The sequence below is a fragment of the Oryctolagus cuniculus genome, chromosome 12 (assembly GCF_051225735.1).
Source record: "Oryctolagus cuniculus isolate XC-2025 breed Fujian yellow rabbit chromosome 12, ASM5122573v1, whole genome shotgun sequence".
In the NCBI taxonomy this organism is placed as follows: domain Eukaryota; kingdom Metazoa; phylum Chordata; class Mammalia; order Lagomorpha; family Leporidae; genus Oryctolagus; species Oryctolagus cuniculus.
In genome coordinates this window covers 105,806,045-105,943,345 of record NC_142878.1, presented here as the reverse complement: position 1 = coordinate 105,943,345, position 137,301 = coordinate 105,806,045, and the positions used below count along the sequence as shown (strand labels likewise).

The 137,301-nt window shown below is 58.1% G+C and overlaps 4 protein-coding genes and 1 long non-coding RNA gene across 20 annotated transcripts; 3 read left to right on the top strand and 2 right to left on the bottom strand.

Annotated features, from left to right (window-relative positions):
• The first annotated feature begins 21,577 nt into the window (after positions 1 to 21,577).
• On the top strand, positions 21,578 to 39,273 carry SKIC8 (SKI8 subunit of superkiller complex). 3 transcript variants are annotated; one of them, XM_070054610.2, is made up of 12 exons: positions 21,578 to 21,608; positions 21,844 to 21,939; positions 24,679 to 24,728; positions 25,347 to 25,374; positions 27,526 to 27,631; positions 27,916 to 28,088; positions 32,851 to 32,999; positions 33,215 to 33,308; positions 34,271 to 34,364; positions 35,617 to 35,709; positions 37,355 to 37,433; positions 38,993 to 39,273. In XM_070054610.2, exons 3-12 carry the CDS (start codon positions 24,717 to 24,719, stop codon positions 39,080 to 39,082), a joined length of 918 nt encoding a protein of 305 aa, XP_069910711.1. In that variant the 5' UTR covers positions 21,578 to 21,608; positions 21,844 to 21,939; positions 24,679 to 24,716; the 3' UTR covers positions 39,083 to 39,273. The 3 variants fall into 3 exon arrangements, with proteins under 3 accessions (XP_069910711.1, XP_051690616.1, XP_051690613.1); XM_051834656.3 differs by lacking the exon at positions 21,844 to 21,939 and having other exon boundaries at positions 34,310 to 34,364; XM_051834653.3 differs by lacking the exon at positions 21,844 to 21,939.
• Positions 39,274 to 40,943: 1,670 nt separating this feature from the next.
• Positions 40,944 to 52,928, bottom strand: DNAJA4 (DnaJ heat shock protein family (Hsp40) member A4). Of its 2 annotated transcripts, none has more exons than XM_051834652.3 (8): positions 52,664 to 52,928; positions 52,193 to 52,331; positions 46,919 to 47,099; positions 45,352 to 45,456; positions 44,033 to 44,260; positions 43,183 to 43,413; positions 41,543 to 41,643; positions 40,944 to 41,354 (listed from the first exon to the last, which is right to left on the bottom strand). In XM_051834652.3, exons 1-8 carry the CDS (start codon positions 52,744 to 52,746, stop codon positions 41,139 to 41,141), a joined length of 1,284 nt encoding a protein of 427 aa, XP_051690612.2. In that variant the 5' UTR covers positions 52,747 to 52,928; the 3' UTR covers positions 40,944 to 41,138. The 2 variants fall into 2 exon arrangements, with proteins under 2 accessions (XP_051690612.2, XP_051690611.2); XM_051834651.3 differs by lacking the exon at positions 52,664 to 52,928 and adding an exon at positions 52,507 to 52,657.
• A 12,313-nt stretch (positions 52,929 to 65,241) lies between these two features.
• Positions 65,242 to 100,459, top strand: ACSBG1 (acyl-CoA synthetase bubblegum family member 1). Of its 10 annotated transcripts, XM_089310791.1 has the most exons (17): positions 78,309 to 78,446; positions 78,959 to 79,085; positions 82,135 to 82,233; positions 82,908 to 83,008; positions 84,254 to 84,367; positions 89,104 to 89,324; positions 89,677 to 89,765; positions 89,973 to 90,093; positions 92,327 to 92,407; positions 92,494 to 92,643; positions 92,809 to 92,985; positions 93,914 to 94,095; positions 95,221 to 95,451; positions 95,785 to 96,002; positions 98,366 to 98,505; positions 98,829 to 99,075; positions 99,898 to 100,459. In XM_089310791.1, exons 2-17 carry the CDS (start codon positions 79,036 to 79,038, stop codon positions 99,981 to 99,983), a joined length of 2,307 nt encoding a protein of 768 aa, XP_089166917.1. In that variant the 5' UTR covers positions 78,309 to 78,446; positions 78,959 to 79,035; the 3' UTR covers positions 99,984 to 100,459. The 10 variants fall into 10 exon arrangements, 8 of the variants coding, with proteins under 8 accessions (XP_089166918.1, XP_017193139.4, XP_089166916.1 ...); XM_089310790.1 differs by lacking the exon at positions 78,959 to 79,085 and having other exon boundaries at positions 77,485 to 78,446; positions 95,245 to 95,451; XM_089310789.1 differs by lacking the exon at positions 78,959 to 79,085 and having other exon boundaries at positions 77,485 to 78,446.
• A 260-nt stretch (positions 100,460 to 100,719) lies between these two features.
• IDH3A (isocitrate dehydrogenase (NAD(+)) 3 catalytic subunit alpha) lies at positions 100,720 to 117,484 on the bottom strand. The gene is made up of 11 exons (XM_002721591.6): positions 117,428 to 117,484; positions 112,448 to 112,510; positions 110,135 to 110,218; positions 108,796 to 108,910; positions 107,650 to 107,837; positions 106,954 to 107,087; positions 106,021 to 106,123; positions 105,868 to 105,932; positions 104,905 to 104,989; positions 104,385 to 104,537; positions 100,720 to 101,891 (listed from the first exon to the last, which is right to left on the bottom strand). Exons 1-11 carry the CDS (start codon positions 117,452 to 117,454, stop codon positions 101,808 to 101,810), a joined length of 1,101 nt encoding a protein of 366 aa, XP_002721637.1. The 5' UTR covers positions 117,455 to 117,484; the 3' UTR covers positions 100,720 to 101,807.
• Positions 117,485 to 117,609: 125 nt separating this feature from the next.
• On the top strand, positions 117,610 to 130,093 carry LOC138844755 (uncharacterized). Of its 4 annotated transcripts, none has more exons than XR_011381079.2 (3): positions 117,610 to 117,827; positions 118,040 to 118,094; positions 129,589 to 130,093. It is a non-coding gene; the product is annotated as an uncharacterized LOC138844755 (long non-coding RNA). The 4 variants fall into 4 exon arrangements; XR_016218376.1 differs by lacking the exon at positions 129,589 to 130,093 and adding an exon at positions 127,507 to 129,084; XR_016218375.1 differs by lacking the exon at positions 129,589 to 130,093 and adding an exon at positions 118,854 to 119,086.
• Positions 130,094 to 137,301: the final 7,208 nt, after the last annotated feature.

The following is a 137,301-nucleotide window of genomic DNA, read 5'->3' as shown; positions in this document are numbered from 1 at the left end:
TGCTTCCTCCTGGTCTCCCGTGGGGTGCAGGGCCCAAGCACTTGGGCCAACCTCCACTGCCTTCCCAGGCCACAGCAGAGAGCTGGCCTGGAAGAGGAGCAACCGGGACAGAACTGGCACCCCAACTGGGACTAGAACCTGGGTGCTGGCACCGCAGGTGGAGGATAAGCCCAGTGAGCCGCATCGGCCAAAAAAATTTTTTGAAAGGCAGAATTACAGAGAGAGGGAGAGACAGAGAGGTTTTCCATCTGCTGGTTCATTCCCAAAATGGCCACAATGGCTGGAGTTGGGATGATCCAAAGCCCGGAGCCAGGCACTTCTTCGAGGTCTCCCATGCAGGTGCAGGGGCCCAAGGACTTGGGCCATCTTCCACTGCTTTCCCAGGCCATAGCAGAGAGCTGGCTTCGAAGTGGAGCAGCCGGGACTCGAACTGTCACCCATATGGGAAGCTGGCACCACAGTCGGAGGCTTAACCTACTACACCACAGCAGCGGCCCCACATTTTTCAGATTTTTAAGCTGAGTGTCAAGGGTCAGTTGACTGGCCCAGGGTCACGGTGGATGAACAGGCAGAGTCGGGATTTGAATCCAGGATGAGTCTCACTCCAGGGTCTGAGCAAGCTGATAAGTGAGTGAGGCTGCTTCCAACTCCCACGGGCCGCAGGGCAGAGCGGACGAGGGAAAGCAGAGCAGTAAGGAAGCCCTAATTAGCGCCCTGTTGCAGGCACTGTGATGGGAGAGAGACGGGGAGATCCAGCATCAGAAGGAAGAAGCATGCCAGGGCAGTCCAGGAGGACTCCTGGGAAGGGGTGGCCCTTGATGCAACGTGCAAGTCCAGGAAAAGGCAGTGACGGAGAGGGTCTGGGTCCTGGGGTGCAGTGGGGGAGCTAGGAGCGCTGAGAGCTGGGAGGTGACCTGGACGGGAGGCAGGGAGGGGCCTGGGGAGCTGTTACACCTGCTGGAGGGCGGGTGCTGCAGCTCACCAGAGGGTGGCACCGCCCCAGGGCAGGACAGATGCCGAGCGCAGCGGCACTGCGTGAGCCAAGGTGCTAAACGCCAGCAAGCCTGAGCATTCCGGTGGTTTCCCGGCCAGGGCGGACTTCTGACTGCTCCTGGGACCGACCTCCTGCAGGACAACCTCGTGCACGCTGCATTCTGCGTGTGCACACACAGAGAAACACATGAACACACAGACATGTGCACACACAAACACGTGCACACACAAACACTTGCATACAAATGCATACAGAGACACGTGCACACACAGAGACAAGTACACAAGCAAACACGTGCACACACACAAACATGTACACACACAAACACATGCACGCACACAGATGTGTGCACACACAGACATGTACACACACAAACACATGCACACAAGTGCACAGACACGTGCACACAGAGAAACATGTGCACACACACGTGCATACACACAGACATGTACACACACAGAGACATGTGCACATACAGAAGCACATGCACACAGAGAGACACATACACACAAACACTTGCACACACACAAACACATGCATACACACAGAGACGTGCACACATAGAAACACACGCACATACACACGGCGCACAGACACATACACACAGACACGTGCACACACATAAACATGCATACACAAACACATGCACAGAAACATGTATGCACACAACACGAGTACACACATAGAGACACGTGCACACACACAGAGACACGTGCACACACACAGAAACACGTGCACACACAGAAACACGTGCACACACAGAAACACGTGCACACACACCCAACTCACATGTTGGAGTCCCAACACCCAGCATCACCCAAAGTGACTTTACTTGGACACAGAAGTCATCCAGTCGAGGGGAGGTCATCAGGGTGGGCCCTCGCCCCGTGTGAAAGGGGGAAACCAGGACACGTGACACCCATGGCAGAACCACAGTGAGCAGAGTCGCAGGTAGGCGCGCAGCATCCACAGCCTAGGAGGGGGGCCTGGAGCAGACCCCTACCTCAGGGCCCTCGGAAGGAACCAGCCCTGCGGCCTTTTGCTCTCTGACTTCCGGCCTCTGGGGCCTTGAGACAATCATTTTGTCTTGTTAAAGCCACCCATCCCTACCAAAATCAGGACAGGAGCCCGGGCGAGCCAGGAGTGAGAGCCGGTGGAGGGCGCCGTCCGGGCCTCCTGCCCACGCCCTGCCAGGCTTCTCTGCTCTCACTCGGCCCTGAAGGCTGCGGACGTGCGTCTGCCCTACTGAGAGGCAGGTGCTCTGAGCCCTACTTGGGCTCAAGCTACAGAGGGCGGAGAAACCCAAGAGGCTGGCAGGAGGCCCCTCCCCACCTTGGTGAGGTTTGAGAACCACAGCCAGGCACAGGAGGAATCAGCCCCTCGGCCACCTGAGCCGGAGGGACGTCCTGGTTGGCTGGGCCCTGTGGCCTGCGCACCAGTCGCCTCAGGGGCACCTGGAGCTTGTTAGGAATGCAGAGTCCCAGGCCCCAGCCCCTCTGCTGCGTCCGATCTGCATTCGCCAGGATCCCAGTTGCTTTGCGTCGCGCCCAGGTGTGAGACTCGCTCTTCTTAAACCCGGCTACCTGTGGGATCACCAGGAGTCCCAGGCACACTCTAACCCTGGTTGCCTCTGCCAGAGACTGTGACGTAATCGTCGCTGAGCACGGCTCGGAGCAGTAGATTCTGAAGAGCTGTATGGAAAACTGGCACGCACAGCACAGCCAGGATTGGAAACCGTGGGTCCACTCCACGTATTCACACCAACCCTCTGGCCTGCCAGGAAGCTGTTTCATCTTTTCAAGATTCATTTTTATTTATTTGAAAGGTAGAGTGATGGGGGACACACACACACACACACACACACACACACACAGAAAGCCTGGAGCTCCATCCGGGTCTCCCACGTGGGTGGCAGGGGCCCAAGCACTTGGGCCATCATCTGCTGCCTTCCCAGGCACCTTAGCAGGGAGCTGGATCAGAAGCGGAGCAGCCAGGACTCTGATATGGAATGCCGGCATTGCAAACCGCATCTTAACCTGCTATACCACAACGCCAGCCCCCATCAGAAAACTTTTATAGCAGATAGCAAAATAGAGCTGGGGGGGGTCTCAACATACCCCCCGCTGCTCCCCCCACTGATGTCTCTGGTTGTCTGGGAGGGGCCTGTGCCAGCGACCTCTGGCCAGGGAAAGGCATGGTTGGAGCCCTGCGTGGGTGAGTTGAGAAAGGCTCCTGCCCTTAGACTGTGGCATTTAAGCGCTGGGAGGAAGTTGGAAGTTGTGCCCAATGCTCCCACATGTTACGTGACTTTACCCGAGGTCCCATAACTGTTCGTGACAGAGCTGGGCCTGTGGGTGGGTCTGTGGGTCTCCACTGGGAGCACTGTGTTGCTGAAAGTCTCAGGTTCAGCTGGTCCCCTGGGGCTGGGAACACACTGTCCTGTAGGTGGTTATAGAAGAGGTCACAGCCTGAGAGCAGAGGGCGGACCTTGGGTGCCCAGATGAAATCCAAGATGCACCCCACCCCGGTGAACCTCGGGGAGGACACACGGGCTGCTGCCGACTCTCCGGCCAGACGGCTCTAACCAGGGCAGAGGGAAACCACTTCTCGGAAACCAGCAAGGGACCAGCAGAGGAAACAGGAGGAAGACCCTGGGACCTGGTGTTGTAGCACAGTGGGTTAAGCCACCGCTTGACACTCTGGCATCCCAAATGAGTGCCATTTTGCTTCACTTCCAATCCAATTCCCTGCTAATGCACCTGAGAAAGCAGTGGAAGATGGCCCAAGTGCGTGGGTCCCTGCCACCCACGTGGGAGACCCAGGAGAAGCTCCTGGCTCTTGGCTTTGGGCTGGCTCAGCCCTAGCTGTTGCAGTCATCTGGGGCGTGAACCAATGGATGGAAGGTCTCTCTCTCTCTCTCTCTCTCTCTCGGTCTCTCCCCATCTCTCTCTGTAACTCTTTCAAATAAATAAATCTTTAAAATAAAAAACGTTGGACCTGAGATAGAAGTTGCTCCCTGTTTACTTCCGTTGATGTTATGCACTAAGTAGTTGAGCGAGTAGCAGGTAAAGGAACTTGAACCTGGGAGTTCTGAGGGCCAAGGTTTGGCACCCCGACTTCAACATCTCTGAGCCTTGGTTCCACGTCTGCAAATGGGGGGTGATGGTTGACCTTGGATGGTTGACCTTGGATAGTGGGTGTGAGAGCAGGCCGTCCAGGGCAGGGTCTAAATTGGACACACAGTCCCGGCTTATACACTGTCCAAAGTGTGTGTCCATGCTGTGTTCACACTGTGCTTGTAACCACACGCCACCCCCTGATCAGGAGGGTCCACACCCACCCACCGGTCCTCGGGTCCCATGCGATTCCTCCAGGCCAGACATGTTCCCGAATGCTGGACTTTGCTGATTTCCAAAACTGGTATCATACCCCATGATCAAACGCCTTAACCCTACAGCAAAGTCACGTGCAGTGGGATCAAAACAGCCGCAGGTCAGTCTGCTCTGGTTTGGGCTACTCTGGGGAGAGTTGTTTCATTTCCAGAAGGTTTGGGAATTTCAGGAAAGGAAGCTGGCATTATGGCGTAGCGGGTTAAGCCGCCGTCTGCAACACCATCATCCCATATGAGGGCTGGAGCTGTGGCTGCTCTGCTTCTGATCCAGCTCCCTCTAACACACCTGGAGATGCAGTGGAAGATGGTCCAAGTGCTTGGGCCCTGCATCCGCGTGGGAGACCCAGAAAAAGCTCCTGGCTCCTGGCTTCGGATCGGCGCAGCTCCGGCCACTGCAGCCATCTGGGGAGTGAACCAGTGAATGGAAGACCTCTCTCTCTCTCTCTCTCTCTCTCTGCCTCTGCCTCTGCCTCTGCCTCTCTGTAACTTTGCAATTCAAATAAATAAATACATCTTTTAAAAAAATAAAAGAATGCGCTGGCACCATGGCTCACTAGGCTAATCCTCTGCCTGCAGCGCTGGTACCCCAGGTTCTAGTCCCGGTTGGGGCACTGGGTTCTGTCCTGGTTGCTCCTCTTCCAGTCCAGCTCTCTGCTGTGGCCCAGGAGTGCAGTGGAGGATGGCCCAAGTGCTTCGGCCCTGCACCCCATGGGAGACCAGGAGGAAGCACTTGGCTCCTGGCTTTGGATCTGTGCAGCGTCAGCCAAAGCGGCCATTTGGGGATTGAACCAACGGAAGGAAGACCTTTCTCTGTCTCTCTCACTGTCTAACTCTGCCTGTCAAAAAAATAAGAGAAATAAAAGAATGCTGGGTGTGTGTTGTGACAGCACTGATGAGCTGAGCGTGTGCCTGACGGGAGGCTGGAGTCACCCATCACTGAATTCGCCCCAGCCCTCTGGGGCTGGAAGGGGATGCCAGCTGGGGGAGGGTCCATGCAGGACCTCTGTAGACCAGGCTGCTAACGGTTACATCCACCTGCTGAGTCAGGTCGGAGAACAGCCTAGGCGCTGAGGACATCCGCCCCGCCCCCCACCCCGCCCTGCCACTGTCACTCATTCTGACCCCCCCCCTCCTTCCCATTAGCCTAGTGATTCAGCTAGCTGCTTTTGTTCTTTCTTTAAAATTTGCTTGGCCTGTGTTTGTTTCCAAGGATGGAGTTTTGCCCTTTCTTTTGCTCTGTAGGTGTGCGTGGGGGTCTTCGAGTGTCTGCATCTGGAGTGAGCCGCATCTCTGGGGTGCAAAGGGTGTACCTGCTCCGTGTGTGTCTACACCTTTGTGTGGCTTTGTTTCTCTGAGCTAGGGTGACCAGCTGCCCCAAACTGCCTGGGGCCGAGGGGTTCCCAGGACATAGACCTTCCTGCTGGCCGCGTACTCCGACCACCCGGGTCTCCACGCCCTGGGACTCTCTCTGCTTACTTGCGCCCCCTGCGCTGTGGCGTGTGAGCCTGCTCACTGCGCATGCGTGCTCTCTACGGCTTCCTCCCCGGGAGGCGTGAGCCTGCGCGATTGGCTCCCCGCCGGCTGTCCGCGCCTCTCCTGCGTGTCTCGTCCATACCTGTGTGTACCTGGGTCTCAGTTCCACCTGCCTGCATCTGCACGCCCTGGAGTGACCTCTCCGTGGGGTTGAGAATCGCTCTGCCCGGAACCCGTATGGGGGGTGTCCCTGCTGCGGCCAAGCTGCCCTCGCCTCCATCCTGGGTTCCCATGGACATTTCTTTCTGAATCCAGCCCCTCTCCATCCTTGCGCCTGGCTCCAGCCCAGAGCTGCTGCACGGGGATTCGTAGCGCCGCCCGGTCTGCACGTGGTGGGCGTGGCCTCGGAGCCCCCACCTGAAGGTGCTATCTGTCCCAGTGCTGGGCAGGGCCAGCAGGGCGGGGGGGACCTGTGTTTCCCAGTCCTTCCCGGCAAAACTTCCCTCTCACCTCTGCTCTTTATTATTATTTTTTTTAATGCAAAGTCACAGAGAGAGAGAGGGAGAGACAGAGAGAGAGAGAGAGAGAGATCTTCCATCCGCTGGCTCACCAAATGGCTACAATAGCTAGGACCGGGCCAGGCTGAAGCCTGGAACTCCATCCAGGTCTCCCACGTGGGTACAGAGGCCCTGGGCACTTGGGCCATCCTCTGCTGCTTTCGCAGGCGCATTAGCAGGGAGCGGGGTCAGAAGAGGAGCAGCCAGGACTTGAACCAGCGCCCACTGCACCAGCCCCAGTCTCTGTTCTTGCAGACACCTCAGCAGCACCTGCTCTGTGATGCCCTCACCTCCTCCTTGCCCTCCCCCCACCCCGGGCAAGGGCAAGCACGGCCACTTCCGGCCCCCACAGCCCTCAGTGGCCCCCATGAGAGGGGTCCTGCAGGGGCTGAGGCTCCTGGGTGCCGGGTGCTGGGCTGCACTGCACTGATTTCCTTTCTTTTCTCAGATTATTCATTTGGAGGGCGGAATGAGGAGAGGGAGGGACAGAGAGAGGAGAGGATCTTCCATCTGCTCGTTCACTCCCCAAATCTCCACAGCGTGCAGATGCAGGGCTGGGCCAGGCTGACGCCAGGAGCCAAGCACTCCGTCCACATCTCCCACGTGGGTGGCAGGGGCCCCGAGAACTTGAACCATCACCTGCTGCCTCCCAGGCACTTTGCAGAGAGCTGGATCGGGAGTAGAGCAGCCGGGACTCGAACCGGCGCTCCCGATATGAGATGCCAGCACTGTGAACAGCGGCTTAACAATGTCAGCCCCCGGCATTGAATTCTCACAACCATCCAGGGAGGTGGATGTCCTCATGGCTGCGAGGAAACAGCAGCTCAGAGAGGCTAAGGCGCTGGCCCAAGGCCGCACAGCCAGGCGGCAGCAGGACTGGCTCCAAAGCCCACGCTCCCGCCAGGCTTATCACCCTCTTTTGTGAGAGCTGTCAGCCCCACTGGCCTGTGGAACTTCTACAGGCTGAGCCTGTCCCTGATTTGCCTCCGTACGGGCCCGTGTACTCGCGGGAGATCCGCAGAGGTTTGCTGAGTGAATGCCTGCCCCGGCCATCGACAGCCTCCGCTTTCACTGCTCTGATTTATGCCCGCGCTGGGATCCTTCAGCCTGCAAAGCTGGGAGCGCGTGGCCATAATTTATCAGCAAACACGGCAACTGTTCCAGCTTCCCTTTCCGTGCAAGAGAAGCTAAATTGATGTCCAACAGCCCAGCACCGGGGAAGGGCCTGGAGGGTGGCTGCCCGGCTCTGTGCTGACAGCGCGCACAGCACGTGACGGGGACTCCGACCACGGCTGCCCATCCACCTGCTGCCTGAAGGTGGCCACAGGGGGGTCAGCTGGCTCTCATCGATCGCCCTGCTCGGGATGCCAAATGGTGCCTTTGAAAGTCCATAAAGAAAGCGACACTCATTCTTCCCCGAGCAATCGCCTCGGGCCGGCCCCGTGCGGCACGTGCGGGGCGCGGCACAATGCCTATTGGTCTCGGGTGCTCCATCACTGAGCCGGGATGAATGGTTTTTCAACTGAGAGCCACACCCACCTCCTTCCCCCTGGTCCCCAGGCCGGGCGTCTCCAGGACAATGCCGCGGTGGCGTTCCTTAATCGAGAATGACGGATGTGGGGCATGTGGTGCACAGACGCCGGAGCCGTGCCTCCTGGGGGTGGGGGGCAGTGCAGCTACCTCAGCCTTCCCAGATGTCCCAGGGATCCATTCTCTCCTCCCGATCAATGAAGCAGCTGGGTGACCCCGAGAGCCCCACCTGAGGCTGCCCCCAGCCTCAGGCCTCCACCGGGCCAGGTCACCAGACCTAACGGCCCCGACTCGAAAGCTTTGGCATGAGAGCTGGGGACGCCTCCCCCCCCCCCGCCCCCCTTCTTCCTGCTGAGGCTGCGCCAGCCTGGGCTGTGAGTGATGAAGAGAACTCTCCAGCCTTGTGGGGGTGATTGCATGAGCGCAGATAACGCAGAAATTCATCATCGTAATAAGACCTGTCTGGCTGCTGCTGCAGACCTGGGGCCGCCCCGCATTCCGGCAGCACGGGGCTTCCTGCGGAGCCGCGATCATGTCCTCATCTCCACGGCTCCCAGAGGCCCCGCAGGATGTGAATATTTAATTAACGCTCTCTCCGCGCCTGGGGGTTTGTAAATATGATTCATGGGCTGTATTGCTACCTCCGTCCCCTCAGCTGCCAGCAGCTCCCGGGCACGGCCAGCCTCCTGGCAGCTCTCCACCCGCCCTCCGCCGTGTCCAGTGACTGGGGCCTGGGGCCTGGGGCCTGGATACAGCCCACCATCCCTTCCATAGAACCCAGGGTGAAAATCAGAGGCCATGTTTTCACCTTGTGATTTTTCTTTTTAAAGGCTTATAGGGGGAGAGAGAGAAAGAGAGAGAGAGGGAGAGAGATATCTCCCATCCACTTGTTCACCACCAAATGGCTCAGTGGCCAGAGTTTGGTCATGACAAAGCCAGGAACTCCATCCGGGTCTCCCACGTGGGTGGCAGGGGCCCAAGCACTTGGGCCATCTTCTACTGCTCTCCCAGGTGCATTAGCAGGGAGCTGGATCGGAAGTGGAGCAGCCAGGACTCAAACCAGCACCCACATAAGATGCCGGCATCACAGTGGGTGGCTTACCCTGCTGCGCCACAATGCCAGCCCTCACTTTGTGTTTGGATCACAGGCCCGGGAGTTAGTTATGGGGCCTTTTAGCCTCCCAGGATAGGGAGTAAGGAATGTCCCCTTCCCACGCCCACTTAGAAACAAACGTAAGAAAACAGCACCTGCCCTCCAGTGTGGCTGAGGCCCGAGCTATGGCTCCGAGGGAAAGGCGGGGCACGGGGCAGCAGCAGCCCCAAGTCCTTGTCTGGACTTCCTGGCCCGGGGCAGCCCATGGGCCCCAGTCTGAATGTCCTCATGGCATACATGATATTCCTGTTCCATTTCGGCCATGACCAGGTCGGGGTATGGATGGGGCGGTGCAGGGGAAGCCACCAGGTTCTGTGCACATTTCAGAAATGGAAGGTGGGCGTGACAGGTCTCTCACTGTGCAGCTGGGGGAACCGAGGTCCCTGGCACGGTCAGAGCTGCCTTCCTGGGTTGGGGTGGGGGGCTTTCTCAGCCACAGTCTGCCCGTGGACGGCCCTGTTCTTCCAGCTCTGGGATGTGGGTGGCTGCTGGCTGCTTAGAGTGGGACCAGGCTGGGGATCTACCATGGAGAGCTGGCTCCGGGAGGGGGGGGCCCTGCACCTCCCTGAGATCCCTGGAAGGGCGGATCTTGTGGGTGTCCATTCCCACAACCCAGCAGGCCCTGGGGATGATACCCGGGACAGGCACCCCTGATTTCCTGAGCATCTGTCCCACAGCTTCCCCTGACCTCCCAGCCTCCCAGACGCCCCCTTCCCCCCACCCCCGCCCCGGCACACAGTGCTCCCAGCCTCAGGGTGGGTGGGACCCTCCCGGCTCTGGGTTCTGAGGACTTCATGGCCTGGGTCCGCCTTGCCTCATTTCCCCCACAGCTGCTGCTAGGACAACACAGGCCCTGGACGCGTCTTTAGCTCTGTCCCGCTCTCCCTCCCGTCTCTCTGCCTAGAGCAACCCCCTTCAGACAGCGCAAAGTGCCTCCCGCTTGTCCCCAACTCTGGCAGCTCCCTAGGCCCTCCAGGCCTTCATCCGCGCACCCCCAGCGTGCACATCCCAAGTGTCCAGGCCCAGCCCAGGGCGACGTACAGGAGATGTCAGAGATGTCCCTGGTGTCGTGAGTGAGGGTGGGGTTGTCCAGCAGGTTCCCCGGCTGGCTGCCCACGACACACGGCCACGCAGCAGCTGCTGTTGGGGCTTGTCCCTCCTCCCTCCCCCCAACCCCGGGCCTTTGTGTGCCCTCCTCCTTGGGGCCCGGAGCCAAGGAGCTCTGGCAGTCGGCCTGGGGAGGAGACAGGAGAGGTGAAGCTGGAGGCACCAAGCATCTGGAGCCCGATTCCAATCAATGCAGCTTCTCAGGGGTCCGGGGCGGGGGAGGCCCTGGGATCTGAACGGCAATAGCTTGGCAGGCTCCCGACCCATCCCCCTCCAGTGGGGCGGGCAGGGGGCCTTTGTTTAAGGCCTTTGATCAGATGGTGTGTCCTGCCTTCCCCTGGCCACAGAGGTGTAAGGATAAAATCCTACTGTAGGAAGCAGTGGGTAGTGGGCTGTGTGAGGTGGTGGTGCTGATGGGGGTGGGGGTCCCAGGTGAGCTCACCCCCAGGCAGAGGAGGCTGCCACCTGCCTCCTGTCTCTCCCCTGCCATTCCTGAGTCTGCCCTGGCCTCATTCCTGATGTCCCGTCCCAGAGACGGGAGGAGACGGCCTTACTGGGGGCGGGGACGCTTCCTGCCACGGTCACCTGGAGGGCACAGATGAAGGAAGGCAGTCACCGAGCTGTGGGACTGCAGGAGGCCAGGCCCAGCGGCCATGTGAGGGGATCCCACTCCCTCACTCATTAACGACGGCCCATCCATCTCCACTGGGCTGACAGCAGGGCAGGGGTGCTGCCCTCCGTGTGGCTGGGAGAAGTCTTTGGGAAATGTCCTGTGGTTTCAGCCGCCCCACCCCCCGGAGCACCGTGTCCTCCTCTGTGTGACTGGGAGACCACTCTGGGCCTTGATGGGCATTTGTGAGGTTGGGTAAGACTGTGGGATGGCCACCTCCCCACCGTTCACAGCCCGTGACTTATCTTTTTTTTTTTTTTTTAAGATTTATTTCATTTTATTTTAAAGGCAGAGTTATGGAGGAGAGAGAGAGAGAGAGAGAGAGAGAGAGAGAGAGAGAAAGAATCTTCCATCCACTGGTTCACTCCCCAGATGGCCCTGACAGCCCAGGTTGGGCTGGGCTGAGCCAAAGCCAGGAGCCAGGAGCTTCTTCCAGGTCTCCCACGTGGGTGCAGGGGCCCAAGCACTTGGGCCATCTTCCACTGCTTTCCCAGGTGCATTAGCAGGGAGCCGGATCAGAAGGCTCTGCACCCAGCTCAGTCGTCTGTTGGGATTTTTTATGCACCACACGCTCAAAACGGTGGTGTGGCTCACAGCTGCCAGCACGGAGAGGTCACAGATTGGTCTCAGTGGGCAGTTCTCAGCGTGCGTACAGGTCAGTAGTTGCTGCCTGAATGTGTTTTGCGCCAGGCTGGTTTGGAGCTGAGGGTGGATGCGGGTCAGACAGGAGGGTGACGGAGCGAGCCTGTCTCAAGGGGATGTACCTGATGCCCTGCCCTCCGTCTGAGGATGTGTTTTGGTTTGTCAGTGCCCCTCTTTGGAAAAATGCGAGCACAACTTTTTTAAGTAAAATTAATTGACATTTTTTCAACCTATTTTCATTGTATTTGAAAGGCAGACAGAGAGAGAGAGAGTGATCTTCCATCTGCTGGTCCACTCCTAAAATGTCCACAACAGCCAGGGCTGGGCCAGGCTGAAATCAGAAGGACACATCTCCATCCGGGTCTCCCTCGTGGGTGGCAGGGACCCAGCCACTGACCCATCACTGCTGCCTCTCAGAGTACGTATTAGCAGGAAGCGGGAATCGGAAGCAGAGCCAGGACTTGAACCCAGGCCCTCTGGTATAGGATGTAGATGTCACAGCGGTGTCTTTTAACCACTGAACCAAACACCCATCCCTAAGTAACAATATTTTATAGAAAAATTAGAAAATGGAGCCCCCCCAAAATCCACTATTTGTATGTTTATATTTTCTTCCTGTTTCACCTCCACATCTGTTATGGGGTGACCACACGGCATCAGACAAATGTGAACCACATTTTTTCTTAGTTTCCTAACAAAAGCACTTTCCATGCAGAGGTAGGATATTTGCTTTACTTTTTTTTAGAAGGTATATTTATTTATTTATTCGAAAGTCAGTGTAACCGAGAGAGAGAGAGAGAGAGAGAGAGAGAGAGAATCTTCCATCCACTAGTTCACTTCCCTATGGCTACAACAGCCAGGAACCAAGAACTCAGTCTGGGTGTCCCATGTGGGCGGCAGGGACCCACGTACTTGGGCCATCTCCCATTGCTTTCCTAGTTGCATTAGCAGAAGCAGAATAGCTGAGACTCGAATCGGCACTCCAATTGGTTGCCAGTGCCACAAGCATTAGCTTAATTGCACCACAATGCCAGTACCATGGTTTTTGGTTTTTGGTTTTTTTTGGAAAATAATGCAATGGGATGATTCAATATTTTGAAACTCTTCATCCTCCCCTCAAGTGCTCTATGCGATTCAATCGCCATCCAAACACTGACAAGGCTTTTCATAGTTGGCAAGTGGGCTCTAAGTTTTTACTAGGCTGCTTCAGCAAGTTTGTGGAAAATAGAATTAAAGGGTAAGTTTATTTCAGTGCAAAAAAGTCTTGAAACCCATGCATAGCTTTTTTCATAACAAGCTTTTTCCATGACTTTTTAAAGACCCCTCGTATGCAGAGATGCCAGGTTGTTTGCACCAAAATAAACATATCTTTTAATTCCATTTCCATGAACTTTTTGAAACACCCTCATGTGAATGGGTAAATGTCAAGAAAATTAGGACCAGAAAGGAGAAAGAGGAGAAAGGGAATTGGCAAACCAGATACAGAAGGTTGTCTTCCAGCCTCAGCACTTTGAAATCAGCATTCGCAGGGAGTAAAGAGATGAACAGAACAGCATTGAGAGCGGGGACACGGGCTGCTGGATTGGAAAGGCAGAACATAAAACAGAGGCCCCTCTTGGCTTTGGGGCACAGCGGGTTAAGCTGTGACCTACAATGCCAGCGTCCCATATGGGTGCAGGTTCAAGTCCCGGCGGCTCCAACTGTTCTGATCCAGAATGTACCTGGGAAAGCAGCAGAAGATGGCCCTTGGCCCTCTGCACCCACCTGGGAGACCTGGATGGAGGTCCAGGCTCCTGGCTTCAGCCTGGCCCAGCCCTCCTGATTGTTGAGGACATTTCGGGGGTGAACCAGCAGATGGAAGACCTCTCTCTCTCTCTCTCTCTCTCTCCCTGTCTCTGTCACTCTGCCTTCCAAACACGTAAATAAATCTTGAAAAAAAAAATCAGTTTTAGTTCACGTACAGTTTTCCTTATACACATTTTCTGTGAATTTTCTGAGGACCTCTCATATGCTAATTTATGTCACACAGTCCCCTCCCACCGGACACTTTGGGTTTGACCATTCTAACACATCAAGGGGCATTGAGACACATCTGTGTCTCCCAGGGTCCTTTTTTCTTCTGCTTTTGGATTTGTCCTTTAGGAACTGTCCTGGGGCGGGGTTGCTGGGGCAGAGGGCAGGTGCACAGGAAGACCTTGGCAAGCAGGACCAAGGGCCTACGGCTGTTTCACTCCCTCCACCCTTCATGGAGCTCCTATGGGGGCTGGGTGTCCTGGCTGGGAACCCAGGTCCCGCTTGGCACAGAAAGGCCATCGGAGGAGAGACTGGGAATGCCGCTTTCCAAAACCAGGGAGTGTGGGTGGCGCAGCGTGGGAGCGCCTGGAGCCGGGCTGTGCGGGCGCAGAGGAAGGCTCCCCAGGAGCACAGATGCTCAGACGCGGCTGCCTTCTCGGGGGGGGGGGGACCCAAGAGGACATCAGGTGCCAGCCCAAGGAGTTGGGATGCAGCCCCGGAAGACTGGTGAGCCGCTGAGTTCCCGGGCAGCCTTCACACGGCTCTGGCCAATATGCGTTTTCCCTATCACATCGCTGCTCTGCCTGACCCTCTCCACCAAGCCTGTCTCTCTACCCGCAGAGGCCAGCCCAGCTCCCACAGGGACAAGAACCTCTGCTGGCCCTGGCCTGCCCCTTAGAGACCCGCAGCTTGTCCAGACTCACTGAGGGGGTGCTAGATGGATCTGCGTCCAGCAGAGTGGGCGCTGGGTGTGTGTGGGAGCTCAGCACCTCCGAGCTGGTCCCCACCCTGCTGCTCACACCCGCGATGGCCCTGGACAGGTCCCTGGCTTCCGCGAGCCTCAGGCCCCCAGGGCAGAGTAAGGAGTAAATGAGAAAGAGTAAGGGCTAGGACATGGGCTGGCCACGCTGGCCCAAGGCAAGTAAACTCCAGCCCCACAAAGCCAAGCCTCGACTGTACTGGGGACGGGGCAGGGGGAATCAAGCCAAAATCCCATACACCTGTCGCGCAAGGCGCTTCTCCCCTCCTGCCTCCCTCCAGTCCCCCAAATCAAGCCTCTTGGAGCCCTTGTGTCTACAGAACGCAGTGGACACGGGCGTCCCCCAGCCCAAGCTCTGCCCCGGGCCCCTGCTGTCCCCCAGGCAGGGGAGGCCCTAATGCAGACCTCATTCATCTTCCCAGCCGGCCCCAAGACAAAGGCCTAATGTGCGGCAGATGGGCCAGCCCCTGCCTCATCCCTCACAACCGCTGGCCGATAATGGGTCTCCAACGAGTCTCCCGTGACCGCCCGCTGACCAGGGGGTGGCCGGGCAATGACACGTGCAAACACAGAGCCCGGATGACAAAGCAGGGGGACGAGGGTCGGGGGGGAGGCACGGTCACAGCCCGCGGCGAATCCCATAACTCATTCCTGACGTGCACACATTAAGCCGCTCAAAGACCACTTACCCCTGGACACAGAGCTGCCAAATTAATTGCCGTGGGGCCCTGGGAGGCAGCTCCTATACAGCAGGAACCCTCAGCCCCACAGCCCTGGCCCCAGGAGCCATCATCCTCCAGGAGGACAGAATTGTGCCCTGCCAGGCCAGAGCTGAGCACCCTTCCGGGCTGCCTGGGCCCCTAGCTAGGGCAGAGGGCCCCTCGTACGTGTGATCACGTGATCGGGGGAACGGGGTCGCAGGCGGAGCTGTGGGGAGCTGCGAGCAGGCAGCGTACAGCAGGGCAAGGCCCCGAGTGCCACAGAGAGCGCTGATCACCTGGACCCTGCCTCCAGCCCGTGTCCTTCCCCAGAGCCAGCCCGGGGCCTGGGCTGCTCCCCCACGGTGCAGACACTGGGGGGCCTTCTTAAACGCAGACCCAGAGTGGACAGTGCCGATTCTGCAGGAGCCTGGAACTGGGGTCCGCAGAGGGCCCAGGGTCCCAGCCCTCTGTACCCCTGCCCCGGGCTGAGCAAGGCCTTGCAGAGCGTACCCCACCCACGTGCAGCCTCTCCCCAAGAAATCATCTCTGGGGTGGGGGGCGTATGGCGGTTACATTGCCGCCAGGGATACCCACATCCGTATCACACAGAGTGCCTGGTTCAAGTCCCAGCTCCTCAACTGGCAAGCCAGCTTCCTGCTAATGCGCACCCCACAGGCAGCAGGCCACGGCTCAAGTAGTTGGGTCCCTACACCCACGTGGGAGACCCAGGTGGAGTTGCTGGCTCCTGGCTACATCCCGGCCAGCCCTGGCTGTGGTGGGCATTTGGGGAGATCTCTCTGTGTGTCTGACCTTCAAATAAAATGAAAACAAAATTTTTGAAAAAGAAAAAAATCACCTGTGAATGCAAGGGAGTGAAAACTTATCATACAAAAACCCGGCCCGCTTTATCCAGCAGGCAGACTATTGGCAATCATGGGTGCCTGGAAACTCTCTACCTGTTCCCACCAAAAGCATGGCCTGAGACAAAGCCCGCTGCATAGGGGCCAATTCAGGGAGGTGACCCCTGGGAGCAGAATGGAGGAGAGCGTGAAACAAAGGAGGAAAAAGGCACATCAAGGATTTTTTTAAATTTATTTATTTTGAAAAAGAGAGAGAGAGAGACAGAATCTTTCACCTGCTGGTTCACTCCCCAGATGACCACAACAGCCAGAGCTGGGCTGATCTGAAGCCAGGAGCCAGGAGCTTCTTCCAGGTCTACCATGTGGGTGCAAGGGCCCAAGCACCCGGGCCATCTTCTACTGCTTTTCCAGGCCACAGCAGAGAGCTGGATGAGAAGCGGAGCAGCCAAGAACAGGCACCCATATGGGATGCCAGCGTCACAGGTGGTGGCTTCACCCGCAACGCCACGGCAGCAGCCCCAAGGATGCCTTGTTGATTGGCCACCAGTGCCCAAGAGCCCTGTGTCAGCTGTCTCAGAACTGTCCCTGCAGCTTCCAGGCCTCACTGGTCAAGGCTGCCCATGGGTAGTGCCCTCCCTCTGTGTGAATGTCACCTAGTATTTTCTTTCATTTAAGAGGCATGGGGTGGGGGGACAGAGAGAGAGAAAGAGAGGGGGGGAGAGAGAGAGGAAGAGAGAGGGCTTCCACCTGCTGGCTCACTTCCCAAATGCTGGCAACTGCCAGGGCTGGTCCAGGGCTGGTCCAGGGCTGGTCCAGGGCTGGATCCAGGAGCTGGCAACTCCAGCCAGCTCTCACGTGGGAGGCAGGGACTCGGCTAGAGGAGCCATCCCTGCTGCCTCCAGGGTGCGCGTCTGCAGGCAGCTGGAGTGCCTAGAACTCAGGCAGTCTAATGTGGTTACGTGGGTGTCTTTTCGGGCGCCCTAACTGCTAGACCCAAGCTGGTGGGCACTCCCGCAGAACCGATCACCGGGTTGAGGCCACACTAGGAGGAGAGGCAGAAGGGAGGTGCAGGGACACAGCAAAAGCCCCAGAGGCTGCGAAAATGCAGCTCCACTGCAGGCCCACAGGCAGCTCACAGCCCACGAGACGAGTGCTGGGGTCCCACGGGCAAGAGCAGCATGTGGGGCTCAGAAGGTGAACCCTGGGAGCAGCGCAGAGCCGGCGGCCTCACAGGACGGACGGCTGACCCGGGGCCTGGGGAGGGCAGGGGCGGGGGGCTGGACGGCCCCTTTCACAGCCAGGGAAGCAGGTGGGCGAGGGCCCAGTTTCACAGCACACAGTGGCAATGGTGACAATGACACTGCGGCTGCTGACCTGAGGTCCCGTGCTCTGGCCACCCCCCAGGCACAGCAAGTTCTCCACGTGGTCTCATCCCGCCAGAGAAAGGCGGTGCCTGCAGCTGGTGACACAGGCTCTGGCCCCGGCTCACCGTCTGCTCACTCAAGGGAGCTGCTCTAAAGCCACCTTGACAGGTGCGCTGGATACAAACTCCCTGCTGCTCTGGCAAGCTGGTGCCCCTGGCCAGCCCCTCTGGGCCTCACTGCGGCGGGAAGGGAATTTCCAAGCTCCAACCGGAACCTCAAGGCTGTGGGCGCTCTGCCCTGAGCTCACCTCGCCCCTTTGAGCCCAGTGCCCTCTGGCCAGCATCTCCCTGCCGTCCTGCCATCCCCACCCTGGACCTTACTCCAACCCTACTGCTGCCACCACTCCCAGCTGTCCCCAGAGGACACCACCTCCTGGCGGCCTCCAGAGTGGACTCCACAGGGTGTGGACGCCCCCACGTACCTGGGGGTGCTGGAGCTGGCCCACACCAGCTTCCTAGTGCCCCAGGCAGGCATGGGCCAGCAGCATCAAGTCAGCAGCTTCCATCACCCCTGGGAGCGGGGTCCACATCAGAGCAAGAGGAACCTACTATCAACCTGCAGACAGCCTGTTGTTAAAGGCCTCCCAGCACACCGCTGGCACCTGCTCCTCAGAGACCCTCCCAGGCCAGGCAGACCCTCCTCCACCCTCCCGGGCACATTCCCCTGCCAGCCTCTTCTATCTCATCAAGCCCCCCATCCACCTGCCCCCTGGAACGGGCCTGGCTCCCTCCAGCTGCACTTTGCCCCACCCCACCCCCCAGTACAGGGCGAGCCCATAGGACCATCCATCCTGCCTCTTTCGGCCATGCCCACAGTGTGCTCATGAGCAGATGTGGCCTACGTGAGGATTCCTGGGGCCTGGTTCTAGTCCCCACCCTGCTCTGGATTAGCCATGCGCTCTCGCTGGGCCAACTCCACCCCCCAGGGCTCTGGTGTGGGGAGAATCAGATGGGCGGGGGCTTCTTGGACTAAAAGGTCCTTTGCTGTTGAGGGAGACCAGGAGCCCTGGCGAGAAAGAGCCAGCCTGAGCCCCGTGGCAGGAATCTTCCACCCCGTTCCTTAGAGCATCCCAGCCTGGCCCCGCAGAAGCCTAGAGAGTGGACACTGGCGGAACAGTCACGGGCTGGTGGAAACCACCGAGCCATGGCCAGCAGCTGGTACCCGGCGTAGAATTGCAACCTGACCCTGGACAGCGGCTGGGTGCAAGGAAGTCCATCCGGCCATGCCTGCAGGCTGCAGCCCTGCACAAGGTGTGTGCCCAGGGCGGAGGCTGCAGCTGTCCCCAGCCCCACCTCCCCAGCACGAGCCTTTTAACCCACACTCCTTTCTCTCTAGCTCCCCGGGGCATCTCAATAGCAGGACCTGTGAGGTCACAGGTGGGACCCCCACAGCTCCATCTGCAGGGCCCCGAGCGAGCAACATGGGGCTTGCAACTTCCCTATTATAGGCTGTGCCTGCAGAGTGCCAGCCCCGCCCCCAGCGTTTCTGGATCTGCAGGTGTCATGTTTTGAGTAATTGTCCAGGGGCGGCAGCAGCTGCTGGTCTGGGAACACACTCTGAAACCCCCTAGGGGTTAAGGTGCTGACCTCGAGGCCCCAGAGGTCTTGGGCTAAGTTCCAGTAGCCCTCAACAGCCGGCAGCCACTGCCTCCCTGCGCAGAACAGCCAGGGAGGGGCCGGCGCCTGCGCTGTGCGGGCCGTGACTGCCACCCTCTGGCCAGTGATGGTACAGCCCCTGTCTGGAGGCCCGGCCGATCGGCCATCGTCTGCAGCTCTCCCAGGCACGTTAGCAGGGAGCTGGATTGAAAGATCAGCTGTACTTCGGTATGGGATGCCAGCTTAACCCACTGCCCCACGAGGCCAGCCCTGTTTTTATGCATAGAAACAGACAAGATTCCGAGACTTCATCAAATGCCAAAAACATTCATGGCACCAAAAAGGCTAATTATCACTGCTTCATAGCTGCACTGTTAAGGCCATGTGCCTACTTCTTTGGGGTCAAGGGGTGAAAGCAGGTGCTTAAAGTGCTGTTTTTGCCCGGCGCCGTGGCTCAATAGGCTAATCCTCCACCTTGCGGTGCCAGCACACCGGGTTCTAGTCCCGGTCGGGGCGCCGGATTCTGTCCCGGTTGCCCCTCTTCCAGGCCAAGCTCTCTGCTGTGGCCCAGGAGTGCAGTGAGGATGGCCCAAGTCCTTGGGCCCTGCACCCCATGGGAGACCAGGAGAAGCACCTGGCTCCTGGCTTCGTGTGCCGGCCGCAGCACGAGGGTGAACCAACGGCAAAAAGGAAGACCTTTCTCTCTGTCTCCTTCTCCCTCACTGTCCACTCTGCCTGTCATAAATAAATAAAGTGTTGTTTTTAAGTGAAGGATTTGGATTTCTTAATTACAGAACTGGACTGTCTTCAGAAAGCCTTTGTGTGGTCAGCATTGTGGCTCAATGGGTTAAACTGCCATCTGCAATGCTGGCATCCCATATCTCAACCACATGGGCACGGGTTCAAGTCCTGGTTGCTCCACTTCCCATCCAGATCCCTGCTAAGGAGCCTGAGAAAGCAATGGAAGATGGCCCGAGTGCTTGGGCCCCTGCCACCCATGTAGCAGACCCGGACGGAGTGGCAGCTGTTGGCCTAGCAGTTTAGACACCTGTGGGAGGCCCACAGCCCATATCGCACGCAGCACCTGGGTTTGGGTCCCTCTGTTACTGAAACCTACAAACTTCACCAAGTCAGGGAGGGAGATCGCTCATCTCGTAACTCCCAGAAGCCATTGCTCCGTGGGGCTGGTGTTAACTGTTCCCCGCACTTGGGGAGCCCGGGGCCCGGCCAGGGTGGGGTGTCTGTGCGCTCAGCTCTGTGGAAAGTGCCTGAACAGCAGGGCCCACTCGGCACTTAGGCCCATGTGAGGGGCACTGCCTGGCCTCAAACCCAGGGCCAAGTGCCTCTGGCCAGGTACACCCCGAAACGGGCACAAGGCTCTCCTGACTTTCAGGAGACGTCGCGTTGAGAATTCTGACAATTCAGTCTTTTTTCTTTCTTTCTTTTTTTTTTTTTTTTTTGACAGGCAGAGTGGAGTGAGAGAGAGAGAGACAGAGAGAAAGGTCTTCCTTTGCTGTTGGTTCACCCTCCAATGGCTGCCGCGGCCAGCGCACCGCGCCGATCCGATGGCAGGAGCCAGGTGCTTCTCCTGGTCTCCCATGGGGTGCAGGGCCCAAGCACCTGGGCCATCCTCCACTGCACTCCTGGGCCACAGCAGAGAGCTGGCCTGGAAGAGGGGCAACCGGGACAGAATCCGGCGCCCCGACCGGGACTAGAACCCGGTGTGCCGGCGCCGCAAGGCGGAGGATTAGCCTAGTGAGCCACGGCGCTGGCACAATTCAGTCTTGAAACCTGTTCACTTCCACCCAGGACGTCCAGGGAGGGGAGTGGCACAGCAAGGGCTGCCCCAGCCCATGCGGGCGCCAGCTGGAAACCCAGCGGGTCCACCTGCGACCCAGCTCCCTGCTGGAAGCAGAAGAAGATGGCCCAAGGGCTTGGGCCCCTGCACCCACGTGGGAGACCCAGGCCCAGCGGTTGCGGCCATTTGGGGAGTGAACCAGCGGATGGAAGACCTCTCTCTCTCCCTAACTCCGCCTTGCAAATTAACACATCTTAAAAAGAGGGAGATAGACGGTCTTAATAGACGGGATCGAATTTAGCATTAGCTGCGAGGGGGGCGGAAGCAGAGAGACTTGGAGGTGCAGCGCCCACCGCCCAGCACCGTCACCTTCCAGAATCCTTCTGAACTTCAAGTTCTAAGCAAGAGAGGCCGTGGTCTCTCCCAGGACCTAGCTGAACCAGGATTTACCCCGTCAGGGCCCGCTCTGCACATTCCGCTACCCCCAAAAAACCTCTTCCCTCCTGGGCGGGAGGCCAGCGAGCAGGAGCGGCAGGGCCTCCTCCCGTCCGTCTCAGCTGCACATGTGTCACACTCAAGGGACGTCGCAAAAACAATAGAATCCCAGAAGCCATCAAGTCCAGTCCAAACTCAGCACAAATGGAGAAACCGGAAGGCAGAACCCCGCGCCACCGCCTGCCGGAAGCTAACAACCGCGTTTCCGGGAACAGGCCCCGCCCTCTCCTCTGCTGGGAATGGGGCGTGGCTTTCTCCCCTCTCCCCGCCCACCCACCTCCGCGTCTGCCGCACGTGCGGCATAGTGACGGTAGGGGGCGCTGCGACGTGAGCTAGCGCCCTGGGGGGCGGGACGGCCCGGATGCCCCGCCCCTTCGTGAGCACATCTTTGTGCGCCGCGGTCGCGTCGACCCTGGCGTCAGTCGTGCAGCCGGGCAGTGCGGTGGTGAGTTGGTACTCGTGGCCGTTGGCAGGGGCGGTTATGGGGGTCGCCGACGGCCGGTGGCTGAGCGAGGGTGGCCCCGCGGCTGCCTTTAAGCAGATTTGTGCGAGGATGCCGCAGGCCGCGAGGCTGGAGGGCGGCGTCCGTGACTCCATTCACCCCGGCTGCCCCTCGGAGCCCCGGGCCACTAGGGGAGCGAAAAGGCTGATCGGTGGCCGCTCTCGCATCCTGTGTGCAGCCCCGAGGTGCCCCTGGATGGGAAGCCCGTCTTAACGGAAGTTTTCCAGGAGCGGAGCACGCGGGCTTAGGTGGCAGCCGCCCCGGCATCGGACAGGTGCGGCGGGAGGCTGGCTTCGCGTTATTTGGCGCATCGCACTGTGCGTTACCGCCTCGCCAGCGTCCGCTGGTGCTGGTTTTTGGAACACTGAGGGGGTGAACCGTGAATTCTGGCTGAGAAAGCTTCCTAAAGAGATAAGGTGGCGAGGGGAGGGGGCGTCGCTTAGCTCTGAACTTCCGTTAGGGGGTGAGAGAGTGGAGCAAGCGGTGTTGTGTCCTGGTAGCCTGTCCTGGAGCGTGCATCCTTTCTAGTGTCAGGCCGGCCTTGGGGCCGCGCCCTTGACCTGAGCCTCACTATTCGCACCAAGGAAAGTGCAGTTGATGATAAGACTGCCTACTGACATGGGGCTGTGGGCGTCCAGTGAGCGCATCTGTGTGCAGACTTATTTATTGATTTGAAAGGCAAAGTTAGAGAGAGAGGTCTTCCATCCGCTGGTTCACGCCCCACATGGCCACAACAGCCCGGACTGGGCCGATCCGAAGCCGGGAGCCAGGAACTCCATCCAGGTCTCCCCACGTGCACGGTAGGGGCCCAGGCATTGGGCCATCTTCCAGGGCTTTCCCAGGCCATCAGCAGGGAGCTGGACCGGAAGTGGAGCAGCCTGGGCGTGCATGCGCTTTGGGAGTTGTCTTTCTGCGAGCCCTCCTACTTTTTGATGCTTGATTCCTTCCTGTTGCTAATTGTGAGGCTGAGATTGGCAGACAAGACGGTAGAATGCTGCGCCAGCCCTGCTGTCCTGGGCAGGACTCCAAGGTCCCTAAGGTCAGCACTGGCAATGCCTTTGCTGTCTTGGACGACATGTGTAGGGTGGTGACAAGTCGCAGGCGCCTGATGGGCCTGTTCTCAGAGGAGGCCCGGCAGGTGACACCCTGCCTCCTTGTCTGTCCTCACCCTGTCAGCAGGTGTCACCTTGTTTGGAGCCGTGCTTTTGGCAGGTGATCCCACTGTCAGGTGCAGCGCCAAGCAGTGTGGTAGTGGCGCCGGGTGCCGCTAAGCGCAGGGAGGCTGTGCCGTGTCTTCTGAGAAGCCGTGTGTCTGTAAGCTGTGGTCGGGCCTGACCCGGGATTAGTGACGTTGTGCCGTCTGTTCGGTCCGTGCCCTTCCACAGCCACACCTGACGCACGCTGTGTGTTCGGTTGACGGGGAGGGTGCGCCCGGAGGCTCTGAAGAGCAGTGGCTCACTTTGCTGAGTGTTTGGGGCGACTTCGTAGAACACCTGAGTCACGAGAGCCCACTGCTTGGTTTGCTTTCTGCTCCTGCGTGTTCATGTCCTAATGACCTCCTGACAGGGCGATGCGCTCTACCAGGCTGCTGGAGGGGTCTGACATACACAGAATACTAAGGACGCTTAGTGTGGCTGAGAAATTAAAACCACTGCCTTTGTCTGAAAGAATGACGGACAGAGTTCACTTCCCAAACGCCCGCAACAACCAGGACTGGGCCGGCCTGCAGTCAGCACCCAGAACTCCTATTCTCATCCCCCACGTGGGTGGCAGGGACCTACGCATTTGGTCCATCTTCCAAGGCTCCTTTCCCAGGCTCCTTAGCGGACAGCTGGATTAGAAGTGGATAGCACAGGGGCAGGCGCTGTGGCGTAGCAGGTAGAGCCGCCGCCTGCGGTGCCGGCATCCCATATGAGCACCGGTTTGAGTCCTGGCTGCTCCACTTCCGGTCCAGCTCTCTGCTATGGCCTGGGACAGCAGTAGAAGATGGCTCAAGTCCTTGGGCCCCTGCACCCATGTGGGAGACCTGGAAGAAGCTCCTGGCTCCTGGCTTCGGATCGGCGCGGCTCCGGCCATTGTGGCCATTTGGGGAGTAAACCAACGCAAGGAAGACCTTTCTCTCTGTCTCTTCCTCTCACTGTCTGTAACTCTACCTCTCAAGTAAATAAATAAAATCTTTAAAAAAAAAAGAAGTGGATAGCACTTGAACAGGCCCTCTGATATCAGATGCTGGTATTGTAGGCCAAGGCTTAATGCACTGAGCTACAACATTGAGAGGGAGAAACAGAGAGAGAGTCCTCCATCCACTAGTTCACTCCCCAGATGGCCGCAGCTGCTGGAGCTGAGCTGAGCTGAAGCCAGGAGCCTCTTCCAGGTCTCCCATGTGCACTTGGGCCATCTTCTCCTGCTGTCCCAGGCCATAGCAGAGAGCTGGATCAGAAGTGGAGCAGCTGGGACACAAACTTGCCCACATGGGATGCTGGCAGGGCAGGCAGAGGCTTAGCCTACCGTGCCACAGCGCCAGCCCTCAATCTGTCTGTTCATGAAGTGACTGTGGTCTGTTTAGCAGAGCTGATTTCTTAAAGACGCGCGCCTCCCTGCAGCCGCTGTGCTGTTGGCTCGCTTGTTGTCTCCACAGTGTGCTGGGTGGAGACCCCTGCACGGGCTGTAAGAACTTTGCTACCTTTGGGCTTCCCTGTGAATGAATGTTTCAAATGAGCTCGGCCTGTGCTTTTGTCTCTGCAAAGAGCAGCCAGAGACAGAGAATGGTCCCCGCAGTCAGACGTGGGCGTGTGATGGGAGTGGGTGTTGTCGAGTCCCAGGGTTCAGCGGGGAGAGAGGAGCCCCCCACTTGGCTGGGCTCTTGAGGGGGGCCCAGGGACCGACCCTTAGCGAGATGTTCGAACAGTGCCATTAACGGAGGGTTGCTTTATCTTCTTGGTCGAGGGGAGCCAACTGTAGCCCCCTCTGTCCCGATGACGCCCCTGACTGGAGTCCTGGTGTGTTTTCACAGAGCTGTCGGCCTTTAGCCCTTCACCCCTGCTTAAGGAGATGACCAACCAGGTAAGGCCCGTGTCGGGGCAGGCGGGTAGGGCCTGTGCCGACTGCTCTGTCTGGGTGTGTGGTCGGGAAGCCAGCCCTAATCTCGCTCTGCTCCTAAAGAGCTGGATGACCCTGGCACCTGCTCACCTAGCCAGGGCCAGGTAGCTCCAGGGAAACGTCTGCTTGTCTAAGGCCACAGTTTAGAGAGGAATCGAGAAAGCTTAAAAGCATAGGTTCACAACAGACAGAAAGCGGTCAGAGCAGGAGAGGAATTAGGGAAACGTGTCTATGATGCGTTAACAGGCTGTGCCGTCTACACAGCGGCGGAACCACACTGCGTCCCGCGAGCTTCCTGGTGGCCAGCGCAGAGAGAGAAAACATCATTTATTTATTAGTCCCTCGCTGGGCAACAGGGTGATGGAAGGGGAGGGGAGCGTATCACTTTCTTCCAGAACTAATTTTTCCCTGGTGCGACTGGACACATCTTGTGTGAGCGGGAGGTGGGGAGCTTGAGGGGGACAGGGTGACAGCAGAGGAAGTGGCTGACCCTGGTGACCACACCCAGCGGGGCACGCGCTTCTGGAGGGTCTGGCGAGCTGGAGTCGGGGCGGCAGTTAACCTGCTTCTGTTCTCTTCTAGTACAGCATTCTCTTCAAACAGGAGCAAGGTAAGGGCCTGCCAGCTCCAGCAGATTCCGCCCTGAACGGCCGTGTGCCCCAGACGGCGGCTCCCAGTGTGCTCACTCTCATTGAAGAGTCGGCAGAGGCAGCTGAAAGCAGACACCTAACACACACGTGACAAAAGGAACGAAAGGGAGAAAGCAGGCGGCAGATGACGGACCGGGGACTCAGGCTGAGGAGGGCTTTCCCACGCGAGGAAGATGGCAGCCCTGGCTGCAGAACGCTGTGATGCCGGCTCCTCTGGGTGGGGCGGGGGTGGGGTGGGACTTGAACCCAGAACCTGACGTCAGTCCCCCGGGGCTGAGCACTTGCAGCCAGGGCAGGGACGCCCACCCAGGACCTTTGCCCCGTAGTGAAGACTGACGGGGTGAGAGTGAGCTGGGTTTCTGTCGAGGCCCCTGGGCGCGTGGGAGGGCAGGGGCAGGGGCAGGAAGGGGAGCGGGAGGCAGGTGCAGCGTGGGCTGGCCCACCAGGAAGGGGCAGCGCTCGCGCATGGGCTGCCCACGTACGTCTCGTTTCTAAGCGCAGCCTGAGGGGGCTAGCGAGGCCCAGAGCTCTGGCGTATCCAGGAGCGCTCTCCGCTCCAGCGAGGTGGCGTGCAGGTGGTGTGGCAGTTAAGCCGAAGCTTTCTTCCCAGCCAGCCAGTCCAGGTGATGAGTTTGCACGTCGGCTGCTGCTGTGTGTGCAGCTGTTCCGTTTTGTGGCCCTGGAGAACGGCTGCCAGGTGTGGCGAGCGCCTCCCGGTGTACTTGGCACATCTGTGTGTCCACAACAGCGCCGCAGGCCCAGCAGTGTGGCCTGCTCTCGTGGATTTGAGGAGGACTTGGAACCCTAGCTCTGCCCCTTCTTACCTCTGTGACCTCGGGTGGGCTTCTGGGCTCCTTTGTTTGTTTGTTTGCTTTTTGACAGGCAGAGTGGACAGTGAGAGAGAGAGACAGAGAGAAAGGTCTTCCTTTGCCGTTAGTTCACCCTCCAATGGCCGCCGCGGCCGGCGCACCGTGCTGATCCGAAGCCAGGAGCCAGGTGCTTCTGGTCTCCCATGGGGTGCAGGGCCCAAGCACTTGGGCCATCCTCCACTGCACTCCCTGGCCACAGCAGAGAGCTGGCCTGGAAGAGGGGCAACTGGGACAGAATCCGGCGCCCCAACCGGGACTAGAACCCGGTGTGCTGGCGCCGCAAGGCGGAGGATTAGCCTAGTGAGCCTCAGCGCCAGCTCCTTTGATTTATTTTTAAAGATTGATTTATTTGAAAGGCAGAGTTAGAGGCTGAGAGAGAGAGAGATCATCTATCCGTTGGTTCACTCCCTAAATGGCTGTAATGGCCAGAGCTGTGCTGGACAGGAGCCAGGAGCCAGGAGCTTCTTCCAGGTCTCCCCCATGGGTGCAGGGCCCAAAGACTTGGGCCATCCTCCACCACTTTCCTAGGAGCATTAGCAGAGAGCTGGATGGGAAGTAGAGCAGCAGGGACTTGAATCAGCACCCATATGGGATGCTGGCCCTGCAGGTGGCAGCTTTACCCACTACCCGCAGCACCGGCCCTGCTTCCTTGTCTGTGGCGTGAAGGCCATGCCGATGGTGCCTGCTTCACAGGTGGTCGTGACGGATCGTGAGACCACGTGTGTGAGGCTGACTGATGCCCGCACTGCCCACTGAGCGCACTGAGGGCGCCTGTGACAGGCAGCCGCGTGCGGAGGCCGTATTTGGTGTTTAGACCTGTACGTTTTCCAGTCGAGTGGCTGTTGGTCCCTGAGAAGCTGTAGGTTGTGTCTCACCAAGTTTAGGGTTTCGGTGGGGCGGGGTGGGGACATGCGTATTCCTTAGTGGTCTCCCTTGTAGCCGAGCAGTTTCCATTGCTGTCTGCTGCAGGCCCGACAGCACGCGAGAGGCAGGGCCGTGGGCATGGGGCTTGGAGCTCAGAGGCTTGTTCTGTGTCTGCCTGACCCGCTGGGGACCGGGGCCCAGGCACAGCCTGCAGCTTTCCTGTGTGCCCACAGTTCAGGGCAAGCCTGTGGGAAAGCCCCTTCAGGACCGGGAAGCAGATGCGGGTGCGGATGCCTTGCCATGTTGAAGAGCATTTTGTCCCAGTACACTCAGCGGTGGCTGCCAGAGACTGGGTAAACAAAGCACTTTCCGTTCTAGCCCACGACGATGCCATTTGGTCAGTTGCCTGGGGGACAAACAAGAAGGAGAACACTGAGACGGTGGTGACGGGCTCCCTGGACGACCTGGTGAAGGTCTGGAAATGGTGAGTCCCCCCCACCCCGCCCCACCCGGGAAGGTGACCCCGGGGCTCTCAGGTTGCAGCCCGGGAAGCATTCGCCCTTCCTCGGCCAGGAAGCAGCAGCGGTGTGGGGGTAAAATAAAGTCCCGAGTGGAAACCTGGCTGCATCTGGCGGCCCGTTGCTCTGTAGTTGTCTGCTTCTGCCTCGCAGAGGCCTTGGGGGAAGTGTAGCTCCAGGCACCCGGGATCGCAGGTGCCGGGTTCCGTGTCGGATGTGAAGAAATGTGTTTCTCTGTCCCCCGTTGAAGGTGTGATGAGCGGCTGGACCTGCAGTGGAGCCTGGAGGGACATCAGCTGGGGGTGGTATCCGTGGACATCAGCCACACGCTGCCCATTGCTGCGTCCAGTTCTCTCGACGCGCACATCCGTCTCTGGGACTTAGAAAATGGCAAACAGATAAAGTCTATAGATGCAGGACCTGGTAAGAGTTTTACTTTTAGGGGCAGTAAGAGAGGTTCTTGACCTGGTGTAGGTTTCTAAACTGGGTCTCACTTCATACCTTTAGTGGGGCTGGGAACAGGGCCAGGCTCATCTGTGCCAAGTGAGGACTTGCAGGCTGCAGACAGCCTGTGTCGCTGACGGTCACGCCTTGCTGCTTACTGAAAATCGGCTCTAACCTTAGGCATTGTGGTTTTCAAAGCTGTGTTTCAGAACTGCCAGTGTAGGATCGTAAACCTGTATTTGGATGGCCCAGAGGGCCTCCATTAAGACTGATATTTGAAAAAGGTACAGAGAGAGAAGGAGAGACAGATATCGTCCATCTGCTGTTCACTCCCAGGTGGCCACAACAGCCAGGACTGGGCCAGGCCAAAGCCAGGCTCCTGGAACTCCGTCTGGGTCTCCTATGTGGGTGTTGGGGCCCAAGCACTTGGGCCATCCTCTGCTACCTTCCCAGGCGCATTAGCAGGGAGCTGGATCAGAAGTGGAGCAGCTGGGTCACGAACCAGTGCCCATATGGGATGCCAGTGTCACATGCGGTGGCTTTTACCCACTACACCACAGCACTGGCACTGGCTGTATTCTTTTTTTTTTTTTTTTTTTTAATTATTAGAGTGACAGAGAGACAGAGCAAAAAGGGCTCCTGTTCGCTGACTCACTCCCCAGATGGCTGCAATAGCTGGGGCTGGGCCAGGCCTAAACCAGGAGCTGGGAAATCAGTCCAGGTCTCCCATGGGTGGCAGGGACCCAACCACTTGAGCCGTCATCTGCTGCCCCCCAGGGTGCACGTTAGCAGGAAGCTGGGATCCAGGGCAGAACCGAGACTGGCACGCGGGCACTGTGGCACGGGAGTGGGCATCCCATGCGGCATTTCAGCCACTCACAGGTGTCTGCCCCGCTCGCGCTGTTCCGAGTCAAGCTGGCAGAAGCTGGGACGTAAACCCTGGTCACACGGCTGCGTGTCGCGGTCGCACTGCTCACGACAGTTCAGGTTCTGAGTTCTAGTTTGTGGTGGGTGGGGCACTTTGCAAGAAACAACCTCAGTGATTTTTGAGTGCTGCAGGGTCACATCCTCTGGTCCGCAGTCTGTGTGGGCAGGAGCGTCTGGGCTGGTGGGCACGAGCAAGTTCAGTGGGCCAGGTCAGCGTGGAGCACGCGGCGTCGCGTTTCCCGGAGCTTTCAGCCTCCGGTCGCTTCCTGAGGGACTGCGGGGCATGTTCTGCCCGAGCGGGGGTGGCCGTGCAGGGCTCACAGAGCCCACCGGGCTGCCTGGTGTCTCGGGAACACTGTGGTCTGCCTCCCGCCAGGCGTGCCCAGTGGCCACTCGAGGCTCTCCCTGTATTGACAGAAAAGTTCCCAGAGTTGGCAAGGAGGCTTGGGAGGTCTGGAAACCAAGTTCATTTTCCCTCAAAGCAGGGTCCTTATCTGATTCTGACTCCTATAGAGAGGTGTTTTTTTTTTTTTTAAGAATATGCCTTTTTTTTTTTTTTTTTAAGAATATGCCTCTATGCCTCTCCGGTCCCTGTTTGGGATCCACTGACACGGTTTTCCATGCGTCTGCTGGGTTGTGTATTTGGAAGGGCCACCCAGACACTGGCTCCCCAGAGACTCGCCGTCACCCCCTGTGCCCTTGTCCTGCTGACGGCTTCTGAGGCGCTTGGGCCCCACACTGTCCTGGACAGACTCCTAAGGCTCTGCTCCAAAGAGGCAGCCCGGTTCCTGCCTTTTCATCTGGGCCCCTGAGGCCCAGGGCCCGTGAGGCCGTGTCCTTGCGTGGGCACTCCGCGGCCGAAGGTGTGAGTGCTGGGTTGGTCCAAGTGCAAGGCCGCTGTGCGTGTCCTGCAGCAGCGCCCTGTCGCCCTGTCCTGGACGTCTCGCGTGGCAAAGCTGCGGACGCTGCTGCTAGCACCGAACAAGACGCTGAGCATGGCGAAGGGCTCGGGTTCATTTTCTTTTTGGATGGTCTGTGAGGCTAGACCAGGCCGTCAAACAGTAAGCAGTTCCTGGGCTGAGTGACAGGAGCGGGTGCTGCCCGGGACAGCCTGCGGGCCGCTGGATTCACCTGACGGGCCCTAAGGACCCGGGGTCTCGTCAGAGTGGGAGGTGGACACTTAACAGGCAACTGGAAAACGTGTGGAGGATGTGAGCTCGCCAAAAGGAAGAGAACCGTCCCAGATCTGAAGAAGAAAGTGAGGACGCAGAAAGCCGAGATGAGGGAGATCCTGCCGGGGCCCTGAGCCAGGCTGGAGCTGCCCGGCGGCCACCCTGAAGAACAGAGGTGGGAGCAGGAGCCCCGAGTGCCGGGTGGTTCAGGACGGCCACTCCGTGATCAACCGGAGCTCAGTCATGGAGGTGCTCACTGCGTGCTGTGCCGGCGGGGACACCTGCCTCCCTGCTCAGAGTGCCAGGCTTTGGGTTCGAGTCCTGGCTCCAGCTCCCGGCTCCAGCTTCCTGCTAACGCATGGCCTTGCAGGCAGCAGGCAGTGACGGCTCCGGTAGCTGGCTCTGTGCCGCGCACACAGGAGACCTGGAGGGTGTTCCCAGGTCCTGGCTTCAGCCCAGCCCAGCCCCAGCTGTCGCGGCCATTTGCAGACTGAACGAGCAGATGAAAGTTCTGTCTTTGTCCTTCTGTCTGCCTCTCAGATAAAAAAGTTAACGTATTATCAGATTTTGAGATCTTAGAGTGCAAGGTTTAACTGAGGGATAAAATTTGTTCCTTCTATTTTGAGCATAAGAACATTTGGTACTAAAAGTTCTGTATCGCCAAACAGTTGGGAAATGTAAAAATAATTTAGAAGGGTTTTTAAACTTTGAGGAACAAAAACTGTTACTCCTGCAAGTGACTCGTTATAATAGGACTAAAGGAAAACATATTCCTGTTGACATAAACGCGCCTTCATTTGGGAATAAATATAAAAGTTGAAAAGCAGCTCTCTGACAGGTAGATACGTCATTTTCAGGTCTTGCTGGTTAATTGAGCACCTTTGAAGTAAATTTCAATTGTGAAACAAACTATTCATAAGTAAAGTGAAAGAGTTAAATGACTTATTATTGCGTATGTGTGTAATATTTTTCAGGAAAATTTTATTTTAAAGAGAACTCAAGGGGCTGGCATCTCGGCCGCATCAGGTTAAGGTCCTGCCTGTGACGCGGGCATCCCATATGGGCACTGGTTCGTGTCCCAGCTGCTCCACTTCCTGTCCAGTTCTCTGCTAATGCAGGACAGGAAAAACAGAAGATGGCCCGAGAGCTTGGGCCGCTGCACCCACATGGGAGACCCGGAAGAAGCTCCTGCTCCTGGCTTCAGCCTGGCCAGCCCTGGGTTGCCTCTCATTCGAGGGAGTGAACCAGCGGGCCGGAGATAAGCGCAGGAGAGGACTGAGGAGAGGCCGTGGCTCCAGACCACCAGTGGCATCTCGGTGGTGGCTTCCGCGAGCTCTCCGAGGTGCCCCAGTGCCCCCGAAGGCCTGCATGGGAGGCGACAGTTGTCAGTGTCGCCTCACTGGGCACGAGCCCTGTTGAACAGCTCCTCAGCCCTTCTCTGGCAATCCTCTGCCAGTGCACCTTCCCTGGAGTGTTTCCGCTGCACCTTGCCCTGTTTGCGGCCTAACTGGGGTCAGATGGCCCCTCTGTGCGTGCACTGTGAAGCCTGCCCCTGGCCGGCATGATTCCTGATTTCCGTGGTTGTGCGTCGCCACCCCAGCGCGGTGTTAGACACCTCCGTGCTCCCCAAGTTCCCCATGCTCCCCCCCCCCCCCCGCCTCCTGCGACAGCCGCGGGGCTGCCCTGCGCCTCTGCAGCCCTGCCTTGTGCGAAGTCACGTGGCGTGGAATTGTGCTGCCCCGGGGCTCCCTTCCCGCAGCATCTAGGTGGAGCCCGGCCTGCTCTCGGTTGCCAGGTGGTGTCCACGGGTGGGCTAGCCGCTCTGGACTCCGCTCGCTGCCCGGTTCCAGGGTGGGGCTGCTCTGAGTAGAGGCGCCGGGACGCCGGTGGACTCGTCTCCGTGTGGCGCTTGTTCCTGTTTCCCTCGCTGCCGGGGAGTGGAGCTGCTGGGGGTCGGGGGAGTGTTTCCGCTGAAGAAACCGTGGGGCCCGTGTGCAGAGGGGCCGCCCCTCTGCGCGTTCTCGCTAGCGTAGGGAAGCTCTGTTGGTCCATGGTCTTTCTTTCTTTCTTTTTTTATTTTTAATATGTATTTACTTATTTGAAAGAATTACAGAGAATTATTCGTAGAATTACAGAGAGAGGTCTTCCATCCACTAGTTCATTCCCCAAATGGCTGCAACAGCCAGGGCTGGACTGGGTCAAACCAGGAGCCCGGAACTCTGGGTCTCTTACAAGGGTGCAGGGGCCCAAGCACTTGGGCCAACTTCCACTGCTTTCCTGGGGTATTAACAGGGAACTGGCTTGGAAGTACAGCAGCCGGGACTTGAACCCGCCCTCACTCATGGGACGCTGGCGTGGCATCCAGGAGACAGCTTAGCCTGCTGAGCTACAGGGTGCCAGCCCTGTTGTCCACGTGCTTGTTAGCACTTGGTGTTGTCCTGTTTCTGTTAAAACTTTAACAGAATATAGACTGACTTAGACTAAAACTAAACTTGGTAAAAAAGAAAAGGAAAAAAAAAAAGAAAAAAATTAACATTTTCCCAACCACTTTCTAAAGCAAGACGTCATTTCTGCAATTTAGAAACGATTTGTGTCTTTGGGTCAAATCTCTTCTTACCGTATTTTCTCTTTTCTCTGTGCAGTGGATGCCTGGACTTTGGCCTTCTCCCCCGATTCCCAGTATCTGGCCACAGGAACTCATGTGGGGAAAGTGAACATCTTTGGTGTGGAAAGTGGGAAAAAGGAATATTCCTTGGACACAAGAGGAAAATTCATTCTCAGTATTGCTTATGTAAGGAAACTCTGCCTTCTTCTTCTTCTCTCTGGCTGCGTCTGCAGGTTGCTGTGGCCCCTGGCGCAGACCGGGCAGGGGTCTCTTGGGGCAGCTGCTGGCCTGTGGCGTTTGCCAGCAGCCCGTTGGGCCTGGAGCCCGCAGGAGGCTCGCCTGGGTCTGATGGGGAAAGCGTAACGCACGGGGCCCAGTGCCTTCCTGTGTTCTCTGAACAGAGTCCCGACGGGAAGTACCTGGCCAGCGGAGCCATCGACGGCATCATCAATATTTTTGACATTGCCACCGGGAAGCTTCTGCACACGCTGGAAGGTATCGCTCGGTGTCTCTGTGCAGACCGGGTCGCCGGGGTGGGCGGCCTCCTGCTGGCTCCACACCTTAGGTTCTCGGATCATCGTCAGCCTGGGGAAGCCGGAAGGCCTCCACGTTTCAGTGTTGTCAGTGTGGTTTGCAGTAGACAGATCATAGCTAGGGTAGTGTGAACTGTGGGTTTTCATGAATCAGCTTACTTTTTGTTTGTTTGTTTGTTTGTTTGACAGGCAGAGTCAAACAGTCAGTGAGAGAGAGAGAGAGAGAGAGACAGAGAGAAAGGTCTTCCTTTTGCCGTTGGCTCATCCTCCAATGGCCGCTGCGGCCAGCGCGCCGCACTGATCCGAAGGCAGGAGCCAGGCGCTTCCTCCTGGTCTCCCATGGGGTGCAGGGCCCAAGCACTTGGGCCATCCTCCACTGCACTCCCTGGCCACAGCAGAGGGCTGGCCTGGAAGAGGGGCAACCGGGACAGAATCTGGCGCCCCGACCGGGACTAGAACCCGGTGTGCCGGCGCCGCTAGGTGGAGGATTAGCCTAGTGAGCCACAGCGCCGGCTCTCAGCTTACTTTTGATTGACGTGTCGGCCTGTCTCACTGCCGAGTGGCTTGTGTCTTGGTTCGAGAGAACTCTGTGGCTGGGACACAGCCCTCTTTGCCGAGGGGTGAAAGCCGATGTAGGCGTTGCGCTGCTGTCCGCTCTGCTGGCCTCTGGGTGGGTGGGGAGGGATCCCAGCCCCCGTGTCCTGCCACAGAGGACTGGGCAGGGAAGGCGCGTCTCGGTCGCTGGACCTCGTGCCTCAGGAGCCGTGTGGCTCTCCGTGGAGGCCCGTGGGCCCGGGCAGGGAGCGGAGGGTGAGCTGCCGTTTCTGCAGGGGGCAGGGCGCCGGCTGGAGACCTGTGGGAAGGGGTGAGGCGCGGGGGCTGTGCGGAGGTGACCACCCAGATTAACGGGCTTCTCGATTCCAGGCCACGCCATGCCCATTCGCTCCTTAACGTTTTCCCCGGACTCGCAGCTCCTCGTCACGGCCTCAGACGACGGCTACATCAAGATCTATGATGTGTAAGTGGCCTCGTGTGGGTCGCGGTGTCTCCCTTCGCTCCAGTGCCCACCTTGTGCTCCTACTGGTAGCAGGAGCCCCGCCCCCGGCCTGCTGGAGTCTGGCGCTCAGGGCTCGTGCAGGGGCCGAGCACAGGTGCCTGGGAGGCGAGCGGCGAGGCCCTCACCGACCGCGTTCTCTGGGTGAGGCAGTGCTGTGCGCTTGGAACGGAGCATGGGCTGTCGCCGGCCTCCGGTGGCAGGGGCACTCCGTGCCTGCGTGTGTGCCCTCCGTCTGGTGGGGCCTCTCTGGGCAGGTTCCTGCCTGCCGGGGTCAGAGGGAGGGGTCATCCCTGAGCACTGAGGGCTCTTCCCGGGGGAGCCTGTGCAGCACCCCCGTGCCCCGCCCTCTGCTCCTCACGCTAAGGAAGGCCCGCCGAGCACGGTGCTGCTGCCCTGTGTGGGCGCCCACCTCTCCATCGCTACTGGGGCCTGCGAGGACGTGGGCGTGGGCACCCCGCTGCCTCCAGCCCGCTGCTGGCCGGAAGTCTTCCAGTAGCATGGAGCGGAACTGAGCGGTAGCAGTTAGCACTAAGCAGGGCGCTGGCCACACGGACGGCGTCTCTGGGCTTGTACTCGCTCGGCGGCGAGGCCAGCGTGGATGGTGGCGGTTCCCAGATGTCTGGCTTCCGTTCATGCCGTTGGCTGCCACTGTGGCACTGCTCTTCCCAGCAGCCACAGAGCCGGCCCCATCTGTAGATGAGGGGCCCAGCGGAAGGTGGGTGCCCTTTCCTCCCTCAAGGCCCGACCCAGTCAAAACTGCTGACCTAGCTGGGCCCCGGGCTGCGCTCCTGCCGTAGGGATTGGTTTCCCTGCCCTAGAAAATGCACTGTGCGTGTGGGCCAGGCTGGGCCACGTGTGCCGTAGAGTCCCTCTTGGCGCTGTGCCTGGCTGGGAGGCTGTGGCCCCTGTGCACAGGGTGCCAGCCTCACGGAACGGCCCACGCGCACCCTGCTCAGTGGCCTGGGGCGTCTGGGCGGTGCCTGTCCTGGATCCGACTCTTGGCGGCATCAGTCAGCCCTGGCGGGCTTGGTGCTGCAGGAAGATTGGTCTCTGCCAGCCATGACGCCACCGCACTGGGAGTGGGGTTCCTGGTGTCGCGTTGTGTGTGAGGAGGGGCGCAGGTGCGGCCCAGGTGTCTGGGCAGTGATCACTCACTGTGTGAGCTCACGCACGTGCTGACGGGTCTGAGTTGCTGGCGCCTCTCCCCTTGCAGGCAGCACGCCAACCTGGCCGGCACACTGAGTGGACACGCCTCCTGGGTGCTGAACGTCGCCTTTTGTCCCGACGACACGCACTTTGTTTCCAGGTACGGAAGGTTCTCAGCTGCGTCTGAGCGCCGGGGCGTGGCGGCCTGGCTTCTGTGTCGGTCGCCCTCAGATCTGAAAGCTGTGGGACTCTTAAACCCAGGGAGCCTTTGTCCTCTGCGCTTCAGCCGAGAGGTCTGTCGTCCATAACTGGCATAAAGCCCAGTTCTCCAGCACAGTCTCTCCACTTTTCCTTAGAAATCTAGGTTTCTACCTACAGATACTCCAAGACGCACCTGTGTTCCAGCAGTACATGCAGCTCTCTTTGTAAGGTGTGCGTGTGGATAGATGCAGTGGTTTCACATTTTACTATTTGAAAGGCAAAGCAACAGAGGTGGAGGGAGAGACGAAGGAAGAAGTCTTCCATCTGCTGGTTCACTCCCCAAATGCCTGCAACAGCAGGAGCTGAGCCAGGCCGAAACCAGGAGCCAAGAACTCCCTCAGGGTCTCCCTGGGGTTGGCAGAAACCCAAGCACTTGCGCCATCTGCTGCCTCCCAGGCGCTTCAGCAGGAATCTGGATTGCACGCTGAGGCGGGACCTGACGGGTGTCCCTAGTGGCGGCTTAACCTACCATACCACATCGCCCACCCGTACCGTGCCACATCACCCACCTGTACCGTGCCACATCACCCACCCGTACCGTGCCACATCGCCCACCCGTACCGTGCCACATCACCCACCCGTTCCGTGCCACATCACCCACCCAATACCGTGCCACGTCGCCCACCCGTACCGTGCCACATCATCCACCCGTACCATACCACATCGCCCACCCGTACCGTGCCACATCGCCCACCCGTTCCGTGCCACATCGCCCACCCGTACCGTGCCACATCATCCACCCGTACCGTGCCACATCGCCCACCCGTACCGTGCCACATCGCCCACCCGTACCGTGCCACATCGCCCACCCGTTCCGTGCCACGTCGCCCACCCGTTCCGTGCCACGTCGCCCACCCGTACCGTGCCACATCACCCACCCCAATAGACCCCGTGTTCACTGCTGCTCCGGCCCAGGGCAGTCAGCACAGCTAGAAACAGGAAGACTGTCTTACGCCACTACTTGCGACACCAGCATCCTGTGTCAGAGAACCTCCCCCGCTCCCCGCTGTTGTGCCCGAGAAGGCAGTGGCGGATGGCCCACGTGCCTGGATGCCCGCAGCCCTGTGGGAGGCCGGAGTGGGCTCCTGGCTCCTGGCTGCAGCCTGACTCAGACCTCTTGTGGCCATCTGGGGCGTGAACCAGTGCATCAGAATCTCCCTCTCTCTCTTTCTCTCTGTCTCTCTCTCATCCTCTCTCTATTGCTCTGCCTTTCAAATCTTTAAAAAAAAAAAAAAAGAGTTGCTCAGTAGTTTGCCGCCTTGGGGGCCATACCGTGAATCTGTGAAACTGAAACAGACCTCCCTCCACTGGGGAGCAGGTGGGTGTCCCAGCCCGACGAGGGCGTGGAGTGAGAGGCTGGGCGGGGCAGATGGTCCGGGCAGGCACGTGGCTGCCATGTGGGGAGGGAGCCACCTGCTCCAGCCCGGTGAGTGGAGGGGCGGGGGTAAGCCAGGGAGGGAGCGAGCACGGGACTTCCGGTCGAGCGCCTTCCAGCCTCGGACCGGTCAAGCTGCTTTCTGATACTGCCGCTCGCTGTTTGACAGCTCATCTGACAAGAGTGTGAAAGTCTGGGATGTTGGCACGAGGACCTGTGTGCACACCTTCTTTGATCACCAGGATCAGGTACGACGTACACCCTGACGCTCCTTTGACTGGTGGCTGGCGCTCAGCCACGGTGCCAGCAGCTTCCTCTCCCTGCCTTGCTGCGGGGTCGAGGGTGGCAGACCCTGAGGATTGGCCACTGCCGTGTCCCCTCGCCCACGTTCCCGTGCAGTGGGGGGTGGGGGAGGCGTCAGCCTAGTGACCGTGAGGCCTGTCCCTAGCGGCACAGCCTTCCTTCAAGTGTCTGCTCGAGAGACTGCCGCCGCAGGCCCTGGCGCACCACCGGCCAGGCAGCTCGGGAAGGCCTGCCCTCTGGGCTCTGCTGCCCTGATCCGTCACTTTAAAAAAAAAAAAAAAAAAATAGGAGATTGAATTGTTTTAAGCGAGTAGACACAAGCTCGCGCCGTCCGTCCGTGGCCTTGCTAACTTCTGTGTCCAGGGCGCTGGGCTGGGGGCAGTCCGACTCGCCGGGCTGATGTGGTCTAAGATGGTGAATTTCTTACCAGCTCCCAGGTGAAGCCGGGCTGCTGGTCCCAGCCACTGAGCCACTGCGTCGCAGAGGCCCTGGGGAACTCAGCACAACAAATAAAATGCTCACAGCAGTGCCGAGCTGGCTTTTCATATATTCAATTTTTTTTTTTAAATTTTTATTTTTTTTTTGACAGGCAGAGTGGACAGTGAGAGAGAGAGACAGAGAGAAAGGTCTTCCTTTTGCCGTTGGTTCACCCTCCAATGGCCGCCGTGGCTGGCACGCTACGGCCGGCGCATTGCGCTGATCCGAAGGCAGGAGCCAGGTGCTTCTCCTGGTCTCCCGTGGGGTGCAGGGCCACTCCTGGGCCACAGCAGAGAGCTGGCCTGGAAGAGGGGCAACCGGGACAGAATCTGGCGCCCCGACCGGGACTAGAACCTGGTGTGCCGGCGCCGCAAGGCGGAGGATTAGCCTAGTGAGCCGCGGCGCCGACCGGCTTTTCATATATTCTAAATGTTTTAGATGATCTTTTTAGATTCTTCTCTTTAGAGTGCAGCTTAAAGTTAGCAGGGTTGTTCCAGGGTTCACCTTGGACGCAGGGGTCAGTGTGGCTGTTCCAGATGTGGGAGTGGCAGTGAGGCCATCATGTGAATTCAGGGCTGGACACCAAGGTCAAGGGGACAGGCCAACCACCTGTTACTCCTGAGAGAAACTGCGGCCACGGCAGTGCTGTCTGGGGAGCAGGTGTGAACCTGTTCACGCGCACGTGGCAGGTACAGTCGGCGGCCCACAAAGCACGCCCCGAGCCGCGGGACCTTGAACGCTGTGGCCGGGGCACAGGGCTGGGTGAGGGACGCGGGCAGCAGCTCTGGGCCTGGCAAGTTTGCTCCCGGATACAGGTTGTTCCTCTGCGGTCTCTGCCGCGGCACAGCCCTTCCCGTGGGCTGAGTGACAGGGACGGGGCTGGCGCGGGCTCCGTTCTCCCCGGTGCAGAGGGCACAGGAACGTCCTAGACTCAATGAGGAGACAGCAGGCTGTTCCTTTCACAAACTCCCGGGTGAGGAATGAAGGCTTCAGTAGGGCGTATTTTGTGGGTTTTGTTTTATTTTAGGTCTGGGGAGTAAAGTACAACGGAAACGGCTCCAAAGTCGTGTCTGTCGGTGATGACCAGGAGATCCACGTCTACGACTGTCCCGTGTGAGCCGGAGCCTGCGCGCCCGGGCTGCGCCCAGAAGGCTCCGCCGTGTCACTCCCGCCCTTGGCAGGCTCTCCGTACAGAAATGCCGTATTTGTTACGGCAGAGGCTCGAGTTTGTAGATACAGGACGAATCTTTCCATTGTATTGGGAATGCTGTCCGTACCCTAACGTAAATAAAGCATTCTTAATGCAAACGGCGCCTTCTTGAAAACACTCGTGTTTCATCTACCCTGTGACTGCCGGGACAGCGAGAGGAGCTGGCGCGGTCCAGCGGCCGCACTGGCCTCCGGGCAGCCAGGGACTGGGCATGCCTCGCCTGGCGCCGCCCGGGCTCCCGTCGGTGGGCGGGCAGCTCCTTCAGCTCATCGTCAGGCTGCGCGAGCCTCCTTCCCACCCCTTGCCGCACAGCCCAGTCCCGGCTCCTCCCTCCCCCGCCCCTCTCGCTCCTCTGGTTCTTCCCTGGGTGAGCGGCCCGGCCCATGCGTGCGGTCGGCCCACCCCCGCACACGAGCTCCCCAAGGGTGGGAGCTTCCCCACCCGCCCTGAGGCGGGGCCTTGAGCGCTGTCCGTCTGTTCCCAGGAAGAAGAGGCAGAGCCACTGTGTCTCATCCAGCTCCGTTTTAATTCGGAAGTGACAGGTGCACAGGTGGAATAAGTCAATCACAACCCCTCCAGGTTCCGCTCGGGACAGGAAGGAGCTGGATGTAACGGCTCCAGCGCCAACCGGACAGTATTCTTTAGCAACGATTTATTAGGAAGGCACAGCACAGACGGCAGCCTGGAGTCGTGGTCCACTGGGGGCGGGCGTTCACCCGGGCTCTGCTGGAGGAGTGCGTTCTGTCTGTGCTGACCGGGGTCCACGTGGGCACAGGTGGGCTCCGTGCTTGCAGCAAATGGCAGCCCACTGCTAGCACGGTCCATGCGGCCGGCTCGCCCCACCTGCCCATCTCAGCTGCCCTCTGACCCCCACCCCCCCCAGGGACTGGGCTACAGGAGGAGACCAGGGCAGACCTGACAGGTGGTCCTGCCTCTCAAAGGCAGTGAGCTCTTCATGAGTGAGGCAAAGAGCTGAGCAGTAATGGCTAAGGCTGAGGTCGCCCCAACTCAAAGCTGTCGCCTGCCCGCCTGGAGGAGAGACTCCTGTCCCCCAGCGAGCTCTCGGAGACGGGCCCGGCACGCAGTGCCTAGTGTGCAGGAAGCCCCGGGTGAGACGGCTGTGCAATGAGCAATGATCCCTTGGGAGGGAGAGTCTGGGGGAGAGGTGACAACACCAGACCCCGCAGCCACCCGGGATGCCGGTCAGGAGGCTGGCGGTGCCGTGGGGCTGAAGCCAGCCTGTACCCAGGCCTCTGCCGCTGCCCTCGGGGTGCTGGGCGTGTGGGCACATTCGTGTTCTTTACAAGTAAGCACTTGGGTGGGAGAGCATCGCAAAGGCTGTCAACAGAAAGTCATTAAACACAGAACACGTGCGGGGGCCACCACTCGGAACACGGGTCTGTCCTGACCGCAGGACCTGGCAGGTTCCCAAACGGCCAGGAGATGGTCGGACAAAGCCATTCCAACCAGGGCCCAGAGAGCAGAACTAGGGTGCCTGAGACTCCGGGGCAGAGCCCGTTGGGCGAGAACTGGGCACGGCGAAGCAAGTCCCACCCAGGGTCCCCTAGAATGGAGGTTCCCGGTGTCCTAGCCGCGGCTCCGCCGAGGCAGGGCGGGGGAGGGGGAGCCGCAGAGCCAGGGATGGGCCGGGCCGCAGGCCCCACGGCCCGGCTGTGCTTCCCCGGCGGAGCCGGAACCGGTCAGCACAGCCACAGGAAGCGCAGGTCCTGAGGGTGTAAATGAACAGATCGCATATGGAGACTAGAGGTGATTGACACTTAAAACATTTAAATATAAATTAAGCTATAACTTAAGTTACAACCAAAAAAACACCCAAGAGGACACTCAGCAGTTGAGGATGCTGAACACATACACAGGACACCCCAAACACGAGGCCGTGAAAGCGAGGCCATTTTCATTGTGCCAACGTTACAGTCACCACGTGCCGTGCCGGCCACGCCCGTCAGGCCGTCTGGCACTGCACTCCGGCCCGGGGCCCGTCGTCCTCCTCGTCGTAGGCCTCCCGGTGCTGGCGCCAGCTCTGCTCGCCGGGGTTGAACTCCTTCAGCTCCACCTGCTCCATCTCGTCCGTGATCCTGACCTTCTGCCGGGGCGGGAGCAAGGCCTCCAGCTGGGGCAGCTGCTCTAGGGAAAGCCAGTGCCGCTCAGGAAAGACCACCTGCGGGGAGAGCCAGTGCCTGGAGTCACCGCCAGGGAGAGCGAGCACATGGAGTCACCGCATGGAGTCCCCGGGCCCAGGCTGAGGCTGCAGGGCCGCGGGGCCGCGGGGCCGCGGGGACGTGGGGACGTGGGGACGTGGGGTTGCGGGGTCACGGGGTCGCGGGGTCGCGGGGCCGGCGCACTTACGAGGAACTGGATGATGAGCGCTCCCTTCTCCAGGGGCGCCTTGTAGACTGGCATGCCCTCGTTACGCACGCACTTCAGGTCCCCGTGCTTTACCACCTCACCTGGGGGGGGGGGCGGCTGTCAGACGGGCGGGGCCTCTGCGCCAGGGCCTGCCAAACAGGGGGCTGCCAGCTGGCACGCGGATCCCACACACGATGGGGACCCTCTGAGAGCCGCTGGGGGCCACCTGCAGTCCCCTCCCTGGATCCTTGGGGGGCCCCTCTGCAGGGGAGCAAGCGGCCCCCAACTCGGTTTCTGAGGCCTCGAGACCTACTGGGACTAACGGAAGGGTCTGGAGGCACACAGGGACAGAAAGGCTGGGGGGGGGGGGACAGCAGAGGGCAGGGCGGCCAGGGCTAAGAAGCCCCGGCTGCCAGGCCTCTGTCTTTGGTCCGTCTCTTTCTGGAATCAAGTTTGTCCTCAGGCCCTTGCTGCTGCTCAGGGGAAGCTGTGAGACCAAGCAGGGAAGACTGTGGTGCTGGGGGGGGGGGGGGGGCGGCTCCAGCAGGCGTGGCAGGCCACCAGCAGGAGGAGGAAGAGGGGGAGAGGAGAGGAAGGAGCAGCAATGGGGGGGAGGAGTGCAGACAGGAAAGGGTTAAGAGAGCCCAGAAAAGGCAGAAAATCGCCCCAGAAAGTGCCCGCAGCGGGAGGTTTGGGGACACCCGGCCCTTCCCCTGCTGGAGCCAGAGCAGGGCCCTGGGGTTTGCCACTCCCTGGTTCCGGCGGAGGCACCAGGCTCCAGTCCCGCAGGCTGCCCCAAGACCTCAGCATCCATGCTTGGCCCAGGACGGGCCTTCCCACAGAAGCTGCACGCAGACGTGGCCCAGCCCCCACGGGCTACAGTGCAGCGGACACGGGGGCCTGGGGCCCTGCCCGCCACCTGTGGCCTTGAACTCCTCCTCCCGCGAGGGAGAAACGGGTACCTGGGAGGCATGTGGACTGCAGCCCCAAATGCGCGTGCAAGTCCCGCACACAGCAGCGCCTCCTCCAGTCCTTGATGAAGCATGCATGCACGTGTGCACACGCACACACACGCACACACTCTGCAAATGTCAAACTCTGCCCAAAACTGGAGAGTCTTTCCAAGTTTTAAAAAAAAACCACAAGCTCAAGGCCTGATCTAAAATGTCATCTCACATCATCCCCAAGAAAGGGGGGCGGAGGAAGAACAAGAGAGGTGGGCGACAGAGGGAGCCAGGCCAGACAGGGGAGGGCAGGGGAGGCCGGGGGCAGGGCGGCCTCAGCACCAGCCCAAACCAGCAGGCTGCCGAGCCCTCCCGGCCCTGCCTTCGGACGGCCAGAGGCACGGCAACCCCCCCACCCAGCAGCACTGCTCGCGGCCTAGCCACGGCCGCACCCGCGGACACGCTGCTGCCCACTGCTGACCCGCGGTGCTGTGCCTGTCCTCAGCTGTTTGGCTCAAAAACCACATTTTTTACAAGTTTGATGGGCACATTCAGCTCAAATTTGGGACTCCCAAGACTCCCGCTGCGGCCCCTCCCCGCTGACACTGGCTGCTTTGTTCTGGGAGAGAATAAAGGAACGCCTGACGCTGCAGCGCCCCGGAGCCGGGCTGGGAGTCCGAGGCGCCCGGGCCTCACCTAACTTGGACGTAATGACCAGGGTCCGATCGTCCAGCGTCTTTATCGTCTTCTTGAAGCCACACAGAGCTTCAGAGAGCTGGATTTTCATTTTCATGATCAGGTCGTGGCCTCGCCTCTGAAAGACACTATGATCCTTCTGATCAAGCACAATTATGACATCGCCAGGCTCCAGCTCAGGCTCCTGGTCGCCTTCGCCATGAAACAGAATCTTTTGCCCATCCTTCATACCTACGGAACAGCACGCCCCGCGGTTAGCGCCTCGCGGGCTCGGGGGTCGCAGTCGGCCAGCCTCCCACCCACAGCCAGGCCTGGGGCGGCAGGGCCCGAGGAAAGAGGCGGGGGCCGGGGTCCTGAGCGGCCAGGCAGCCCGGTCACACGGCGTGCCCGCCCTGGCCCGCTGCTGCCTCCTGCCGCCACCACCCACTCTCAGCGCACAGCTCTGGCCACTGTGCGGGGCGGCCAGCCTGGGCCCCCTCCGAGAGCTGGCGTGGGCACACGCGTGTGCGTGAAATCCCTCCACAGTGCCCGCGGCGGCGGGTGTGGATTCTCTCTTGTTCTCGGGGTTAGGAAACCACGGGGACTGGGGCAGGAGGCACTGCACGGGGGAGGGGCCGCAGTGGGGAGAGAGGCAGGACACCCAGCTCAGCAAGAGCGCCCCAGGGTCCCAGGGGATCTCTGAGGGTGGCCGCAGGGCCCTTTCCAAAACGGGACCGCGTGACACCCTGAGCCCTGGAAACGCTTAGCCAGAGGCTGTTTGTGGTCTCAGGACGCGGGACGGCAAGAGGCCGGGGCGGTGACGCGGCTCACCCCCTGTCCCCCACGGGCGGCGGGGCCCACCCGGCCTCACCTCTCTCCACATGGACCTCGATGATCTTCTTCTCGCGGGTCACCCTGGCGCCGCTGCAGCTCTCGCAGCGGTCCTTGGGGTTGATGCGCTCGCCCTGGCCCTTGCACTCGATGCAGACCGTCTGGATCTGCTGCACCATGCCCGGCCCGATCTGCTGGATGTGGATCTGCATGCCCCGGCCCTTGCACAGCGGGCACTTCTCCACCGACCCCTTCTTCCCGCCGACGCCTGCACAGACCACAGTAAGGCAGCTGCGGCTTCGCCGCGGCAGCAGCCGAGCCCGGGCCCTGGGGCTGGGGTCCTCGCGTGCCTGGCCGGCGGACCACCTCGGACGACGGCATCTGCTCACAAGCACATGTGGTCTGGGCTGTGCCAGCCTCGCCACACGTGCTGTACCCGCTCCCACAGGTGAAGCCACCCGCGCCCACCTGAGCCGGCAGGGGCCGTGGGGGCCCGTCCACGGGGGCCGCAGGGCGTGGCTCAGCCGTCCCTCCGTGGGGAGCTCTGGTCTGACGTCACCAGACAGGAATTTTCATGAAAGCTCAAGGGCTAGCTGAGCCTTGAGTTGGCAGATCCGGGCCGTCGCAGCACAGGGAGGGCCACAGAGCTGGGGACACTTAACTGCCCGGCCCTTGACAGGCAGCATCTGCCAACCGTGGGCCCAGGTGGACTGACTCGTTTTTTTTTTGTTTGTTTGTTTGTGTTTTTTTTTTTTTTTTTCGACAGGCAGAGTGGACAGTGAGAGAGAGTGAGTGAGAGAGAGAGAGAGAGAGAGAGAGAGAGAGAGAGAGAGAAAGGTCTTCCTTTGCCGTTGGTTCACCCTCCAAAGGCTGCCGCGGCTGGCGCGCTGCAGCCGGCGCACCACGCTGATCCGATGGCAGGAGCCAGGTGCTTCTCCTGGTCTCCCATGCGGGTGCAGGGCCCAAGGACTTGGGCCATCCTCCACTGCACTCCCTGGCCACAGCAGAGAGCTGGCCTGGAAGAGGGGCAACCGGGACAGAATCAGGCGCCCCAACTGGGACTAGAACCCGGTGTGCCGGCGCCGCAAGGTGGAGGATTAGCCTAGTGAGCCGCGGCACCGGCCTGACTCGGTTTTTAAACGCTTCAAATAACTGTCAACACACAGAGGAAATACGTGGCCGGCCCGAGTCAACCCTGCCCTGGGACAGAAAGCCCCGGGCCTCGGGCCCCGCTTCAATCTCTGCCTGAGGCCCACATGTGAAAAGAGAAATAATTTTTCTGTGAACCGTAAAACACATGTTCCTGGATCTAGGGCTCGGGACTGTGAGAGTCACTCAAAAATTAATTAATTACTTTACCTTCGCATTTCTCACAAATTACATTTTTCTGGAGGGCCAATTTCTTTGTGACTCCATTATACAAATCTTCAAGGGTTACGGACAGCTGGTGCACGACATTCTTGCCTTGCCAAGGGAGAAAAAAACCGGGTTAGTATTCGCATGATAAACGGCCCGCTGCGTGAACATCACCCACCCGCCCTGTGCCTGGGGCCTCCAGAGACCCCCGTGCTGGGTCCCGGCCGGCCTCCCAGCCAGAAGCAGCTTCCGTGGCCGCAGCCTGGCCCTGAGCCAGCCACCAGAGCTCTTGCCCTCTCTCGCTACGAGCCAATTAGTCATTTATCAAGGTCTTTATCAAATCTGAGGACAGAGCGCTCACGCGGGGAGAAGGCGAAGGCGGGCCGCGCAGGGACCCTGCTGTCCGAGACCTCCCAGGGAGAGGCCCTGTCCCTGTCCTGTACCAACAGGGGATGAGGGGATGTCCTGCGGCTCCTCCTCGGGCGGCAGGTGCTTCCCTCTAGGGGCCCTCTGGTCGCTCGTGGCCACGCAGGAGCGCTGCTCTCTGTCGAGATCTGGTTTCTGCATTTGTCCCGGGGTGGGGGTCTGTCTGCCTCGGGCTCTGCCCATCTGTCAGGCCGGAAGGCATGAGGACCCTCCCCACACGGCCCGTGGCTCTCCCGGCCTCTGGCACAAGCTGTCCTGGCTGACTGGCCGTCACCTTTGAGGGATGACTTCATTAACGGCGTGAAGTTTTCCATCTCAAGTCGGTGAGAGAGCTGGGTAGGACCCCCGGGTTTCCAGGACGGCCACAGTGTCGCTGACAGGCCAGAGGCCAGGGGAGGACTGGGCCCTGCCACTCACCTGGCCAGTGTCGCACACCATGTCCACAGCACTGGCACCCCGGCTTTTTAAAGCCCAAAGCCAATTACAGTGTGAGAACAAACATGGCTTCATTTATCCAGGGGCCCCTCACTGACCAAAACCAGACTTCCGAAACCCCCTGCACAGCTGATGTCGCCTGTCTTTGTCTAGAATTACATCCAGTCTGGTCCCCCACTTGGCTCCCGGTTCCCAAGCAGGCTGTGAGGAGTACGGCAGAGGCCGGGGGGAGGGGCAGCTGTGCAAACCCAGTGCCCAAATCAATGGCACGAAGCTGCCGTGGAAGGCTGTGAGAACCAGGCCACACGGAGCCCAGCCAAGCCCGTCAGCCCCAAGAGGGGTCACCGGCCCTGGCACCCTGCCACAAGGAGGGGCTGGGGAGGAGGAGAGAGGCACTCTTGGCAGAGGCATCGCGAAGGACCCCAGCAGGTGCCCCGGCCACCCACCCGGACACATGGGTGCTGGCGCCAACCACAGAGGGAAAGAGGACAAGATGAACCCAACCTCGGTATCCACCGCCGCTCCCCTCCTACGTGGCATCTGGAGGGTGTCGCACAAACGCGAAGCACACTCAGGCTGCCTGGATGCCAGACAGGTGGCAAAATGGTCAAAGCCACAGAACCCCAGACGTGACGATACCCGCGAAGCACGGTCCCCTGCCGCACCGGCACCTGGACCGGCCCCGCAGCGCTGCAGGCCGCGTGTTTACCTCTCCTCTCTCTGGCCATCCGTCCACCGCCGCCGAAGAACATGTCAAATATGTCCATGGGCGATGAGAAGCTGGGGCTGCCCGAGCCGCCTTCTTTGATGGCCTGCTCTCCGCCCTGGTCATAAATGTCCCTTTTCTTTGGATCGGAAAGCACCTCATATGCTTGGGATATGAGTTTAAACTTCGCAAGAGAAAAGAGAGGAGAGAGGTTATGACATGGAGGGGTTTGAGTTGTGTCACTAAGCAAGCCTGCGACAGGAATACGAAACAGTAACGGGCAGGCCCGGGCTAGAGTTGGTCCCCTTTCCCACTTACTCCCTGGGGAAGGGGCCCAGGGAGCGCGCAGGAGAGAAAGCAGGGGGGAGGGGCGCCACCTCCCCCTCCGGCTGCAGCCGGCAGGAAGCAGCAGAGCCCGGTTCCGATGCACTGAGGTGGTGCCAGGGCCCAAGTCTAAAGGCGAACAGAGCCGCGGGGGCTGCGGCTGCTCTGCCGGTTCACCGCGTGGACTTCCACTACCGGCACCTGTGAGCATCCACGGGCCGGCCAGGTGCTGCTGCAGACCCGGCCTCGGGCGCCAATCTCGCCTCTCCGCACCTGGCCTCCTGCTCCTGCTTCAAGCCTGCGCCCGGAGGAACTGTGGCAGACACAACACCACGTGCAGCCGCCCCGCGAAACGGGCAAGGGGAGTCAAAAAGTTCGTGGGGAGGCCGGCGCCGCAGCTCACTAGGCTAATCCTCCACCTAGCGGCGCCGGCACACCAGGTTCTAGTCCCGGTCGGGGCGCCGGATTCTGTCCCTGTTGCCCCTCTTCCAGGCCAGCTCTCTGCTGTGGCCTGGGAGTGCAGTGGAGGATGGCCCAAGTGCTTGGGCCCTGCACCCCATGGGAGACCAGGAAAAGCACCTGGCTCCTGGCTCCTGCCATCGGATCAGCGTGGTGCGCCGGCTGCAGCGCGCCGGCCGCAGCGGCCATTGGAGGGTGAACCAACGGCAAAGGAAGACCTTTCTCTCTGTCTCTCTCTCTCACTGTCCACTCTGCCTGTCAAAAATAAATAAATAAATAAATAAAAATAAAATAAATAAATAAATAAAAAGTTTGTGGGGAAAAAATCGCATTACGAAAAAACTATGCGTGCATTTTAAAATTTTTTGCACCAAAATAAACTGCTTTTAATTCAATTTTCCATAAGCTTTAAAAAAATTCATTTATTTCACTTAATTTGAAAGGCGGAGAGAAAGAGATGTCCCACCCGCTGGTTCACTTCTCAAACATCCACGATGCACAGGGCTGGGCCAGGCTGAAGCCAGGACTCAGGCCCTCGATCTAGGTTTGCATGCGAATGACCTGGACCCAACCAGCTGAGCCGTCACCCGCGGCCTCCCAGGATATGTACCCTGCAGGAAGCTGGGACCAGGCGCAGAGCCGGACTCGAACCCAGGCATCCCGTATCCCACGTGGCATCCCAGCCTCCAGGTCAAACCCAAGCAGCTCCCTGCAACCCCACCATGAACACTGCAATGCTCCTCCTACCACTGGCATTCGGTTATAAGAATCGGAAACCCCGACTGAGGACAGGCTGCACAGGGAAGCTGGATCCGCCTGCGATCCTGTGCTGGCTCCACGCTTGGGAGACAATGGCTGCAGAGGAACAACGCTGCTGGGACAACGGAAGCAATGTGACTTCCTCCGCGTGAGACGTTTTGGCTGCCGTGTCTACACGATGGTTAAGTACAGGGACGCTTGCTCCCAGGAGAAACGTGTTTGGGGCTGCGTGGTTGTGACGTGCGCAGCTTGCTTTAAGGCTGAGCGCCCCTTGTCTTAGACACTTGTCTTAAACATGCATTTCAGGACTGGGGTTTTCTTGGACTTTGGAATATTTGCATAGATGTTAGTAGCTGAGCACCCCAATCTGAAAATCCAGGTTCTAGAAGCTTCCGATGGGCAGGGATGTGCAACCCATTGTAGAGATGATCGCAGCCAACATGCAAAGTAGAGTGGAGGGTCTGCAGGTGCTCACTGTGCCACGCCCATCTCCTCCACAGGTATAAACACCAGCACACTGACCTACGCCAACCCACCCTTCCGCCCACCCTGCCATCGCCCTGACCAAGGCCACAGCTAAGCCCACTCCCATCCTCATTGTTTATACTGCGTGCCCACTGCAACCCGAGCCCCATGACCACGGGGCTGGGGGCTCTGTCAGCCCTGCCGCTGCTGCAGCCCTGAGCCTAGAACCGTGTGCAGCCCGTAGAAGGCACTGGGAACATATTTGTTAAACAAATGGCTGGATCCTGAAAACTGAGACATGAAGGAGAGGAGTCCAGCTCTGTCTGACCAACAGTGCAGCCTAGGCCACGAGGACCAAACGCCGACACTTACCAAGGTGCTGGAGCGTCCCTGGCCCCCGGCCCCTGCCAGAGAGCTAATCAACATCTGATAAGCAGAGCCCACCCGCCAAAGTAGCCAGCCAGGAGATTCAGTCTCACTGCACAAGGCACACGGTCTTTGGATACGTTAATTCTCCGTACCACTTCTGCCGTGTAGGTCTCAGTCACTAAGCTCCGTTTGCCAGCAGCAAATTTGGGGTGCAGGTAGTCTCTGCACCCCCAGATCTGAAAGCAACTGGGCAAGGAGGCCCCTGGAACGTTCCTGGGCCCCTGTGTAGCTCAGGGCACACGCAGGTCACAGTGTCCACTAGACACACTCACCAAATACCTGGACATGCACAAGCACTCACACGTGACAGAAGCCCCCTAAGGGTGGGAAAAGAACACCCCTGGGGATGGGTTCGATCAGATCCCGCAGGGGTGGGGGCACTGACTACCCGGAGCAGGGGCCCCTCAACCTCCAGGGACCCTGCCGAGTCTAACCAGTGCCCTGCCCGGGCCACTCTCCCAGCTGGAGACGGCTGCCGTGACCGGCACTGGAAGCGCTCGCTCTGCAGCCAGGGCAAATGGCCTGAAGACTGCATCCTCACTTGTGATCAAATATCAAGCATCAAATATCAAGCAAAGAGAGGAAAACTAAAGTCTACGCACAGGCTCCCCCCGGGAAAAGCCTGGAAGGCAGTCCGAGGTGCGTGTAGGGGATGTGTCCAGGGTGGGCTCTTTCAAGACCCTTTAACATCAAAGTCTGTTACACAAACTAGAAGTTACAATGAAATCAAGCAAAAGACCAAATTCATCTTAACAGAGCCACAGCCCAGAACACTCCCCTGATCGCTGGCCCCGGAAAGGGACTGCCTTGCTGACCGGCCACTGGCCACCCGCTGTGTCTTGCAGAAAACCAACCACACGCAGACAAGTAGCGACTCCACGCCAAGAGACCAGAGCGTCTGACAACAAATGCGGGCGACCCGGTGCTTAGCAACGGGGGACAACAGAGCAGAAAACAAAGACCGGCACCCCAACGGCCGTCTCAGCTGTCCCCGAACAAGGGGGACGGGACTGGTCGAGTCTATTTTTGAAGGGACATGAATAATACAGTGACAAACTCAGGAGGAAAAAAAAAACCCCAAGGTTCCACCTGAGACAGGCAAAGCGCAAAGAGCCACATTCAGACACCCAAGAAAGCAGAGGCCTGCAAAGTGCCCGGCACACAGTAGGAACAGAAGAGGAGCCCCCGTCTCGTCACACCCCCCCCCCCTTGGTTTCTGCAGACCTCCCCCCGACCCCCTTCCTGGAACGGCCCTGCCTGTCTGCAACTGCACCGGGCTCTCTGCCCTCCGGTCCCACCCGACATTCCTGAAAGTTCACTTCTCATGACATTGTCATTCAGTCCCATGGCCAGCAGGGACCCTGCACAGCGGGACCCTCGGCTCAGGAGCAGGCGTAGGGACACAGCCTCCGGCCTGGGCACTTCACAGCATGGAATACGGGTATCACACGAACAACCAGCGTCCCAGGAGGCTACGCAGTGCACCAGTGGTTCAGAACCCACCTCCTGGGTGGTGGTTAGCTGAGAACTACACTAAAGGATTTGTTTCTTCCATAAACACAGGCGAAGGAAGATGTGCCTGGCAGTAGCATGCCCCCCCTCCAAAAAATACATAAATAAACAGGAGAGTCCTGAAAGACCCTACTCCTAAGAGCCTCATTTATGTGACACTAATTCAGTGCTTGGCTATAAATAATTTTCAGCTTAAAACAAGTCTAATGTAAACAGACAAACTTCGGAACACCAAAAACACACACCCGTGCATGCACACAGCCAGGCACGAGGTCTGACCTGAGCCCAGGGTCACAAGGCTGGCCCACATGCAGCCACGACCAGCCCAGGCTCTTTCCTTACAGGAGCTGGTGAGAAACCAACTACGATGCACGCAGGGAGTGTGTCTATGAATCACCAACCCCAGGGAGAAAGCCAAGGGCTTTAAAAGCTACAGTAACCCACCTAAATATAGACGAGAAAGGGCTGAAGGGGGTGGGGGCAGGCACACGGTCTGGGAGGGGAGCATTGCAACCTGGTGACGGCCACAATCGGCAGAGATGTGGCTAAATATAAATATTTGATCACTACTACCACCCTCCAAGCTTCCTCCAGCTGGGATAACTACCAGGACAGGTACTTCCATCGGCTCTCCACACCAGGCAGGTGGGTGGGGGTTCTTGTCAGCTACTGCAACCGCCCCACCTCCCAAAACCCATCTGCGACATCCAAAGTTTCACAGGAAACCGTCAGGCAGAATAAGGAGCCAGAATAAGTCACCTGTTCAGGTGGATCGAGGGCTTCCTTTGGGACAAAAAACAGACTTCCTGAAAAAGATTAATTTCGTTGTCTACAACGCGGAGCCCTTTGGAGCTTATTTTTGGTACTTAGGATCCACAGGAAGCCTAGAATATGACGCGCTGATAGGTCGGGGCCTTTCGCATCCCCGCGATAAAGGGGAGGCAGCCCAGGGGCCAACGCACCCTGTCATTCTCAAAAGGGACCCCGGGTTGGTCCCAGGCACAGGCTCAGCCCTAACAGCTCATCCCTAGGGTTTCCGCATCCACTGGGACCAGGAGCACAAAGCGCCTTCCATCCCGGGAGTCCCCAGGCAAGGACACAACTTCTGGCCCCGAGTGCCTCAGTTTCCCGGTTCGCCGGCTGCCTCTCCCGCAGCGATGCTCCCAGGGGTCAGCCCCCGCACACACTGGACGAGCGAACCGCAGCGGGGACCGGCCGCGCAGGGGCTCCCGCGGCTCCGCTCGGCGCCTCGCCCGCCCACGCCGCGCCGCCCGGCCCGGCCCGACCCCGCCGCCCCCGAGTGAGTCCCGGGGGCGCAGCCGCCCGCACCTTCTCGCCCTCATCCGGGTTCTTGTCCGGGTGGTACTTGAGCGCCAGCTTGCGATAGGCCTTCTTGATCTCCTCCGGGGAGGCGCTGGGCTTCACCCCCAGGATGTCATAGTACTGGGTCTCCTTCACCATCTTGTCTCTGCGGGCCGGGGCGGGCGAGGCCGGTCAGCGTGTGCGGGGCGCCCGCCGGGGCCCTGGCCCGCGCCGCCCGCCCGCGCCTCACGGTCACGGTCACGGTCACGGCTCCCTCGGCCGCCCGCCCGCCCGCTCGCTCGCCCGCTCGCTCAGCCGCCCGCCCGCGCCGCCGGGCCGACCTCCGCGCCCGGCACCGCCGCACTCGAGCCGCCGGCTCCTCCGCGGCGGGTTTTATTGGGCGCCGGCGGAAGGTTCCGCAAGGAGCGGGTGACGCCACAGAGGCCCAGAACCTTCGCGGAGGTTCCGGCGGCGGCCGTCTCGGCCCGGCCGGCTCACCCCGAGTCCTCGGCCGCCTGCTCCTCCTGCCGCCCTTCCGACTCCCCGGAGCTCCAGTGCTGACTGGAGCCGCCCCGGGCCATGGTGGGGCCCTTGGGAGGCGGCTTGGACGTGAAGGGCGCCCTCCGACGACCGTCCCGCCGCCGCGAGGCCGCCCCCTTGCCCTTGCGCGTGTCCGTGGGGCCGGCTGGCTGGAGGCTGCAGAGGCTTGGGGGGCCGCGCGGGCGGGAACCGTGCACCGAGGGGCAGCGCTGGGCGAGCTGCGGGCGCGGCCCGCGGACCCCACCCGGCCTCTCCCACGGGCGTGGCCCCCCTCTGTGGGGTCACCGCCCGCGTGCGCCCGGAGGCTTACGCCACATTGTTGCGTTTTTGAGGGGCTGGGGGCTGTGGGTAGGGACGCCCTGTACTGGGTTGGGGTCCCGTCTCTCGAGGGTGCACAGCAGCCAGCAGCTAGGGGGGGTTCTCAAGGCTGAGGTGTACCCCAAAGTCTTCCAGATCTGGACAGCGGCCCTTAGCTGGCCCTGGGTGTGGACAGCGATCTGTCCGCTGCCCACCCTTGGGAGGCCCGTAAATGCCCCCTATTGTGGGCATTTCCGTCTATGAGATGAGAAGGCGACATCCCCCAGGACCTCCGAAGGGATCCGCGCCCCCTCCCCTCCAGGCGTCCTCAATGCACCTGCCGCTGACCGAACCAATCTGATGGGCAATTGCCGTGTCGTGCACCACATCACAGGGGTCCCATGGCTGGACCCTGACCTGACGGGGTGGCCCCGGAGGCTGCCTGGAAGGGCACAGTAATAGCCCTCGACGCCCCTGGGCTGCCCCCAGCTCCTGGCATGTGTCCTGGGAGCCATGATCAGACCTGCAGCAGCCAGGGTGGGGACAGCTAGTGTCCTGCTATCAGTGAACTGCAGGCCCCTCTGCCCGCGCCAGCCTTGGCTTCTGCCTGTGTTTTCGCTTTGTCAGCAGAGCCCTGTGCGGGCCACTGGCCACTCCCTAGGATCCCCTGGCCTGGTTTGCGGTCCTGTGGCTGCAGCCGGCACTGCCTCTCCTCCATGTCTTCCGTGGATATGAGAAATGATACGTAATGGGCAAGAGAAGTTAGACTGCTCACGGCTGTTCTTGGGGACTTTTTTTTTCTCTGAATTGTGCCCTTGGACACAGTAAGCTTTGGTTAGGGAACTCACAACTGGAGCTCAGGAATTTTGGATTCCCTACCCAGCTATTACTGACTGTTCATATAGCTTTATGGGGGCCGGTGCTGTGGCACAGTAGGTTAATCCTCCGCCTGCAGCGCCGGCATCCCATATGGGCGCTGGTTCTAGTCCCGCTGCTCCTCTTCCAGTCCAGCTCTCTGCTGTGGCCTGGGAAAGCAGTGGAGGATGGCCCAGGTGCTTGGGCCCCCTGCACCTATGTGGGAGACCAGGAGGAAGCACCCAGCTCCTGACTTCGGATCGGCACAGCTCCTGCCATTGCGGCGAATTGGGGAGTGAACCAATGGAAGGAAGACCTTTCTCTCTCTCTCTCTGCCTCTCCTCTCTCTGTGTAACTCTGACTTTCAAATAAATAAATACATCTTTAAAAATATTTTTATTTATTTATTTGAGAGGTAGAGTTGCAGACAATGAGAGGAAGAGACAAAGCCTCAGGGCTCTTGGATCAAATGGGCAGATGAAGGCTCCTGGCCCTGTAGCCTCAACCCCGGCTGCTGTGGGGGTCACCCGGAAGCTTCTGAAAGGCCCTGTGACTGGGCAGTGCGCTGCACTACTACAGAGCTTCAGGGGCGGGATCCAGGCATCACACTGGGGGGGGGGGGGCGGTTAAAATCATAAGAGGCCGAGAGAATTCCTCTCCTGAAGTGCTCACAGAAGCCCTGGGCCAGGGATTGAAACCAGGTCCCAGGACTCAATGCAGAGCCCACACATGGGTGGCAGGAACCCAGCTGCTGCCTCCCAGGGTCTGCACTAGCAGGAAGCTGGAGTCTGGAGCCAGACCCCACTATCAAACAAGCATTCCAGTAATGGGACGTGGGCATCTAAACTGCTAGGCCAAATGCCTACCTGAAAAAAAATTTTTTAAGGTTTATTTGAAAGGTGGAGTTACAGAGAGGCAGAGGCAGAGAGAAAGAGAGGTCTTCCATCGGCTGGTTCACTCCTCAATTGGCCGCAACAGCCAGAGCTGGGCTGATCTGAAGCCAGGAGCCAGGAGCTTCTTCCAGGTCTCCCATGTGGGTGCAGGGGCCCAATCACTTGGGCCATCTTCTACTGCTTTCCCAGGCCACAGCAGAGAGCTGGATCAGAAGAGGAGCAGCCAGGACTTGAACCAGTACCCATGTGGGAGGCTGGTGCTGCAGGCCAGGCCCAAAAATAACATTTTTAAAAAGGAATAATGAGTAGGTGGCACTTGCACAAGTGATGTTTAAGACATACTGATGCAATTCTGCCACCTCATTTTACAGTGGGGAGACTTGGTGCAGAGGAGAAACAGCGGTGTGGAATGCTCCGTGGCTCCTGATTCCAGGGTGGGAGTCAGTCCAAGAAGCATGGAAGGAATCCTGGGACAGGTTCCCCTTGGAGTCCCGTGATGGAGGAGAGCCCCGCGAGACTGGGGAGAGGCCCGGAAGGACTTCACGGAGGAGGGAGCATATGCCACAGGCCTGCATGTTGGAACCGCCTTGAGCAGGGCGGGTGGGAGGGTGGGGAGCCATGCGGAAATGACCGCAGAAGAAAGGCAGGTGGTGCAGTGCCCTGGCGGGGGGCAAACCCTGCGTGGGAAGGGAAGCAGGGGCAGGTACCCTGGAGCCCTGATGCCTTCAGGAGTGTGCTGCAGATGGTCCTGGGGAGCCGTGAACGGCTTCAGAGCAGGAGCTGCCCGGGGGAGGCTGGGCGGGTGTGGGCCTCAGGGAGGGGTGTGACAGCCGGCCCAGAGAGAGGGCAGCAGCAGGGCAAGACAGCGCCCAGGAGACGGCTGGGGAGCACCTGCCAGTGGGAGGTGGAGGGATGAGGAGCAGCCCCAGAGAGGCGGAAAGAGAATCCGGGGTGACAGGGGCTGCAAGAGGAGGAGGTTGTCAGGGTCCTTGAGAAAGTGTATTACAGGGCCGGCGCCGTGGCTCAATAGGCTAATCCTCTGCTTTGCGGCGCCGGCGCCGGCACACTGGGTTCTAGTCCCGGTCAGGGCGCCAGATTCTGTGCCGGTTGCCCCTCTTCCACGCCAGCTCTCTGCTGTGGCCAGGGAGTGCAGTGGAGGATGGCCCAGGTGCTTGGGCCCTGCACCCACATGGGAGACCAGGAGAAGCACCTGGCTCCTTGCTTCAGATCAGCGCGGTGCGCCGGCCACAGCAGCCATTGGAGGGTGAACCAAAGGCAAAAGGAAGACCTTTCTCTCTCTCTCTCTCTCACTGTCCACTCTGCCTGTCCAAAAAAAAAAAAAGTGTATTATGAAAAAAATCTGTGCTTGGATTTCAAAAACTTTTTGCAGCTAAATAAACTTCTCTATTCATTCCGTCTTCCCACAACCGTTTTGAAGTATGCTTGTGTGTGTGTGTGTATATATATATATATCATGACTTTTTTTTACTTTATTTCAGCAAGATCACTCTGTTGTTATAACAGTTACATTGTGTTCCATTTTCAGTAATATAAAATTGTAAAATGATTCTTGAGTCATTGTAACTCTGAGTTTTCATTTGAAGACATTTCCCTGTTTGGAAGCACAGCAAAATTCTCAAAGCAGTGCTTAGATGCGAACATGAATTTTATGTATCATGTCTGAACGTGGCAATAAAGACACAGAAAACAGATGAGTTACCGTAGAAATACGTTTTTATGCCATAGCATCATTGCTATCAGTTTGCTGAGACGCCCTTAATGAGATATAATTGACGCACAAGGCATTGCATATGTTTGGAGTGTGCCGTTTAATACGTTTTGATTGGTGTATCCACCCGTGAAAGCCTCACTTGGAGACCACGAACATACCCACTGCTCCCAAAGTTATCCTTACGAGCAAATGCCCACTTGAAGAATGGCCTGATCAGGCTGGCACCGGTCAGGTGGCCGGAGCCACAGCCCCATTCTGCTGCCTCCTACTTTGCTTCCAGAAAATCAACCCATCACCAGCACAGGTGGATCCGCCACTTCCCAGCCTTGCGGCCTTGGCGCAACTGCTTCCTCTCTCTGCCTGTAAAAGAGCAGGTGCGTCGTAGGACCGTGAGAGGTGTGGAAGGTCACCTTGGTGTCCATGGTGAGCTGCTTGTGTGCCGCTGGGCCTGGCAGTTTATCTCACGGTAATGTCAGCCCCATCTTGGTTTGTGCGAGTAGAATGTGTGACCATTCAGCGACAGCACAGCTGATTCTGTTGTCAAGCAATACACGGCTGCATCCGTAGACATGAACAGGTGTCTGTGTGTGTGTGAATATATACCGTACATAAATTACGTAATCAAAAACCCTTGGGCAAGCATTGTGGTGCGGTGGGGTAAGCCGCTGCTGGCGATGCCGGCGTCCCATATCAGAGAGCCAGAATGAGTCCCTGCTGCTTTGCTTCGGATCCAGCTTCCTGCTCACGCACCTGGGAAGGCAGCAGAGCGTGAACCCAGTCTCAGGCCTCTAAGCCTCTCATCTCCTGCTCTCCGGCCCCTTCCTGCCGACTAAAGGCAACGGGCATCCCCTGGGGCCTCCAGGCCCAGCCTCATTTACCTCTCAGAAAAGCAAACAAATGTTGGAATTTCTAAAAAAATTTTAAAAAGAGTTTGCTTAGAAAAGCAGTACTTGGCCGGCGCCGCGGCTCACTAGGCTAATACTCCACCTTGCGGTGCTAGCACACCAGGTTCTAGTCCCGGTCGGGGCGCCGGATTCTGTCCCGGTTGCCCCTCTTCCAGGCCAGCTCTCTGCTGTGGCCTGGGAGTGCAGTGGAGGATGGCCCAAGTGCTTGGGTCCTGCACCCACACAGCAGACCAGGAGAAGCAACTGGCTCCTGCCTTCAGATAGGCGCGGTGCGCCGGCCGCAGCGCGCTGGCCACAGCGCCCATTGGAGGGTGAACCAACGGCAAAGGAAGACCTTTCTCTCTGTCTCTCTCTCTCACTGTCCACTCTGCCTGTCAAAAAAAAAAAAAAAAAAAAAAAAAAAAGAAAAGAAAAGAAAAGAAAAAAGAAAAGAAAGAAAGAAAAGAAAAGCAGTACTGTTTGTGATGCTGTTGGCGACTGGGACTCGCTTGCTAGCCGGGCTGGATCTCATGCACGCAGCCCAGGGCTGCTCTGTGCTGTGTCCCCATGGTGTCCACTGGCACAATCAGACGCGAAGGGCAGGGGTGGAGGGAGGGACCCGCCACGTTTACTTGTGCCCATCTGGCTGAGGGTGACCACGGAGCTCACAGCAAGGCCAGGCCCCCCTGCACCTTAGCTGGTGGTGGGTGTTGGGGGTGCTCCTTGGAACCCAGGAGGAGGTAGGAAAGGCCGGAGCTGCTGGAGGTCGGCCTGCTGGGCCTGGACCATCCCTGCAAGGCAGCGAGTGCAGGGCTGGCTCACCCCTGGGTCCTCACCTCCCCTGACAAGGCCTCCCGCAGCCCTGCGTGCCTGGGGCTTCCCGAGGGGCTGATCCTGGGCTGACTCCATGGCTCCCCCTGCCTGGGGCTCTGCTCTACCTTCCAGAGGGCAAGGGGCGAACTAGGTCTATGCCTCAGAGACCTCCCCAACACCCGTCCTGCCCCCCTGCAAACAGCCGAGCTCTGGAACTGAGCCTTGGGGACGTCAGATCCCTGCTTGGGAAAAGAAAAACCTGGTTTCTTCGGTCCCTGGGCAGCGTGACAGTAAAGGGCGCCGGTCTGGTCAGCCGCGGTTGTGCCCTGCACAGGGAGGTCCCTGGCTCCTTGGGAACAAGCAGGCCCTGTTCCCTGGCCTGTAACCTGGTCAGCAGCCTGGGGCTCCTCGCACTGCCTCAGAGCAGGCACTGTGACCTCCCTCCCTTGTCTCCGGAGGTCAGCAAACAGCCACTGACCCCTAAGCCTGAACTTAACCCTTTTTTTCCCAGCCAGGGCCCTGTGGACATAAAGGAGCCGGGGGGGGTTCCCACCCTGTGGGCTGCTGATCGTGCCTCCCTTGTCTCCCCCACCCCACCCCCGCCTGCCCCCTGCCCCCTTCCCCACATCTTGGGGGTTTGTCTTTAAGGAGGACGTGGGGGTTGGGCAGGCAGCACCTCTCCACGCTTGTGTGTACAGCTCCCCCGGTGAGCACGGCTGATCTGCCCCAGCCTGCCTTGCCCTGGCCTCCCGGTGGCCTGGGACGCTGGCAAGGACTCAGACACCTGCTTCTGGGAGCCTGATGTTGGAGGTCTGTGCCACAGGGAGGTATCCTGTCCCCGGACACACCCCGTGTCGCTGTCCAATGCCACAAGCCCTTGTCTCGCCCGGCTAGGCTACGTCCTGTCTTTGTGCCTCAGTTTCCTCAGAAGCAGACACTGAGACTGGGGTGGGGGGGCGGCTTGGCCTGGGCGGTCCACTGTGCTCCCCCTCCGCAGCCTCCCCGCCGGCTCCTGAGAACGCAGGTCTCACGGCCTCGAGCCAGGTGGGCAGGAAGGCACAGACCCTACAGAGGGTGGCCAGGCACCTGCGTTTGCTCCCGCTCATCTCCTCCTCCACAGGACTTGATGGCTGCAGACCAAACACCATTCACAGATTCTCCTCTGTGCCTGCAGGAGGGGCGCCTCGGAGCTGCAGCAAAGTCACCCCCGAGCCTGGGCCCCAAACCCGGGACAGGAACCCGGGAAGAGCGCTGGGGTCTGGCAGCTGAGCCCTGAGCCCCGTGTCCAGGGCTCACCGCAGGCCGATGGAGGAGTCCTGGGCGTGTGTGTGTGTGTGTGTGTGTGTGTGTGTGTGTGTGTCTGGGGCTGGCAGTGGTGATGGGGCAGCCTGGGCTCTTGGAAACCCTGGGCAGGAAGGAGGCGCTGTGGCCAGCAGGGGTCAGCAGAAGCCCATCGTTCTGCTGCTCCTGTGGGCCTCAAGCCGGGTCCCAGGTGCAGTATTTGAAAACTTCAAAAGGAAGACAAATCGAATCCTAGCAATGCACGTCCACGCTATCAAAAGTTTAGCCTGGAAGAACTGATGTTAAAAAACAGCAACTCAGGCTGGCGCCGCGGCTCACTAGGCTAATCCTCTGCCTTGCGGGGCCAGCACACCAGGTTCTAGTCCCGGTTAGGGCACCGGATTCTGTCCCGGTTGCCCCTCTTCCAGGCCAGCTCTCTGCTGTGGCCCGGGAGTGCAGTGGAGGATGGCCCAAGTGCTTGAGCCCTGCACCGGCGTGGGAGACCAGGAGAGGCACCTGGCTCCTGGCTTTGGATCAGCACAGCACCAACCGAAGAAGCCACTTGGGGGTCAACCAACGGAAAAATGAAGACCTCTCTCTCTCTCTCTCTCTCTCTCTCTCTCTTTCTCTCTCTCACTATCTAACTCTGCCTGTTAAAGAAACAAAACAAAACAAAAAACAGCAACACTGCTCCAGGCCCAGGGGCACCCTTTTCTTCTTTCTTTAAAATTTTAAAAGATTTATTTATTTGAAAGAGGAGAGAGAGCTTGAGCGAGAGAGAGAGAGAGAGAGAGAGAAATGAGAATATCTTCCATGCACTGGTTTACTCCCCAAATGGCCACAATGGCCAGGCCAGGGCTGGGCCTGGTTGAAGCCAGGAGCCTGGAACTCCATCCGGGTCTCCCATGTGAGTGGCAGGGACCCAAACACTTGGGCCATCCTCTGCTGCATTCCCAGGAGCATTAGCAGGGATCTGGATCGGAAGTGGAGCAGCCGGGACTCGAACCAGACATTGCAATGTGCAGCACAGGCACTGTAAGTGGCGGGTTAACCCGCTGTGCCACAGCGCTGGCTCCTGGCCCCTTTCTTTAAAGTGTCTGTCCTTCCTGCCTCTCTCTCCAGCGTGTAAAACACACCCTCCTCTCTCTGCAGCTGGATCTACCAGCCATAAATGACACCTGTGTGCAACCAGGCCCCTCACTCCTCGGAGCTCCCTCTGGCCGCCTTCTAATGCTTGCTATCCCATGGTTCCAGTACGGCAATGGCCCTCCGTGTACCATGAGGGTCTGAGCGACCCCTGCTGCCGCCCACCGCCCACCTTCTCCCAGCTGTACCTTGTCAGGATCAATAACACTCCCTCCTTTCATGGAAACAAAAGCAAGGGCACCACGCTTTTTCTAGAGTTGATTCCAAAACTGTCCCATGATAAAATATTACAGGTGGTATAATGGTCACACATTTTATTTTATTTATTTGGGAGAGAGCTCCCATCCCCTGGTCCGCTCCTGAAGTGTCTACAGTGGTCAGGGCTGGGCCAGGACTACTGAAGCTGGGAGCTGGGGATGCAATCCAGGTATCCCTGGATGGGTGGCAGGAGACCACACCTGGGCCACCAGGCTGCCTCCCTGGGTCCTCGTCACCAGGAAGCTGAAGTTAGGAACCAGAGCTGGGGGTTAACCCGGGTTCTCTGATGTAGGACATGGGCATCTGAAGTGCCTACTCTGGACACAGAGTTTTTTTTTTTTTTTTTAAACAAAGACTTTCATTTATTTATTTCGAAGAGTTACAGAGAGAGGAGAGACACAGAGGGAATCTTCTATCTGCTGGCTCACTCTCAAATGGACACAACTGTCAGGCTGGGCCAGGCTGGAGCCAGGAGCTTCATCTGGGTCTCCCACGTGGCTGGCAGGGGCCCAAACACTAGGCCATCTTCTGTTACTTTGCCCAGGCCGTTAGCAGGGAGCTAAATTTTAAGGGTGAGTCGTGGTGAAGAAAAATAGGAATCGATGGGGACCAGCGCTGTGGCACAGCAGGTTAATGCCCTGGCCTGAACCCCGGCATCCCATATGGGTGCTGGTTTGAGACCTGGCTGCTCCACTTCCCATCCAGCTCTCTGCTACAGCCTGGGAAAGCAGTGGAAGATGGCCCAAGTCCTTTGGCCCCTGCACCCGCATGGGAGACCTGGAAGAAGCTCCTGGCTCCTGGCTTTGGGTTGGCGCAGCTCTGGCCATTGCAGCATATGGGGAGTGAACCATCGGATGGAAGACCTCTCTCTCTCTCTCTCTCTCTCTCTCTGCCTCTCTCTCTGTGTAACTCTTTCAAATAAAATCTTTAAAAAGAAAGATATGAAATTATGGACGATAGCTGAGTAGTGCAAATACGGCAAAACCAGGTGCCCAGAACCCTACCCAGGTCTCCCTCCTGGGTGGCAGGTGGGGGGGGCAAGTACTAGAGCCATCTCCTGCTGCCTCCCAGAGTGCCCGGTAGCAGGGAGTGGAACGGGAAGTGGACCTGGGCCTGGAATCCTGGCCTTGCGCTGCGGGCTGCAGGCGTCCCCAGCAGTGTCCTAACGGCTGTGCCCAGTGCCTGCGGGTCTCTGTCGTGTTTCCTATGACGTGGCACTGTGGTTGGGGCAGAGTATCCCCCAGGGACTCCCCTGGTGGGGGCTTGGTTCACACTGTGGCGGCATGAGAGATGGTGAGACTTTTAACAGGCCGGGACCTCATGTGTCCCCTGGGGCCGCCGAGTGGGTAATCGGGGAGTGAGTTCCTACAGAAGCCTGCAACAGACCCCTCCCCACTCCTTCCCACCGTGAACTCTCACTCCTGCACACCAGGATACCCTGGGGGGCCAAATCCATGGGGTCTCTCGACCTTGGAGTTCCAGCCTCCAAAACTATGAGCTGAATCAAACCTCTTCCCTTTATAAACTTAGCCTGCCTCGGGCACTTCCTTATAGTCACAGGAAGTGGACTAGGACACACAGAGTCTCTGACTCTGCTTGGAACCATTTCCCAAGAGGTTGTTTTCCACGCTGCTGGGCAGGGCCCACAGCGCAGCACGGCACACTCGCAGGTCACCGGCCGCTGGTTGGGTAAATAGTTACCGGGCACCTATTCTGGGCCAGGCACTGTTCTGGAGTCTGGCGGGTAGAGAAGGAACAAGACAATCAGAAGTCCCTGCCTCCAACAGCATTGCTGTGGCAGACGGGTCCCCACACCGTAGACGGTCACGCGATGACGGTCGGAGCAACGGCGAGAGACAGACAGAAAGTGGATGGGGTACCGGGCAGGGGGCTGTGCTTGAGATTAGGTGGTCGGGAGGCCTTTCTGGGAAATATTTAAGCAAATACTGGTGGCGGTAGGGAGGAGAGAGATGAGGACTGTATATTGGGAACATCCAGTATCATCCCATATCAAAGTGCCCCACCTCCACTTCCAATCCAGCTGCCTGCCACTGTGCACCCTGGGAGGCAGTAGTCGACGGCCCAAATGCCTGGGCCCCTGCACCCATGCCGGAGGCCTGGATGGAGTTCCAGGCTCCTGGCTTCGGATTGGCTCAGCTCCAGCCATTGTGGCCATTAGAGAGTGAACCAGTGAATGTACAATCTCTCTCTGTATCTCCCTCTGCCTTTCAAATAAAAAAAAAATCCTAAAAAAGGAGGAGGCATTCAGCAGGTGCCACCTCCGTGGCCACCTGCCTGCCCTTGGAGGCCCAGGTTCCCAGGGTGCTCTGGGCGGCTCCCACAGGCTGGGGCTGCTGCAGGCTGCTCACCCAGGGCTGACGGAGGACGAGGCCTCCCGCTCAGCACACGCTGTGCCCCGTCCTCCCCACCTCCCAACCTGTGCCAGCCCCATCATGGTATCTAATCTGCCAGGGAAGGCACAGGCTCTGCTTGCCTGCTGGGGGCCACAGCTTCTGGGCGTTGCCACCTCTGCCTCCCTGTGGGCCAGAGGAGGAGCTCAGTCCCCTTGAGGTGCACATGAGTGGCAGGGGTCGGGGAGCCCATCGAAAACATGGTGACCCCATGAGACGGAACAGTGCCGCAAGGCCGCCCCTCCCAGTGGCAGGCTCCACGCCGGGCCCTGTTCCCATCTTCAGCTTCGATCCTCACAGCCACCTTCAAAAAGCCATTATCACAGACCCCCACCCCCACCCCCACGCCCACCTGTGTCCACGCTGGGGCTCACCCAGCTTATAAGCAGAAAGGCAAGAATTGCACTCCAATCTGGGGGTTCCCTGTTCCTGGGGTTCCCCCACTGTCACATGCAGGCCTCTGTGGGGATTGCCAGGCGGGGGGAGGAGCTGCTGTCCCATGGGAACCCTGGGGTGGGCCGAAGGACAAGGACGCAGCAGCTACCAAAAGCCAGCAGCTGGGAGGGAGAGGGAGCAAGCAGACCCAGCCTCTCCTCTGTTCTCCTCCCCACTGTCCCAGAGCAGGACGGGGCGGCTGCCCAAAACCACCAAGGTGGGGGGTCCCAGCCCCTGCCCCCACACCTCCGATCCACTGTGCCCCGAGCAGGACTCTCCAGGCAGCCTCGGAGGGCTGAGTCCAGCGCTGTGGACTTTACTGGATGCCCTGTGGCCAGGCTGGACCTGCAGCCCCTCTTGGGGGCATCTCATAGGAATCCTGCCCACTGCTCCTATAGCAAATCTCTGCAGGATTGAATTGTGTCTGCCTCAAACCTGTGTCTACCCAGGGCCTCAGGACGCGAGCTTCTTGGCAAAGAGTTTTTGCAGATGTGATGAGTGAGCAGGGAGCTGTACAGGACTGGCCCAGTGACTGGTATCCTTAGAGGACAACGGCTCGGCATTGGGGTGCAGCAGGCTAAGCCACTGCTAGGGATGCCCGAGATAGAATCCCACATCCACTTCCCATCCAGCTTCCTGCTAATGTGCTCCCTGGGAGGCAGCAGAAGACAGCCCAAGGACTTGGGTCCCTGCTACCCTTGGGGGGAGACCGAGTGGTGGGTCTTGGCCCAGCCTGGCTGCTGTGGGCATCGGGGGAGGGAACCAGCAGATGGAGGAGGAAGCCTTCCCAGAGCCCAGGGAGCAAGGACTGCACACACACACACACACACACAGCCCCGCCCTGCCCCGCCCCGGGATCGGGGTGTGGGGGCTGCACCTCTACCACTCTTGGCCACCCACTTTCTGGCCCAGAGAACTAACACTCAGGGAAGCTCAGAGTGGAGATTTCTGGATTTAATTCATAAAAGGCCAATTTCCCATGTGTGTGCACGCATGTGTGGCAGCCGGAACCATGTTCACGGTCAGGTGTTCCCCGGGGTGGGGGGTGGGGGCCTGCATGGTGGCCCTCGCTGTTGGCCAGGGCTGCTTCCTTTCCCCAGCCCAGGGTCCTAGGTCCCCCTTGGGCCTCCAGCGCCGCACTGCGCACACTCCACCGACAGCCAGGCCCGGTGGCTGCGGTGTGGACAGCTGGGTCCAGATTCGTGCTGAGAGGAAGCCCCTTTAAGTGGCCTTTTAAAGCCAGGCCGGAGGTTTTCTGGGGGCTCACTGGCCTGGCCTCCTGGGAGAACAGGGGCGCATTTGCATCTCAAAAAACACTGAGCTCATTCATATTCTCCTCTTCTCCCATGAAACACAGCCACAAAGAAAAGGAAAGTTTTAATTCCGAGCAACTTTGCCACTGAGGGGCATTTTTTTTTTTTTTTGAGCTGCTAAAAATAGAGAGGAAATGGGCTCCTTTGGGTCAGCCCCATGGCCGCCTCCCCCCAACACCGCCCCCTGCCCGCCCTATGCCCGCCCCTTGCCTGCCCCCACGGCCCACTCAAGGACAGCCCTGGCCGTGGGAGAGCCGGGCAGATGCCACGCAGCTCTGGAGCTGGATGCGGCTGTGCCCCCAGGGACCCCAGCGCACCGGACAGCAGAGAAGCCCCCCAGGAGAGCAGGCCGGACGCCAGCATGGCGACCACCAGGGACAGCCTGGGGTCCAGGTGAGTGGGTGGCCTCTGCGCACGGACACTGGGGCCTGTTCCACCGTGACTCTGCTGTGTGAACCTGGGCAAGCCGCTCTTCTCCCCTGCAAAATGGCAGCAAGGGCCGGGAACCGGGGTCTGGGGTCTGGAGTCCCTGCAGGGCCTGCTCCCAGCGGAGGCCCACAGAGGCACAGCCCTAGGACGGCTCACATCGCGAGCTGGGGGTGGGGGGTCTCCCATGCTGAGAATGCTTTCCTGTCTCTTTGGGGGCCCGTGGCAGGGGTCCAATGACAGACAAGGTCAAGATCAGCGGGAGGCTCTGGCGCCCGTGGGCCGGGTGGCTTGGGGGAGTTCCTGGCCCTCTGGGGCTGTTGCGCCCCGTGTGCACCTGAGTGGGGTGGCTGCACGATGCGTACCGATTCAATCCATCAGATGTTCACCAGTGCCCGCTCTGGCCCCGCCGTCTATCCAAGGAGTGTGGGATCCGGGAGGCGGGGAGTAGCAGACATGGCCAGGCCCACGGCGTGAGGGAGGGGCCCGGCCAAGGGCAGGAGGCGAGCAGCTCCTGACCAGAGCACCTGAGGTGTCCTTGCATGGGCAGGAAGGGAGCGAATGTCACCACACCTGGCCCTGGCCTAGACCTGGGCCACCCCACAGAGGGTCAGGGCCTGGAGGGAGCTCGCCCGGCCTCCGCACCCCATGGCAGGTGGTGCCGGGTCTGCTCCAGGCCCCCGGGCGCTGCCACCTCCACTCCCCACCCCCTGAGCTGCTCTACCCTTGCACATGAACTTCAAGTTCAGTCCTCAAGGGCCCCTGCGCACCAGAGTGAGGGTCCGGCAGGGGCCCAGTGTCTCTTACAGGCTGGGTCTCAGGCCCGTGGCAACAAGGGGTGGCGGAGGGGCCTGTGTGGCTGGGGCCCCTAGAGGCCTGGGCCTGCTTGGCTGGAGCCACCACAGGCAGGAGACCAGACCGCGTCCAGCCCAGGCCTGGTGCAGGGGAGGCCGCCCGCATGGCCAACGGGGAGGAGAAGGGCTGGAACCCAGGCCCGGAGCCCCAGAGTCATCCTCTGGGCAAACCAAGAGAGGACGGTGTCCTAGAAGGTACCGTGGGTGTACCGCGACGACGCTGGCAAAGGCACGAGGGTCTTTGTCCCAGCCACAGCGACCCTCAAACCCTGCTCAGAGGGGAAGGCACGTGCCTGGGTTCTGGTCCAGCTCTGCTCCTCGCCTGCTCTGTGGCCCTGGGCCCCACGCCCTCTCTCTGAGCCTCAGTTTCGCCATCTGCAAAATGGGGGCGGTAAACCTGCCCCTTGGGGAGACTTCCTCCAGCTCTGGATCAGCCTCTCTCTCTCTCTCTCTCTCTCTCTCTCTCTCTCTCTCTCTCTCTTTCTCAGCTTCCCGGTGCCTCCGGGCCAACCCCAGCTGCCAGGGGCACTATCTTGGGCCTGCCAGCTGCCCACACTGTGGGGCCAGGGCTCTGTATTCTAGTTCACCGGCCAGGGCTGCAGAGGGGGAGAGTAGAGAGCCAGAGGAAGGTCTGCGCTCCCCAGCCTGGCCCCGGACCTCTCTGGTGCAGCACCAAGAGCAGGGCTGTGGGGACGCAGCCGGGCCAGGGCCAGGGCCAGGGCCAAGGCCAAGAGAAGCCCAACCGGCTGGGCCGAGCTGGAACAGGTCTGGCTCCGGCCTGATAGCTCGTGTGCTTTGTGCCCTTGGAGGCTGCAGCCGCTGACCACATCACCCATCGGGGTGCCCACTGCCCCTCTCCAGCAGAGCCACCAGCCCCCCTGAGCCCAGGGAAGCCCTATGGGGGGAGGGAACACTTTGTCCTGGCCTTGCCAGGCTGTGGCGACCAGGGCAGCAGCAGGGCTGAGCCAGGTATCACGTGGAGGGGGCTGGGGGTGGGGGGAGCCAAGAGAGGCATGGACGCAGCAGGTGCCTGGACAGAGCCTGGCTTGGGGAGGTGAGTGTAGCAGCAGCGAGTGGGGAGGCTGGACCTGGGGTGGACTGGAGGTCGGGGAACAAGGAGAGAGGCTCTATGAACCACACTCATCAGGGCTCCCAGCCTCTCCCAGCACTGCCTGCCCAAAGACAGGGGTGCTGATGGGACGCCCCACAAGAGCCAGGCTGTGGGACGGTCCCCAGAGGCTGCTGCAGGCTCAGCGCCAAGGCCCTTCTCCTGACAGAGCTCCTGGGGTGCCAGGGAACGAGCTCCCGCCTTTGGGGTGTGGAGCCTGGGGGGGGGGCATAATCACACAGGTGTCTGGAAGAATCTAGAACATTCCAGGCCTTCTAGGTCTGGACGTCTTTCCTGCCCCCACAGCCACCTCCCCCACTTGCCCATGACCTAGAGGCACGGTTATTCTCTTTTATCTTCATGCTCTGATATCTTCATTGTCGCTGTGCACTCAGGGAGTCAGAATCATTTCTTGTTAAGCAGCCGGCACCGTGCCAGGCACTGGGTCACCACTCAGGAGCGCAAGCTTAGGGTGGACCGCGAGGAATAGTTCTATGGGTGCTTGTCGGACTGTAATTGAGACAGGTGTCGTAAGGCATAAAACACAGAGGAAAGTGATCAATGCCATGGAAATACCACCCTAAAAATGGCTAATTGTAGCTTATATATTTTATCACAATCATGCATGTTTTTGAAATGTTGGAGTTTTTTTTTTAAAGATTTATTTTAAAGGCAAAGTTACAGAAAGAGGGAAAGAAAGAGGGACAGAAGTTACACTCACACTCATCTGCATGTTGCCCTCGATGCAACATTCTACTAAATTCTGCAGATGCATTTTTTAAAAATTTTATTTGAAAGTCAGAATTAGAGGGAGGGAGAGAGAGAGGGAGGGAGAGAGAGAGAGAGAGAGATCTTCCATGCACTGGTTCACTCCCCAGATGGCCACAACCTCCAGAACTGGGCCAGACCAAAGCCAGGAGCCAGGAACTCCTTCCGGGTCCCCCACGTGGGTGCAGGGGCCAAGCGCTTGGGCCGTCCCCTGCTGCTTTCCCAGGTGCATTAGCAGGGAGCTGGATTAGCCAGGACTGGAATGAGCACTCATACGGGGTGCTGGCATCTCAGAAGGCAGCTGAGCCTGCTACGCCACAATGGTGGCCGCCATGTTGGTAATGTAATTGTCCTGGCTTCAGCAGCACGTGTACTAAAATTTATTTTTAATTGATTTATTTATTTTGAAAGAGAGATCTTCCATCTGCTTCCATCTCTTCAGATGGCCACAGTGCCCGGGGCGGGGCCAGGCAGAAGCCACAAGCCAAGAGCTTCTCCCAAGTCTCCTACGTGGGTGGCAGAGGTCCAGGCACTTGGGCCATCTTCCTCTGCTTTTCCCGGGCCATTTGCAGGGAGCTGGATCAGAAGAGGAACAGGCAGGACACAAACCGGCACCCATAGGAGCATCACAGGTGGCAGCTGAACCTGCTACGCCACAGCACTGGCCCCAGGGACTTTTTTTTTTTTTAATTCATTGAGTCCAACCCATTCTGTTACAACATTCTACTCTGACTTGGATCCCTCCAGGGACAGGGAACTCCCCTGCAGCCTCTTCACCCCTGCAAAGACATGGTTTCATCCAGGGACAGTGGCGATGGCACAGTGTTCTGTCTCCACTCCAGATCCCGGAAGAGATCCCTGCATCCTGGCCCTGCCCCCTCCTCAGATGACCCTGGCTCCTTGCCAGGGGTCTGAAGTGCATCTGAGCACCGGCTGGGAAGATGTTTTGGAAACATTCAAGGCTGTGACCATGTAAAGGACATCTAGGGCCTTGCTCAGACTGTGGCCCCAAGATGCTGTGAAATACGGATGCATCTGCGGGGCCAGCACTGTGGTGCAGTGGGCAAAACAGCGCCGGCATCCCATACGGGCACCGGTTCGAGTCCTGGCTATTCCACTTCCCATCCAGCTCCCTGCTAATGCACTTGGGAAGGCAATAAAAGATGGTCCAAGTGCTTGGGCCCTTGCCACCCATATGGGAGACCTGGAAGAAGCCCTTGGCTCCTTTACAGCCATTTGAGAAGTGAACCAGCAGATGGGAGATCTCTCTCTCTATGACTCTGCTTTTCAAAAAAATTTTTTTTAAAAAAATGGATCAGGGCCAGTGCTGTGGCATAGTGGGTAAAACCACCGCCTGCAGTGCCGGCATCCCATATGGGCACCGGTTTGAGTCCCAGCTGCTCCACTTCCCATCCAGCTCTCTGCTGTGGCCTGGGAAAGCAGTAGAAGACGGCCCAGGTCCTTGGGCCCCTGCACCCGCATGGGAGACCCGGAAGAAGCTCCTGGCTCCTGGCTTCAGATCAGCGCAGCTCTGGCCATTGCAGCCAACTGGGGATCAAACAGAATGGACATTGTGGGTCTGGCTCCTTTTCCACACCACACCGTTCAGGGGACCCACCCAGGTTGTCACAGGTGTCGCTGAGAATACAGCTGCTTCATTATTCATGTCCAGGCTGGGGGTTTTCTGGACAAAGCTGACGTGACGTCCCCGTAGCAGGTGTTTTGTGGACTTCTGTCGCCCCCATTTTTCTGGGGAAATCCCTGGGAACAGAAGTGCTGGGTCAGAAGACACATGTGTGTTGAAGGAAGCTGCCAGAAGTTTTCCAAAGTGGTGGTTGTGTGCGTTTCCATGTCTTTGTCAATGCGAGGTTTTTTACTTGTTTGAATTTTAGCGCTCCTGGCGGGAGAATGGTGATATCTCAGTGAGGTTTTAACTTCTCTTATGATCAGGACATTGAGGATATTTTCAAGGGCTTGTTAGGAATTTCTATATATTTTATATATTTTAGCTATTTACTTATTTGAGAAGCAGAGAGAGAGAGAGAGAGAGAAAGAGAGAGAGAAAGAGAGAGAGAGAGAGAGAGAGCACACTCCTATCCACTGGTTTGTGACCCCCAAACACCCGCAACATCCAGAGCTAAACCAGGCCCACGCTGAGAGCTGAGCACTCCCTGCAGGTCACCTGTGTGGCTGGCGGGGACCCAAGCACCTGTGCCGTCAGGGCAGCCTCCCAGGATCTGCGTTTTCCAAAAACTTCCATCAGGAGCCAGAGTGAGAACTGAACCCAGGTATTCCACTGTGGAACGCGGAGGTATAACCTGGGGTCTTTCCAACTTTATTTATTTATTTTATTTCAGAGGTAGAGAACTACCATCCACAGTTGGGATTGGACCAGGCAGGAGCTGGGAGCCTGGTCTCCCACGTGGGTGGCAGGAACCCAATCACTTGAGACAGCAGCTGCTGTCTCCCAGGGTACACCTTAGCGGGGAGCTGGATCAGAAGTGGAGCAGCCGGGTCTTGAACCAGTGCCCGTATGGGCTGCTGGAGTCACAGGCAGCAGCTTGCCCAGTTATGCCACAATGCCAGCCCCTCACTTTTTCTTTTATGGTTAGTACTGTTGTGTCCATTCCAAGAGATCTTTGCCTATGCCAAGGTCATAAATGTTCCGCTAGAAATTTTATAGTTTTGGCTTTTATATTAATCCATCTGGAAATGTGATGCAAAATGAAAACAAAAACAATAACAAGCAATTGTGATCTCACAGCTCCTGTGGGTTGGGAATCTCGGTGTGGCTTAGCCAGGTGTCTGTGGTTCAAGGTCTCCCCTGGGGTCACCATCAAACCATCAGCCAGGCCTCATCAGGAGGCTCAGCGGGGGAGGAGGCACTTCTCGGCTTGCTCCTGTGGGTGGGTGGGTGGGTGGGTGGCAGGCTTCTTGCAGGTTGCTGGTCTCCCACAGGCCTTTGCTCCGTGGGCCTCCCCAACAGAGTGAACAAGAAAAAAAAAAAAAAAAAAAGAACAGGGGTCGGTGCTGTGCATAGAGGGTTAAGCTGCCTCCCGCGATGCCAGCATCCCATATGGGCCCCAGTTCGAGTCCCGGCAGCTCCACTTCCCTTTCAGGTCCCTGCTAATGCGCCTGGGAAAACAGCAGAGGATGGCCCGAGTGCTTGGGCCCCTGCACCCACATGGGAGAGAATGAAGTTCCAGGCTCCTGGCTACAGCCTGGCACAGAGCTGGCCGTTGTGGCCATCCGGAGAGTGAACCAGCAGATGGAAGATTCTCTCTCCTCTTTCTCTCTTGCTGTAACTCTGCCTTTCAAATAAAAAAAAATAACTAAAATTTTTTTAAAAAAGAGAGAACCAGCAGAATGAAAGGCATGCTCCTCCCATAACCTGCTCTCTGAAGTGAAGGCCCCTCGCTTCTGCCAGGTTCTGCTCGTTAGAAGTGGGTCGCTGGGACCAGCCCACATTCCACAGGAGCCTAGAAGGCAGGAGTCACTGAGAGATGGCTTGCCACACCTGGCCGGACCAAAACAACCAACACGACCTGATTTCAAGACTTGGCGTAGGGGTGGCCCGTGGCCTGTGATTAAGACATCTGCGTCCCAGGTCTCAGGCCCAGCTCCCGATCGTGGCCCCAGCTTCCTGCCGACAAGGCTCAGAGAGGCAGCGGGTCCCTGCCACCCACGGGGGAGACCTGAGTGGAGTTCCCAACTCCCAGCTTTGGCCTGGCCCAGCCCTGGGTGTTGTGGGCTTTTGGGGAGAGAACTAGTGGGTGGGGGCTGTGTCTGTGTGCCACTCCCTCTGTGTCTCTGCCCCTCAAAGCTTTTTTTCCTTTTCCTTTTTCATTTACAAAAAAAAAAAAAAAAAAAAAAAAAAGATTTAGGAGGAAACTCCAAAAGGTTCCTGGGAAAATAGAATTAAAAGCTGTCAGGGCAGTGGTGGGGTGGAGTTGTGGTTAAGCTGCTGCCTGTGGGGCTGGCATCCCCTATGAGCCACCAGTTCAAGACTCGGCTGCTCCATTTCTGATCCAGCTCCCTGCTAATGCACCTGGGAGAGCAGCGGAAGATGGCCCAACTGCTTGGGCCCCTGCACCCGCATGGGAGACCCAGAGTGGATTTCTGGGCTCCTGACTTCAGCTTGGCCCAGACCTGGCCTTTGTGGTCATCTGGGGGAGTGAACAGTAGATACAACATCTCTGTCTCTCCCTCTCTCCCTCCCTCCCTCTCTCCCTCTCTCCCTCTCTCCCTCTCTCCCTCCCTCTCTCTCTCTCTCTCTCTCTCTGTCACTCTGACTTTCAAATAAAGAAATGTTTCAAAAGAAAAAGAGTTCGTTTTGGTGCAAAATATTTTTGAAATGCATGCATTTTTTTTCCATAATACACGTTTCCCATGAACTTGACGGCTTGTGGGCATGGATTTCAATATTTTTGTTTTTGCGCAAAAAATTAACTTGTGGCTTAAATCCATTTTCCATGAACTTTTTGAAGTGCCTTCGTGGTGCTGGAGAGCGTGTGGTGTTGGCACAGGGATAGAAAAACCACTCTCTGGCGCAGCATCCGCCAGGAGCCAGCTCCACACAGGTACGGAGCCTTTTCCACTCTCCGCCCTGGCCGCTGGCAGACACCTTAGTTCCTCGCCCCTGGGGCTCCCGTACGATGCTTGGGGATCCTCCTCACCCAGCAGCCGGCGGCAGGGGCTGGCGCCGGCTCCAGAGCCCTGTCAGCTGCAGCGGGAACCCGCGGGGAGCGGGGATTTGGGACGGTGCGTCTCTACGTCCAGCCCCGCACCTAGCAGGAGTCCCCACAGATCATCCCCAGAGTTGGGGGCCACTCTATCCTTTTTTTTTTTTTAAGATTTATTTATTTACTGGAAAGTCAGAGTTACACACAGAGAGGAGAGCCAGAGAGAGAGAGAGAGAGAGAGAGAGAGAGAGAGAGGTCTTCCATCCACTGGTTCACTCCCCAGTTGGTTGCAATGGCCAGAGCTGCACTGATCCGAGGCCAGGAGCTTCTTCCAGGTCTCCCATGTGGGTGCAGGGACCCAAGCACTTAGGCCATCCTCTACTGCTTTCCCAGGCCACAGCAGCGAGCTGGATCAGAAGTGGAGCAGCCGGGACCTGAACCAGTGCCCATATGGGATACCAGCACTACAGGAGGCAGGTTTTTCTGCTATGCCACAGCGCTGGCCCCATGAATAATTTTTAAAAAATAAAATAAGAAAATTTTTAGTAAAGTTAGAGTTATTTAACGATAACCACAATCAACTTTTGAATATTTTCGCCACTACCCATTTCCCCTGAATCCACGTAGCCCTAAGAAAATCTCCTTTTTGTGACTATATATCTGCCTATTGTGGGCATCTCGTTTACACGGGCCATCACGAGACACGACCTGCGGTGACTGGCTCCCTTCCCTTGGCGTGTCTTTGAGGCTCACGCACACTGAGACATGGATCAGTCCTGCATTCTTTTTACGGCCACCTGCTATCCCATTAAATGTTCCATTCTGTTAGCTCATTCATCCGCCCACGGGCTGTTCTCACCTTTGGACCATCATGAAGAATCCTGCAGGGGACACTTGTGTGTGAGTTGTTGTGTGGGCACCTGCTTCTGTTTCTCTCGGGTTGGCTTGGGGTGGAATGGCTGAGCCGCCTGATAGCTCTCTGCACAACACTTGGAGAAACTGCCAGGAAGTTGGCCAAAGCAGGGAGTGCTGGTGGTCTCCCCACAAGCAGCAGGGGGACCCCCAGGGTCTCCATATCCCCACCCACTGCACTGTTGTCTTTGTGGTAAGCACTGTCCCGCACACGAGAGCTGGCACATCTGTAGTTCCCGGCGCCTGGTTATGTTGAGCACCTTCCAGTGCACCTGTCGTCCATTTGCACATCTCTGGAGAAATGGCCAAGCGCACCCTCAGCTCTAGCTCTAACGAGCTTTTGTCCTTTTATTAGTGAGTCGTAGCAGGTCCCTGTGAGTTCTAGATACACTTCCCGTAGCACAGGTACGATTTGCAAGACTTTCCCGTCATTCTGTGAGCTAACTCGTCACGTTCTCGATGGTATCGCTTGAAACACAGAAGATTTTAACTCTGACAAAGTCTGACTTATCTGTTCTTCCCTGTGTTGCTTGCGCTTTTGGTATCTTATCCAAGAAGGTCTTGCTTAACTCAAGATCACAAAGATGCACTGATAATTTCTCCGAAGACCTTCTGTAGACCTTGAGTTAACTCGTGTGTGCGGCCTGAGGAAGGCATGCTAACGTGCGGTCGCGTGGACGCTCACACCGAGTCGCCGGGGCAGCAGGTGCCGGAAGGACTGCTCCTCCTACCTTTTGACTGCCTTGCCTTGCTTGCTGAAGACCAGTTCACTGCAGACTTCAGCTGATCTCTGAATTCTCATCGCATTCCATTCTTCTGCGTGTTCATCCTTATGTCCTTGTCGTTTGGATTCATGTAGGTCTGCTGCACGCTTTGAAATCAGGAACTAGAAGTCCTCCAGCTTCATTCTTTTTCAAGATTGTTCAGTGGGGCAGGCACTCAGCCCAGCAGTTGAGATGCCAATTACGTGGGCGTTGTGGTGCAGCAGGTTAAGCCACCGCCTGAGACACTGGTATCCCATTTTCAGAGAGCCAGTTCGAGTCCCGGCTGCTCCGCTTCCAATCCTGCTCCCTGCTGATGCACCTGGGGAAGCCGCAGAAGGCGGCCCTGATGGAGTTCCGGGCTCCAGACGTCCACCTGGCCCAGCCCTGGCCACTGCAGCCATTTGGGGAGGGATAGAAGATTCTTCTCTCTCTCTCTCTCTCTCTCTCTCTCTCTCTGCCTTTCAAATAAATAAATCTTAAAAGGGGGAAAAAAAAAAAACGATGCCAATTAAGGCCATCCCAAAGTCCCATTCCCAGCTCCAGCTTCTGATTTTGGCTTTCAGTAACGGGGTCCCTAACACCCTTGCAGGAGACCTCAATTGAGTGTTTTTTTTTTTTTTTTTTTTTGACAGGCAGAGTGGACAGTGAGAGAGAGAGACAGAGAGAAAGGTCTTCCTTTTTTTTTTCGTTGGCTCACCCCCTCAATGGCCACTTCGGCCAGCGCGCTGCGACTGCACTGATCCGAAGCCAGGAGCCAGGAGCCAGGTGCCTCTCCTGGTCTCCCATGGGGTGCAGGGCCCAAGCACTTGGGCCATCCTCCACTGCACTCCCTGGCCACAGCAGAGAGCTGGCCTGGAAGAGGGGCAACCGGGACAGAATCCGGCGCCCCGACCGGGACTAGAACCCGGTGTGCTGGCGCCGCAGGCGGAGGATTAGCCTAGCGAGCCGCGGTGCCGGCCAATAATAATTAACTTTTAAAAGATTGTTTTGGTTCTTCTGAGTCTCTTGTTGAATTTTCCTATGAATTTTATTACCAGTTTGTCAAATTCTGCAAAGAAATCAGCTGGTGTTTGCACAGGGATTGTGCTGATTCATACAACAACTTGAGAAGTATCACCATCTTTTAGGTTTTTTTTTTTTAATATTTATTTATTTATTTGAAATGGAGAGTTACAGACAGAGAGAGGGAGAGACAGTGAACCATCCTCTGGTTCACTCCCCAGATGACCCCAACAGCCAGAGCTGGGCTGATCCAAAGCCAGAAGCCAGGAGCTTCTTCTGGATCTCCCACATGGGTACAGGGGCCCAAGCACTTGGACATCTTCCACTGCTTTCCCAGGCCATAGCAGGGAGCTGGATGGGAAGAGGAGCAGCCGGGACTAAAACCAGTGCCCATACGGGCTGCAGGCGGTGGCTTTACCTGCTACCCCACAGCGCCGGCCCCAGGTGTCACCATCTTCACATTCCATGTCTTGATGCTAAGATATCTTTCCGCTCATTTAGGTTTTCTAAGTGGCTCGGGGAATGCCAATTCTCGAGTAGCCGAAAGGGGCATGCTAACCCCTTCCTGGTGTGGGGAGCATCCGAAATCGCCTGGGCTGGGCTCTGCCAGGGCAGCCGCAGGTGGCACTCAAAATCCAAGACCCCCTCTGGCGTGCGGGGATCACACGTCTCCCCTCCCCACCCTGCTCGTATAGCTGGCACTCACCCAAGGTTGTACCATGGAAGCAGGTCCCGAGGGAGGACCCACGGGTCCCAGTGTCCAAGCACCTTTGTCTTGGGTACGGCCCAGCTCTCGGACAGCTCGTGCCAAGCTCTGCTGTGGTAGCAGGCAGTGGGATTCGGTGCCACGTGCCAGGACACCCCAGGCACAGGCAACTGGGTCAGAAGTGAGCTGGCTGGCTAGACTGCTCCACCTGCCAAGGCAGGAGCCTAGGTGGACTTGGGATGAACCTTGGAGGGGATGAGGCTCCCCGGGAGGCCTACTCCTGTTAAACTTCTGTTGGTCAAGGGCACCGGGGTGCCTGCCCCGAGTCTGGTCCTCTGGTAGGTCCCGGGTGGGAGGAGACTGGGTCCCTAGCAGATTCTCTGCCTCAGCCCAAGGCCCCACTTTCTGTCTTCTGAGGTTTCCAATCCTCTTCTATTTGATTTTTTTTTTAATGTACTCATTTTATTTATTTGAGAGAGAGAACGAGCTCTTACCCACTGCGTCACTTGCCACATGCCTTCAAGGGCCAGGCTGGGCCAAGCCAAAGCCAGGAGCCAGGATCTCAATCCAGGTCTCCCACATGAGAGGCAGGGGCTGAGTCCTTCGCTGCCTCCCAGGGCGGTGTGCAGGAACAGGACGCTGGCGTCGGGGGTCGGGGGCAGAGCCAGGACCGGAACCAGGCACTTCGGGACGGGGGCATCCCGAGTGTCGTCCGTCCTTAACACTGCGCTCAGCACCTGCCCGCGCTTCCTCCATTAGAAAACTCCACTGGGGCACAGGATCCAGGTCCGGGGTGCCCGCTGTGCAGCCTCCAGGGGGGCAGGAGGGGAGGGGCGAGGAGAGGGACAGTCCCACCGGGCGCTTCGCAGGCTGCGGGGGACTGGGGACAGCGGAGCAGCGAGGAGGGGGGGGTGGAGGCAGGGGGCTTCCCGAAGGTGCACAACCCACCAGGGCTCTGGACCAGCGCTAGCTGGGTGTTTCGAGATGGCAGCAGGCAAGGGCTGCTGGGAAAAGAGGCCTTGGGGATTTGGCAGGGGTGGGGGCCAGCATTCCCTGGGAGTTGGGGTGCTGGCATTGACCTCCAGGCTTGGTGCTGCGATGTGGCCGCCATCTGCCCCCTGACGGGGTACAGGGCCTTTGCACACCCCCACCCCCCCGTCCCTGGAGCTGCCTCACTGCATCCAATCCCAAGCGTCCCCAGAGGCCATCTGGGGTTCTGGAGCTGTGGCTGGCAGGTGGTAATATAAAGAGGAAGGGGTGGGTGCACTTCCCAAAGGGGACAAGGGGCCCACTGCCAAGAACAGCCCCCCCCCGGGACCCAAGGGTGGGGATGGGAGGGAGGGGCTCCCAAGGAGGGCGGGCGGGGTCCTTAGTTTGAGAAGATGCTGGCAGAGAGCCAGTAGCTGCCGGAAACCTGCTGGTGCCGGTAGCGGAGGCGGGAGGGGGAGGGGGCACTGGGAGGCCAAGTTCAAGGTGTGGGGACATTTGTTCCTGGGAAACAGGGGCCCTCTGGAGGCGGGCGCCGGAGGGAGGGTTGGCTGAGTTTTATGATGTTAGTAAAGAGTGAACCTCGCATACGCCCTGTCCTGGCCTCTGAGCCGGGGTGGGAGGCCTGCGGATACAGTGCCCACCCTGCCTCTCGCGGGCCGCACAGCACCAAAGCAGGGCGTCCGGAAAATGGGGCCATTCGGGACACCTACATGACAGAGTCGTGGAGAGGATGTCAGGAGGCGCACGCTTGACACGGCACGCATGACTACCAAAGGAAAAAAATGGTTAAAAAAAAAAAAAAAAAAAAAAACCAGCGCCAGCTTCCTGCCCAGCCCCGGGGGCCCTGGCCCGCTCCCAGGTGGGGGGCCCCGTGGCGGGAACAGTGTCTCCCCAGGCTCTGCTGAGGACCTCTGCCAGCAAACTGCCTCTCCAACCCGCACCGGCAGGTCCCTCAGCTGCCTCCCCAGTTATGTAAGCGTCACACAGGTGGGCAGCTGGGGCTCCGTGCCATGTGGGTCAGAGGTATCCAGGGCCACACCTCACCTGCAGCCCCAGGGCGGGCTGGGCGGGTCCCCACGCACGCCCAGCCCCACTGCCTCATCACCCAGAACCCCGGGCACAGCGGCCGCGGGCTCCCATTCGCACCATGCATTAGCCGCGGGAGCAGAGGGGGTGCGAGCCCTGTGCCTGCCGCCGTGCCCGGGAGGAAGGTGAGTGCCAGGGCCCGCGGGCCTTCCCGGCAGCCCCTCTGCGCAGGTCCCGGGGGCAGGAGAACGCTGGCAGGGGCTGAGCTTGGAGGGGAGCTCCTCTGTACTGAGTGGTCGCTTAGCGGGGGCCCTGGGCTTTGCGGGGGGCACCGGCTTCCCCTGTGCTGGGGGGGGGTTCAGGGGAAGCGGCGGTAATGTGCCTTTCCCCTCTCCCTCCCCACCCCCGGGGGCGGCAAGTACCTTCTCCAGGCTTCTGGAAGGCAGCTTTTCCCCTCCGTGGGAGAGGGGACACCTAAGACCAGGCCAGGGAGCCAGCCGCGGTAGAAAGCTCCAGGCCAGGACCGGAGCAGCCCCCAGGCGGCCACCTCCCGGAGCAGGGTGTCGCTCTGCCTGGCGCCCAGCTCGACAGGCTGTAAATTGCAGGAGCTGGTGAGCCCCGCCCAGGCGGGAGGGCGACTGCCCCCTGGGCCAGCCGGCTGGCCGGGCCCGTGACTCACGCTGTGTCTCTGTTGCAGGGCGCTTGGGCCTAGCCAGGCCTCTCTGGGGCTGTCCTGGGCCAGCGCGCGCGGGGCGCAGCTCCCTCCCCCCCACCATGCCAGAGGTGCTGCTGCTCAGGGCTGCCAGCGCCAGCCTGAGGACTGCGTAAGGAACGAGGGTCCCCGCTGCCCCCCACCCCGGCCCCCAGGCTCAGCGCCTCCACCTGCACCCCCGGCCTGGGCTGGGGGCTTCTCTCCCCACTCCGTCTCCTCTTACTCCTGAAGGACCCAGGAGAGCCCACTGGGCACCGGGATGAGCGCCAACTCAGTACTAAGCACCCGCACCTTCCCGTTTCTCCCCCTGGGTTACAGGCAGAAAGCGGAGGCTCAGAGGGGCCCCCTGACCCGTCCGGGGCCACACAGCTGGTCAAGGGCTTTGAGCCCAGACAGTTCTACGTGGCTGTAAGCATTCACTGAGCACAGAACAGAGGCCTGGCCGGCAGCAGACATAAGCAGGAAACTGATCCTCGTGGAGAATGTGGGCTCGCCCAGATTTAAGTGCTACACACACACACACACACAAATACACACACAAGGACAACTGCCGAGGGGCTGGAGCCAACCAACACTTCCTGAGTGCACGCAGCAGGTCCCCAGGGCTGGAGGCAGAGCTGAGTCAGGTGTGACCCACACTCTCAGGCAGCTTCCCGCCCTGAGCGTCCCAGGGTAGGAGGGTGAGAAGGTGTTGGGAAAATCTAGGAGGGCTTCCTGGAGGGGGGGGGGTACAGGTGCCTGGGGAACCTCTGGGTTCCGATGGTTCCCATCAGCTCCTCTGGAAGGAGAGGATCAAGACAGAGGTAAACGGGGGCTCGCCCAGCCTCCTCTGCCTCCCCCACGCAGATTCGCTCAGACACGCCCTTTGCTGGCTGTCTTTCCTGACGCGCTGCTGGCAGAAGCGAAACCTGTTGTTGTTGTTTTCTTGCTTTGAGAGCGTGCTCCCGGGAGCCCGCCCTGCGAAAGCCGCCTCGTCCCCATTAAGGGAAGGGGCCGCCCTCCCAGGGTCCTCCTCCTCCTCCCCGGAATTCAAAACCCAGACGGAAACCCAGCTCCCGCTCCTGACCCCAGCTTCCGGCCGGTGCGGACCTGGGAGACAGTGGTGCTGGCTCAGCCGTGGGGTCCCTGCGTCCCACGTGGGAGACCTGGATTGGGCTCCCAACTCCCAGCTCAGCTGCTGTGGGCAAATGGCCGCTCTAGCTCCACCTCCGTCTCTCTGTGAGTCTGCCTCTCAAATAAATAAAATTTCTAAAGATTTATTTATTTGAAATGCAGAGAGAGAGAGAGATCTTCCATCTGCTGGTTCACTCCCAGATGGCTGGGGCTGGGCCAGGCTGAAGCCAGGAGCCTGGAACTCCATCCGGGTCTCCCACGCGGGTGCAGGAGCCCAAGCACTTGGGCCATCTTCCTCTGCTTTCCCAGGCGCATTAGCAGGGAGCTAGGTCAGAAGTGGAGCAGCCGGGACTCCAGCCAGCGCCCATATGGGATGGCGGTGTCCCCAGTGTCACCGATGTCAGCTCCCCGCACCAGGACGCCAGCCCCTACATAAACAGAACTGTCAAAACAAACAGAACACAGAGGCCAGCCAGGCTCCTCGGCCACCTTAGTCCGATCGGGGCCTCGCTCTGGGACGCCGCCAGCTTCCGGAGCGCTGTGTTCCAGCAGAGTGTGATCTTCCAGAAAGACAGGAATACGGCGTTCATCCCCGGGACAGGTGACGGTGTGTCACCTCCCCTGGGGAGGTCACTCGCTGGCCACCTGCCCCGTCCAGAACAGCCGCCAGCCCCGGGAAGGGCTCGGGAGGCTGCGCAGGGCTCGGACTGGTGTAAGATCCGCTCCGGATCGGTTCCGCCGTGAACGTCTTCGGTGTCGGGAGCTCCGATTCCAGGCTGTGCGGCTGTGCCATTGCCCCCTCTGTCACCAAAGGACCCCGCACAGCGGGACACGGATGGCGGGCTGGCAGGCCGGGCGCCGGCAGTGGCCTTAGAACTGATTCAGAGTGACAGAGGAAGGGAGCAGACACCAAGAGGCAGCCCCCAGCCCCGCGGCAGGTGGCCGCGCTGTGTGGGAGCAGCCAGGCCAGTGGCGTCTGCGCTGAGACAGGGGACAAGGACGAGTAGGAGGGGCAAATGTCAGAAGGGCACAGCACGTCCCGCATGGCAGAGGGCCTGGGCTCCAGCTTCTGGCTGATGCGCACCCTGGGTCACATCAAGTACCTGGGTCCCTGACACTCACGTGGGAGACCCGGATGCAGGTCCCAGCTCTTGGCTTTGACTTGGCTCGGCCATGGCTGTCGTGGGTATTTGGGGAGTGAAGCAGTGGGTAGATCGCTCTCTCTCTCCCTCCCCCCTCTCCCCTCCCCCTCTCTCCCTCCCCCCTCCAAGTCTCCGATCTCCAAGGCCCTAGCGAGCTGCAGAGCAAGCAAGGGCGGCCCTGTCATCCGAGTCCTGGCGCTGGACCAAAGTCCACTGCTCGCTGACGGGAGGGAGCCTGCTGGGCAGGAACTGGCCGAGTCCCGGGACGCGGCTTCCCACGCCCTCGTCCTCCTCCCGGGAAACGCAGGCCGGGGGCACAGGCAGTGCGTGGCCCTCGGCTTCCTGAGGCGCTGGCTCTCACGTCGTCATTGTCCTGCCATTCACTGACACAAGTGTAACGAGGTGGCGGGGACGCCGATGGCCAGGTGTTAAACACAGACTCTGGGCCTGCCGGGAGGTCATGGCCCGGGGTGAATTTGCAGGTGGCTCTGCAGCTGTGGATTGCAAAGGCTGCTCAGGTCAAGGTCAGGCCGGAGCCCCCGGTGCTAGGGTCACGGTGTCACCCTGGGCAGCCCAAGTGTAGGGCCCTGTGCCCAATGCATTCACCCTGCTCCTGCCTGAGCCTAGAGCTCGGGGGCCACCGAGCCACATCACAGCGTCTCCTTTGTCCCATAGTGGAGGCAGGACAGGTCCCAGGTACCCAGAGACCTCTGCTCCCCTCTGCCTGGGATGGGAGGCCTCACCCTGAAGCCGGCCTTGTCACCCTGCTGTCCCTGGAGGTCACCATAGCAACACCAAGGTTGTCAGGCCTTGACAGGGGCCAGCGCAGCCCTCCCCCACCCCCGCCCGGGGTTCCTCCCCCTCTCCGGGTCCCCTCCCTTCGTAACCTCCTGGTGTCTGTCTCAGGTTCTTAACCAGACTGCTGCCGGGTGGGCCCAAGTGTGTTTGCAAACTTAGTTTGAATCTGCAGTACCAGCAAGGAGTAAGGCCGAATGTCAGAAGCAGGTAATTGGCCCGGTTTCCGGGGTTCTGGGCAGGGACGGGGCTAGCCCCACCCTGACACACAGATGGGACTTCCTGGAGCCAGGGTCCTACCCTCAGGGCTGCCATGAGCAGCTGCACAGGTTGCACACTGCACAACTGGAGTGGGCTCTGTTTACACAGCTGATGACTGTAAGCTGTCCCTGGCATCGTGCAATTATGCAGTGCGGCACTGTCCCGAGCTGTGCACGGAAATCCGTCTGCTCATCCACCTGGGAGGTGTGGCCGGGTGCACCCCGAGGAGGAAGGGCGCTGAGGGCCAGCAAGGCTGAGATGACAGTGGGAGCCCAGTAACCCCTGGGCTGCGGGTCGCCAGGCCTGGGAGGCGACAGGGGGCTGGGCCAGGGGTGAGGAGAGGGCACTGAGCCCCCAGAGAGAGGCAGACACTTGCCCAGGGTCACACAGCAGATTCCAGCACGGTGGGCCTGGGTCTCCGTGTCCCAGCCCTGGGAGCCTGTGGGGGAGGGGGCTGGGATGGGGGCCTCTGAGGTCCTGGACCCCCTGGCGTCCCTTCCATGGAAGACCCCCGGGAGCCTGCAGGCGGAGGAGGCGCCGGTGGCCCCCACCCGGGGCGGGGGGCGGTCCCAGAGCCTAGACCCCGCCTCCCGGTGCTAACGACTGTTTGCTGTCCCCACCAGCTCCCTGACTGACAGGCAGACGCTGACCAAGGAGTCCCTGAGCCACACGCTCGAGCCCCTGGCCCAGGAGAAGGCCAACGATGTGCAGGTGGACGGCCCAGGTGAGCTGGCTGCGGGCCGTCCCGCGCAGGTTGGGGGGGGCACCACGCCCCTGTCCTCACGGCCATGGCGGCGGCTGCCCGTGTGATGGAGGGAGTCGGGGAAGATTTCTCCTTCTGTAGAGAGACGTAGGAGACAGGGGCCACGGAGGGCCTCGGCCCAGGCTGGGCGACGTCCAGCCGGCGGCCCGGCTCACTGGGGCGAGGGGCAAGGTTGTTTCGGAGGCTTGTAAGGTCACGTGTGTCCCCGGCCTCCTGCCCCAAGGAAGGCCGGGCTGTTTACTCTGATGAGTTATCCAAACGAGCCCGACACACCAGGCCGGCTTTTGTTCGCACTGTAGCAACGGCTTAGAAAAACAAACAGGAAAGGCGCTGGTTGTCGCCCGGGATCTAGGTCCTCTCGGGCGTCGGGCAGTCTGGCCCGCGGCCGGCTCCTCCTTGGAGCGGGCAGCCCGGGGTCCCTGTCCTCACCCCATTTTCTTTAGCCAGCAGGAGCCAGCTGCCGGGGAGGGTCAGGTGGTAGTTGCGGTGGCCGGTGTGTCCCAGACGTGTGTTTGGGGTCACACGGGGCTTTGGGGGGCTCAGGGGAGTGGGTGGCACTGTTTGGAGAGAGGCTCCGTGCAGGGTAGGAGCCAGCCCAGGGGACGGGGGCGCTGTGCACGGCACTGTCCCCTCCAGGTCCGGCCAGGGCCCCGCCCCCTCCACGTAGCAGGCCAGCTGGCAGCCCCCCCGCCAAGGGTGAATCAGGATTCACCGTGGAGCCATCGAGGTCCCGGGAAGCCTGAGGGTCCCGAGTTCTGGGGCCCGGGCTGGGCTGCGCACATCCTGAACCCTCGTTGCCGAAGGGGGAGATGTGGCTGGCTGTGGTGCTGGCCGGGAAGCCGATCCCACTGCCCCTGCCCCTGGGGAGCTGGGAGGTCGGGGGCCGGGGGTGAGCGTGGCCTCCCTCAGCCCCTTCCCCAGTCGTCCAAGGGCACACTGGCATTCCAGGCTGCAGCTGGGCGCCGAAAGAGGCCCCGTGCCACTCAGCCTCTGCTGGGGGCAGGTTCTGCAGTGGTCAGAGGAGCGCAGCTGCTTCCTCATCTGTGAAATGGGTACAAGCGGTCACTCCAGGAACGCGGAGCCGCTGGGGGCCCTCGGACTGGCCTCCCGGCACCTGCGAGGCTGTCCCCCCACCCCCGCTGTCCCCTCCCAGGGCCTGGCTTGTGTGTGCCCTCTCTTTCTTTCTTTCTTTCTTTTTTTTGACAGGCAGAGTGGGCAGTGAGAGAGAGACACAGAGAGAAAGGTCTTCCTTTGCCATTGGTTCACCCTCCAATGGCTGCCGCGGCTGGCGCACCGCACTGATCCGATGGCAGGAGCCAGGTGCTTCCTCCTGGTCTCCCATGGGGTGCAGGGCCCAAGCACCTGGGCCATCCTCCTCTGCACTCCCGGGCCACAGCAGAGAGCTGGCCTGGAAGAGGGGCAACCGGGACAGAATCCAGCGCCCCGACCGGGACTAGAACCTGGTGTGCCGGCGCCGCAAGGCGGAGGATTAACCTAGTGAGCCGGGGCGCCGGCCGTGTGCCACTCTCTTTCTCACACCCCACGCCGGTCTGCTGGACCCCCTGTCCCCTACACGGGCTCAGCGAATTCGAGGGCAGGACTAAAGGGGGAAAGCAGGGACCAGGAGGGGCTCAGAGCCAGCACCTTGTCCATTCCCCCCTCCCCCACCCCATAGGGCAGATGGGGAGGTTGGGGAGCCAGCGGCCAGGCCACAGCAGGGGACTCGGGGTCCTTGACCCGTGTCAGGAAGATATCGGGAGCGGGGGGCGGGGCGCAGTTGCACCCCTCACCCATCCCCTCGGGCACCAGGAACCACAAGCTCCCCCCTCCATGGTCAGTACATTCTGTACCGCTCTGCCAAGTTCCTGGCAGGTGCTTCTCCTTATCGCTGGCTCGCAGCATCCTGAGGCGGGCAGCCCTGCACCCACAGCCCCACAGCCCCAGGGCCCAGCCAGGAGCCACCCCTCCAGGCTGGGCGCTTCCAAGGCTCAGGTCACCACCTCCCTCTCCCGTGGCCGTCCCGCCCCTGGCAGGACCCTGGCCCCTTCATGCCCGCCCTGACCTGACCTCACCCCCAGCCCCGCCCAGGCCTTCTCTCTCTCTCTTTTTTCAAATTGTATTTATTTATTTGAAAGTCAGTGGCGAAGCGGATTAACACCCTGGCTTGAAGCGCCGGCATCCCATATGGGTGCCGGTTCAAGTCCAGGCTGCTCCTCCTCTGATCCAGCTCTCTGCTGTGGCCTGGAAAGCAGTGGAGGATGGCCCAGGTCCTTGGGCCCCTGCACCCACATGGGAGACATGGAAGAAGCTCCTGGCTCCTGGCTTTGGATCTGCGCAACTCTGGCCATTGCGGCCAATTGGGGAGTGAACCATCAATGGAGGATTTCTCTCTCTCTCTCTCTCTCTCTCTCTCTCTTTTTCTCTCTGCTTCTCCTCTCTCTGTGTAACTCTTTTTTTTTTTTTTAATTTTTTGACAGGCAGAGTAGACAGTGAGAGAGAGAGAGAGAGACAGAGAGAAAGGTCTTCCTTTGCCGTTGGTTCACCCCCCAATGGCCGCTGTGGCTGGCGCACCGCGCTGATCCGAAGCCAGGAGCCAGGTGCTTCTCCTGGTCTCACATGCGGGTGCAGGGCCCAAGCACTTGGGCCATCCTCCACTGCACTCCCGGGCCACAGCAGAGAGCTGGCCTGGAAGAGAGGCAACCGGGACAGAATCCGGCGCCCCGACCGGGATTAGAACCTGGTGTGCCGGCGCTGCAAGGCGGAGGATTAGCCTAGTGAGCCGCGGTGCCGGCCTCTGTGTAACTCTTTCAAATAAATAAATACATATTAAAAAAAAAAAAAAGGACTCAGGGCCATCGGGGAAGGTGGAACACATGACTAAAAAAAAAAAATCAGAGTTACACAGAGAGAGGAGAGGCAGAGAGAGAGAGAGAGAGAGAGAGAGAGAGGTCTTCCATCTGCTGGTTCAATTCCCAGATGGCCACAACAGCCGGAGCTGCACCCATCCAAAGCCAGGAGCCAGGAGCTTCTTCCAGGTCTCCCATGTGGGTGCAGGGGCTCAAGGACTTGGGCCATCTTCCCCTGCTTTCCCAGGCCACAGCAGAGAGCTGGAGCCGCCGGGGCAGCCAGACCGGCAGGGGTCCCGGAGCAAAGGCGAACAGAAGGCAGCGAGAGCGGCTCAGCCCGGGGCGGCGAGCAGAGATGCTGTAGGACAGCAGATGGGGGGTGGGGCGGGGGTGCTCCCTGGTCCTGGGACTCTCAGGCCAGTCACTCATCTCTTGCCCGTGACCTCCCCCCGGCACTGGGGCCCTGCCCGCACAGATCCCTCTCTGTCCACAGAGCCCAGCGCTGAGGTCATCTGGCCCTCGGTTAGGCTGCCCCACACCTGGCGGCAGATCGGGTGACTGGGTGCCTGTTAGCCACTTAGCTGCCTTGCTGGGTGATGGGGCAGCCACCGGGTCCTGGCTGTGTCCTTGGTCATGATCTTAGCCTGGGCCTGGGACAGAGCCGACGGTTGTGCACCCGTTAACCGGCCAGGTAGAGAGGTGGGATGACTTGAAGAACTGGCAGCTCAGCCTGATCGCTTAAGCGACTTGACCAGGGGCCACCCCCAGGCTCATAGCCTTGGCACAGCAGGCCTGGCTGGTGCAGGCTCCCTCCTCCCCAGAGCTCTGAGCAGCCCACCAGGGACAAGGCCCCCAGGGCTCCCCTCTATTGACTAACCAGGCCCCAGCCACCCACAGCAGCTCAAGGACCTAGTAAGGTCTTGCCCCGGCTCAGCCGCTAACTTGGAATTCCGTTTCCCCATCTGGGAACGCCCCGTGGTGACAACGCTGCCTGCGGTCTCCCACCTGTTCCCCATGGGGCTGGCAACGCAGGCTTCACTTCACCCAGCCTTGGCCTTCCTCCCTCCGAGAACTTTGTGAGCCAAGTGGACACTGGTGCACAGGGGTTAAAGATGCTGACTGGTTAATGGCTATGTTTGGTTTAGTCCATATAATTTTTTTAAGTAATTAAATTTTTAAAATAATTGTTTTTAACAGGAATGCTCAGGTTTATTTCTGGTAGCTCTTTTTAAAAAATGTTCAGATTGGCTGACGCCTCGGCTCACTAGGCTAATCCTCCGCCTGCGGCGCCGGCACACCGGGTTCTAGTCCCGGTCAGGGCGCCGGATTCTGTCCCAGTTGCCCCTCTTCCAGGCCAGCTCTCTGCTGTGGCCCGGGAGTGCAGTGGAGGATGGCCCAGGTGCTTGGGCCCTGCACCCCATGGGAGACCAGGAGAAGCACCTGGCTCCTGGCTTTGGATCAGCGGGATGCGCTGGCCGCGGCGGCCATTGGAGGGTGAACCAATGGCAAAGGAAGACCTTTCTCTCTTTCTCTCTCTCTCACTGTCCACTCTGCCTGTCTAAAAAAAAAAAAAAAATGTTCAGATTGATTCTTACTTATTTGAAAGGCAGAGATACAGAGAGAGAGAGAGAGATCTTGCATCTGCTGGTTCGCTCCTCAAATGGCCACAATGGCTGGGGCTGGGCCAGGACAAAGCCAGGAGCTTCTTCTGGGTCTCCCACTTGGATGCAGTTTCCCAAGCACTTGGGCCATCTTCTGCTGCCTTCTCGGGTGCATTAGCAGGGAGCTGGATCTGAAGTGGAGCAGCCAGGACTTGAACCTGTGCCCATATGGGATGCCGGCACTGCAGGTGGAGGCTTTACCCACTCTGGCACAACACCGGCCAGGCATAGCTATTTCTTACATGACAAGAATACTTGAGATCGCCCCTTAGTGCAGAGCCGAGTGCGTCAGTACTGAGCACAGCCACCAGGTGGCACACTAGAGCTCCTGAGCTGTGTGGGTTTTTCTGAGAAATCCAGCTCCTTTCTGAGTTCTAGCAGGTGCGCGCAAGTGGAGCAGCCGGGACCCGAGCCGGCACCCATCTGGGATGCCAGTATCACAGGTGGCAGCTTTCCCTGCTACGCCACACCCTGGCCCCTAAGTTTTATCTGTTTATGAGATACAAAGGCCGAGCTCTCACCTGCTGGTTCACTCCCCCAAGTGTCTACAATGGCCGGGGCTGAGCCCTGCCGAAGCCGGGAGCTGGAACCCAGCTACCTGAGCCCTCCCTGCTGCCTGCTAGGATCTGTGGCCGCAAGCAGCTGGAGCCAGGAGCTGGGGCCCGGACACAGAGCAGGTGCAGAGGCGCGGGGCATGGGTGCCTTACTGGGCTCCTAGCAGCTAAGCCAAATGCCTGTCCCGCAGTGTGCAAATTCTTGTCTGTACCAGAGCGGCTGTAAACGTGCAAAGCTTTCCGCTCGGGGGAAGATCTGGCAACAGATCTCAGCACTGCCCTGCCTCTGCTCACCTTGGCCTTTGGCATCTGGCTTCTTTCTGGGCACGGGTTTGAGTCTCCTTCGTGTTCAGCCTCATTTGAGAGAGAGAAAGGGAGGCAGAGGAGACAGGCGAGATCTCCCCTGGGTTGGTTCACTCCCACACGCCCACATGGACCAGGGCTGGATCAGGCTGACCTCAGAAGCCCGAGACTCCATCCGGGGCTCGCCCCTGCCACCCTGCGACTTAAGTCATCACTGGCTGCTTCCCCGGGTCTGCACCGGCCGGAAGCTGGAGTCAGGCGGGGATGCAGCTGGCCATCAAGCCTGGACACTCCAATGGGGGATGCAGCTGGCCATAACCTCTGGGCTCCAGCCTCCCCCAGCCCTGCCCATCCCCACCCACCCCTTGGCTCTCTGCAGGCTACAGCAAGCTGGGAGGGGAGGGGTTGGTCACCCTGCCGAGCAGGAGTGTCAGGGTCAAGGCTTTGAACCCAGGTCTAGAGTCCTCCCCAGCCACGCCCCTCTCCGTCCCGCTGTCCCTTGCCGGGTTGCACGGCAGCGGCTGATGTCCAGGGCTGTGCGTCCTTGGGGTCAGCCCGCGCGGGGTCCCGGAGCGGGGAAGACTGAGGAGCGAGTGGAGAAGGCTCAGCGGCCCTTGACTCGCACCCCTGCCTGGGGGCCCTGGGCTCCTCCTCCCCCTGGGCCTGACTCAGGCCGTGGTCTCCGCCCGCAGAGGAGGCGCTCTGGACCACTCGGGCCGACGGGCGCGTGCGCCTGCGCATGGACCCCGGCTGCTCGCAGCTCCCGTACACCGTGCACCGGATGTTCTATGAGGCGCTGGACAAGTACGGGGACCTCAGCGCCCTGGGCTTCAAGCGCCAGGACAAGTGGGAGCACGTCACCTACTTCCAGTACTACCTGATCGCCCGCAAGGCTGCCAAGAGCTTCCTAAAGGTGAGAGCCCCGGGACGCCTGGGCCCCGCCGCCCCCAGCCCTGCCTCCCCAGCGCCCCCTAGGCAGGGCCCTCAGAAATAACAGCTGTAAAAGCCACTCCGGTTGCTGGGCGGGGCCCGGCACTGAGTGTGCGTGGGCCCTGGAGGCCCCCTTTCCCGGGGAGGGGAGGGGGCGGCTCACTCCAGTGGGGGGGGCTGCGCTGTTGAGCGGCGGATTCCCCCCAGGGAAGTCTCTGGCTCGGTGGTCCCTGAGATAAATCCACAGGGCCCCCGCAGCCTGGTGGGAGGGCAGGAGCTGCCGCAGGGCCCCCTTCCCTGCCCGGCTGACCTGGCCCGTCTGTTTTGGCCTGGAGCTCGGCCTGGAGCGAGCCCACAGCGTGGCCATCCTCGGCTTCAACTCCCCGGAGTGGTTCTTCGCGGCGGTGGGCACTGTATTTGCGGGGTGAGTGGCAGGGTGGGGTCTCTACAAGTGGGAGGTGGGCAGGGAACTTTGTAGAGGGCCCCCACCCACGCCCCCCATGTCCCAGCTCTTCCCTGGGGTGCCCTGCCTGGGCCGCTGGGGCTCATGGGGGCTGGAGGCTTCCGGGTATGGGGGTCGGGGTGGGCCCTGTGCACCTGCCCAGACCAAATCCTCTGGGGTCTCCAACAGCGGCATCGTCACCGGCATCTACACCACCAGCTCCCCGGAGGCCTGTCAGTACATCGCCCGGGACAGCCGCGCCAACGTCATCGTGGTGGACACGCAGAAGCAGCTGGAAAAGATTCTGAAGGTGTGGGGACCGGGCAGGGGCAGGGGCAGACGCTCAGCGGCCTCCCATCTGGGGTCTCCACTCACCCTCCACAGCAGTCCACCCAACACACACGCATGCAAGCCTACACACATGCATGCACGTGAACACACGCACACATGAACACATGCACACACACAAATACATGCACACACATGCATGCACGTGAACACATGCACACATACACACACAAGCATACGCACACACACACACATACACACAAGCAGACACACACGTGCACACATACACACATGCATACACACATGCATACACACATGTGCATGTGTGCACACAAGCACAAACATGCACACATGCGTGCACATGAACACATGCACACACACGCACACAAGCATACACATACATGCACACTCATGCACACACACGCATACACATGCATACACACATATGAACACACAAGCATGTGTATGCACACACGAACACATACACGCACATATGTGTGTACATACGCACACATGCACACACGTGTACACAGTATACACATGCACATGTACACACATATGAACACACATGCATTGTGTGCACACATGAACACATGCATGCACATATACATGTGTGCATATGCACGCACATGCACGCACACACGTATATGCACGCACATGCACACACACACGTATATGCACACATGCACACACGCACGCACAAGCATGTACATGCAGACATACATGCACACACATACACACATGCATACACTCATGCACACAAGCATGTACATACACATATGTGCACACATGCACACACACATGTACACGCATACATGCACACACACGCACACACACACAAGGCTGGGCAATGGTTGCCTGCCTGTTTGGCAGGTGAGGAAGCTGAGGCCCACAACACTCCAGCGACACGCTCCAGGTCACTCAAGCAGTGAGTGACAGGGCCGCACTAGGACTTCCGGCAGCGCGCTGCCTCCGTGGCTTTTCCATCAGGACAGCGGGGTGACGGGTGTGCGCCTGCGGGTGGCACCGAGTCTCAGGGGTGAACAGCACTGCAGGCTGGGAGTTGAACAAAGTCAGATGCCCACAGCCCATACCAAGGGCCCGGATTCAAGTCCTGCTTCCACTCCTGACTCCTGCTTCCTGCAAACGCACCCCGGGAGGCAGCAAGTGGTGGTTTAAGTGCTTGGGCCCCTGCCACCCCCGTGAGAGACCCACATGGAGCTCCTAGTTCCTGGCTTCAGCCTGGCCCAACCCCAGCTGATGTAGGCATTTGGGGAGTGAGCCAGCAGATGGAAGCCCCCACCCCCACCCCACAAAATCTTTTGCCTCTCAAAGCAAATAAATTTACAAAGAAATAAATGCATTTTTTAAAAAAGAATTCCTGCAGGTAGCAGGCCCAGGCTGCAGCCCAGTCACTAAGACAGAATTCCCTGGACAGCACGCCCAGGTCAGAGAAAGCTGTAAAACAGCTCCCTCTGCAGGCCGCGGTGCTCACAGCAAAACCAAGTGCGAAACGCCCTTTGTAACAGAGCAGGGGTTGGACGAGCCGCCAACACCGTGACCGTCCACACTGGTGACCATTCCAGGCTTCCGTGAAGGAGCCAGACTCTACCCTTCCTGGGGAGAACCCTTTTTTTTTAAGATTTTATTTATTTATTCAAGAGGTAGAGTTACAGAGGGAGAGGCAGAGAGAAAGAGAGAGATCTTCCACCCACTGGTCCAAATGGCCACAAAGGCCAGAGCTGGGCCAGTCTAAAGCCAGGAGCCAGGAGCTTCTTCCGGGTCTCCCATGTGGGTGCAGGGGCCCAAGGACTTGGGCCATCCTTCATTGTTTCCCAAGCGCATTAGCAAGGATCTGGATCAGAAGTGGAGCAGCTGGGACTCGAACCAGGGGCTCTGATGTGGAAGGCAGGAGTCCCAGTGGCAGCGTAACCTGCTGTGCCACAATGCCCCATCCCTTTTCCACTGAATTATTCCTCCTGGGACCACTGCACAGCTCGGCCCCCACGGCCACACCGTGCTCCATGTGTGCTCACAGGGCGTGTTCCCCAGACTGGGTGTCTGGGGCACCTATCCCCCACTGTCCTCGTCCCCAAGTTCTCATGCTGGGGAACTGGGGGTTCTGCCGGGTCAGAGGTCAGAGGTGGGGCTCCCCCAAAGCCTTGGCCCAACAGAACCATCGGGGGAGATGGGGCTACATTTGGGAGGTGACCTTGGCCTTGCTGAAACCCGGGGTGGGGGTCCCGTCCCTGCAGATCTGGAAGAATCTACCGCATCTGAAGGCCGTGGTGATGTACCGGGAACCCCCTCCTAAGCCGATGGCCAACGTGTACACGGTATGCGAGTGGGCCCGGGGGTGGTGGGCTCGCCACCCCGCCCCCGACTCCGCCAGCAACTCCCCTGCGCTCGCCCGCCCCTGCAGATGGAGGAGTTCATGGAGCTGGGAGAGGACGTGCCCGAGGAGGCCCTGGACGCCATCATCGCTGCCCAGCAACCCAACCAGTGCTGCGCGCTGGTCTACACCTCGGGCACCACTGGCAACCCCAAGGGCGTGATGCTGAGCCAAGACAACGTAGGCGGGCAGCAGGCTGCGGCCGGGATCGGCAGGGCAATCCACCCGCCTGGGGGACAGGGGAGGCCTGCCCCTGGGGGGACCTCAAACCCGCAGCCTCAAGCCCCCACTGCAGCTGTGCACGCCGCTGGGACCCATCTGCCTCCCCCTGCCCCCCCCTCCCAGATCACGTGGACAGCCCGCTACGGCAGCCAGGCAGGTGACATCCAGCCCGCGGAGGTCCAGCAGGAGGTGGTGGTCAGCTATCTGCCCCTCAGCCACATTGCTGCCCAGATCTACGACCTGTGGACGGGCATCCAGTGGGGAGCACAGGTCTGCTTCGCCGAGCCCGACGCCCTGAAGGTCAGTGTGCCCCCCGGGGTCAGGTGGGTGTACGGGGTGGGGTGGGGTGTGGACAGGGCCTGCCCAGGGGCCCGAATTCTTTGACTGGCCATTAGCCCAGCCTGACTCCCCAGGAGCAGACAGGAAGGGAAACCGACAACACCACACAGTGGGTGTTAGGCGGGGGTCCTGGGTCCACTTGGTCATTTGGAATGGGCGGGCTTCAAAGAGGGTCACGAGGTCACAAGGCAGCCACGCCCCTTCCTGCGTCCCAGCCCCATGAACTGCACCTGTCTTTGGACGCTTATTTCATTAAAGGGGGGGGGGGGTTAATCTGAGAGACAGAGACAGAGAATCTTCCATCTGCTGGTTCACTCCCAAAAGCCCCCAGCAGCTAAGGCTAGGCCTGGCCAAAGCCACAAGCCAGAAACTCCATCCGGGTCTGTCACGTGGGTGCAGGGCCCAGTTCTTGAGCCATCAGCTGCTGGCTCCGAGGTTGCCCAGTGGCCGGAACAGGAAGCAGTGTCTTAGCTCTTGCACAAGATGCCCACTCTGGACCCTTGAAACCATGAGGGGAACTCCCAGGACCCCCCAGCCTGACCCGGCCTTGTCTCAGCGGCTGCACATCGACACCTGTCCACTCCCAGAGCAAACATGGCTTAGGGGGAGGGTGAGGTCGCACCAGAGCAAACATGGCTTAGGGGGAGGGCGAGGTCGCATCAGCCCCACCAGGGCTGGGAAGGGACGGAGCGGGGCAGCCCCAAAGCACCCGGCCCCCCGGGGAATCTGACGACTTTGGGATTCTACTCGCTAACAAAAGCGAGGAGCCAGCTTGGAGCCGACGTGTGCCCATGCCAGTGACCATGTGCAGCGGGTGTGCTGTGGGGGTGCACAGCCTCCCGGACCCGGCTGGGCCTGACCCTGCCTGTCTCTCCCTGGCGGAGGGCAGGGCAGCCTGGTGAACACCCTGCGCGAGGTGGAGCCCACGTCCCACATGGGGGTGCCGCGGGTGTGGGAGAAGATCATGGAGCGCATCCAGGAGGTGGCGGCTCAGTCTGGCTTCATCCGGCGCAAGATGCTTCTGTGGGCCATGTCGGTGACCTTGGAGCAGAACCTCACCTGCCCTCACAGGTACCAAGGGCCTGGGGGCCTGGTAGGTGGCCGGGCTGGGTCATGACTGAAGACACAGGCAAAGGCCGGTTCCGTGGCTCAGTAGGCTAATCCTCCGCCTTGCGGCGCCGGCACACCAGGTTCTAGTCCCAGTCGGGGCGCCGGATTCTGTCCTGGTTGCCCCTCTTCCAGGCCAGCTCTCTGCTGTGGCCAGGGAGTTCAGTGGAGGATGGCCCAAGTGCTTGGGCCCTGCACCCCATGGGAGACCAGGAGAAGCACCTGGCTCCTGCCATCGGATAGGCGCAGTGCGCCCTCTGTAGCACGCCGGCTGTGGCGGCCATTGGAGGGTGAACCAATGGCAAAGGAAGACCTTTCTCTCTGTCTCTCTCTCTCACTGTCCACTCTGCCTGTCAAAAAAAAAAAAAAAAAAAAAGACACAGGCAAGGATCTGACCGTCCAGGCTTGTCCCTGTGCCCCCCAGACAGAGACCCCATCAGTGGCTGAGCTGGGGCCTCTCCCTCTTCCCAGCCCCCATCTTTGGGGCCTCCCTGGAAGGTCCGACTCGACACAGCCCCCTGACCCCAGCAGGTGCTTGGAAAAGGGGCCACAGCTGTGGGGCTTTACCATTCCCGGCCACCCCAGCGTCCCCAGTGACACTCAGAGCTCACCCTTTTGATGGCTTTTTAGAACCCTCCAGAACCAGTGACACGCCCCTGGCCTGGCCTCAGCGTGCAAATGGGCGGCGTGGCAGTGTGTGCCATGGTATCGTGCATCCCGGGGCGTGTGCGCATGGCTGTGAGCACGCAGCTCCACGTGCAGTTTTGAGAAACAAATGTGCATGAGCCCAGCACGTGCAGGCTTCAGATGGGGTCATCCACGGTGTCTCCGTGTGTCCAGGGGCCTATGCGCTGAGCCTCTGCCCATGCGTGCTCTCGTGTGTGTAGATTTGCATGCACCTCTGTTGCATGCACGCAATCCCACTCCTACATCTGCATGCGCGTTCGGGGGGCACCGCCATTTAACAAGGGGCCCGGGCATTGGCACCAACCAGTCAGCTCAGACACCTGGGAGGCCTGTGCGGGTGGGGACCCTCCGGCTGCCACCCTGTGCCTCGGAGCCCGTGAGCACCCTTCCTTCCGCTGCCAGCGACCTGAAGCCCTTCACGAGCAGGCTGGCGGATTACCTGGTGCTGGCCAAGGTGCGCCAGGCGCTGGGCTTCGCCAAGTGCCAGAAGAGCTTCTACGGGGCGGCCCCCATGACGGCGGAGACACAGCACTTCTTCTTGGGCCTCAACATCCGGTTGTACGCGGGCTACGGCCTCAGCGAGACCACGGGCCCCCACTTCATGTCCAGCCCCTACAACTACCGGCTCTACAGGTGAGCGCCTAGGCCACAGCGCGCGCGGACAGGTGCGTGTGGGCGCGCGCCCGGGCCGAGCGACCCTCCCCCCCACCCCCGTCTCTCCGCCTTCTGGTGGGCGGGGCGACGGTCACTTGGGGGGGCGTGGCTAGAAGCCTCCTCGCCTACCTTGAAATGCCTGCCCGCAGCGCCCCTGGCCCAGGCCAGTCTCTTCCGCTCACCTGCGAATCTTTCCTCGACCCGAAGGGTCCCCTATTCAAACAGAAAGCCCTGGGAGGGGACACCTGCCTGCCATCCATCAGGGGAGACTGGGAGGTGGGGGACCCCAGCTCCCTGCCCCTCCCCCACCAGCTCGGGCAAGGTGGTGCCAGGCTGCCGGGTGAAACTGGTGGGCGAGGACGCCGAGGGCATCGGCGAGATCTGCCTGTGGGGCCGCACCATCTTCATGGGCTACCTGAACATGGAGGACAAGACGAGCGAGGCCATCGACGCCGAGGGCTGGCTGCACACGGGCGACGCCGGCCGCCTGGACGCCGACGGCTTCCTCTACATCACCGGGCGCCTGAAAGGTGAGTGTGGCCTGCGGCCGGCGGGTCGGGGTGGGGGCTTGATGAACTGTACTCCCACCACTACATATATGTTAGTAAAGATTGGTTTATTTGAAAGGCAGAGTGATAGGGAGAGAGAGGTCTTCCATCTGCTGGTTCACTCCCCAACTGGCCGCAATGGCCAGAGCTGCACCGATCCAAAGCCGGGAGCCAGGAGCTTCTTCTAGGTCTCCCGCGTGGGTGCAGGGACTTAAGGACTTGGGCCATCTCCCACTGCTCTCCCAGGCCACAGCAGAGAGCTGGATCGGAAGTGGGGCAGCCAGGACTCGAATCGGTGCCCATATGGGATGCCGGCACAGCAGGCGGCGGCTTTACCCGCTACGCCACTGCGCCGGGCCCTGCTGGAGATTTAAGGGCATACCTAGGATGGTTCTGTGCAAGCACAGTTTGTTAGCTGGCAGAACACAGAGCAGACACACATTGAACGTGCAGCACAGACTTCGCAGAACTCCCCTTCGGAGACCCGGAAGAGCTGGGGGGGGGGGTCCTCCAAGGAAAGGCGCTTTGCCCTTTGTGCCGTTGGGGTTGGGTGGGATGCCAACTGCACCTGCACGAGAATCCTGCATCCCCATTGCACAGGGGAAACTGAGGCTCTGGGAGTGGGTGGGTGACTGCTGGAAGTCAGGCAGGCAGGGGTGGGACTGAGCTCCGGTGCCCTCTGATGGCTGCGGAGGCTTGGACCCCTCAGGGGGCGTGCTGTGCGGTGAGTGAACGCCCCCAGCCTGTCCCTTGTCCATTTCGAGCCTGGCCTGGGGCGGGAGCGGGAGTGGGGGGAGGGGAGGGTTAACCGGCAGTTGCTGGGGCGGGCCGCGAGCGCCACCGCGTGTTTGTCTTTGTAATGGCAGGCGAGGACACTGCGTCCCCGCTCCTGGCAGGTTGCTATGGAGCCAGAACACAGAATTCTAGCCGGGTTGGTGCCTTCCTTCTAGAAACAGCACGATCAGAGGTCAGGGTCATTTCTCCGAATGCATATGCCGCTGGCCCAGCTTGGCTCCTGAGACCAGCCTTTCTCAGTCCCCTGCAGTGCCTCCTTGGAAATTCACCTGTCCACCGTCTCAAGGGGCCAGTTTTTTGGGCTGTGGGCCTTGCGCCAACGCACCCAGCGTCTTAATTTCTGGGGCTTTATCCCTGGGACTGTCTGGCTGTGTCGGCCCTGGAGCCTGAATCTTCTCGTCCAAGACAGCCGGGGCCGTTCCTGGCCGTGGGCGTTTCCATGTGGATTTTAGGGTCATGGTGTTGATCTCCTGGAATTCTGATGGTTACATCCCTGAACCTGTAGCTTCATTTGGGGTCTTCCAGTCCACAAACACGGTACAGCCCCTCCTTCACTTACCCAGTTCTTTTGAACTCCCTCCAACGGTGTGTGCAGTCCCCAGTGTGGCCTTTTCCTCATATTAACTCCTGTGAACTATTTCGGGGGGCTGGTGTAGTGGCACAGCAGGTGAAGCTGCCACCTGCGGCGCTGGCATCCCCATAGGAGCACTAATTGAATCCTGGCTGCTCCACTTCCAATTGCTTGGGTCCCTGCCAACCAATGTGGGAGACCCCGATGGAGTCCCAGGCTCCTGATTCGGCCTCGCCCAGTCCTGGCTGTTGCAGCCATTTGGGGAGTGAATCAGCAGACGGAAGATCTGTCTCTCTCTCTCTCGATCCACCTTTCAAATTAATAAGTAAATATTTTATTTATTTTTAAAAATTTATCATTTATTTGTATGAAAGTCAGTGTTACAGAGAGGGAGAGTGAGCGAGATTGTCCATCCGTGGGTTCACTCTTGGGGCTGGGCCAGGCTGAAGCCAGGAGCATCCTGTGGGTCTCCCGCGTGGATGGCAGGGACTCAGTTACTAAGCCAGCAGGAAGCTGGAGTCAGGAGCAGAGCTGGGAGTGGAACCCAGTGGGACACAGGTGTCTTAACCAGTGCCCGCCACCGCCACGCCCCTGGGCCTGGGTTGAAATCTTAGCTCTGCCACTGACTGACAGGTGGCCTTGGACAAGAGACTGACCCTCTCCTCCCTTCGCCGTCCTCGCCGCAGTCATGAGGACTGAAGGAGTTACTGGCATAAAGCCCTTAGCGCAGTGACGCGGGTGATGGTTCTGAAGCAAAGGCAGGGAGGGGAGTGGCGCCGGCTGCTCAGGGCGCAGGGTGGGGGGCTGTGGCCGAGGGCTCGGGTGAGGATGGGTGGGGGGCTGCCTGCAGGTGCGAGGGGCCAGCTCCAGCAGTGCCGCCTGCTCCTGGCCTGGGCAGCTGTGGCTGAGGCCAGGACTGGGGGTCAGCAGGCGCCCCTGGACTCCAGCCTGTGCCGGGGGCGTGGCCTTGTCTCCCCAGAGCTGATCATCACGGCCGGCGGGGAGAATGTGCCCCCGGTGCCCATCGAGGAGGCGGTGAAGACGGAGGTGCCGATCATCAGCAACGCCATGCTCGTCGGGGACCAGAGGAAGTTCCTGTCTATGCTGCTCACCTTGAAGGTGCGCCCGGGGCTCTGGCTGGGCGGGGCGGGGGGGGGGGCCTGGGCTTGGCCAAGGCACACGGGGGACTCGGGTCACTGCTGCCCCTGCACGGCGGGGCAACAACAGCCCACACAAACCCCTCCCCCCAGCAGCTCTCATGGTGCACCTGCCACCCTCAGGCTCCTCAGCCTCAGGCGGTTCTGGTTCCGGTAGGCCACTGCTCCCGCCAAAGGCAGGGCTGCAGAGTCCTCCCAGAACCGTCTCTAGGACGGAGCTGGCAGCACGGAGGCCCGTGCCGTCAGCTCTGAGCCTCGGGCCTCGTCTCCCACCTGCCTTCGCAGTGCACTCTGGACCCGGACACCTCGGACCCCACGGATAACCTGAGCGAACAAGCCTTGGAGTTCTGCCAGAGGGTGGGCAGCCGGGCCACCACGGTGTCGGAGATCGTGGGGCGGCGGGACCAGGCCGTGTACCAGGCCATAGAGGAGGGCATCCAGAGAGTGAACAGCAACGCGGCCGCCCGGCCCTACCACATCCAGAAGTGGGCCATCCTCGAGCGGGACTTCTCCATCTCGGGCGGAGAGCTGGGTAGGCCGGGGCTGGACGGGGGGCCTGGGAGGCGCCTGTCGGGAAGCAGCCAGGGCTGGCAGGAGGGGACGGTGCGGCCCGTGGGAGCCAGAGGGCCCACAGAAGCCTGGGACCGCGGTCTTGTCTGTGGGACTTTCTCCCTGGATGGCGGTGGAACTGTTAGGCCACCCGGACGTCAGACCACAGAGGGGAAAGCAAGGCCGAGGCGAGGGACCTGGAGAGGAGGGCTTGTAGACCCCCACCCCCTACCCAACCGACACACACCATCATGGCAGTGCGCAGGGCCGCCGGCAGGCAGAGGCCATGCGTGCGTCATCTGTCGCCCCACATGGAGTCGTCTGTTTCCGGGCAGCTTGCGGGGCTGTGGCTCGCGACGCGGGGGCTGCACTTCTGCGCCCAGCACGTGGTTGTTGGCAGGTATCACTGCCTTGCTGGCTGCAGGCCAAGGCCCCGGTCTGTGGGCAACAGCCCCCTCCGGAAGCTGCATGCGTGTGCCTGCGACAGGGCCACTGGCTCAACCCAGAGGGCACGACCCGAGAGCCTGGGACAGAAACTGCTCTCGGGCTCTGCTTTTTATCCACTACTTCCGCAATGGCAGGTGGAAAATATCCAAATGTTGTGTCTCATCCATCCCTAAACGACGGGGTCCAGAGGGTGTGTTGGGTGTGTCCTGTGCGGACTGGGGGCCACAGCGGCGGGAGGCCAGCTCCTTGGCCGGGCCCATCTGCCTCAGTTCCAGACTTGCGGGTCTCCTGAGCCAGGACCTTGGCCACACGCGTCTCACAGAGCTGGGCCTCACGCTTCTCCCCGCTCTCCCTCTAGGTCCCACGATGAAACTGAAGAGGCTCACAGTCCTGGAGAAGTACAAGGACATCATTGATTCCTTTTACCAAGAGCAAAGAAAGTAGCCGGGGCCCGGGGTTCCGGCTCCTGCTGCGTAGGTCCATGGCGGCAGGCCTTTCGAGCCAATTCCTGAGCTCCAGCTCCCTTCAGTCTGGGCCCAGAGCTTCCGGCAGGTCTGCCTGGCGTCCCAGTGGGGGCGTGGCACGGCCGGGTCCACGCCGACAGCTGACATTCTTCGTGTGTGGATAGTTTCAGTACTGCTTTTGGTTCAGGTGACAAATGAGATCAGCTTCCCTTCCAGAAGTGAAGGGCCCGTCATTTGGGGCCTTCGTCCCGGGTAGATTTAACGAGCTGCTAGCGCCCCTAACAGCCGGACCCCTGGTGGGCTGCGGTGGGCGGGGCCTGGGGAGAGCAGTCCCTGCTCAGCTGTGCACTGGCTGCCTGGGAGCCCACCCCTCCGCCTCACCAGCCGGCTTGATGCGTAACAAAGCTATTTGATTATATTTAATGTGTCATTTGAATATTAAACCTTTTAACACAACTGTCCCCGCCTTCTCTGTCAGTTGAGCGGGCAGGGCCACTTCTAGACACAGCAGGTGTTTAACCCGCGGGACTGTACGCAGGAAGTGTGTGAGTGACTGTGACTGCCCCGGCACAAAGGTCGGGTGGAACATTCTAGTAAAAGCAGCTGCTGGGGCCCCTCCCGCCCTCAGCATGGTGAGCAGCCATTGTTGGGGACGCCCTCGGCAAAACGACCCAAGGATGAGCGTGGGAAGCCTGCAGAGAAAGTGCACGTCTCGGTCGGGTTGGGAATTCTTTATTTCTGCAAACCCAAAAGCCACTGATAATGAGCACAATCCGATACAACAGAAGCAGCCGCTTAAACAAGTCAGACGTGCGCCGGGGGACAGCTTTCAAACGGACCCGCCCCTCGTGGCCTGGGTGCACTGCGCAAAACCACAGGTTTGCAAAGTCACACGAGGGCCGAGGGGCCGGCAGGTGCCTAGGGGAGGGGCCGAGGGGGACCAGTAGCTCCTGCGGGGGTCCAAAGCGGAGGGGCCCGGCTCCAAGTGTGCCCCGGTTCTGGGACTCGGCTCAGGCCGCTGTCGACACACAGCGGGGGCAGAGGCAGCCGGCTCCCACGTGCCCCCAGCGCAGCACGCACAGGTGACCAGGCAGTGCCGGGCCAGCGGCAGAGGCTGTGACAATTCAGGATGCTGAAAACGGCTCCCGTGAGAAAGGAGGACTGCTCCTGGACAGAACAGAAAATCTCTCCTGGGACATAAAACAGCTGAGCGTCCCGGGCTTTGAGTCTTTGTACCCAACACGTCATCTGTGCCTTCCTAACCAAAACTACGCGCCTCCTTATCTATTCTGTGGAAGTGAAGTTTTTATTCACGCGTGTCAAGGACACACGTGCGCGTTCCCGTGTGCGGCGGGACTCGCCCGGGCAGCTTGTCCTGTGTCTGCTTAGCTTGGCAGGAAGCTCGTCTTGTGCTATGAAGCCGCTATTCCCTTTTATCTCCGTCCTGTCGCTGTCAATCAAGGCAAACAGGGTTTTTCTCTGAGAAAGTTAGATGTTTTCCCCGTGAATTCTGCATCCCGCTCTGCACGGCCGGGGAGACACACTGCGGACTGAAGCGTGAAATGAAATGGTTAGCGACAGCGGCTGAGAGTCCCCTAGAGTGCACCGAGAGGTGTTGACCAGACGGGCGTTTAATAAATAAAACCAGCGCTTGGAAAAAGTCCCTCGAAAGCTGGCCCGGGGCGTCGCCCGCCATCTCGGCGCAGGTGTTAAAAGGCCAGGTCTGAAGACGCGCCATTGCCGGCGAGCAGCCGGGACCGCGCAGGGCAGGGCGGGAGCGATGGCCGCCCAGGCGGCGGCGGGCCTAATCCAGGTCTTTCACGCGGCGGCAGATCTCCTCCGTGAAGTCTGAGCACGTGGCGTTGCCGCCCAGGTCTTTTGTTAAGCTCTGAGGAAGGGGAAAAGCAAAAATGCAAACGTGAGCACACCCTAAAGGGAGCCCAGGGTTCTGCTTAACCCCCGTGAGACGCACTGGCTCCTGGCTCCAGGGGGAGGCTCGCCCTGGCCCGTCACCCCCCCACACACACACACTCCAGGAGCGCTGGGACGCCCAGGACGCCCCTCAGGGAGTCAGAAGGCAGGGAGGGTTTCCAGAATGTTCCCTCGTGCCCAGCCCGGCACAGACCCTAAGGAAAGATTTGCTGATTACGGACGTCTAAGTGAAAGCAAATCTGAACCGCAGGCTTCATCAAGCCCGTGGGGACTTCTGAAGCTTCGAAAACTGGAGACGTCTTTGGATCTGTCTTTGGAGGCTGGGAGACAGATACCGAGGAAACACTCCCGTCACTAATTCTTCCATTTCCCTCTTCGGGCAAACAAAGTCTCCCGCGAGGCCGATCCATCTCCTGCCAGCTCCCGCGGCCCTCTGTCCTCCGCGGGGCCTCAGCATCAAAGGCAGACAACGCCTAGGCCGCCAGAGGGGCCGCCGTCGGAACGAGCCTCAGGCGCGCACTGAGAACAGAGTCCTCTTGCAGGGGGCGCCAGCTCAGCAGCACGCAGAACAAGCTGGGCGTCCGTGTTTCCGTCCACACGAGGTCCCGGAAGTAGTCAGCGCCCCCAGAGACGGAAGCAGGAGGGGTCGCCGGGGGCTGGTGTTTCGTGGGGGAGAGCCTCGCTTTGGGAGGATTTGGGCGCTAGAGACAGACGGAGCAGCGGCTACAGGCGGCAGGGCTCGGCGCCCCCGCTGGGACCAGCAGGCACACTGCCCCTCACGAGCGTTTCACCACAATGCTTGAGACAGAGAAGGGCCCCGACGCGGGCTCAGCTCTCCTAGGGTCGCCCCCTGAGACGCGCCCTCCACCACCCTCCTCGGCTTTCAGAAAAACCCATCACCCCCAGCTGTGGCTCCAGCCGCTATGGGGGCAGGGGAGGTGGCTGGGGACGACAGCCAGGAGGTGCGAGAGCTGGGACAGAGCCCCCCGTCCCTCTCTCTGTGCCTCGGCACCCCATCTACGGAAGCACCTTCTTCACAGGGCAGTGAGATCCACTTAGCTCCACATGCGGAACTGGAAGTCAGCTAAGCGTTGGAGCCATGATGGCTACTTTTATAAAACTTCTGAATGACTCCCGGACAGATGCATACTTAGTATCAACCCAGAACATCCCTGTATTATAAACACAGGGACTCTGCACCTGCACCGGAGGCCCTGGCCTTGCCCACTGCCACCATCTTCTCTCACTCTTAACATCGCAGAATGCGCACGTGCGCACGCCGGGGACGGGGGTCCTGCACCATGGCTCATGTGCCGGCATTCCGCATCACAGCACCGCCTCTGCTTCCCACCCAGCTTCCTGCAGATGCGCACCCACTCACATGGGAGACCTGGACTGAGTTCCGGCCCCGGGCTTCTGCCTGCCCAGCCTCAGCTGTTGTGGGCATTTAGGGAGTGACCCAATGCGTGGAACAGCTCTGCCTTTCAATAAGATGAAAATAATTCTTTTAAAAAAGAGTTATTTGTTTATTTGAAAGGCAGAGGTAGAGAGACAGAGAGAGGTCTTTCATCTGCTGGTTCACTCCTCAAGTGGCTGCAATGGTTGGAGCTGGGCTGATCCAAAGCTGAGAGCCAGGAGCTTCTTCCGGCTCTCCCACGTGGGCGCAGGGGCCCAAGCACGTGGGCCATCTTCTGCTGCTTTCCCAGGCCACAGCAGAAAGCTGGATCTGAAGTGGAGCAGCCAGGACTCGAACCAGTGCCCATATGGGATGCCGGCGCCACAGGAGGCGGCTTTACCCATTATGCTACAGTGCCAACCCCGAAAATAAATAACTTTTTAAAAAATAACGTACACCATTGGGGACTAGCATTAAATTACAGTGAGTGAACCCGCCGCCTGCAACACCAGCCTCCCACACTGCAGCACTGGTTCAAGCCCCAGCTGCTCGGCTGCAGCTCCCTGCTCCGGCTGGGAAAGCAGTGGGAGACCCGGATGGAGCTCCTGGCTCCTGGCTTCAGCCTGCTCCAGTCCTGGCTGATGCAGCCATTTGGGTGCATCAACAGATGAAACCAGCAGATGAAAGACCTCTCTGTGTACTTCTGCCTTTAAATAAATAAACAAATCTCTGCAAAAAGAGAATGCGCATCCTTCGATGTTACTGAGAGGAAGACTGCCCAGAAAAGGTAACAGATGGGACCAAGACTGCTCCCGGCAGCAGGTGCCTGGGCCTGCCCCGACTCTGGCTCCCACCACGCACGGACGTCTGTCCGTCATATAGCACGTCTGTGTCTTCCCGCACATGTCCCTGGAGTGGATGAGGAAGCCCACGCTGAGAATCCCCATCCAGCAGCGGCTCTGTCAGCTCTGGGAACCACTGCCTGGCCCCCGCATGCAGACACGTGGGAAGAGTGCGTTGGTCCCGGCCCAGGGAGGGCGCGATGGCGGATACCTTTCCGTCCTTAATCGTAGCAAAGCACGCAGCCTCGATTCTCGCGGCGTGGTCAAACAGGCCCATGTGACGCAGCATCATCACGGCGCTGAGCAGCAGGGCTGTGGGGTTGGCCATGTCCTTGCCTGCGATGTCCGGGGCTGTCCCGTGAACCTAGCCCAGGCAAGGTGCATCAGCAGGAGGGCGGCAGGAGAAGCGGCCCCTGGGCTGGGGAGCCGGGGCCACTGCCACCCCCCACCCGCAGCCAGTGTGTGCAAGTCAGCCTTGGGAAAACACAGGAAAATGCAGACCGCCCATCTTTCCACCCAAAGTTTGATAAAGGATTTTAAGGGAGGAAGGAGGCGTAATTAAGAAATGTCTAGAAGAAAATAAACGAGCAAACCAAGCTTATAACTGAGAGATAAATAAGGCATCGCTTTCTTCTGACAAGCTGGAAACCCGAGAGTTAAAGCCCAATAACCCGCCCCGAGGGCTCAGGCCGACTCCAGATCTGAACTCTGCCTTCAGAGGGGGGCCTCACCGACTCGAAGATGGCGACCCCGTTGGCTCCGATGTTGCCACTCGGTGTCACGCCGAGACCGCCAATCAACCCTGCACACAGGTCGCTGGGGGCGGAAAAGCAAAATCACAGAATATTCTGAAAAACAAGACATTTCGCCTGGCTCCCAGACATCAGTTCTGAGATAACCGTCCTCCCCCCAAGGAACCACAGGGCTCCTGGGAGAAACGGCTGATCCCGGGGCTGGGGTTAGGAGAACGTGGGGGAGCCTGCAGTGTGAAGCCAGGCGGGGCCCCAGACGGCAGGGCTGTGTGGAGAGCACACAGGAGCCCTGGAGAAGAGACCCCCGGCCAGGCTCTGATGGACTCACCACTGAATAAAACAGAAAACCAAGGGTCCAGCCTGAGCCCACAGGTCTAGCCTGAGCCTTGACTTGTTTATACAACCCTTGAAACTTTTCCCTAAGTCTGAAATAACCTCAAAAGTTACTAAGGGACCACCTCCAGCTATACATGACAAAACATACTGGAATCACTCAGCCAATCGACCATCCGGGAACTGGCAGGAGTGGACGGATGGTTAGGGAGCGACAGCCCAGAGCTGATCTGGCAAAGGGACGAAGAGACAGCCCCCAATGTGCGCTCCCTGGCACCCGCCGGCTGATGCTTTCCTCCAGGGAGTGGGTGCTCGCTCTCAGCAGAGTTGTTACAGAGTGAGCCTGGCCCTCCCCCGAGGCTCCCACACCCACACCTGCTTCCCTTCCACGTCCCCCCCAGGAGCTGAACCAATCAAGGCCCTCACCAGACGCTAGCACACTTCTCAAACTTCCCCATCCCACGCAAGGAGCCAGGATGAACTCTTGCCTTCACAAAGCCAGCAGCCCCTGGCATTTTGTTACAGCCACAGAAAACAGACTTAGATCGCACCTGAGATTGAAAGTGCTAAGCTGTCATTTATTTTAAGATAACTACCGGCCAGACTCACCTGAGGATGTCTCCATACAAATTTGGCATAACGAGGACATCAAATTGGGACGGGTCTTGTACCATCTGCGAGAAAACACATTTGTGCATTTAGCAAGGGGAGAGCCCTTCCGCTGGCCCGAGAAGCAGCAGCTGCCAGCGAGGGTGTACTTACGTTCAGACACACTGTGTCCAGGTACATCTCATTGAACTTAATGTCTTTGCAGTTCTCCGCAACCTCCCTGCACTTCTGCAGGAAGAGCCCGTCTGACATCCGCCTGGATTTAATCAGACAAAAACCGCTGAAGACAGAGACTTATGGCAAGAAAAAGATCAAGCCCGAGAAGCAGATTCACTCCCAGAAGCCCCAAGATGTCTCATTTCAACCACACGGGAATCATGTCTCAGGCAGTTAATAAAATGTAAGCTGGAAATGTTTTGGGATCCTTCCGGAAGCACAAAAGGGCAAGAACTAGAAAACAGTCTGAAGGTAAGGGAGAAGGCTCTATTTTTATGGTACTATCCAGCGAGAACTGAGAAACACCCAGCGGGGTTAATCAGGTGGCTCTGAGAGGCCACGCCCCTCACGGGTTTACACATTCGCTCTACTGTAGACTCAACACCTGTTTCTCTGCACATTCAGACAGCCCTCAGCAGGCTGGGAGAGGGGTCCCCTGCTGGCGTCTCAGGCTGGGTGAGGGGTCCCCCCGCTGGCGTCTCAGGCTGGGAGAGGGGTCCCCCCACTGGCGTCTCAGGCTGGGAGAGGGGTCCCCGCGCTGGCGTCTCAGGCTGGGTGAGGGGTCCCCCTGCTGGCGTCTCAGGCTGGGTGAGGGGTCTCCTGCTGGCGTCTCAGGCTGGGTGAGGGGTCCCCTGCTGGCGTCTCGCCCCGCCCCCAGCCCTGAGTGCGTGGCCCCGTGGGAGCACACCCCATTCCCATCCCTTGCTGCAAATGCTCTGTCCCTCCACTGACTTCCAGGACCTGAACTCCTGCCCCTCTTCGTCCGCATCTGGGGTTCCCGCGGCGAAGCCCGGGTGTGGGGGCTGGAGAGGAGCATGGGGGCGGGGGGGCTCCATCACTGCTCCCCGGGGCGGCGGCGGCGGCACTCACATGATGTTGGCTTTGTGCACGGCCGTGACGTTGCTGCGGTGGTTGTTGCGGGCGTACTCGAAGGCAAACTGCGCGATGCGCTTGCTCGCCTCCTCGGTGATGAGCTTGATGCTCTGCACAACCCCGTCCACGATCTGGAAGGGAGAAGGCCTGCTCACTGGACGGGGCGGGCGCGCCGGCCGGCCGCAGCAGGCAGCCAGGACAGCTAGCTCCACGCTCATCCCAGCCCACGGCAGACGCATGGCACAGATGAGGAACGCGGAGGTGCAGACGGTCACCCGCCCGACAGCACACCTGTGAAGAGGGCGCTCAAACTACCGAGGCAGGGAGCGGGGAAGACCCCAGGGTCCCACGTCAGAGCAGCTCGCTCTGCTTCCGGACCCCAGCTTCCTGCTGCTGCAGACCCTGGGAGGCAGAGGGCCAGCTCCAGTATTTGGGTTCCTGCCAACCCCACGGGGGACTTGGGTTGTACTCCCAGCTCCCCGCTTTGCCTCTGGCCCCGTCTTGGCAAGGGTGGGCATTTGGGGAGGACCCCCGCAGACTGAAGCTCTCTGCTTGTAAAACAAAGCCGACAGCAGCTCCCCAAGCCTGTGCCGGGCACACCCCCACCGCTCCTCACGCGGCAGTGCCCTGTCAGCTGGGAGCGGGAACGGGCGGACTCACAGCCAGGGGTCTCAGAGCGCGCGGCAAACCTACCACGTGCTCGATCCCGCTGTACTCCCCCTCGGTGTTCTCGCGGATGGTGACGATGTTCACGTCGGTGTACGGGGTCTTGTAGCCTTCGATGGAGACGCACGGCCGGACGTTGGCATAGAGGTCGAATGTTTTCCGGAGCAACAGGTTCATAGATGGGTGACCGGCCGCTATCGGGGTCTTCAAGGGGCCTGTAACCAGGAAGACCCAGGGGCACGGATACATCTGGCTCTCCCACGTGCCCTCCGAACCCAGCTGGGCTGCCTCGTGAAGTGCGTTCTGCCTCTAACTTCTCCCTCTCCCTCAGTCACACCAGGGACACCGACTGCATTTCTCGTCCTGACGGCCACATGCCGTACCGGGTGCAGGCCACGGGCCAACCCTCACTCTCATGGTGAACTGGTGCCAACTCCGTTCCCATCGCTTAAAAATGTGTCTGAGCCTGGCGGCCAGTGAGTCACGGACAGGAGATGTGCACTGGGACGTGGCTGTGGTTTTAAAGCCAGAATTTCAACTGGTCACGAGAATCACGACCTTCAACAGGAATTACAACAATGACAAGGGGCCGGTGCTGTGGGGCAGTGGGTTAAAGCTCTGGTCTGAGGTGCCGGCATCCCATATGGGCTCTGGTTCCAGTCCCGGCTGCTCCACTTCCGATCCAGGTCTTTGCTACAACCTGGGAAAGCAGTAGAAGATGACCCAAGTCTTTGGGTCCCTGCACCATGTGGGAGACCTGGAAGAAGCTCCTGGCTCCTGGCTTTGGATAGGCGCAGCTCCGGCCATTGTGGCCATCTGGGGAGTGAACCAGCAGATGGAAGACCTCTCTATCTGTAACTCTTTCAAATAAATAAATCTTTAAAAAAAAAAATGACAAAAATGTGCAAATTAAGTAAAAGATAAATCTAGGGGACTATAAATGGATGTTGTCACTCGGTACGGGTCAGGAACACTTCATCGTTTATCTGGGGGGAAAAGAATGTCCCAAATGAAGGACAAAGTGTCTTTGTCTGAGTAGTTACTTCCGAAAAAGACGCCTTTACTCTGTAGGTGGGCAGGCCTTGGCTGGGACACGCAGAAACTCTGACACCCCCAACACCTGTCGCAGGCATCGCCGCCCACCCTGGCCCCCGGTCCCTGGGCCAGTGCTACCTTTCAAGCCCATCTTGTTCTTGTCCATGGACTCCTTGGCTTCTGGAGGGATCATCCACCGTCCTCCCGGGCCTTGGATGGCAGTCACATTCCGCTCCTCCCACTGAATCGGGGCCTGAATGCCACACAGAGCACAGGGAACTGGAGAGACCTAACTGAGACGGGCAGGCTGCAAGCGTGAGCAGACTACTGCAACTCGGCATGTGGCTGGGAAAGACGGGGCGGCGGGCGTCCGGGCGGCTCCTGGCGCAGGAAGAGAGGTCGCGTCTCCATGGCGAGCGCCGTGGTCACTTCTGGCTGCCACCTGCCCCCTGCCTTTCTTCTCCAGGACTCTCAAGGTGGCTGTCATGAGAACGTCAGGAGGGGTGGGGGCGCACAGCTCACAGGCATGTAGCCCGGGACGGAGGTGCAGCACTGACATGCCGTCACGAACCTTGGAAACACCGTGCAAAGCCAAGGATGCCGAGCCCAAGACTACTTACAGGCAATCTCCAGAACAGGCCACTCTATGGGGACAGAAGTTGGATGAGTGGGGGCCCAGGGTTGGGGGCGGGGTGGGAGAAAGGGGAGACAGGCAGTGACCAATGGGTATGGAGTGTCTTATTGGGTAATGCAAACGTGTTTAAACTGGCTGTGGTGAGGGCTACACAACTCTGGGAACGCACTGGACACCCGTGACTCGTGTGAAGAGAACGGGAGACCTGGGGCAGCTGCTCGGCGCAGCAGCGAGGACACCTGTGGCATGCCCGTGTCCCACGTCAGGACGCCCGGCCCAAGTCTCGGCCCAGCTCCCCATCCCAGCTTCCCTGCTGGTGCACGCTGGGAGGCAACAGGGACTGAAGTTCCTGCCACCCACACGGGAGACCGGGATCACGTCCCTGGCTCCTGGCCTTCTCCTGGCCATTGTAGGCATTTGAGGGGTGAACACTGAATGTGAGCTCTCAATTTCTCTGTCTCTCTTTCTCTCTCTCTCTTATATATCCACATCTCAAATAAATAAATAAATTTTTTAGAAAGTAACGTAAAGTCTCCTATACAGGTTTCTCACACATCACTTAGGCTCTATTTTGGTAGGAAGGGAGAAAGAGGCACACGGGGGACTTGGTGGGGCTCCGAGACCCTAACACAGGCAAGGCTGCAAGACCCACAGGTCAGGACCACCCCCTCGACGTCACACACGACAGGCGGCACTGCGGCAGCTTCAGTCGACACTGGCATGGCACTGTGGAAGGACAAGCTCGGGGGAGGGCGCACCTCCCCGGCTTTACAGAAGTGAGTGCAGCCGGGGAGCTCAGCCTCGAGTCACTGCTAAGTCCACGCATTTCTTGAGCCCACTTACTTTGGCAGCATCAAAAATCTTCATAACCGCAGCTGAGATTTCAGGGCCAATGCCATCTCCTGGAATTAAAGTCACTGTCTGAACCTGAGTGCAAGAAATCAAAGGAGACAGTAAGACTTGGCTTCTAGGTTCCAAACAGACAGCACGCAGAGAGAAAGCCACTTGATGGGAATCCTCGGAAGACTCGGATGCAATTAAGAAGGCAACACAGTAAGGAAAAGACCCACAGTCTATGCTGTCTCTGAGCTTGGCTTTTAAAAGAACTCAAACGACCCTCTTTACATAGGCAAAAATAAGTTCAACTGTCCAGCAGGCTCCCCACCTGATGCATTTGTACTTCTTCTCAGACAGGCTACAGTGACACCAATGCATTCAGGGCTCTCACCCCAGGGACAGTCCCACCCTTGCATGCTGCACTGCTCCCGCACAGAAATGTTCAGGGTTTCCTGCAGCAGGCGCCCTTCCCTCCCGCTGTGGCCCTGGAAAGCCGCTCGCACGGCCTCCGCCCTCCACTCTTCCAACCCGGCAGAGGCAGGCCGTCTTGGCACTCAGAGAAAGCTGACTTTACGTGGAGAGAAGCCAGGGCGGGCGCCGGCACAGCGGTGAGGGCCCCCCACATGCCACGTCGGAGTGCCTGGGTTCAAGTCTCAGCTCCAGCTCCTCACGACGGCTGCCTGAGAGCTAGCGGATCATGGTTCAAGTCACTGCATCCCTGCCACCCACGTGGGAGACCCAGATTGGGTTCCAGGATCCCGACTTCGGCCTGGCCCAGCCCCAACTGTTGAGGGCACTTGGGGAATGAACTTGCAAATGGAGATCTGTTTCTGTCCATCTTTCAAATAAAGTGAAACTAAACAATAAACAAACATTTCAAAAAAAAAAAAGAAGAAAAAGGGAGGCACCCATCTTTCACAGCTGCCTCTGCCTGGGTCCTTAATGACGAGTGTCACCTAGGGAGGCTCAGCAGAGCTGACCAGGGCCAGGAGGACAGCACGTGTGTCACTCCTGCCATGTGCAAGGGCAGGAAGTGGACATATGACTCCTCCAAAGGTTTCAGCTAAGACGGGGCCAGCGTTTCAAACATGGGAATGACAGTACGGGAGAGGCAAAGATCAGAGGGTGCAAACGAGTTCATATTCGGACCTCTCTCTCCATGTGGGACCTGCACACTTTATTACTTGGGGACCTCCCCCACCCAGGGGTTTGGCCCTGGTTTTTTCCAGTCCCAGCCGCCTGGGCGACAGCTTCTCCACCACCATGAATTCATGGGTCCCTGGCCCTCTGCCTTCTTCCAGTGAGACTCCCTGGAGTTCTCTACATATGAAGAAATCTTGAAAAATTAGTGTCTTACTTCTTTTGAAAGTAATCTCCTCCAGCAGGCCGATTAATGTTTTATTTTAAAAAACGGATAGCCTGAACACAAGTGACGGCAGCAAAGCCGCGGCCACCCGTTCACTGGCTCAGCTGCCTCCAGTTGGAAGGCCAAGGCTCGTCCTGCACCTCTGGCACACCGGGCCCGAGGAGCCCTTTGGCTTTGTCTTCCTGTCCTCCCAACGGCCAAGAACAAATGCCAACAGGCCACCGGCAGACGTATTTTTCTCCCACAGTACAGGAAGCAAATGGGGAAAAAACAGTGGCCTATGGTCTGATAAATCCCACAAGGCTGTATGGCAGTGTAGGAAACAGGAAACCCAAATCAGACCCCACCAAACAGAGGCAACATGAAAGTGAAGAGGAAGCCACTGACCCACAGTCCTAGAAGGTTCCAAGACCGTGGCATCAGCCGGGACAGCGCAGGCTCAAATGCCGGGGCTGGGGCTGGGGGGAGGGAGGGCTCTGAGGGCAGCAGATGCAAGGAGCAGCAGGTGACCCCCCCACCACCCCCACCATGGGGCCAGTGTAACTGCACAAGGCAGGCTCGGCCAGTGGGGCCTGCATGTGGCCAGGCATTCCCTACCGTCAGCTCGGGAACTGAAAAATGCAAAGCCGGTTTCGAAGCTTCTCAACAACTTTCTCTCGACCTGGAAAGAACCGTCTTGCCGAAACGAGGCCGTGCAGCACAGCAGCGGGCTGCAGGGCGATTTCCATCTATTTTTAACAAGGCCCCCTCATGGTATTAACGTGGCTGGCTCCGTGGCCAGCTGTAATATAATATTCCTTTAATGTGCAGCGGCCTCAACACACGTTGCCAATACAGCCAATTTCCCCCAGTTTTAATAAGTGGGGATAAATGCTACGCAATAAACACATCGGAGCATCTTTCTTGAGAAACTTCTGGAAGGAAAAAAAAATAAAAGACGGAATTATACTCACTCCACCAGCAAAACCGCGGGTCACCTGTTTTGGGTTGTGGAATGCCCCCAGCAGCCGAGAGACCTAAGTTAATAGCAACAGAGAAATGTCACACACAGGATTAAAAGAGGGAGTCACTTGTGATGGCTGATGTCACACACTCGCACGGCCGCACTCTTCCCATGAACTTCTCACGCGTATCAGCTCAACGCGGCACGCAAGTGCAAACGTGAAACCCAAATGCTGTCACACATTTTCAAAGCTGACTTTCTGTGTGTGATTGGCTGACACTGTGGCGTGGTGGGTAAGGCTGCTGCGTGCAGTGCCGGCATCCCATATGGGCACCTGTTCGAGTCTCGGCTGCTCCACTTCCGATCCAGCTCTCTGCTGTGGCCTGGGAAGGCAGTGGAGGATGGCCCAAGTGCTGGGGCCCCTGCACTCGCATGGGAGACCTGGAAGGAGCTCCCGGCTCCTGGCTTCAGTCATTTCTCTTTGGAGATCTGCTAGGTCATGTCGTCTCTGGACCACCAGGCCAGCTGAGGGAACACACCCTGAAACGGTCACCACTGATTTTAGAGCGGGGAGTCCCTGGGCAACCAGAGCACAGCTCGCTCCCGGCCCAGACGGCGACACGGCCTGCGGGTCACGCGGTGACTAACTGGCAAAATGGGAACCAGGCTTCGGGTCCTCCGTGCCCTGGGCCAGTGCTCCTTCATAACACTTCCTGTCTTCTCTCCCACAAACAGGAAGAACACACACTTGGTAATAAAATCTAAGAATGTGTAGTGCCATCTATGCTCATGCCACACAGCACAGATTTTTTCCTTTTTTAAGATGTATTTACTTATTTGACAGGCAGAGTTACAGAGAGGCAGAAAGAGAGTCTTCCACTCACTGGTTCACTCCCCAATTGGCCACAATGGCCAGAACTGTGCTGATCTGAAGCCAAGAGCCAGGAGCTTCTTCCAGGTCTCCCACACAGGTGCAGCAGCCCAAGGACCTGGGCCATCTTCTACTGCTTTCCCAGGCCACAGCAGAGAGCTGGATCGGAAGTGGAGCAGCTGGGACTCAAACCAGCGCCCATATGGGATGCTGGCGCCACAGGTGGCACCTTCACCTGTTGTGCCACAGTGCTGGCCCCCAAAGATTTTCAAGTTATTTATTTATTTCTTCTGATGACACAAAAGGGCTTCAAATAGTTCATGGGAAATTCATATTTTCCTTTAATTTCATTGTTCTACAAACTTTCTGAAGCCCCCTCCCATAGGTAACACAGTCATTATTGCAAGTTTGCTGGGACTAGGGAAAGATACATAAAAAACAAAAGCGGAGCCAGCCACCTGGCCTAGCAGATTAAGCCACCATTTGCAATGCCAGCATCCCATATGGGTGCTGGTTTGAGTTCCAGCTACTCCACTTCCTATCCAGCTTCCTATTAATGGGCCTGAGAAAGCAGCGGAAGATGGCCCAAGTGCTTGGACCCGTTACCCACGTGGGAGACCCAGATGGAGTTTTTGGCTCCAGGCTTCCTATATTTGGGAAATAAACTAGTGGATAGAAGATCTTCCTCTCTCTGTCTCTCCCTTTCAAACAAATGAGTCTGGGATTAAAAAAAAAAAAAATCACCCAGCAATCCCACCACCTTAAGATGTTAACATTGATACATTTTTCCCCTAATTAACATTAGCAGACACCAAAAACATACATTTTAAAAGTTTATTTCAAACTTTAACAGCTGAGTCCTTGAGAACTGGTACAGTCAAATTAGATTATAAAGAGAAAAAAATAAAAAGAGAAAGTGGATACACAGACCAAAGGTATGAAAATTTATCAAAAATTGTAAAGGTCACTTTCCTGCCAAATAAAAGGAGCAAAGGCACACTTGTTACACCCCTAGTCTTCCCCCTGGGGGCCTGAACCTCTGCTGAAATACTGATGCTGGGTCGCCAGCCAACCAAGGCAGCCCACGAGTGAGTGCTGGGGCGCACGGCCAGGCCTCCAGGCTGAGGCTGAAACACAGGGCCAGGCCCAGAAAGAACACTGTGCAACAGCGCAGCCAACATCTTCATCCTGGGGCAGGGTCACCCACCAGCAGGTGGGCTACGCCCTGACAGGCAGAGGACAGTGTTTGCACTAGGCCTCTCCCCACGTGGCAAAAGACATTCACAGGCTCGCTTCCTGTTGTGACAGAAGGCCTGACCACAGAACTGATTTAAGATGCAAGCCCAGGAGCTCACAGCGAGTGCTCAATAAATAGGCGTTAAATACGCTGAGGCCGCTTGGGCAGCCCCACCCAAGGAGTCCCCACCCCAGCCACCGGCCCTGCCATCCCTCCTCCAAGGCCTTAGCCTAAAAATGGTGCTAACTACATCCAGGTCACTAAGATGACCAGAACTTTCATAGCACAGGTCGCCTGCTATTTTATAATTATCCTAGTATGAGGATGCTTCAAAAGTTTGTGGAAAACAGAATGAAAAGGTAAACTTCTCTTGGTGCCAAAAAAAGTTTTGAAATCCATACCTACAAGGGATAATCCAAGAGGTTCATGGGAAATGTGCATAATGAAAAAAGAATGCATGGTATTTCAAAGTGTTCTAATCCTCTCAATCTGAGACAGGTGTGGGCGACCCTGTTCAGAGGGAGAACAGGAGGCCAGGCCTGGAGCGGGGACTGGACCTTGACCTCTGAGTTTAGGTCCTTCCACCTGCCTAACTCCAACTTAAAAACCCACAGCGTAGTGTCTGGCACACAGCAGGACAAGGAGCGCTTGTGTTACAACTACAGCACTTCTGCGCAGAATCTCTGCAAACCCATTATTTTCTCTCTGTGGGAAGCTTTCCTAAGAGCTGTGGATCCTGTGTTCCAACCGAAAGCTTAGTGGAAAATGCTCTAATTACAGCTGGCCCTGGGCTCAGCAGCGCCACCACCCTGGGGGCGGCCCCGGAGGCCCCTCTGGTCTAATCTCCAACGGGAGAAACTGACCCACAGGGCGCATGACTCTGGCAAAGGTCACAGGAGGAGTCTGGTCCCAGGAGCAGCAACACCCTCCCAGACTCCTGCTACCAAGATTTTCTGCACGGACCACGCCAGCCGTGCTGCGTCCGTGCCTCGTCCTGACGGCTCGACGCACGCACAGGGATGGATTAGGTAGCAAGCGTAAGCCGGGCGATTAAGGGACTGACTGGTTTACATGGTGACACCAGAAAGCCGCCTTGCCTTTATCTGAGCCAAGAACCATTTACTGATGTGCAAAACCGCTGCCCGCTGGATGAGCGCCAAGACAGATTGGCAGCTAAGAAGGCGTCTGATTGCCTGCACGTATTAGGAGCCCTCACATCCATGATTTTATTCAAGCCTCAAGGACTCTGCGAGCCAAGTATGGGAAGATACAGGCTCAGCACATCACTGGTCATTGCCAGGACTCAAACCCACGGCTCCGACATTGCAGCGGAAGGATTTTTTTCCCTGCTAAGTAACAGTGCCTGGGGTAAGCACTTCGCCTAGCGTTTAAAGTGCCAGGAAGACCTACAGGAGCACCTGGGTTCCACACCCAGCCCCAGCTCCTGACTCCACTTCCCGCCCAGGCTGACCCTGGAAGGCAGTGTTGATGGCTCAAGTGACTGGGTTCCTGTCACTCGTGTGGGAGACTGGGGTTGAATTCCTGGCCCCCAACTCTGGTCCTGGCCATTGCTGGCATCTGGGGGGTTCTCGGTCTCTCAAATAAATAAAAAATTTTGAATAAATAAACAACAGTGTATCTCTGGAACCTCTCTTTGAAGGCAGAAGAGAAAAGTAGGATCAAATTTTGTTTAAAAAAATTCCTGGCCGGTGCCAGGGCTCACTTGGCTAATCCTCCACCTGCGGCACCGGCACCCTGGGTTCTAGTCCCGGTTGCTCCTCTTACAGTCCAGCTCTCTGCTGTGGCCCGGGAAGGCAGTGAAGGATGGCCCAAGTATTTGGGTCCCTGCACCCGCATGGGAGACTGGGAGGAAGCACCCAGCTCCTGGCTTTGGATTGGTGCAGCATGCCGGCCGTTGCGGCCGTTAGGGGAGTGAACCAACAGAAGGAAGACCTTTCTCTCTCTCTCACTGTCTAACTGCCCGTCAAAAAAAAAAAAATTAATTGCTTATGGTAAATTTCTGGAGGACCACTCATCAGCAGAACACTGGTTTTCCTTGTACCTATAATTTGCTACTTGACCTTGGCCGGAGCAGGCCGGACAGAACTGAGACCTGGGAAGCCACACCCTAGGGGCCCTTCCCCAGCTCTCACACTGACCCTGTGTGACCTTGGGCTAGGCGTCTTCAGCCACAAGTGAGCCCCCCGCCGAGGACTGGGGAATCGCACACAAGACCTCACACCTGCGCCAGCTCCTGCATCCGGGCTGTCACAGGCAGCTCAGGCTCCCCGGCCGCAGGAGGCCCACGCAGGAAGGCGCCCCCGTCTCCCTCCCCGAGGGGTCATCCGATCATTCCCAGGCGTGGATGCCCTGTGTCCTCTAAAGGGGGAGGCCAGCCACAGGCGCGCCACAGGTCAGGCTGGGACGCGCTCCCATAGGGAAAAATATCTGGCCCCGGGATTCCCTGACCTGGAAAGACCTCCCCAGGCCCACGCCGTGCCCCAGGCCCCTGCGGCGACATGGCCGAGGTCGAGCAGACCCTTGGGCATGGCCGGGCCGGGCCGGGTGCTGTCGGCGTGGTCAGCACCGCAGCAGGAAGAGGCCCTGGCCGATGCGGACCGAGGCAGCCGGGTCCCGCCAAGAGCAGGGCTGGCGCCTCCCGCCTTGACCTTGACGGCGCCCGCACCCCAGGCCCGGCCGCCCGGCGCGGGGCTGCCCGCACACAGCGTGCCGGCCCCGGGGCGCGGCGCCAGGGCGGCCTCGCCAGGCCCCCAACTGTCCCTGCGCGCCGCCGCCGCCTCCCCGTCGGAGCCCGCGCAGCCGCCCCCGCCAGCACGCGGCACCCCGCCAGGCAGCTCTCGAGCCGGCCCGCCAGCGCTCACCTTGGAGATCCACGCGGGCCCAGCCATCGCGTCCCCTCGTCTCACCGCAGCGACAGCAGCGGCAGCAGGGCGCAGGCGCTTCGCCCGCGCCGGAGGCCCCGCCTCCCGGAGGCCCCGCCCCCACCGGCGAGCCAAGGGCTGTCTCCGCGCTCGCTCCTGGCCCCGCCCCCGGACACGCGCCGCCTCCGCTGGCCAATCGCCGGGCTCGTCTCGCGGTGACGCGCCGCGCCGAGCTGCGACCCGGAAGCGGCCTGGCGGGGATCTCCGGGAAGTCTCCTCCCTCTTCCTCTCCATTCATTCTTTGCTTCGGTGAGAGACTTGCGTCGTGTACCTGCCGGGTGCGGATCGGTCGTTCAGACTCGGGGGGATGTGTCGGTCCTCACGGAGGGAGACAGATCAGGTGCTCATTCCACAGGTGTCGGGTTTTAGTTTTTAACCGCGGGATTGAGGTGCGCATCATAAAATGCACTCGCCGTGCGTCCAGTCGGATGATTTTAGTGCGTGTAAAGCTTACGCAGCCATCACCACGGTCTAGTTTTTGAATATGGAAGTGGTCCTCATACTCATTTGCGATTAATCCCTGCTCTCGTCCCCCGGCCCCCGGCTCTACAGATGCCAGAGCTCAGAGTCCAATGGGAAAGACGGGCACCGATCAAGTGTCACACAGGTGGGTCATAAAACAGTGGGAAGTGGCAGGAAGCAAAAGGGCAAGCGGCTTGGCCAAAGTCAGGCGCCTGATGCAAGCCCGTATTGGGTCCCAGGAAGACTTCCCTTAGGAGATAAATCCACGCTCACCCTCCCTTCTTCTCTCCCCAGGGACCACCCAGACCCTCACCCTCGGGTCACAGCTGGGTGGTGCAGGACGTAGGGCTCCCCCCGCCCGACCCAGAGAGTGCTGTAGAACCCGGAGATCTGTGTCCGCTCACCCGTGCACAGCAAGCCGTGCACAGCAAGCCGGGGGTGGGGGGGGGAGGTAGGTGTTTGTTTTGCAAAGCTCAGAGCAAAGGGGTGTGGGCAACTGCCACTCAACTCCCAGACCACCCCTGAAGAATTAGGGGCACGGTCGGCTCATGGAGGGCATCTCTGGTTGGTCCACACTGCATGTGGCCTTCCTTTGATTGGTCACTGACAGGAGGCCGGCTAGTGGAGGGCATCTCTGGTTGGTCCACACTGCGTGTGGCCTTCCTTTGATTGGTCACTGACAGGAGGCCGGTGTGTATCTGAGGACGCTGTGGTGACAAAGTGGGCTCCCACCTGTCGGGTCTACAAGGAGACTGGCTGTTACTGTCTGCTCAGGGTCAAAGGTTCTGTGAAGTGTCTCAGAATGGGAGCCCAGGGGCCGCGTTGTGGCATGGTGGGTAGAGCCCGACACTGGCATCCTATATGGGCACTGGTTCAAGTCCTGGCTGCTCTACTTTCGATCCAGCTCCCTACTAGTGTGCCTGGGAAAGCAGAAGATGGCCCAAGTGCTTGGGCCCCGGCACCCATGTGGGAGACCTGAATGAAGCTCCTGGTTCCTGGCTTCAGCCTGGCCTAGAACTGGCTGTGGTGGCCATCTGGGGAGCAAGCCAGTAGATGGAAAATCTCTCTCTCTCTCTCTCTCTCTCTCTCTCCCTTTATCTCTGTAACTCTGCCTTTCAAATAAATAAATAAAATAAACCTTTTTTTTTTAATGGGAATCTAGCATTAGGGTCTTAGCTATAGAGGCGATGGTTGAATTCCGAGTCTTGCGGTCAGGAGTCTTGTGGGGCCAGCCTGACCCGCGCACCACTCCCCCAGTCCAGTGACCTACTCTTTGGCATGGAGGTGACTTGCACTCCTCCACGTGGAGCCAGAGGCCCTGCAAGCTGAGAAAGAGAGCCGGGACTGGTAAAATCCCCATCGGAGGCATGAGGGACAGGGGCTCCGCACCCGCCCAGAAAGGGGACGTGACACCAAAGGGCTTTCATGAGACAAGCAGCCGTGGCCTTACAGGGAGGAGGACGCTCGGCCGTCCTTCCCTGCCAGGCCCTTCCTCTCACCACCCTGAATCGCTCTCTGCAGTGGCTGCCCTCCTGCAGGCCCCGCCATCTCGTGCTCACACTATTACAACACCCCCCTCACCCTCTGACCTGCCCCTTCCAGCCCTTTCTCCCCACAGGCCTCTGCAGGCACGGCTCTGACCAGGGCTTGCTTTGTCCTAAAACCTCCTGCCTCTCCTCCCCTGGGTGATACTGTCATCAGTCTTCTTTCAGCCTTATATCCTGACCTGGAGTGCCAGCCAAGTGGGACTGCTGGCCAGCCCCCAGATGGTTCCCATAGCTTACCCCTCTGCACCTCCGAGCCTGCCATTCCCTCTGCCTGAGTGCCCTTTTGCCCCGTTTTCACCTGTTGAAATCCCAGCCATTTGTCACGACTCAGCTCAGATGTTGGTTCCTTTGGGAAGCCCCCAAGACCACCTTCAGGCCCCCTGTGCCCACTCCAGGTGCTGGGCACTTGGCTCCCACCTCTGCTGGGAAGCTTAGCACATTCTCTCCTGCCAGCACCGTCCGGAAGATATTGCGCAAGCCCAGGGACCAGGTCCTGTGCCTTGGTCTCTGGAGCAGACACTAGACACTGCTCTGTGATTACAATGACTTTGTCCAATCTCCCAGTTACCCCCCCTCCAGTAACTTTGTGGGGTAACTGAGGCATGTGTAGCGAGCCGTGACGTGGGTGCTGCGTGCACATTCGGAAGCCAGGGCAGTCGTTTTCCTTCACAGGCTGGCCGGTGCACCAAAAGCCTTCTCAAGCTGAATGCCTACCAACGCAATGTGCAAGCAGCAAACCGAACGGGGAAAGTGTGGACTCCCAGGGCCTCGGTCCTGCTGCCTACTTCCTGGGGCTGGATCCGCTCCCTGAGTCGGCCCCCGGGCACCAGAGACCCCGGTCCTGATCGTCACACGTTCCTGAGGGCACAAGCCACTTTGTCCCTGCCCCTTGCGCTGGGTAGTGCCGGAGCTCCCATCAGCAAGACGTGTTTGGGGCAGAAGTGGGGAGAAAGCTCTAGAAGGTGGGCTCTCGCCTGTGACTACTGCACTACACAGTCCACGTGTGCTTTACTCTAAGGAAAAAAGTTTTAAGTCAAAGTAGCAATTTTTAAGGAATAAATTATTGAAACAATACAGTTATTTATACGCCAAATGCTGCTGCCTTTTTTTTTTTTTTTTTTTTTTTTTTTACGAAAGGCACACAAGTTCATTTCCATGGAGTTTTCCTAGTTTATTTAAGTATTTTTATTCAGGGGCCAGCATAGTGGCTCAGAGGCTTAAGCCACACCTTGATGCCACCATCCCATAGCAGAGTGCTGGTTTGAATCCCAGCTGCTCCACTTCCAACCCAGCTCCCTACTAATGTACCTGGGAAGGCAGCAGAGGAAGGCCCAAGTGCTTAGGCCCCTGCACCCATATGGGAGACCTGGGGAGATTTCCTGGATCCATCCTGGCTTCAGCCCGGCCCAGCCCTAGATGGTGCGGTGCTGCTCCTCCGCACGCGGAGGAGCCGCACCGGACCGGGCGCTTGTTGTTCCCCTTTTTTACAAGTCCTTTCTATAGTAAAGTAAGAATAAGTAAACAGCAAACTCCCAAAGCAAGAATGAGTAGAGAGAAATGAGAAAGAACGAAGTAACGAACTTCCCCGCGAACTCTCCAACGCACTCTCCAACCAACCCACCCCACCATGCCGTCTCTCTCCTCCTATATAGTCCTCTCCACCAATCCCAACTCGGCTGCCCACACGCCGAGCACGCCGCTCTCCTCCAATCAGGAGCAGCTCCTGCAGCTTGTCAAGTTGGTGAGAGGCAGCTGGGTAGAAGCTGTTTACTTCTCTCCCAGCGCCATATTGTGGGAGAGCAGATGCATAGAATAAATCTTAATTCCAGTAACAGTATAGTCCGAATTGCTCCCCACAGATCCCCCTTTCTTTTTATTTTTTTGGCGTTGATACGCGCCTGTGTAAAGTTCAGTGTGATCTTCATGCTATTGACTCTTGTTTGTCGTGCTACTTCAGAGTTTGTTGAAAAATGTCCCGTATTCCAAAGATCCCAGGGATTGGTTATTCATTGTTTTCTTCCTCAAATGGAGTTTTCTTCTTCTAGATCTTCTGCTGGCAGGTTTATCAACCGAATTCTTCTCTCAGGGGTCCATATTGGTTGTGCCGCACCCTGTGGAAAAAAACAAACGGCGCCTCGTACTCTTCTGAGTAAGGGGAACGGGCCTTTCCATTGGTTGTCCTGTAAATCCTTCCACATTACCCACTGTATTGATTCCTTATCAGCTGATTGAGTATGCATTTCTGCAGGTGTTTTACCGTTCTTTTTCTTGTTCAAAAAATTAATTGTATAAAGAGCTAGGGCCAAGACATCCTTGTTGGATGTGGCCATTTCCCCTATTCCCCCTTTTTGTTTAATTATTAAATTTTTTAAATATAAGTGAGCGCGTTCTACCACAGCTTGCCCTTGTGGATTGTATGGAATACCGGTAATATGGGAGATTCCGAATTCTTTCAAAAATGCAGCAAAACGCTTTGATGTATACGCTGGGCCGTTATCCGTTTTGATCACATGAGGAACTCCCCAGGCTGCAAAAGCCTGCAAGCAGTGTTGGATTACTTGTTGTACTCCTTCTTTATTCATGGCTGTGGCCATAATTACACCTGAGTATGTATCTACAGTGACGTGAACACAGCTTTGTCGCCCAAAAGAGGGGATATGTGTAACGTCCATCTGCCAGATATGTCCTGGTTTAAGGCCACGGGGATTGGCTCCCGCAGGAATCTTTGGAACTATGGTAACAACGCACTTTTCACAGGATCTAATGATATCTTCTGCTTGCTTGCGGGGAATATTAAATTTAAAACTTAAAGTGTGGGTGTTAACATGCCATTTAGAGTGATATTCTTTAGCTTGTTCCAAAGCGGTGCATGCAAGCAAGAATCTTGAATAGTGATCTGCCATCATGTTTCCTCGAGTAAGTGGGCCAGGTAAATTAGAATGAGCTCTTATGTGGCCTATGTAAATAGCATGCTCTCTTTGATTTAATAACCCCTGAATTTCACTTAGATAAGAATAGACTGAGGAGGATTTAAGAATAAGGCACTGTGTAGCGAGCATCTGAACTGCATTCACCACATATGCACTATCAGACAAAATATTCATGGGTGCACTCTCTCTGCGTAATACTGTTGCGATAATAGCTAATTCTGCATGTTGTGGAGAAGGGGATGCTGTTAAAACGAAATATCGTTGATTGTTAAATATAGCTGCTCCTGTTCCGCCTTTAGCTCCATCCGTAAATACGGTAACTGCCCCTTGAATTGGATCCCTTCGCACCTTCTGCACCCGTTTGATTGAAACCTGTGTGCAGAAGTTAACAAATGGATGGCGAGGGTAGTGATTGTCAATCTCTATTTGTAGAATGAGAACTATGTATGCCCATTGCCAGCATTCCCTTGTAAAGGCTTCTACTGCCTCTTGAGCAAAGGGAACTACACATCGCTTTGGAGTCTTCCCTGCCATTTCTGTCGCCTTTTTTATTGCTGTTAATATTAAATCGGCCACCGCAATGCCTTGGGTGTATAGTACACGCGGTGCATGTGAATGTGGGTATACAAACAACAAGGGTCCTCCTTGCCAAATGACTGCGAAGGGATACAGCTGTTCCATAAAAATTAATATTTCTAGGGCTTGTTGTGGATCACATCTTTCCATCTGCATTGCTTTAATTTGTTTTTCAATTTTCTGTAATGCCAAGCGGGCTTCTATTATCAATCTACGAGGGGAATCAAGCTGGGCATCTCCTTCTAAAATATTGAATAATGGCATCATATCTTCGGTAGTTAATTTACAATAGGGCCTCAACCAATTTAAATTGCCACATAATTTTTGGAAGTCATTAAGGGTCTGTAACCCATCTATTGCAATTTCAAATTCTAATGGGGTTACCTTTTCAGAAGTTACTTTAAGTCCTAAGTACTGTACTACTTCCCCTTTTTGTATCTTCTCTGGCGCTACTTGTAACCCAACTTTTTCCAAATATAATAGCAGCAGCTTATATGCTTCCATTAGGTGACTTTCACTTTCAGCCGTTATTAACAAGTCATCCATGTAGTGTAAAATTTGTACTTTTGGGCACTGTTGTCGAACCGGCTCTACTGCCTGGTCAACATATAGCTGGCATATGGCAGGACTGTTAGTCATTCCTTGGGGAAGCACCTTCCATTCATATCTTTTGTCGGGACCTTGATGATTAATGGAAGGTACGGTGAAAGCAAACCTCTGAGTGTCTTGTTCATGTAGAGGTATGCTAAAAAAGCAGTCCTTCAGATCGAGTACTATTAGTGGCCAATGCTTTGGGATCATAGTAGGAACCGGGAGTCCGGGTTGCAATGCCCCCATGGGTTGCATCTGCTGATTAACAGCCCGTAAATCATGCAACAACCGGTATTTCCCTGATTTTTTCTTTATCACGAATATTGGCGTATTCCATGGGGAGGTTGATGGTTGCAAATGGCCTGCCTCTAATTGTTGTGATACTATATCATTTACCGCAGCCAACTTTTCCTGGGTAAGGGGCCACTGTGGTATCCACTTTGGCTTGTTGTCCAGCCATGACAATGGCAGCGGCTGCATCTCAGTGGCCCCCACGAAAAACCCGTGTCCTGTCTTTTAAAATCGCCTATGGGCTGGGCTAGGTCCCTTCTGCCTTCTCTGGAGCCTAATCCTCTCTCCTGATATCCCTTTTTATACATAATACGCCGTCCTGTAGAACTCTCCAATTGATCCTCATTTGTTAACGTCAGTCCCAATTGTTCTAAAATGTCTCTTCCCCATAATGTGATGGGGAGTGCACTAACATAAGGTTGCACATTTCCCTTGTTCCCTTCTTGATCCTGCCAATGAAGCACCTGAGCACTCCTTGATGGTGTCATGGCCGCACCTAGGCCTACTAAAGTATTATCTCCTGGCTGAAGGGGCCATGACTTCGGCCAATCATTTTCCGAAATTATACTTACATCCGCACCTGTGTCTAGCAGGCCCTGAATTGACTTTCCTCTAATGGTTAAGGTCCACAGAGGTCGATCTGCTAGAGATAGGGACAAGGCTGCAAATTTCTCCCCTTGGGGTCCATTAACATCCTGCGCTCCAATCATGATCAGTATTTGAGCCACAGGTTCTTCTGGTTTGATTTGAATAATACCCTTTGTAGATTGTATTAGCACTTTTAGCTTATCAAAAGGTAATTGAATGACTCCGGTGATGACCATTAGGCCTCTCAAAGCATTTGTTTCTTTTCCTACGATTATTCCAAGTCCGTTATGCTCCGCTGAAATTGTTTCTGCCCTCACCTCTATGGCTTGTGGCCCCATTTGAGGTGTCAGTACCGAATATTCGGTGGCTCGTAACTCTGCGCGGTAAATATTTGGTTTTGGGACCGTGGCACCCACCGATTGTTTTGGCCCCGGGGTGCAGGGGCCCACATTCCGTTTTTTTGCTGTTGACCATATACACCTGATCTTCTTATGGGGCCCGGCTCATTTGGCATCCTCTGGGGATTGCCTGCGCTGTTTATTTTAAAGTAACATTCACTGACCCAATGATTTCCTCTTCTACAGCGTGGGCAAAGGCCTGGTCTTCTCGAGTTCTCTACGCCCTGCCGATCTCGGGCTGGAAATCTGGCCCTACATTCCCTCATTAGATGCCCTTCTCGACCACATCTAAAGCATATACGTCCCCTCATGTTCTGTCTAAATTGTCGGGTTACTGCTACTGCAGCATGTGATCCAGAAACTACATCATCCATGACATCCCTACAGATTTTCAAAAAGGTAGGGATGTCCTTATGCTGCCATGGTCTAAGAGCTTCCCGACATGTTTTATTGGCCTGTTCATATGCCAATCTTTTGACTAAGGGCATTGCTTCTTCCACGGTTTCGAAAATGTTTCCTGCTGCTTCCATTAATCGGTTCACGAAATCAGCGTAAGGTTCGGTAGGGCCCTGTACTATCTTAGTTAGGCTGTGTCTTACTTCTCCTTTTCTGGGTATCACCTTCCAGGCTCTTCTTGCTATCTCTCTCACCTGTAAGAGGACAGCTGTTGGTAATCGGGCCTGCTCATCGGGACAGGCAAATCGCCCTTCTCCATTTAACATTTCCTCATCCCATGCTTGATTCCCTGTTTGATAGTTCTGCTTTGAATATTCTCGCGCAAATTCTTTATAGGCAGCTAGCCACAAGAGGAAGTCACCCCCGCCTAATACCGCCTTTACTAAGTTTCTCCAATCCTCAGGTATTAGGCCTTGCTGCCCGATGTTATCAAGGATTGCCTGAGTGTAACTTGCATGGGGCCCATACAATTGTACTGATTGCTGCAACTCTTTAAGTAATTTATGGTCAAGAGGCGTCCATCCCCTGTTTCCCTGTGGATCCTGAATTACAGGAAACACTTGGCCTGGTTCCTGGTACTGCTCCCAAGCAGGTTTTCTATAAACAGCTCCCCTTTGCTTGTTTTCGGTTCTTGGCCTTTCTAGCTCCTCCTGCATACCTACTCCCTCCATCACTCCTTCTTCCTCCCACTCTTCTTCAATCTCATGGGGAAAAAAGGGGCTTTTCTTTACAGGAGGAAACTTTGGTAGTACCAATGGGCGATACCGGGGTGGTGATTCATCCTTTATGGTTGAATTTGCCAGCCTTGTATGGCCAGGCATCTCTCTCGGGGGCGAGGTTCCCTCCTCAGCTTCCTTCTCCCCCCCATAAGCTTCCTGGCTCTCTAAATCCTTCTTTGATTTTCTTCTCACTTGTTCGTTACAATAGTTGCTCGCCTGGCTGCCCTGCCATAATTCTTCCTGCATTTCACTCCCCTCATTAAGCAACAACTCGATCCCTTCCGTGGGGTTCTGAAGCACCTGATCAACGAGTTGCCACAGCTTCAGCACTTCTATCGGTTCCCCAGCCTCGCGCATTTTCCGTCCCACCTGCCTCCACTGCTGTGGAAACCAGGGGGACGTCTCTACGATTGCTCTTACGAATGCATGAATTTTCCTCCCCCCTCGTTTCCCTTGCTTAGAGGAAAAGCTGCGACGAGGTGGGGAGTAGGAAGAGAGAGAGAGAGAAACCATATTTAGCCCATAGATGATCTTTAGGGAGAAACAGAGGATGGTGCCCAGGAGGAGGAAGAGGTAGCCAGTGGGCAAAGAGTAGCCAAAGAACTCCATTGTCTGTACCGTCTGTGACATGTTGGAGCAGTGAGCGTAATGGAAGACTGAGTCTCCCAGACGTTCCCAGTTAATACCTCCTTCCTAGCTTCTAATTTTCTTCCCCCGCGGCTTTTTTCCTAGGTTCTGACTAGCTTTTCACCGGCACTCTTTCCGTCCGGCCTTCCCCTAGGCTCTTTGCTAGTCTCTCTCTCCAGTAATTTCCCACTTCTTCCCGGTCTTTCCCTCCTAGGTTTCCTATCCGAGTCACGGCACCACTTGCTGCTCCTCCGCACGCGGAGGAGCCGCACCGGACCGGGCGCTTGTTGTTCCCCTTTTTTACAAGTCCTTTCTATAGTAAAGTAAGAATAAGTAAACAGCAAACTCCCAAAGCAAGAATGAGTAGAGAGAAATGAGAAAGAACGAAGTAACGAACTTCCCCGCGAACTCTCCAACGCACTCTCCAACCAACCCACCCCACCATGCCGTCTCTCTCCTCCTATATAGTCCTCTCCACCAATCCCAACTCGGCTGCCCACACGCCGAGCACGCCGCTCTCCTCCAATCAGGAGCAGCTCCTGCAGCTTGTCAAGTTGGTGAGAGGCAGCTGGGTAGAAGCTGTTTACTTCTCTCCCAGCGCCATATTGTGGGAGAGCAGATGCATAGAATAAATCTTAATTCCAGTAACAGTATAGTCCGAATTGCTCCCCACAGTGCGGCCTTGTGGGGAGTGAACCAGCAGATGGAAGATCTCTGCTCTTCCCTGTGTCACTCTGCCATGCAAATAAATAAATGAGATAAATAATTAAAAATGTAAAAGAATTTCTATTTAAAATATGATGGTCTAAGTGTGTTTGTCTATCTCCATTTTAGGAAAAGATTCAACAAATTGATAAGCTAAGTGTGTAGGATTTGAAAAGAAATGGGTAAAGGACCTGAACAAGCAATTCACAGCCCAAGACACATAAAGGAACTTAAAGTCTGTTCAACCTTCACCATAATAAAATGCATGCAGATCTTTTTTAAAGTATGCACTTTTGAAAACCTCTTTTATTTGATGCAAATAAACCTCTGACATCCTAGACTGTCCAATGTATGGTGAAACTGCTGCCCTCTAAGCTTGACTTACAGTTGTTTCGGAAAATAGTTCAGCAATGTGTCTCAAGAGACACAGCCTTCCTCTCTCACCCAGTGACTCCGTTCCCAAGAATTCATCTCTTGGGAAAAAAATCCAGACAGAAAGAAAGCATCAAGGCATGGTAGGATCATCTGTCACTTTGAAAATAAACAGGGTCTCAGCAGCTCACCAAGGAAGCCACGCTGTGCTTTGTGAATGAGTGGAGCGAACCCCACTCTGCCCACACAGGTGGTCAGTGTGAAGACTCTTCAGCATCTTGGCAAATGCTGATGGGGAGAGGGGATGCCAAATGTGGAATGGCTTCCACGCTCTGCTATGATCTCTCTCTCTCTTTATTTATTTATTTTTTAAGGACCAGTGCTGTGGCACAGTGGGTTAATCAGGGGCCTGCAGCACCAGTATCCCGTATGGGTGCTGGTTCAAGTCCTGGATGCTCCACTTCCAATCCAGCTCCCCGATAGTGCACCTGGGAAAGCAGTAGAAGATGGCCCAAGTCTCTGGGCCCCCTGCACACATGTGGGAGACTCGGAAGAAGCTTCTGACTTCGGCCTGGCCTAGCCTCAGTCATGTGATCCTCTAGGGAGTGAACTAGTCGATGGAAAATCTGTCTTTTTCTCTATCCATAACTTTGTCTTTCAAATAAATAACTCTTTTAAAAAAAGATTTATTTAAAAAAGATTTATTTATTTATTTATTTGAGAGATAGAGTTATAGACAGAGAGAGAGACAGAGAGAGAGGTCTTCCAACTACTGGTTCACTCCCCAAAAGGCTGCAATAGCCAGAGGTGGGCCAATTCAAAGCCAGGAGCCAGGATATTCCTGTGGGTCTCCCATGCAGGTGCAGGGATCCAAGCACTTGGGCCATCTTCCACTGCTTTCTCAGGCTATAGCGGAGAGCTGGATCAGAAGAAGAGCAGCCAGGACACAAACCAGTACCCACATGGGGTGCCAGTGCTGCAGGCAGAGGTGTAGCCTACTGTGCCCCAGTGCCGGCCCCCCTACTGTAACCTCTTTCCAGGCATGAGCCGACACTAGAAGGGAACCTGCCTCCTCCCACAGTAGTCTCCCACTCAGTCAAATCCAGTTCTTGTCTCCTAGTTGCTCAGGCCAAAGGCATGAGGTAGAGCTGAGAGGGACACTCATCCCCAGCTCCACTGCTGCTACCCAGGTTCAGGTCAGAGTCGTCTCTTACCTGAACCTGTAGTAGCCTCCGAACCGGTCTTCCTGCTTCCACGCTCGCCCCGTTATCATCCATCTCTCATCAGAGGATTCTGTGAAAATGTAAGACACTCGGTGTGGGGAGCAATCCGGACTAGACTAAGTTACTCGAATTAGGACTTATTCTATGCATCTGCTCTCCCACAATATGGCGCTGGGAGAGAAGTAAACAGCTTCCGCACAGCTGCCTCCAGTTCAACTAATAAACTGTAGGACTTGCTACTGATTGGAGGAGAGCAGCGTACTCGGCGTGTGGGCAGCCGAGTTAGGATTGGCGGAGGAGGACTATAAAGGAGGAGAGAGACGGCATTCACCAGGAACATCTATGGGGAACATCTAAGGGAACCCGTGCAGCCCCGAGAGAACCGGCCGGCGGTGTGCCGCTCCCCTGCGGAAGTGGGGAATGCGGCCAGGGGGAACTGCCCTTCCACGGAGGTGGAGGGGATAGTAGCCAACCCGGGAAGAACCAGCAGCAAACCCGGGGAGGGCCGAGCAGACGAAAGAACAGCGCAGGGTCCTGTGTTGCTCCTCCACGAAGAGGGGGAGCGACACTCGGGCCTCTGCCCAAGGCTGGCCAGCAATGTCCCATCTCTTTCTAGGTAAAAGCCGATGCGGAGACAGCAACCCACAGGGCCCTAAGTGCTCGGATTCCACCACGCCTCCTCTCCCCTCGAGTCCCCACTGTGCACCTTGAGGCACATCTGTCCTGGGGTCAGCCCACGCCGCCTCCCACCTTGTCACTTGCTGTTCCCAATCCCTGGGAAGCTCTTCCTTACGGCTCGCTCCTCGGACACTCCCATCTCCACCCTCAGTCCCGTGGATTCTGTTTCTGTGCACTTGCCTGCTCTGGGCGTTTAACATGAAGGGAATCATGCAGGGTGTGGCCGCTCTTGTTGACACATCACCGCACGTGCCCGTCCTTCACTGCTCATTGCTGTCAAGTTCTGTTCATCCCAGCGCGTGCACGGACCACAGTGCATTGACACGCCCATCAGTTGATGGACCCTGGCACGCTTCACCGTTTGTAGCAAGTATGAGTAATGCCGCTGTCCTTTCTTGTTCCTGAAATGTTACTTGTGCAATAAAAATTATGTGTTCCAAAAAGTCCTTGCCCCTTGTTCTTGTAGACGTGTCCGTGTTCTAACATCGTCACGGATGTGCTTCTAAGGCACAGCCTCCTACACACAGCCCGGAGAGCATGAAAGCTGAGGCCACTCAGGGAGCTCTCCACATGGGGAGGAACTGGGCCCGGGGACACTGGCTCCCTTCCAGCTGTTCTACTGCAGTGACTCTGGGTCTGAGAGTCACCTGGAGTCCTTGGGTTGCCAACAGTCTGTTTTTTGTTTTTTTGGTTTTTTTTACAGGCAGAGTGGACAGTGAGAGAGAGAGAGAGAGAAAGGTCTTCCTTTGCTGTTGGTTCACCCTCCAATGGCTGCTGCTGCTGCTGCGGCCGGCACACCACGCTGATCCGAAGGCAGGAGCCAGGTACTTATCCTGGTCTCCCATGGGGTGCAGGGCCCAAGCACTTGGGTCATTCTCCAGGGCACTCCCAGGCCATAGCAGAGAGCTGGCCTGGAAGAGGGGCAACCGGGACAGAATCCGGCGCCCCGACCGGGACTAGAACCTGGTGTGCCGGCACCGCAAGGCGGAGGATTAGCCTAGTGAGCCACGGCACCGGTCTCACAGTCTGGTTTTTTAATTGTTTTTGTTAAAGATTTTATTTATTTACTTGTGAGGTAGAGTTATAGTGAGAGGGAGAGACAGAAACGTCTTCCATGCCCTGGGTCACTCCCCAAATGGCCACGACAGCTGGAGCTGTGCCAATCTGAAGCCAGGAGCCAGGAGCTTCTTCTGGGTCTCCCATGTGGGTGCAGGAGCCCAAGCACTTCAGCGGTCTTCCACTGCTTTCCCAGGCCATAGCAGAGAGCTGGATCGGAAGTGGAGCAGCCAGGACTCGAACCAGTGCCCATATAGGATGCCTGCACCACAGGCAGAGGCTTAGCCTGCTGGTCCCGCCCCCCCAGTCCGGTTTTGGCGCAGGGGTTCCTGCAGCGGTCCTTGCTGGGCCCGGAAGCTGTGGGGGCTGCAGCTCCTTGTGCAATACTTGCCGTGGAGGAGCCTTTCCCACTGAAGGTCTGAGAAGGTATACCAGTCGCCACCGCTGCATGGCGAGCCCCTTGGGGGCAGCTCCTGCAGATCTGTTCATCCTGCAGGGAGCCCTGGCCGTGCCTGCCAGGCAGCAAGGTCAGCGCACGCTCTGACCTCACACCTGCCACTCGGCAGCGCCATTGAGAGACCAACGAAGGCCTGCAGAGTTACTGTCCTTGGGCATCTCCCACGGAAGCGCCAGGGCTCTCCAAACTTTCACACTGAAAACTGAGCTCACTCTTTCCCCCAGGCCGCCTTCCCTCCTGTTTTCTCCATCTCAGCAGAGGACCGTCACCTGCCTAGCTGGCTGGCCATCCCTTAAACCAGGCACTCACCCTCAAGTCCTTGATTGTTCAAAAGCGAGTCTCTGTGCATCTACCATATGCCAGGCCAAAGGGAGAGCGTGGTGGCAGAGGAGGCAAAGTCCCTGCATCTCAAACATAGAGGGGTTCTCAACACTGCCAGACGCCACCCCCCCCCAGCCTTTAAAGGTTTATTTTATTTTATTTGAAAGGCAGAATTACAGAGATTGACAGGGAGAGACAGAAAGAGATCTTCCATATGCTGGTTCTTTCCCCAAATAACCACAATGGCCAGGGCTGGGCCAGGCCAAAGCCAGGAGCCTGAATTCCATCCGGGTCTCCCACGTGGGTGCAGGGGCCCAAGCATCTTCCCCTGCTGCCCCAGGTGCATTAGCAGGGAGCTGGACTGGAAGCAGAGCAGCTGGGACTTGAACTGGCTCTCCGACATGGGACGCCAGTGCCACAGGCAGCAGCTTAGCTCGCTTTGTCACATCACCACCCCTGGCTGAATTTCTTAAAGTCCTGTGGGACGGGGGACATTCCCCACTGGGGCAGGAGTGTCCCAGTACAGACAATATCCAGTATCCCCAGCCACTGAATGGAAACAGCACCCTCCTGTCTCTGCGGTCACCAGACATACCATCCGCTCAAAACACTGCCTGGGGAGCAAAATCCCTTCTAGTAAGAACCCTGGACTGGGGGCCGGTGTTATGCTGCAGTGGGTTATGCCATTGCTTGGGATACCCACATCCTGGAGCCAAGTGCTGGTTTGAATCCCAGCTTCCTGCTTCTGCAGCCTGGGAGGCAGTAGAAGGTGGGTGGCCCAAGTGCCTGTGCCCCTGCCCCCCCGACCCTGCCACACCTGTCACAGTAAGCCACGTGGACTCTCTCCTGGGGAGGAGATGGGGAGGCCCACGTGCATACCAAGTATTTCACTCACAAGTACAACCTTCTTCTTAAAGAACTCAGGCCAGAAAATCTTCCTCCGAAGCTGGTTTCAGGATAGTGTCCGTGGAGCAAGCCAGGGCTGGAGAGGCAAGCTCCTGGGGAAGGTGTGTGTGATGGAATTGCAGTGACCTTACTTAGCTCCCACCCTTCCTTTTTAAATTGTTTTAAAGATTTACTTATGTATGTGAAAGGCAGAGTTACAGGGAGATTGGAGGAGAGAGAGAGGGAGAGAAATAGAAAGATCTTCCATCCACTGGTTCACTCTCCAAGTGGCCACAATGGCTGGGGCTGGGCCAGGCCAAAGTCAGGAACGTGGAAATCCATCTGGATCTCCCAAGAGGGTGGTAGGAGCCCAGGTACTTGGGCCATCTTCTGCTGCTCTCTCAGGTACACTAGCAGGGAGCAGGATTAGAAGTGGAGCAGCCGAGACTCGAACTGGTGCCCATATGGGATGCTGGCATCGCAGGCAGCAGCTTACCCTACTACACCAGAACACTGGACACCCTAACTGCCCTTTGCTGACACAGCAGGAGGTGGCTGAGCACTGTCTGCCCAAGTCCACAGGTCAAGTGCCAAGGATGTTATATAAACAACCATAACACAGATGGTGACTCCTGGCCCATCGCTCGTTCTAGAGTAGCCAAGCCCAGGCTGTGAGGTTAATGGAGTGAAAACGTGAAAGCCATCTCCACAGTCCCCTGTGAGTATGCAGTCTCCATGACTCCCCGGCCTGGGGCTGGACCCGAACCTCCCTCCAATCCCCCCCACCCCGGGGCGGAACCTGCCCCAGTCCCAGGAAGTAGCCCGAGGAGAGCGGTCTCCACGCAGCTGCACGGGGCTGGGGTCCTGCCGGGGCTGGGAGCAGTGCATCAGCCCTCGGGTGCAGTCTGGAGTTGGGGTGCTCCCGTGGCCCCAGCATGGACATAAATGGAGCAGGAGGCCCAGGGGACCTGGCTGACACTTTCCAAGGAACAAGCTCCACTCTGGATGAAGGTGCCAGGGCAAACCTGGGTCTCCCCACTCTCACTCTGACACTTTCAGGATGTGTGAACTTGAACTTCTATTCTCTCACCAGCAAAACGGGGCTATGTAAACCCCTCAGAGGGTTCTGAGGTCACTATGATTCATTCAGTGACAGCTAGAACATCTTCAGAAAGGCTGGTGCAGACAGAAGCTATCGGCCAGGCGCGTGCTGAATGGCTGTCCCGTCGTCCTGCGCTCATCAGAGATACGCAGGGAAATGATTTATTAAATCAGGATCTTCACTACACACACCTCCAAATATAGAAATGAGTGTTGGTCATCTGCAGCCTGGCCTGTGAAGAACCCAGCATCGTCTGTGAGAGCTACAAAGAAGGTTCTGGAAGACGGGCTGTGTCGAGATGGGGTGCATCAGATGCACCACGCGGCCCTCCCTGGTGGCTCTTGGGAGGGGTGAGGAACCCCCAGACAGATCCTTTCATTCCCCAGGACCTGCACACAGCCCAGAAGCTCAGCTCCCTGCCCTCTTCCTATAGGTTTTCCAGAACCATATTTCTGTGTGCTCACAAGCCACCTTGCTGTGAAGGGTGGGGACCTCAGGCACTAGGGAGCCATTGCACCCCACGGCACCCTCATCTGTCTGACTCTGAAAGCTTGGGAGGGACCATAAAGGGCATCACCCAGGTGAAAAAATCAGTGCTCAGACCATCAATGGCTTGTCCAGTCCAGGGGGCTGGACCCCCAAGCCCGTGCTTAGCCTTGGCTTCCAGGAGCATGTGCAAATGTTTATGGAGGCCTTCTCTGTCTCCAAGAAGGAATTCCTCATGCAGCCCTGGGCACAGATTCAGTGCTGACGCCCCACATGGCCACTGAACACTTGGGAGGTGACACGTCTCCAGGGAGACGTCCGCTTAGTGTGACACACACGCCAGGTTCCAGGCTTACTCCATACGAAGGCGTGTAAAATGGCCCCTTAACATTGTATAATACATAGATATATTTTTGAGATTTATTTATTTCTTAACTTGCGACCACTGACACTTCGTCACAAAGACCAGCAGCTGGTTAAATAGGAGCACCGTGCAGGAAAGGGGAGATGAATGCCGCATTGTGTCTATCCAACCTATTTGCCTCCTCCTGTCCGATCCGCTCGGGCGGTACTTGGTAGCATGCCTATTCTCCTCCCGGTGTTTAAAATGAACTTCCATGTGTGAGTCAGAAATGGAAACAGCTGGCACTTAATGAGCACCTGCGATCCCCACCCTCCTTCCCTGCCTTGCTGAGTGGTATTGTTTAGAAGATTGTAACCCACTAGGACTCTGCCCCATTTCTTTTATTTTTTAAAGATTTACTTACTTATTTGAAAGAAAGTCACCCACACCCAGAGAGAGAGAGAGAGAGAGAGAGAGAGAGAGAGAGAGAGAGAGAGAGATTCCGTATGTTCTATCTGCTGGCTCCTCTCCAAATATCTGCAACAGCCAGTGCTGGGCCAAGCCAAAGCCAGGAGCCAGGAGCTCCATCCGGGTCTCCCACGTGGGTGCAGGGGCCCGAGCACTTGGACCATCCTTCCCAGGTGCATTAGCAGGGAGCTGGATCATCGGATCCGGAGCGGCTGGGACTCGAGTCAGCACCCGGATGTGGAATGCCGTCACAAGTGGCAGCACAGGCCCCAGATCTGCACCCTTTAAACCGTGGCCACCATATGTTTCCCGGCCTAGACAGTGGGACCAAGAGCAGTGTCAGGGCCCAGATTCAAACCCACCCATTACCCGCTGAGTGATCATGGGCAAGTCACCTGCTCCGAGGCCACATCTTCCTCCGTGAAATGAGACCTGGGAGGTGCTTGTGCGGCAGTCTCAGGTACAAAGTGGCCAGAACGATCCTGTGCGCTAGGTAGGTAAGCAGTCATGTTTCTCCATCCTCACACACATACACCTGGGAGCAGCTCAATAAAGCCCAGGACTGGGAATCCGAGAACGAGGCTGGGCCCTTCGTGTGGCCACTTCCTCGTGGGGTGGCACTTGGGGAAGTCACCGCCTCTGGGAATGCAGCCAGTGCCTCTCCTTAGAGCATCATTGTGACAGTTCACAAGAAAGGGCCTAGACTAGGGCAGAACAATTGTAGTCAGATTTTTTTTATAGTAAAATTCATTTGAGAGAAAATGGAGCACCCATCTGCTAGTTCACTTCCCAAATGTCTGCAACGGGTCAAAGTTAGGGATGGTGGGGCTGGCACTGTGGCAGAGCAGGTAAAGCTGCCGCCTGCAGTGCCAGCATCCCATATTGGTGCCGGTTCGAGTCCCAGCTGCTCTACTTCCCATCCAGCTCTCTGCTATGGCCTGGGAAAGCAATAGAAGATGACCCAAGCCCTTGGGCCCCTGCACCCACATGGGAGACCTGAAGAAGCTCCTGGCTCCTGACTTCGGGTCGGCACAGCTCTGGCAGTTGTGGCCAGTTGGAGAATGAGCCAGCAGATGGAAGACCTCCCTCTCCTCTGTGTAACTCAGCCTTTCAAATAAATAAATCTTTAAAAAAATATGATGGAGCATCAAGGCCAGGAGGTGGGAACTCAACCGTTGTCTCCCACATGGGCGGCAGGGACCCAGCTACTGAGCTGTCACCACTGCCTCCCAGGGCACGCAGTTGCAGGAAGCTGGAATTCGGAGAGCTGGGAGTCGAACCCAGGTGCTCCACTTGGGAATTTGGGCGCCTTAACCACCAGAGGACATGTCCCGCCACCCCCGGAGAGGATATTTAAAGGGAATGTTCTAGTCAAGTCGGTGGCTTTGTCTCCAGGGAGAGGAGGGCCTCCCAGAACTGGAAACGCAGGCTGTGTGTGCAGCTTCTGGCTTTTCCACCTGGGACACCCGGCCTGCACACGAGCTGCGGGTGAGCAACTGTGCAAGAATGCGCCGGAGCAGGATCCCGGCTCGTCCTCCTCGGGCAACGCGGCATCCGAGGCGGGAACAGCGACACTTCTGTGAGCGCTTTTGTGCGGTTTGGAAAGGGCCCCAGCTGCCCCCGCTCCGACGTGGGCGCAGAGGGAACCGCAGGGCGAGAGAGCCTTTTCCAGGGCTTGACTCTGCCGGAAAACTCCGCCTTCTCGGCATTTCTGGGAATGCAGCCCTTTGCCCACAGCTGAGGCCCACAGCACGTGTCCACCATGAATGAAGGAAGCTGGGGCGGCCTCTGAAGACTGATTAACAATCCCCAGGGACGCTTAATTGCTTCCTGCCCATCGGAGAGCGATGGTGCATCTCCCAGGACGCGTGTGAATGAAACAGCAGGGCTGTGTCGCTGAGCAGCAAAATAGCACGGAACACTCCGCCCACCAACCTCAGGCAGGAAAGGGGACCCTCAGCCCCAGGGACCCGGACCCTCTGTTCCCATGGCAACCCACAACAGGGGCCCTGAGGCAGTGATTCTCAAAGTGTGGCCACCTGGGCCCAGCTCAGACCTACTAAGTCAGAAACCCTGGGGTACAGCTGCCCACGTGGTTTCCAGACCGCTAAGAAAAAGAACCACCACATCTGCAAGGAAGTATTTACCGGGGCCGGCCCTGTGGCATAACGGGTAAAGCCGCCGCTTCAGGTGCCAGCATCCCATGTGGGCGCTGGTTCTAGTCCCGGCTGCTCCACTTCTGATCCCGCTCCCTGTAATGCGCCTGGGAAAGCAGTGGAAGATGGCCCAAGTGCCTGGGGCCCTGCCACCCACATGGGAGACCAGGAAGAAGCTCCCGGCTCCGGATCCACCCAGCTTTGGCCCTCGGGCCCTTGTGGCCATTTGAGGAGTGAACCAGTAGATGGAAGATCTCTCTCTCTCTCCCTCTCTGTAACTCTTTCAAATAAATAAATCCTTTTAAAACATGATTTATCTCCCACCCACTGGTTCACTTGCCAAATGCCCACAACAGCCAGGGCCGGGCCAGGGCACA

Excerpts from the sequence above, each read along its gene's own strand:
- DNAJA4 (XM_051834652.3), bottom strand. The coding sequence starts at position 52,746 with ATGGCCCGGGGCGGCTCCAGTCAGCACTGGAGCTCCGGGGAGTCGGAA. Across the intron at positions 43,414-44,032 it reads CGAGGTCCATGTGGAGAGAG|GTATGAAGGATGGGCAAAAG; the intron begins GTGAGGCCGGGT and ends GCTGTTCCGTAG. Across the intron at positions 41,355-41,542 it reads CGCTCATCATCCAGTTCCTC|GTGGTCTTTCCTGAGCGGCA; the intron begins GTAAGTGCGCCG and ends CTCTCCCCGCAG.
- ACSBG1 (XM_089310789.1), top strand. The coding sequence starts at position 77,998 with ATGACTACCAAAGGAAAAAAATGGTTAAAAAAAAAAAAAAAAAAAAAA. Across the intron at positions 90,094-92,326 it reads AGCTGGAAAAGATTCTGAAG|ATCTGGAAGAATCTACCGCA; the intron begins GTGTGGGGACCG and ends CCGTCCCTGCAG. Across the intron at positions 96,003-98,365 it reads CATCACCGGGCGCCTGAAAG|AGCTGATCATCACGGCCGGC; the intron begins GTGAGTGTGGCC and ends TTGTCTCCCCAG.
- SKIC8 (XM_051834653.3), top strand. Across the intron at positions 35,710-37,354 it reads GACACGCACTTTGTTTCCAG|CTCATCTGACAAGAGTGTGA; the intron begins GTACGGAAGGTT and ends GCTGTTTGACAG. Across the intron at positions 37,434-38,992 it reads TCTTTGATCACCAGGATCAG|GTCTGGGGAGTAAAGTACAA; the intron begins GTACGACGTACA and ends GTTTTATTTTAG.
- IDH3A (XM_002721591.6), bottom strand. The coding sequence starts at position 117,454 with ATGGCTGGGCCCGCGTGGATCTCCAAG. Across the intron at positions 108,911-110,134 it reads AGATTTTTGATGCTGCCAAA|GCCCCGATTCAGTGGGAGGA; the intron begins GTAAGTGGGCTC and ends TGTGGCATTCAG. Across the intron at positions 107,838-108,795 it reads GAACAAGATGGGCTTGAAAG|GCCCCTTGAAGACCCCGATA; the intron begins GTAGCACTGGCC and ends TCCTGGTTACAG.